We start from the raw sequence: 135,047 nt of genomic DNA, 5'->3' as shown, positions 1-135,047 counted from the left end.
GTATTGAGAAGTGAGACAGCAACAAGTCTGTTAGTGGGTATGTGTGTGTATGTGTACTACATACACACACACACACACACACACACAGCCCGGCCTCTCTCTGCGCTCTCACTCCAAAAGCCTTGATTAAGGCCTTGTCTCTACCAGACATGAGCCCTCACTTGTCAGCAACATTTCCAACCTTCCCTGAAATTACCTCAATCGCTAATCATAATACTCTCAGATGTCAATTTACCGCCACGCTGAAATTCACACAGAAACGGAGGGAGGGGGAACACACAGATGACGGAGGGAAGAGCAAGATGAAAAAAATAAATAAAAAACACTTGTCAGCGAAATGTCATTCCTGTTCCCGTGTGGAAAATGGCCGACCCGCGTGCTGATTCAGGCCCTGTGTGTGTGTGTGTGTGTGTGCGCTTCTAAATTTAGTCTCCCACAAAACCGCTATCCATGCCCAGACGACTCTGCACCTTCGTGTGATTCGGACAGTGTTTCGGTTGGGAATTTCTCCGGCTCCCTCTCCGTCGTTCTCCCTGCCCTCTCCTGGTGCACGTCAGCGCAGTGCCTTTAAAACATGCTGACGTGAGTTTCCACACGATCAAACACCTCAAATCCCAGAGCCGGGCGCGTGAGAGAAACTCAACATAGGTGTGCCATTGAAAGATGACACAAAAGCACTCCCTCCCCCCTCCGATCCTTTACCCACGCACTGAAAAGTACGAGAACATTTCCAAGGTTGACTTTTTAAGCAATTTTTAAGCTTGGGCCGACCAAGGAGATCTATAGAGACGTGCAGGGTTGTTTTATAGTGCGGTCGGTGTGGGTGGGTGGGTCAAAAGTGATCTCAATATGTTCTATAATGTTTAATAGAGTTCCGAGACGTGCGTCTTAATTCAAGGCCCCCCCCTTCATCAGCGGGCAGTCAGGAGGCCTGTTTGAAATACGAAAGCAGAGAGCTCTTTTGTCTTCCGCTTTTAGTCACGGTGAGCGATAGAAACGTTTGGGAGAAAGAGAGAGAAAGAAAGAACGAGAGACAGAGAGACAGAGAGGAAAAGAGAGAGAGAGACGAGCAATTGAATGAAAGAGGGAGAGAGGCGCACTAGAACACCTCAGCTCTCATTAGCTTAATAATGCATGAAATGTGCTGGAGCCTCCAGACTGCGCTAGCTAAAGCGTTTTAACTATTTATCATTGAACAGAATGCTACTGTGGCCATTTCAACCAAAACCTATCCCCCATCGACCTAGCCCTTTTCATTTGGGTTCGTTAATTATTCAAATGACATGCCGATCTTTGGAGGAAGAACCGTCTGACTAAGAAACTCCCCTAAACCCCCCCCCCCCCCCCCCCCCGCCCCCCAACTAGCCACCATGTAAGACACTGAGGGGATTATGCGGCCAGGCAAAAAGGGCATGCAAGGTCACACGCCAGTCTGGTAAATGCCTACATGGGCACAACCACCTTTTTCCCTTCACAGTTGCACCCGTTCGAGACAGAACCTGGAGCACGGCTTTAAGAACAGTAGGCCTAAATAAGCTGCTCGAAATGGATGCGCGTCATTGCAAACGAGTGCAAAGTGAAGCCAGATGGTGGCGGGCACCATGTTGGCAGGGCTGTGTGGAAGACGAGACCAACACAAAAAAAAACAGGGAGGGAGGGAAAGGGAAAGAACCCAGGAGGGGAGAAGTTCAGCTCAGTTGAAATATTCAGGTGCTATGACACACAGGTGGAAATTGCCCCTTTGTGGGCCGTTAAGGTGACCACCGTTTTCCCCAATAAGGGTGTGGGAAAGGCCGATGGTAGCCCACTCGATAAGACCTTGGGCAGACTTCACCTCACTCATCAAGTGACTTTAGTGTGGCACAGCAGCCAGCCCAGTCAGACGTCGCATGCAGCCTGACGGCGGAGGAAGCACTGAGGGAAAACAGAGCACACAGCTGGGAAGGCAGCCGTCAGCCCGGAGAGGAGAGAGGGGGGGCGAAAGAAAGAAGGAACGGAAGAAAGAAAAGAAGGAGTAAAACGTGGGGGTTTGTTTTCAAGAATTTGTATTCCCCTCAACGTGCGGCTTCGCCGTTTCAACAGCCGTCGGTCTCCATAAAGGCAGAAGTGGGGCCCAGCCAGCAGAATAGGAGGGAGGGAGGATGGGGGGGGGGGAAGTGTTAGTGGTGGGAGAGGGAGAAGGGTGGGGGTGGGGTGGAGGGGATCCCCCTGCTCATTGGAAGAGCTCCAGTGAAAACTGGTTGGAACATGGGAAACATGGTGTCAGACCAGACGAGAAGAAAGAGCGCGTCTGGCTTGCGGTTTCCCCCGAGCGCGTTCCGTCGTGACAGTGCTCTCCCCGCCCGTTCCAGGGGCTCCCCTTTCACTACAATGCCTCCCAGGGCACGGTGCTGCTGCCAAATCCACACACGCACACACACACACACACACGCACACGCGCACACACACACACACCCACGCTCTGACATGCTGGCTCCAACCCCTCTTCCAGGCTCTGCTCTGCCTACAATGGCAGTCAGAGATTAGTCAGCAAAAATACACACTTTGCTCCCATCGAACCCCCCCACCCCCACCCCTCCCCACTTCTTCCTGTGGCTGGTGCAGACGATTGGCTGAACCTTCAAACAACCCCATAATAGGGGTGGAGCTTCGAGGCTACTCCAAGTGGAACAGGAATGTAAACTGTAATGTTTTAACTGCGAGACCACTGGGAGCCGTGGAGACCGAAATAGAACGCACAATGAACCGTGAGCCACGTCTCGTTCAATGACAAAACCCCCTCGATTTGAAACTGACCCAGATACCCACGGCAGCGACGCAGGCAGGTGGAATGGTCATTGCTAGGTGAATGGCATCCTCAGAAACACACGCCAGGCTTTCCTCTCTTTATAAGGGGGGGCTCTCGAAAAAAGGCCTGGCTGGAGGGGGGGGGGGGGGTTAGGTGTTCTAAAGGACTAGGGATACAAACCTAAAGCCTGGCAGCTCCTCTGGTCATGCCCTGCCTGTAGCGACCTCATGCATTTGGGCCACAAACCCTCCGAACCACAGGTGTAAATGCTCCATGATCCAGCCGAGGGAGAAGGGGAGCAATTAGACGGCTCTGGACAGACCTTTCCAGGATCCATGCGAGACAGCCGCGGGGACAGGGCTGGAGGTGTGGAGGGAAGGCAAGAGAGCACACATCGATGAGCCGCTACGTCAACTGGGAGTGACAGGCAGCAGGAGATCAATCGCAAAGCGGGTAGTGAACTCGGAGAACCAGGAAGCGCGGCAGGCGAAAAGGCCAAACCCCCCCGGTCGCCTCTGGTCCCTTTCACGCGGAGGGTAAGCGTCGAGTTTGGCCACTCGCCAAGCCAGAAAGGCGAGGAATAAAAAGACGAAGGCCGTAATAATATCACGCAGGCCAAACGGTAAATGCACCGAATATAAATACACGTTCCACCCAGTTCACAGCTGTACTCTGTGGCGTGACGGGGGGGGAGGAGATTTTATCATACATTCCGATATAATGCATCAGGGCTGATCCAGAAATGATGAATGTTCCTGTATGAATTTACACCATCCTAATCCTGGCCCTGAAGCTGGGGCCTATGAGAGCTACCACACGGCCAACACAGGCCACAACTGTGTAAGTAACGCACTGGATTAAAACTTAATCTGAACCGTCTGATTATCCCCAAAGATAAAAAATGCTTTAATGAGGGATTGCAATGGTTTAGATGAGCTGATCTTAATCGCATAATACTCACTTTTTGGCTTGCTTTAGCATTATTTTGTCGTTTTTTTATGTAACAGGGTGCAGGCAAAATGCCTTTAAAGGGGGTTCCCGCTATTGAGAATGGGGTGCGTCGATGGGAAGAGAGTGCATGTTGTAACTTTCCAAGTTCAATCCAGGTCAAAAGAAACGAGAACACAGTGTTTTGTCTGGCTGGGAGGAAGTGAATACCTGGACCAGGTTTTAAAACAAAGCCTTTTCTGCCTCACCTCTGATGAGGTCGGAAAACAAATCAAATCCGGAACAAACCAATCTCTCCTCCCGGAGCCTCCCGTGTCAGGAAAATGCATCACTTTACAAGACGGAGCGACTCCTTCGAAGGAAGCCTACCCCAGTCTGGAGGAGGAATCGACATCTGTGCTCGGCTGCTCTGGCGGAGCCGGTAGAACGTTCTAGAACGTTCACTGGGCCGCGGGCCATTTGTGCCAATCGGCTCCAGACGGGGTTGTGCCAGACCGAGCCCTCATCCCTGACCAGGAAGAAGAGGTGGGTAACGAACGTGATGTGCAACAGCATCAGCTCTCACTGCGACGGCAACGTGTCTGGGAGCTAGCAGTGCATACCGCACTGGCCTAGGCCACACCCTCATACCTTGACAAGCCTGGTCTGATGAATTCATTCAACAAAGTCATGTCTGCCATGTTGACAGATAAGGCATTACAACAGAATGAAAAAACTCTGTGCAGAACTGAATCTGCCTGACAAAGATGAATACATGTGGAGGAGATTCAATTTCAACCCCTGAATAGGATTATTAAATAAGGTCCAATTTATGTTCATATTCTGTCTAAAAAAATTGAAGAAGAATCCACAAGGGTCTATTCAGGGAAGTAGCGAGGGAAGATAGACAATGGGCAAAATGAGAGCGATCAGCACAAAATCGGACTCTCAGATCATACTCACGAGTGCAATGACGGCCGGTGACGTTCGCGAATAACAATCGCATGTCACCCTCACATTCGCCCTCTTTCAGTACAGTACAGATCCAGGCCTACGACTGGCCGGGCCCCCCAACCCCCCCCCACCCCCTCCCCCCACCACTCCATGACCTCTTCCCTAATTTGAAGCGTTAGACACGGGCAAGGCTCGGTTAGGCTAACGCTTTGTGCGGAAGTCACAGTGTGGCCCGCTCGCCCGAGTACCTGCCTCTGCCCGCTAGCCAGCCGCGGAGGCTAATGAGGACACCAGGGTATAGAGGAACAGCACAGGCCTAGTTACCTCCCAGAGTCCCCCACCCCCCTCCTCCTCCCCCGCCCCTCTCCTCCACCACCTCCACATAGCAGCCCAGCCTGCAGAGCAGAGCTGCTCAGCCAGGGGCTTCTCAAAATAATTGCCCTCTTTAGAGGTGCACTGCTGAAGGAGGGGGGGGGGGGGGTGGCGCCTCGGAACCCAACAAAAGGAGGGAGGTTGGGGGGGGGGGGGCTGGGGGGGGGTTAGAGACACTCAAAACAAAGGGGCCCTTGTTAGGGAAGAGGAGAGCCTGGTTTATTATGTTTAACCTGGGAGAAAACGGTGACAGTGACGAGTCATTGTTCTTCCCTCAGTCGAGACAGCGTTCTGTAGCCGCCGCCATAGGGGCCCTCCGTTAGTGAGCGCTGTGTGTGTGTGTGTGTGTCCGACATGTTTGTGTTGATGTGGTGTCACTTCGAAGTACCTCACCGTCCAGTCGGGAACCTTGTTAGAGCAGATAACTGGCCACCAGATTTGGGGGGAGGGGGGAGTCCACCTGCTGCGGTTTGGGCGCAAACACGACGACCCGGACAACCAGAGCCAGAAACATGCTGACTCGGCAGCGGCAAGCGGATCGATACGAATCAAAACGCCCCCCCCCCCCCCTGAGCCGGAGCGGCCGGAGCAGCAGCCAGCAAGTGGAGGCACGGAGGGTGGGGGGGGAGGAGGTAGGGTTTGGGAGAACCCCCCCGACTCTGGGCCTCTCCGTCGCCCGGGTACGAGGCTGAGGGAACGCGAGCGGGGCCGAGCGGAGCGAGTGAGTGAGGGAGCTCTCCCGGTAGCCACGGGGGCGGCCTCAGGCTGTGTCTGCTGATGTATGAGCCGCGGGGAGGGGAAGGAGCGCCTCCGTCCAGGACCCCTCTACCCCCTCCACCCCCCCACCCCCTTTTATCACCCCCCCCCCCCCACCCAATGGGGCTCATCTCCCATCCCCCTGACATGGAAAAACATGTCAGCCCCTCCAACTCTCTCACCCCTCCCCCACGTTTAGAAAGCCATAATATCATTTTCCAGTCACTAACGGCATCTGGCTTTCATTTCCAGGACTCCTGGAGGTTTTCAGGTCACTAATAATAACTATTTCAGGCAAAGGCAAGAGTTCAGCCAGAGTCTACCTCCGTGCCAGAAAGCTGTGAGTTATACCAATGACAGGGCATGGGGAGGGGGCGGGGGGCTGGGGGGGGGGTTACCGGTGGAGTCCCCAAACTGTCCTGAGGCATCTCTGTGGGGAGCGGGTTTTGTTTTGGTGTGTGCAAATGGCAGGACCTGGTCTGGCCTGCCTGATGGATGCGTGTCTGGGGACTGGAGGAGGGGAGGGGCCGGGGGAAGAGAGGGGGCCGGGGGAGACGGGGGTAGACAGAGATTCCTCTCTCCCCGGCCCCATCGGCAGGCCTCAGAGGGGAACGGTTACTTCCAGAGCTGGGCGAGAACTCTGGACGTTGGGGGCCCTGGAGGTCTCCTTTGACATCACTTAGAGCCACATGCTGATGAGGCCTGTTCTTCTCACATCCTCTCGCTCTCTCCCACACTCTCCCTCACACACACACACACACACTAGGATTGGAAACACTATTCCTCCAGCTGAGCTACAGGGGAAATGAGGGGAACCATGGCTGAGGTCTTAATGCTCCCTGGTGCGGTTAAACTTGAGGCTTAGCAGAGGCTAATGTGGCAGTCTATACCTTCCTTTCAGACTAATGTGACAGGTTTAGAGGACTGGGAGTCACTAGGCTAACCAGAGCAAGGGGGGGAAGGGGGGGTGGGGTCAAGTCAAGGTAAAGTCTGTCATTTGTCCCAAAGATAAGTACAAGAGTCAACAGAAGCAAAAAGGAAGTTGGTGCCAAGTCATCTTTTGAGAGGCACATAACTTCCATTCAATTCTGTTGGTGATATGGATATCGAGGTATGATTTATGAAGCCTGAGCGACGGCCTCCAAATATTCCCATGTTGGGGTAAGCTCGCTGTGGGAACATATTTTCTACCCTGACCAAGTCCCACGGTGCCCGTGTATAAGCACCGACGACTTCACGACAGATTTGTCGCGTGTTGTTGTGATTCTAACACCTAGATCCAGTCACATAGCGAGGGAAAAGTCATCATGACGCTACACTCCATTACTCATGCAAGCGTACGGTGGCGCAGCTCGAAAATTGAACGCCGCGGCCATTTCTCCTAATACTGATGAGCAGAACATCTGGGGCCTGCTTTCGGTCGCGTCAAAAATGGAAACGGCATTCTCGGGCTTCGGAAAACGGGAGACAACCTTCCACTTTTGCGCCCGCCGGTTTGATTTCCGCCCCAGACTACTCCTGAGTTGGGACGACTGAGACGGGGAGAGTGCAACCGAGGGCGACACCTTGGCACAACCCAAACGGCCCTCAGGAGGGGGAGGATGGGAAGTCATCGCTCTTCGTCTCAGGCCCCAATTTGTACCCAACCTTGCTTCTCTCCCCCCCCCCCCCCACCAGTTTGTCTTTTGGACAAGCAGAAACCAACACGAACCCCAGTTGGAGCCGCGGTGGCCCACCGTCGCAACTTCAGAGACGCGCCGTAGAAACGGCCCCTCCGAATTCAAATCAGACGTCCTTTGAAGCACAGAATACACTTCCATTAACTGTAGGACGGCCAATTAACTGTAAAATGGGCCATTAGCGAGCGTCCTGAAGTGAGAGCCGAGACGATCTCTCATTCTGACAAGTCTGCGCCGTGCTGCTGACAGTACATAAACTGCATTAGCTCAGAATGTGTGTCAGACATGACGTGAGCATCTGGGTGCTGGAATACAGTTGTGCTGATAAATCAACTCGGAGGGATAAACAACCGTGTTTTTTTATGACCCTGGAAGATGATGTTCCTTCATGGTGAAACCAGGCCAGGCTACTTTGGCATGCGATTTATTTGCACAGAAACAAATCGACCGAGGAGATGTCTAATCATTTCAGAGACTTTATATTCCGCAAATCGGCATTGGACTACATGGTAAGATTGTGAGGTTACACTCATAAATGGCTGCTTGGACTTGCTAGGTGATATGCTGCACAAACCAGGACAATGGGCCACTGTTCTATCGGTAGACGGTAAAAGAGTTGCGGTCAGAAGCGTGTCGTGTACACACTCTGTCTAGACACGCCAGCGATGTGTCACACGACGCTAATCAATTTATTCGGGTAAATAATTCATCGAGCTGGAGGAGGGAGAACAAATCTATCAGGGCAAAAAACGGACTGAGACAGTGCCGCTGGTTCAGACTGGGGGCAGGGAAGAGGAGGAGAGGAGGGGGCGAGAAACAGGAGGGCTGAGAGGAACACACCTGCCAGTGGCACAGAACAGCCCCACCACAGCACTCTATGAACCTCCATCTTTAATGTCTGGTCTGAGGACCTGACGAGAGCGAGTTCACAGGGATTCAAAGTGACAGCTAGCCTGCAGCTAGGCAAGAGTATTGAAATGGCGAACGATACTTCAAGTGAACGGACCATGGCAGAGGATATGTCCCTCCTCATTTAGAACACGGTAGGCTACACGATGATTAGTCTACTTGTTAAAAGTGAGAGGATTCTTAGGACGCAAGTTTGACCTCAAAGACAGACCTGAGGAGGTGAAGGGCGATACCTCAGAATAGAGATATGCTCCAAAGAGCCATACAATTTCATTTGAGTTCTGTGGTAACTTAATTTCTTATGTTGTTAGAGGAGAGTGAGGTTTCTGAGAACTTAGGGGGAAAGACCATTCTAAAATAGGCAGACTAAGATAAGCAACAAAAGGGCAAGGATCAATAAGATAATAAAAGAGGAAAGATTTTGACCAAGTTGCTGTTTTTAGCAGCAGTACCACCCATATTCAGTCTTCTCATAGCCACTGTACGAAAAGTCAACGTGGGAAAACAAATTAGGTCAAAATACTTTTGTATCGTAACCTACCCATTAGAGGGTTAGCCATATCTATTCATTACATTTGATTAACAGCCTTGTCACAGTCATAAATTGAGGTCACGAAGTGTAGTGTGACAGAAGATGATACAGCTTTGACAGGACTATCTATTGCCAATGCTCCCCCAACGTAATGAGAAACTAAACACAGTATCCCTGTGCTGAACAAAACATTCTGTGCCGTATTATATTTAGCCGTCTGATACAGAGAGAAGGGGCCGAGGCACTTTCGAACTTGGCAATCAGAGTAAGAGTAAGGTAATGCTGCCAGCCAAGCAGAGAGAGAGAGGCAGAGAGAGAGAGAGAGAGAGAGAGAGAGAGAGAGAGAGAGAGAGAGAGAGAGAGAGAGAGAGAGAGAGAGAGAAAGAGAGAGAGAGGGTTGTGTTGGGAGGCGGTTGACATCTTGTGTAACCTGACGCAACCTTGATTCATCGCTAATGTGGACACCAGAGCTGGGTGAAAGCTAGAACAGAACATGGCTCCCTCCCTGGTCACCTGGCCGCCACCTTAAGTGAAAACGCAGGATCCCACAGAACACACGCGCACACACTCTTGGTGGTGGTGGGGGGGGGACGGGGGGGGGACGGGGACATAAACTAAACACAGAACTGAAGAAGAAGACCAAAAAAAAAAAAACACAGGCCAGGCCAACATCTGGACAATTTATTCACAAGTCAAGCCCCTCAAACCCCCCCCCCCCCCCCCCCCCCCCCCCCCCCCCCACACACACACACACCTGGGTGTTTTCTGGCCGTCTTTGCGGTCGGCTGCAGTGGAGTTGTAATTCCAGGCGCATTTTGCCGATCGGCCGGCCCTGACGGGGGACGGGGGGGGTTTGGAGTCTGACTTTTCAATCATTCCTCCAGAGCCGCTCCCTTGCCCAAATGGAGTGGGCTTTAATGGCCCTCCGCGCTGCCCCCCTCTGATTAAACATGGCATGTGAGTGAAATACTCACCCTGTAAGAGTCCGCCCGCTCCTAAAACATTCACAACCCCACAAAGGGAGGGCTGGGGTTACTGCATCCCGCCACCCGCCCACCCCCCCCCCCCCCCACACACACACACACACACACACACAAATCAATACAGTCAACCCTGCTGTAACTCAGCCTACTGTAACTCCTGAAATATTTTCTCAAGAAATGTACCTGGAGGGGCACTAAGAGTTTATGGACAACAAATCCACGGAAGTATGATTATGAACGATACGCAATGCTAAAGAAGCTGCTAAAAATTTCAATTATGCTGTGACACTTTAAAAATGTTCAAGGAGAATGATGAAGGCAATTAAAACTTGTGGTGCTGTTGAAAGGGCTGAAAGATCTCCTTAGTAGTGTATCGGACATTCAGTTTGGTCCAGACAATTGATGGTGGGGTAGTAGACAGAAAGCAGTCTAAAATGTTGAGATCAACAATCTCCACTAAAGAGTAAAATATGGCTGTGGACTGTCCTCTCACCACAGACAAAATCAGCTATCCTCTGAGGCCGAAAGGAAGAGGGAAGATGCAAGATTTGGGAGTTGCCGCTCATTACTTCTGCATGAGCAGCCAACTTTTAGGGGGTTCACTTCTGGCTTTGATCTTAGTGTTTGTGAGACTGGGAAGAAACTGCAAATTGCAGTGACTCAGCAAGGTTCCATGAAAAACGTAAATTTGCAATTTAATAGACAATACAGGGCATCTAGACAAAAGGCATAATCCTACTGTCATATTGTAGCACATATTGTAGCACTTGTTGTAGTGCTTTTCAAATGTTTGGTTGAAGATGGCAAAACAACTACTGAAGGCATCCAGACTTGCTATCAGAATAAGAACAACATAAGACAATTTATAGCCTATATTACGGTATTGTTGTTCATTTCAGGAATACTAGGCTACATACACAGCACAATGATCTCTTACAGCCATTTCTCTAACGATAACTCATCACAACCTTGCCTCGAATTGGAGAAGGTTCCGGACTGAAACTCCCTGGTTTGTACCAGTTAAACGTGGAGGACCTGCCGAGCCAGATGCTGCATCCTGTCCGGCTCCCTGCATGTTACACATCCATCTCTCGATTGGGGAAAGAGGGGCTGATTTCTTTTCCATAGCACTTAATTCCCAAGTACTTCAGGTCCCTTCATTTCTTCCCAACCATTTCCAGATGTGACTGCACAGAAGCAGATAAATTGCTGCTCTAGTTTCCCCCTCTTCACCCCCACCCCCCTTTTTTTGTTTCACAGTAACGACCCCCCCCCCCTGTTTTCAGTGCATGCTCACAGTTTCAATTTAGCCACTGAAGCTTGTAAGACGTTCTGGTGAGGCGTTTTTATGCTGACTTGCATTAACGTTCTTGACCGCAAAGTGTAAGGCAATGTCTTAAACATCACAGCGAGTGCCAGAGAGACCATAACAAAGTCATGCTAATACAGGAGCCCATCACAGAGAGTCCTATCATCTACTGCTCTTGAAGCACCGGCGCTTCAAAGCACTGGAAACTGGAACCAAAAGACCTGTCATAAGGGCGATGTTAACATCCCCTCAGAAGTTTCGCTGTGGAATCTGCTTAACCCCGACGATAGAGACATCCCTTTCATTGTGCGGTAGAATTCAGTGGGTTGTCAAAGCGCGCACTGACGTATCGCATGTACCATCTGGATGTAGCCTAGCGCGAGTGGGAGCATGGCGGCCTTGATGATTGGTCGGCTCTCCGCGACACGGCGCCCTCCTCGTCGGTCCACGGAGTGCGCGTACTCGAAACTCAAGACGAGGCCGACAACGCGGCGTGCGCGGCTACTGCGTGACGGAGCTAGGAAGCCAGGGCACAGGAGACTCAACAGGACAACAAAGACACATTGTGTATGTCCTCAAGCTTTCATTCACAAGCGTTCTTCAGCCGTGCCAGACGTCAACAAGCAGTTTCAAATGTATAGTTCAACCCCCCCCCCTCCCCAACCCTCTCAACAATGTGCTTCCACTTACTCCGTATATTGATCCCCCTCCCCCCCCTTCAGTAACAGTAACAGAGAAACAGAGACAGCTACTGCCAGACAGTAGCTTACATAGCCGGCTGAGGAGAAACAGGCGTCACCACACTCCATAGTAAATGAAAAGGGTTGGGGGGATGAATAGTGAATGGAGGCTAGGGGGCAGCTTTGTGCATGGGCATACTCTGGTAGAGTAACCTTGACGTCAGAGCAAGTGGGCGAGGGGAGCGAGCGGGGAGGGGCTAACACCATGAAGCCGCCCCCCGTCCCCGTCCTTCCCCCTCTATCGAACCCACCCATACTCTCCCTTCATCCTTCCCACCCCCCACCCCCCCCTGCCTGAAATGGACAGCACATTCCAGGCTAATTATGCATTTGGCGTCAGGGTTTCTATTAAACTGTGTGAGGCAAAAGGGGCCCCTATGAAACCTCAGCTCCCAGAGAAAGGGGGAGACAGGCAGGGGGTTGGATCCAGTCAGTGAGGTAATGTGGAGAGTTAAGGAGTGTGAACTGGCTCTGGGCCTGACCCCTCTCCCCATTCCCAGGGCTACAGAGCTCATCTCTCGACGTCTGTATCCAAGCCCCTTTCAAAACAGGACCAAACTACAAGTTTGGCACACAAACAAACACACAAAGAACCATCGAGTGTTTCTTTGACAGTTTAGCGCTCGATCCTGTGTTCACACTGGTTCTACTCTAACATCAGTGACAAATCTTGCTGATTGCTGATTCTTTCCCATGTTCCCAAGCCTGCACCGTCTCGGCCCACAAAAACTTTGGGTGATTACTCAGTCTGAAATGTATACATTGGATGCATTTCAGTTGCTTTGCTAATGCTGCTGCACTTCCGATGCCTTATGAGCAAAAGAAAGCAAAAAAAAGACAAAAGGGGGAAGAAAAAACACATCACAAACATGACCACAGACAATGAGACTCTGAGAGCTTTTACAGTCATGTCTGACTTGTGCCGTTTCACGCGGGAGGGATAACAAGATACTGAACATAAGTTACGCCGAAAAAAGTCTTACGGAATTTAACTGCAAGGAAGACAAGAGGTTCCAGCTGTGATCATTCAGCACAGCTCGCACAGTCTGACAGGCCGATCGAGACAGAGGTTTGTAGCCTCTGAAAAGGAATTTGGCCCAAAAATAGGGCAGGGTCCCAAATGCTTTGTGAGAACGCATAAATATCAAGCTTTCCTTTGCAATTACGAAATCCCAGGGAAAAAGGCAAAGACGCTCGGGCTAAATTTGGACGGGGACATGCAAATGTCTGTCTTGTTTTCCGTCTTGTTTACAAGCTTGCCGGGGTTTGAAGTGGCGTGGATCTGACTAGGGAATTGACTGGGGATGTGTGTGTGGCTGGTGGGGGGGGAGTGAGGGAGGGGGGGGGTTGAGGGGTAGCAGAGCAAGTCTGCTGAGACTCAGTTCTTCTTTAATTTCTGCATTAAGGAGCCGGCTAAATTTAGTTCCTCAGTGCAGCCTCCTGCTTTTTTTTCCCCTGACATGTGGCAGAGCTAGTCGGGAACTTGCCTGTTTTAGCATGGATGATTCATATTCAGGTGCCTTCAAAAATAAAAAGGGCAGGATCTTAAGCCCTGCTGTACACACAAGTGACTGAGGAGACAATAAGTAATAGCTCTGACTATTACTCAGCCTTGGGTTTGGATACAACAACAACAAAAAAATGACTTCTAAAGGCTTGAGGTGGCCTACATGTTTAATCGATGGGTTCTCTTTTGAGGCACCAGAGAAGCAAGGCCCATGGTGCTTGTGTCTGATCTCTGAATGAGAACAGTGAAAACCAGTTAGGATTCCAAATTCACAAAGGAGCCACAACACGTATCTTGGTGCGACGCGCCCTAGTCTGTGGCAACAGAGGGTTAAATATAACACTGTGGAGCCAAAGCCCAGCCTATGTCTGCCACATCGTAAATATCAAACCGATATGCTTACTGCTAACGGCAGGCCAGCACAAGTTTCAGGCTCTGGGGAGCTCAAATCTCCATGGCGCGGTCATGGGCAACATTGCTTCCTTCACTAATCTCCATATGTTGACGTGTAAAATGCAGGACCACACACAGGCCCGAATGCCTCGGAGCACAGCATCTCACCTGCAGTTGGACACCTTCCAACCACGCAGCGTCGACACAGGTGGTAGTCTGAGGGGACTGGCTACCTCCACAGGAGCCTTTGAAATGGCTGCGAAGCTGTGCTAATGGACGTCTTAGTGGAGTGGAAAGAGCGAACTCAGGGGCTGATGTAAGGGCAGAAAGTTCCAGATGAGTTACTTCTCTTCAGCAGACTCACCGTCTCTGTAGCTCCAAACAGTTAGCTACCGCTAATGTGTCCCACACTCGCTAGTTCTACTGCGGAACACAACATATTTTAAAATGCAGAGGTAAACTAGTTTGTTGACGCAATGCCCGAAAATGTGTGCTTTCTGTATCTAAAATGACATTTTAAAAGTTAATCTATAAATCGGTTTCAAATATTAGAATTTTTCTCTAATGGATGGTTTTAAGAAGCTTATACATTCAACATGTCCAAAAAACGATACTATATCATTTTAGAAATCTGAGTATAGGTTCACACAATCTGACGTGTGTCTAGTCCGAGGGGCAAACATGTCAGATGGCATTAGTCAAGGCCTCCTTTGGACCACACAGACCTTAAACAGTGAAATCAAACTTAATCAACAGAACAAGGGCCTAAATAGCAAGCTGTGGGCGCCCTTTCAACTACAAAGGCCTCGCCGTAATGGTGTCGTTTCAAGCTGCCATCCTGAGCTGCCTACTGTAAGCAGCACAGAGAACATGTACCCAAAAAGGCCCAACAAGAAACCCTTTTATTCCGGGCTTCTTCAAAGTGCCGACCACACAGACGCAAGTTCCCGTGGGTTGTCTAAGACGAGCCTGGAAACATTGAAAGTCCCCACATCTGAGAGACAGGCTTTTGGAGAGGCAGAGAACCTGGGTAGTGTATGCACTTGTCTTATGTGTGGAGTATATTTTCAAACCTCGCTAACCCATTTTCCCCGATTCTCTACCTGATGAGTGTGTTTGTGCGGGCCGCATGCAAGCTTACGGGTCTGTTCCGCCCCCCAGTGATTCGTGACCTATTTGGAGAAGAATTTGCTGAATGACCTCAGACCACTATCCAGGATGTGGAAACGGGGGGTTCAGTGATTTTCAGGATGGAACTATGGATTGCTTTTACCTGAGCTAGGCCGAGCACTGTACGGTAAAGGCAAGTGCATCGTAGGTGGTCTCTCAGACAGCAGCGCATGAAAGACCCTGAACAGCCAGATATGAAACATTAATATTGATCCTCATATCTCATTCAATGCCTCTGACAAGTTGTACGCCACATTTCAAAAGACAGGCTATCGGAAATGGGCTTAACCTCCTCAATGCATTTGGTCGAAAGCCTCCCACATCCAAGTTTACAGGAAAACATCTTGGATTACAATTCCAGCAATGTGCTTCCCAGTTCTCCTCATTGGAAGACAGCCGTTCCCTTGTTAGGAGATACAATCCCCAGCGATGTCCATGCCGTTTCAGCCCAAACATTTAAGGCTTGACTTGTATCTCTAATGCCTTTCCCATGTGGAGTCCTTCAATGGGAAACAGCCATAAAAACGAAAACGACACACAGGCTTATTACTTACAACATGTGCATGTGCCATCCCTATCCACTCCCATTCAGAGTCCCAATTAAAGAGACCCTGTCCAATTAAAGTTCCTGTGTGCTGCAAGGCCTGACGAGGCCTGAACTCAGCCTGTCAGGAGGAGTCACCGATGGCAATACTGCAGTGAAGTAAATAAGTTGTCATCAATAATGGAGGTGGAATCCTCCGAGTCCAGGCTTTGCTCTGTCTGGTCTTGCTCGTCCAGACAGGCAGACAGGCCCAATGCCCCTCTCCTCTCCGCTGAGCAGCTGCCTTGACTAATATCATCTGATGGGTTTTACCATGATTATTGCAGGGCTTTTTACACAACCCCTACGCTATGCATACTTTATGCAGAGGCTATGTATGGCTGTCAAGTCGCGATGCATGCCGAGGGTGGCGGAGGAGCCCTGAGCTGTGGAGAATGTGGGGCTAAGCAGGCGTTTTCTTTTCCTTCGTTCGTCAGGAAATGGATGCCAAACAGGGACATGCCATTAAGAAAGTTATGTGCAAGGCAAACAGATAAGCTGGTATCTCCCCCCCCCCCCCCTCAAAATTGGAGTTAAGTTGTCACTACAGCAATTATGAGTTCACCTTAACAAAATGCATATGTACTAACTTGAAATGAGCGGAAAAATCTTAGAGCTGCTAACAATGTTAGTGATTTGTCTATTGACTATTCTGAAATAAAATACATATTTTGGTTATTAGACAATAAATTTAACTTAGTAATGAATTATGACACGTAGGCTATGGACAAGACATGACAATGATTTCAAAGTATATCAAAGATTTTGACCATTTAATAAGACATCAAACATGATATGGTCATTTAAGTCAGGAGGATAACTGTAGCCTACTAACCCACTTGACCGAAAAATAACATAGGCTACCGTTTAACTAAAGAAAAGCAGCGCGTTAGTAAAATTACAAGGCAACCTTTAAACTACTCAAATATAGACAAATACTAACATATATATAACAGAGACGGATTAAAGCAAAATTACAAAACATATTGTCCCCAAAAATCCCTGAAAAAACTGGTAATCCGAAATTGCATGGGAAATGCCGCTACGAAGAGAAAGCAACCAGTTTAAAAGCCATCTTGTCATCTTGAACAAAAAATATATTTTGTTTCAAGATGCAACGCTGATCGTCGGTAAAATGTCGCGCGGGATACAATAGCTAAGAAGAACCCATTTCTGTGATTGATGATGTGATCAACCTGTTCCCTGGCCGAGTCTGGCTATGGCGGACACTCGGTGGCCAGGAACAATGGTTTAAACAAGCGCATAGTCAGGCATAATAATACAATATATCTTCGGAACCTTTATCATATCCTTCTCTGTAATCCTGTGCATAATATTGTCCTATAAGAATGATCCTGTTCCCACAGAGGATATTACCGAGCGTAGCCTATAAACCCATGAGACTCCCGTCTACCGGGTGACGTGTAAATTCGAAACGCATTCCTTTGATTGTAGCCCTGGTCACCAGAATCGATATTACGCCCTATCTCCGTATAACAAAATACGTTTTCGGACATTATAGGTCTAGTGCATGCATTAATACTTATATGCAATGACAATTTATATCATTTGATTTAAATATGGCATTTTGAGGTTAATAATTCCACGTAATAATCCTCCATTTAACGAATGTGGTCATAACGTTATAACGAAGGTGCTACACGGGTAACGGGGTAGGTTACAGGGGGGGGAAAAGTAGGAAAAACACAAATTATTTTCGACATAGGCCGCTTTAGCTATAAACTCGCACTGACGGTCTGGTCCATCTTGGATTCAAAAATGTTCGATACTTTATCACTGTTGAAATGGTCATCCGCTATCGAATTCATGGTCACCAGTCTAGGCTTAAGCAAAATCGAGCCAAACTGTGGACCTGACATTTGCCTAACATGCAAAAACACCGTTTGAAAACGACAGTTAAGGGTCAATTGAAATTATACAAACGTATAACTTCACGCTTCCGAAACCAATTTAAGCTATGAAGGACAAACCAGATTTTTTCACATGTCGTGTTAAGATAATCTATTTCGAATTTCTAACCTAAATTTTTTTAACACCAATGGTAGCTGCCGCTTGCATATTGTGCACTGATCTACACAATCAAATAAAGGGAAAAAGCATTAAACTGACCTGCGGAAATAACTGGTAGCATGTCAAACAAACACGCAAACTTGAACTTGAACGCAACGCAAATCCCTTTCGCTGGTCTAGTGCGATACAAAGTAGCTTGAGTCGTCGATGGTTTTCATAACAATCCAAGCATCTACATTTTCAAGAGTTTGACATTTACATCACAAATTGAAAGGGGAATGATTAGACAGCCAATGTTTTGCTATTTGCTTAGGATACAGCACTTCCCTAATTAACAGGCGTCTCGATACCCTTTCACAGAATGTGCTATAAGGAGAGCAATTGAAAAAACATAGCAATAAAAACTTTATGCATTCGTATTCAATGGCATCATTTCTTAAGTAAAACATTTAAACATAATATGTAGAAGTCACCCAACTCTTCAGCACAACTCGTTTCAGCACCACAGCGCCACCCATGAGGGCTCGAGACAACAGACGCACTTATTTCTTTAACAAAATTATTCAAACAAACGCATCAAGACCATCAAACCTCTACTAAAAAGTGTGAAGTTGCCAGCATCGCATGAAAATATTCTTTGATGAGTGTTGATTCGCCTTTGATGCCCAGATTGCCATGGTGACCGCTTCCCCGCGGCCATGATGTCTGATCGATGGGAATTGAACAAAGAGGATCAATTTCCGATCAACGAGAGAACCGCTTTAATCAATGGGAGAAGAGAGCTCCAAAAGCGGCCACAAACACCGGCAAAGAGGGGCTCAAGAGCAAAACCACTACTCGACAACGGTTCTCCTCACATCAGGCTTCAAGAAAGCATAGCAACTTTAAGAGAAAAGGCTGACCTGCAACTGCTGTAAATCAAAGCGCTTCCAATATTGAAACATCGATCCCGCATTGGCCGCCATCTTGAGACATATTGAGACGGAGTGAGAGGCTGATAGAGAGAGCGCGAGGGGCTGGAGTTCAGTAGAAAGGAGGGGGAGTCCTCGCAAAACACGGAGCGGAGCGATTGAACAGGGCCATCGCTTATTGAACATGGGCGCGGAATGGAGTTATTGAACAGGAACCTGTGATATTGAATAGGGCTACGGAATAGAATTATTGAACGGGAGCTGGCAATTTCTTTAACTGCTAAAACACGGGATGGATTTTCCAAGTAGAACGGCGAGCTGTGCAGTATGACCAGTATGTATTTTGTTAATGTTATTGGCATTGTTTTGGACAATGTTGTAGTTCTAGCTACAACTATTATTGTGGTATGAAAAATAAGAACGATTTCATGCTCCAAATTGTTTATTTTTCGAATTGTATTGTCTCTTTCTTTCTTTGGTAAACTTGATATTGTTACATTTACATCAATGGTTTTAATGTAGTATAATTGAACCACGATTCTACATTTTGATGACGAAATCAGATAAATATAACTCCATTGTTTGAACTGTGTCCAACACTTTCGATTTACAGTGCCAGACACCTATCATATAGCCTACTCATCATGTTCTTAGCCGTTGCAAATTAATTTCGAATACAATGGTGACTTTATAGGCACATAGCTTATCAAATAAACTGTAATTGATTTGACTATTGAATTAAGTTCTATTTATTTGTATTTTTTCCTCAAATGTTTTGCATTGGCATTTCTCATCAGTCTATCTCATAGAACTACTTTAGCCGATAATGTAAAGCCAATAGTTTAGATTTTTTACCCTACATAGTAGATACGCTACTTTCTCTATACCAATAGCCTACTATTCATCTTATATCTCCTGTGTATTTATTTTGAACTTGAACTTAGAAGAACAGCGCCTCTGTAGGTTTGCAATTCAACAAGCAGTCTGCAGTCGCAAATTATAGTTTTTCAACAGTCTCGTATGATTACGGGATGACCTGTTTTGATACGTTATATGATGGTTGTCATTAATGCATGCTGTATAATATGCGAAAATTATTAAACAGCTGAATCTGTAAGTTATTTACATGTATTCTGATGTATCTAAATTTCGGGTTTTATCTCTGGCAGATTTGTGTACATAATTAGTTTTCTTAATGTTCATCATGGATGAACATTGAGACAAATATTATAACAACTTGAATATGGGCTTGGATGTTGAACATTAAATTAGTGCCATTAGAAAGAGTAGCCTAATCACAAATATCAAAATGTTTTTTGTGAAAAGCTGTAAACTAAATGGTGACAAAATATACTTATCATATATGTTGTATTCCAGAATTGAGTATTTATATAAAATTGCAGATTGGTTTGGATGGTTTAAATGTATCGTTTCACTAAACATAAGCTTGCATAGTCCATAGCAGTTGTAAAGTTAAGCTTCATTCAACTTTTGCCTTTGCTGTAGCTTTTACAAAAAAAAAGACATTAAACAGGTCATGTAAACATGTCATATGAATTCTGCTATGTCTTTGTAAATATTCCCGAGCATTTAATATATAATACAAGTCCACTCTCACAGCATTTACTTACATTGTCATTTGAGTCATGCAACTATACATTTAACATTCCCCATATGACCTACAGCACCACTGGAATGCAGACCAAACTAGTTCCTGTAAATGTATGGAATTTATCATCCTTCCTCAGACAGTATGTTATCTAATTAATCACTTTAAGAAGCAAGAGAACAAAAGTGCCTTCAAGGTGGAACATCAGAGGATTGTACAAAAACGAACATGCGTTTCAAGTACACGAAAACATGGACTTGCCAATTAAACCAACCGAATGAGTGTTTGGCTTAATCTTTTTAGACGTCATTCTCAGTCTAACCCACCTATGGTATAAAATGCCTGCCTGTTAATTACTGGATACCTTTTTACATTTCAAAGGTGAATTTTTTCCCCTTTACCCACATTTCCTGTAAGCTGACAGGGTGGAGTGCACAGAGTGATTAAAAAACCAAACTTGAAAGACAGGCCTGCTTGCCCTTTTAAATACACAAGTGTGAATAAATACAAGTCTGCGGTCACATGAATGAGACACTATCATAGCAGTTGCCCTTTCTCCCAGCAGAAGCCTGTACAAGACAGCGGGAGGGTGCAAGCCCTGACGGCCATGACAGGTGTTGTGTTGAATGATTAGGATCCAAATCAACAGGCTGACACAAAAAGACAGACTGACATACAAACAGAAATAGGCCTTTTTTTCTTGTTACTTTCTTGAGGCTTAGAGAAAACGAATTTAGCATGGTGCACACTGTCCACCCAAAGCCACTCTTGAATCCTAAATGATCTTCACTTTAACTCTGAAATTGAATCGTTGTTTTATTCACTTTTGAAATGGCTAAACAAAGTTACAGGCCTGATTGTGAAAAATAATTTATGTAATTACACTGACATAGATTATCCTATCAATTTAAACAGGCTTCGGTGAGAAGGTACAGAATGCCTTGTCTCTCCTGAAACGCAGGATTCATTCACCTGGCTCTCTGTGTTTACCTCTCCTTCCTCCTTCAACCCCCCCCCCCCCCCCTCTAACATGCCCCCCCCTCCCCCTGTTTATCCGCCTATCCCTCGTTCTCTTGTTCTCGCTCTTCTCTTACACCTTCTCAACGTTGAGTGAGTCTGAGAGATTTGCGGCGCCGTCAATCCTGGCACCATCACAGTCCACCATTTCAAGGTAATCATGCATGTGAGTGCGTCAGTATCCCAGGGACCCGCTCTCCCTCTCTCTCCCTCTCTCCCTCTCTGTCTCCCTCTCTCTTTCTCTCTCTCTCTCTCTCTCTCTCTCTCTCTCTCTCTCTCTCCCTCTCTCTCCCTCTCTCTTCCTCTGTCTCTCTCTGTCTCTCTCTTTCTCTCTCCCTCTCTCTCCCTCTCTCTTCCTCTGTCTCTCTCTGTCTCTCTGTCTGTCTCTCTCTCAGAGCTCCCAACACCTATCTGCCTTAACAAGGAGGCCTTTTGCCGTGACGCTTGTGTTTAGGCTGGGGAAGATGGGAACTGAACAGACACGGATGGGTGAGCTCGATAAAGGAGTGTTCATCTTCTGTCGGGAACGAAAGAAAGAGAGAAAGAAAGAAGGGGAGGGAGTGAGAGGGGTGTGGGGGTTGGGTTATAATGATTAATTATGTTTGGGTTTCGCCAATTATAATGGAAAATTACAGTTAATCAGTTTGACACCACTGTGTGCTGAGGTAAAAATGAATGCCAACCTGAGTGGAGTGTGTCTCAATGTACAGTCCAGCTGATACCTGAAATGCAATTAGAAAGGTGTTAACAGCATGGAGGACATGTGGCCATTCACAATGACAATAGTGAATGTGTACCAACACTGTGTAGTCTGTACAAACACAACATTGTTATTGTATGCCAACAAGACACATCAATATAGAATGTTGGAAGAACAGTCACTGTTTCTCTCTCTTTGTCTCTGTCTTTGTCTCTCTCTCTGTGTCCGTCTTTCTATCTCACTCTACACTACACCCTCCTTCTCATACATACTGTACACAGTCATGTTTTGCACAGGAAGGGCGAAGTGATCACTCTTCAGGGAAGAGAAGGGAAGAATGGAAGAAAAGAAATGAGAGGAACAGGGTTAAATAACCGTGGAAGAGGATGAGAGACAGATGGAGAGTAGCCCAGACAAAGAATTCGGCACTGGCTTTGGAAACAGTAAAAGCGAGAGAGAGAGACACACACACACACAGAGAGAGGCAGAGCTACAGAGATAAAGACAGACAGCCATCCGTGGTACACAGCATCGCAGGCCTGCTGTGCTGTGCAGAACTGAGGTGAGGATTGGGAGGGCCCCAGTAGACCCCTGCGGCTCTCTGCTCCTCCCCTCTCCTCAGCGAGGGGGCTAAGGGACCACTCAGCCCAGCGCCTTTAGTCCCACTGGCAATTTGTTTTTCTAAACCACCAGAGTCTGGTGCTAGCGCTATTGCTAGCCCCTCTCCTTCCCTCTCCCACTGCATGTCGGATTCCTCCTGTCTTTTCACATCTCTCTCTCTCTCTCTCTCTCTCTCTCTCTCTCTCTCTCTCGTGCCTCTACCCCATCTACCTTTCAATCTGTCCTCTGTGCACCTCTCCTCATTCATTCTCCCTTTCCCCCCCATCTATCCATCCCTCCCTCCTTCTCCCACTCAGTGCCCTCTAGGGAGCCCAATTAGGGCTGTCTCCCCCACACGCAAATCTACCCAGGACTCCCCACTTCCCCTATTCTTTTTTTAATCAAATAAGGTTTCTCTAGAGGCTAGTCCTCGTTTTAAGGAGACGGCACGCCGGATTAAATTTTAATTAAGGAAATGCTAGCCTTTTAGAATACATTGAAAATGAATGGAGTTGGAGTGGCGAGGAAAGCCACCCGGCGTGTATTGTTGGGTGCTTGTTTGAGTGCGCGCGTGAGTGTGTGCGTGCATGTGTGTCCGGGTGTGTATGCGTGTGGTGGAATGTCACGCTTATCATTGTGCAGATGTGAGAAACAACATTACTGATGTATGTTACAGATGTACGTTAAACAGATATGTGCATGTGGAACATTATCCTGTTCAGGATGTATTGAAGAAAAGACTTAAAAGTTCAGTTTCATTGAAATGTCACACTAATCTCATGAATGGACAGGGTATTTCTCTGGAGATACGTCGCCATCTATTGGTATTTGTGTAGAACTGCAAGTATCACATTCGGTTTATAAAGACTGAAAGTATGTCCACAACTTAAGTCAAGTGGCTTCTTTACCAGAGGCTCATAAGCGCTTTAACAATGGCTTAATGTGTTATTAATTATAGCATTAATTATAGCATTTCTTTCATTCAATACCCAAACACATCACACCTATCTGCGAATCAACGTCTCAATCTGGTAACGTAAATCCAATATTGAAAGCGTACATCTCAGTATGAATAACGACACCAGAGACACTAGAACATTGACACATCCCAGACACAGAACATGGCTCCCTGTGTTTCCACCCAGATCGGGGAAGCAACTCATTCAAACTGTGCACGTCTGAGTTCTCGTTTCCCACCGACCCCACACCACCAGGGGGCGCTGTGGCTCCGTGACTGACTGATCCGTAATGTGCTGAGCTCCCTAAAGACGGTGACAACAGAGCGAGCCCCGGGTGGATCAGCTCCCAGAGCCTGTTTGCACATTCACCACAAACAGCCCACGCTGAGTGGAGGGCCCCTGCGGCGCCGCTGCGTTCAGAGGAAGATGGTGAATGTATGTAAACAAGGCTGTTGTGCAAACGTCCATGTATTTGTTAAGCGGATGGGAATACTAATCTCTTTGCCTTGGTGACCAATGACACACTCGAAACCATTAGAGGTTTACTGGCACAGCAACGTTAAGGGAACCAATCATTTCTAGGTCTGCAGATTGCTGGAGGCACTGGCTCACTTCCAAATAAATACCTCACCTGTGTTACCAAGCCTGGGAGGATTGGGTCATTTTTCGGTATATAATTTGATCTGTGACTGCAACCATGTAAATGTGGCCCCATTCTAGCCCACTAATGTACCTGGCCCACATTTCTTAATAGTTGTGTCTTTCCATGTAGAGGTAACAAGGGCTTAGGATCCACAACCAAGAGGAGGACAGGCCTGACGTGATTGGCAGGTGTGGTGTGTCACTGTGTGGTCAGCGAGGATAGGCAAGTGAGGTGATTGACAGGGATTGTGGCACAAGAAGGGGGGGGGGGGGGGGGGGGGGGAGGCCTATGGAAGATGCGGAGAAGCGGAGTGATTGACATGTGGCAAGGTTTTCTGCATATGTCACATGCCTGGCAGCAGCCCAAGCTGTCTGCGTTATTGTGAGAATGCAATGCCCAGGCAAGGTTGTCTTGGAGACCTTGAGTCTTTACTGCTGCCTGTGATTGTAGCAGCACCCAACATGGACACAACCTCCACCCCCATCCCCCACCCCGGCTCCACACACAGACGTGCCAGGTGCCACATCAATAGAACATTCTCCACAGTCTCCCCAAGCCTGTTTTCTGAGGCATCATATTGTGTGCAATTGTGTGTTTTTTTCACCCCCCACACAAATACACACACACGCGCACACACACACACTTACCAGTCAGCTATAACAGGCCTGTCCCCAAGGTTGGTTTGGCTGTGGAGATGAGTTACTGCATTGTAACAGAACAATGATCACCTGTTTTCCAGATAGTGTATAAATAAATCTGCACACACACACACACACACACTTCCAAGCCATAGCTGTACTGCTGAGGTCAACATGAGCTATATTCTTGAGTATACAACTCAAGAAGGATTGTGTTTCTGTCTGCAATCTGCTGTTTTGCCAAGAATGCTGTGATCCCAAATTATTCAAGTGTTTCTCGTGGCGCTGAAGGAGAAGTGTAATCAACCACTTGAAAACAACAAGTATTCTCAAGACACTTACACGAACTAAGCATTTCTCACTGTCCCGTCAAAACACGTGACCGCATCCAGTTTTAGCGTTTAAGTCGTGTCATGACCTGCATGCCCTCGACCAAGCCCGCTGCGGCCAATCTGGTCTGCCAAAACCCAATAATGCGCCCCTCCGACAGCTGGAAATCCCCTGCAGCTGTTCAAAGCACCATCTTCCACCACCAACGAGACGAGGGCATCAACTCATTACCGTGGTAATCTTGCGGGGGTCAGTGCCCAGCCTAATCACATGACCTGTCAATTCTTAGGCATTGACACTTCCTCACGAGTACCCAGAATCCACTGCGGGACAAGGGACGGATGTGAGCGCCTGACCCGTGGGCCCTCTGGTCCTAAGATAGCGACGGACCAACAGCACCCTGCGTGTGTCCATTACAAAGGCTTAACAATGGGTGTTCTGGGGGCGGGAGGGAGGTGATGGTCCTCTATATGGCTGGCATGCCTGGGTGATGCCCCCCGCCCACCCCCCTTTGTCTAAACATAGCGCAGGTGGGCCCACAAAGCCAACTGTGTCGCTATATAACTGCGAAGGGTCATTCTTATGTGTCCCCGACTGTGTCCAGAGACGTGTTAAGAAGCTCCTCGCAATGGTAAGGCTCTTTTCTCACCTCTTCTTGGCTTCTTGATTGTGTGAGTGAGTGGGTGGGTGTGTGGCTTTGTAATTGACGTTTCTAAGGCTGGTCAAAGAGCTGTGTGGAGAGATTGTGAAAGGAATGGGAGAGCTTCCTGCGGTGTTTAACAAGTTAATGGAGAATATTTCTTGACATTTTCATCTAGATAGTGCATCCTCACTAATGGATAGTATCTCTCTCTGTGATGCTTGATACCAACGTGAAACAAAAAACGTTTAATGAACGTTTAAAAGAGCAGGTTTAATTGGACAAACACATTTTGTAAAATATGTATAAATATTTGTTTTTGGTAAAAGTATACAGTGTTTTTTTTATGGCTTAGTTCAAACTGTTTTTGTCTTTGATATTTGTCTAATCCACTCACACATCACTATGTGACAATTACCATCAATTCAACAATTATTTTGGCCACTGCACTGAGTCTAATTTTCCCACACACAAATCAAAAACTTTAGAAATAACTTAACTTATTTTTTACTTAAAAATATAGACAAGGCTTTGATACCACTGCACCATGAGCACAAATGTAGAGTAACATGGAAGTTAGGTATGGAAAAGGATCTTCCAGGTGTTCTTCCAATAACAGGTGTAAAAGATTGAAATATAACAATCATTTCACCTGTGACTCAGGCACCCAAGAAGGCAAAGAAGAAGACGGCTGAGGCCAGCTCCAATGTGTTCAGCATGTTTGAGCAGGCACAGATCCAGGAGTTCAAGGAGGTGGGTTAGGATTTGTCCACTTTATTGTATTTAAAAGTGTGTGTGTCTCTGTGTGAGTGTGTGTCTGTTTGTGTCTGTGTGAGTGTGTGTCTCTGTGTGAGTGTCTGTGTGTGTGTGTAATGTTCACATGAGTGGACATCAACAGTATCTAACAGTGAACATGGACAGTGCAGGACATGAAACTAACACACATCAGGAATGGTCTGGAATAAAAACCTTAAACTTCCTGACATTCTCCAACCACCCAGGGTTGAGGAGAATTGCAGCCTACTATGTGTGAAGCTTCACTTCCCCTTCGGGTTTCCCTTCCAGGCTTTCACCATCATGGACCAGAACAGAGACGGCTTCATCGACAAGAGTGACTTGAGGGACACATTCTGTGCTCTGGGTGAGACGCTAACCCTTTTGTCCAAGTCCATGTCCCAGTTGTACTTGTGACGGCTCCGTGTAACAAGTTTGTCTTCCTTCAGGTCGTCTCAACGTAGGCAACGATGAGCTGGACGAGATGGTCAAGGAGGCCCCTGGCCCCATCAACTTCACCATCTTCCTCTCCATGTTTGGCGAGAAGCTTAAAGGTCAGACCGAGAACTCTTTGAGGCTAATGCTAGTGCTAAATGCCATAGCTATTGTATTGCCTATTGTTCCTTGCTTGGCAGCCATCTTTGACTTACCATAGCCAAACCATTTAAACTTTAAGGTTAGATAAGCCATACTTAACTACTTAAATTCTAGCATGAAAGTAAGGTACATAGAACTACTTTCCAAAGAATGAGGGATAAATTAGTGTGTGGTGCTGTTTGTGGTGCTGTTTTGAAGCCCCTATATCTGTTAGTGCAGTTGTTGCTCTAATTGTAACATTTGCCTTTTTGCATTATAGGTACGGACCCCGAGGAGACCATTCTTAACGCCTTTAAGATCTTTGACCCTGAGGGAAAGGGTGTGCTCAGAGGAGAAGAGTAAGGCATATTCAATGATTTATTTTCAAAAGATAACCACAATCTTAATGGAGCTGTTCAAAACTCTAGCGAATAAACGATTCTAGTAGTCCTGCACAACTGGTGAAAGTCATTTATGTCAAGGTGGATGTTTCTAACAAGACATTGTTTTCCCCTTCCAGGATCAAATATCATCTCATGTCTCAGGCAGACAAGTTCACAGAGACTGAGGTAATGCACTTCTCCCTGGTTTACTGAGACTCGGTGGAATTCAGTTTGGTATCAGGCCCGCTTTGTGTCGGGTCAAGCTATACATCATCCACTGTCTTAGATCCATCCATCACAGATGGGTATTTCATAGGCTTCACCTCAAACACACTTATCCCTGAACCCAACCTCCAAAGCCCCATCATGGTCCAGTGAAGTTATGGATGAATAAGATCACTCGGACCATCTGTAGCTCACAAAAGCAGATAAGAGTCTCACTGTACGTCAGACTGACAGCACATCAGACCACAGCTTCCATCCTTCATACAGATCAGATGTCTGGAAGATAAATTGTCCTCCATGGGGGCTAGCTGCTACAGTAAAATCGTTTTAAAACAGGAAAGAAAAAGACCCTCACCGGAATAGAAAAACTCAAGAGTGAGAAATGATTAATGGATGCGTTGGTCTCACTGTCTCAGAATGTTGGCAAACCTTTTTGTATTTACTGTTGTACGGACTCTCACCCTGCCAGATCAATGACATGTTCACCAACTTCCCCCTGGACGTCGCTGGCAACTTGGACTACAAGAACCTGTGTTACGTCATCACCCACGGAGAGGACAAGGAGCAGGAGTAAAGGAGCCAATCACACACCCACAATTACCTGTTAATCGTCTTGGTCCGCCCTCCCCGTCTTCAGTGCCTCATACGTGTCATCATATCCCCTCCCACAACACACCATCCCCACCACAATAAAAGTTTCATAAAACTTCATTGTGTGGTTATTTGTGTGGCGTTAGCAGGTGAATTATGATTGGGTCATTCCTATGTTGGATGGTATCTTAAACAAAACATTGAAAAGTGACTTATTAATCCATTAGATAAATTGATCAGGTTTGAACTAAAAGACACCATAACAGATCAATATTGCAATAATGCACAATTACTTATGACACACTTGTGTGCCACATAAAATGTACATGTATAGGACTATTAATACTATAACAAAGTACTTTTAAAAGTCCATTTGAAGCACACTTTTCTTTATCATTCCAAGAGTTTCTTGTTCTGTGTTGTTCAACTATTTTCAGATATTATCTTTACAGAAGATAAGATTTAAAAGGCCCTCTTTTGGACATAGATTAAGCCTCGTCCTCGACAAAATGATACATTAACTGAAAGTCTTGAATTGTAACTTATCTTGTTTTAGTCTGTGTCTGGAGAACTGTGCCTATGAATACAAGATTCCACATATAGCATTTACATATCATAAAAAAAACAACTTTAATATGTGTCTAATTAACTGTAGATAAGATTCCTTGAAAAAGTCTTCATGGCTTCTGAGGGTGCAGTTTCGACACAAGTCTTTCGCATACCTCAAAACGCTGATACGTTGAAAGACCCACAATCAGTCAAGATTAGGATCCATCAGCTTTACATAACAGCATACCTCACAGTTGTGTTTAATGTCAAACAAATCTGCAATGAAATGTCATGTAAAAGTAACAAAGGTAACCTTTTTGGACCGTCTCACGCTTGGATGTGTTCCATTACAAATATTGAAAGGAGGTTTGCAAAAAGGAAATCTGAAGTAATGATTCAGGATATTGCCAAAAAGACATGACAGTTAAGCTGCAATAATAAGCTGGCTGCACAGTGTGCAAATGAGTTGGCCAGACTCCACACTGAACGGTCGCATGAGCAAGGCCAACCAAAATTCCTGCTCCATTCTCAACACAGTCCATTTTATTCAAGCTATATATAGCACTAATATATCAGATTTGGTTTTCAACAGGTGCATCCAAATTATTATGGAAGAATCGTACTTATAAAAACAGGTTTATTTCCAGACTGAGACACTGGTACAGTGAAAGGGGTAAAATGTATTGGGATCCGATTTGGGGTAATTCAATTGAGTTGAATTTGTACAGTAAGTTACAGAATGGATATTTATACAATTTCTTGGTAAATCCTGTGCAAATAGTAAGGCCAGAATGAAAATACAGTCAAAGCCAAGAACATTCCAAAGCAGTCAATGTGACCTTGGTGCTAGAGCCCTCTACAAGGAGAAACAGCTAGGGGACAGTCATTTGGCTTTTTGGCAGACTGTATAAAACAAGGGTGACCAGATGGAGAGGACTACAGTCAATTGAAAAGGTTCTTGATACCAGCTCGTTATATCCCTGTCATATGCCAATACGCTCAAGAAAAACAGAACACTTACAATGTCAAAACAGATTTAGAAACAACTCTTTTGTTTATAAAACGTTTAACCAGTACAATGGCAAAAATGGATTTCGACAATATTCCTCTGGCATCTTTTGCAATGAGAGACCTATCAGAAGATGCATATGTTAGGACCAGTGCCTGCACAAAGTGGATTAAATTCAGTTGTGCCTATGACAACTACAATGTCAACAGACCTACCCTCATCAACATCAATGCACGAAAGTCTTTGTGTTAGTTCCTGTCCATGAGCATGGTCACTCCCCATGGTCCTATACAGCCCCTGTAAACATACGGAGTGTCAATCTCAAACCAATCAACAGTTGAGGCAAAAAAACATGCTCTCCAGTGATGGGCAGGATGGTCTAATTGCCCGCCCTCCTGACTCGCTGCTCTCCAATCAGCTTCTGGTCTCCCGCAGTACGAGAGTGGAGGAGGGTATTGGGACCCGCCCTTTTGTTTTTCAAGGTGGGTAAAAGGTCAGACAGGATATCCAGCCCAGACCCTGGCTCTAGGGGGTTTTCTGAGAAAAGAGGAAAAAGGGAGAGAGAGAGACAGAGAGAGACAGAGAGAGAGAGAGAGAGAGAGAGAGAGAGAGAAAGGAGGCAAAGAACAAGGGAGGAAAACAAAAACAGAAAAAGGAGAGTGCTTATGCTCAATAATGGTTCGAGATCAAAAGAGCGACCCGCGCTCCTCCGCACGCTGCGAACCCCGAGGGACCCGAAGGAGTGCGGCACGTGGCGCCCCTCACCGTGAATGCCGATCATGTGCTCCAGGATGAGAACCCTCTCTGCCAGGATCTTCAGAGCCTCCCTCAGCTGCAGCGCCCCCTCACCCTGGACACAATCACAGCAGCACACCGTCCACACTCGAGCACCATCAACAACAGAAAAGGCTTCACAGAGCAGTTAGGGAGCTGGGAAGGGGGGGGGGAGGAGTCGAGTGGGATCATAGTTTTAGGCTGTGTCGATCCCCCGAAAGCTTTGCTTGTTACGTTTGGGGCATTGGGTCGTTTTCAAAACCCCCGCGTGCGTGATTGAATCTCAAACGGGCCTAATGATTGGTTAATGATATGGAGGAAACGTGTGTCATCACCTCAGGGAGACCTTCTCCTGGCTCTCCCTTAGGTCCTGGAGCCCCCTATAGAAACACACACACATCAAGAGGAGTGGTTACGACGTGTGCACATTCCTCACAAGCTTCCGTATTGAGCCAGTTCATAGGTTTGTTGTTAATTCGGCGTGTTAACTCACTCGCACGCCCTGTTCGCCACTGTGTCCTGGAGGTCCCTGCGAAAGGAGAGATAAACGAAAAACATGACGTGCTGGGATTGAAGTTGCTTTGGCGCTCATGGCATTGTTGTGACATGGGAAAAACAAAGAGGGCGTCCAACGAACTGGGAGCAGAGCATTTCAGATTGGGATTCATCTCGAGGCTGAACAGCTGAATTCGATGGGTCTTAAAAAATGGCCGCTCGGCCGAGCCTCACCCTCTCACCGGCATCTCCTTTTGCCCCGCGATCCCCGGGCCTGCCCGACAGCCCATCTCTGCCCTGGAAGAACAGGGAGCCACAAATGCAGCCTACAGTCTATCTACCACACACATCCATACGGAACTGACAGGCAGACAATCACAACACAATCACAGACTGGGCATTTACAGAAGTCCAATTGGACTCAATACTTACATTTCGGCCAGGGGGGGCTGGGTTGCCTGGCAACCCCATGGGTCCGGCGCCACCTGTGGAGTCCATGACATCATCATCATCACCATCATCGTTTCTTCTGAAGGAACACACATGTTAACTGTGTTATACTGCAACAGTGAGTGGTGAGTGATTTTACCTGGGGGGCCAGGGGGCCCGGCTGGTCCTGGGGGGCCACTCACAGGACTCTGGCCACTCGGTGGAGAGATGTCTACCTCATCGTCTAGATCAGAAACAGAAACAGATTTCCTTTTGGGGACTTTTCAAATCATGCTTGTATTGCTGCGCAGCTGTGGGTCTGAGAGCATCCAGAACATTATAGCCCAAACTGAGATTGCTAGATTTGACACAGTTGTGTCACAGCCAACGTTGAGGTAGGGAGCGGTAGCTCTGGAACATGTTTAGGAACTGTCCCGTTTTAAAACACGCACACACACACACACACACACACAGGTCTGAGGTTCGATTGGAGAACCTCTCCTTGGCGTTTTATTGAGCAGGTTTCTGGCTTGGCAGGCGCCTTAGGTTGCCAGATCCAGGCAGCTGTGCTGACAGGTTACAAATTGGCTCTGATTTACAGCAGACCAACTGCAGACAGAGCCCAGGCTTAAACAAAGCCAGCCCACCATCAGTAATTAAATACAGCTTTCCACCCATGCTGGCTGAGGGGAGGCTGGAGTGAGCCTCTACCGCACTCTAGTGGTGAAAATAGAAAATGCATCTGAGGTAAGCCGATGGATCGAATTACATCGAGACAGCGGTGAATTACCTCAACTGTTTTCGGGACCTCGTTTTAAACCTTTAGCCGGCAATGGAAGTCATCCACAAATCTGCCATGTCACCACTATGAGCCCTGTTGGTACACAATGCAGTCTCAAAGGAAGCCTCCCTTTCCAGGACCACTTAGTTCCGTTACATGTACGGCATAGAACATTTCTATCTCATTTCCCGCTCCTTCCGATGCCATGCTGGTCCAGTTCTGGGAAGTCCATCAAAGCAGCAAGAACGGGAACAAGGCTCACTCTCTGCCTGTAAAATCTCTCCGGTTCTCAACGAGCTCTCATTGGACAACAGACAGCACATTCCAAGTACCACAGCATACAGCCTCGCTCAGAGGGAGAGGGGAAAAAGGGCCTGGTTTAAGCTGACTACTCTCTCCCAAGGTCATGGAAAAAAGGCATTTTAAAAACAGTGTAAAAATGGGTTATAAGTCACGAGTGGGCCACAAATCTCTATTAACATGTAGATACTGAGAAAGTGGCTTTCCAGACCACTGATTGTCCATGCACTGTCCACAGAGAACCAGGGGGCGGAGCAGTAGACTGCTACTTATCTTTGTTATTTGACCTATCTCTCTTTCTCTTCATTATGAACTGACACTTCTGTAACATATGACTGTAACAGGCGCGTACGCCAAGAGAGAAATATGGTAAGAGAGATGATATATGAGACGGCTGGATATGTGAGACTGTTGGTCAAAATGTGAGAAAAAAAATCTTCACAGGGGGTGACGATGACCTTTTGTATGACACATGGGGGAAACTAACGTTCTCGAAGTTCTGACTGGCGTTTCAAATACATTCACTGCCACAAAATACATTCAACCACTCTGAGAGAAAAAAAAGGTGATTCGGGTCACAGACACATCCAGATCCCTTGTGCGGCTTCAAATCTACTCACACTGTCCCAGCTCCCGGAGGCCAAACACATCTCCACGGAGGAGGTGAGAGGCTGGTCCTGGCGGGCCCGCTGGCCCAGGAAGACCCCTCTCCCCTGGGATCCCTCTCTGGCCCTGGGGCCCTGTGGGACGGAGGGTACAAGCACTCTTATAGCAGATGATAGAACCCTCCTGTGTCAGTGTCGCATCTCCAGAGGTGCGTCTCAGTCAGTAGCATCGTATGAGCAGTGATGGTAGATGAGTGTGAGGTTCTAGAACTTGTACCTCTGGGTCCCATCGGTCCAGGTTTTCCCGAGACGCCCGTCTCTCCAGCGCGCCCTGGAGGGCCTGCGGTACCCGGGGGCCCCACCGGCCCTGGAGGGCCCCGGGCTCCTTCAGAAAGAAACAGGTTCGAAACCCTCAACAGACAACCACGGCTGGGACGCGCATCTTTCTCGCGACACGATAGCTAACCCTAGGAAAGTGTGCCATGCTTCTCCCAAGGGCATCCGTCGAGACGGACTGTGTCGGCCCATCAGAGGAGGTGCGGTTTCCTCACCTGGTATTCCGTGGACTGGAGGACTGAGGAGGGTGGGCTTGGCTACTCCCACCTCGTTGTCGGCTGCCCTCTCGGTGTAGTACTTGATGGGAATAGGTGGAGGCCCAGCTTCTTCCAGCAACAGAATCTGGCCCAAAATGGAAGCACGTTACCATGTTGTCCCCACAGAAACGTTTTTGTTGTTGTTATGTGTCCAAACTGAGAGAATCTGTCAACCGAATATATTTTTTACCTTGGACTCAATGGTGCTCAGTCGGTCGTTCACATCGGCAAAGCCAGTGCAGTTCATACACTCTGCACGTGGAGAGAAAGACACAGAGAGTGGAGAGGGTGATGTTATTCAGGGCAAATCTATTTTAACTTATACAACCTCGTACCTTTAAATATTCATGTCTGTACCGGACACACCGTATATCGGACAGTGGACATATTAGCAATTCCAGGGGGAAAACGGTGGACGCACAAATGAGCCACAATGACTCTGAGACGTTCAGGCTTAAAAAAAGAGAAGAAAACACACATAGTGTATGTGTTTCCAAAAGCAGCGTAAATGAGAGGGAGAGAGAGAAAACAAACAGATGGCAGGGCTGGCCTATCCTGTGTTGTTTTTACTGAGAGAGCTGAAGTCTTCATGCTAGCTTGACGTTGTGAAGGGAGCCAGGCTAAGCAGGAGCACTGAGCCAAGGTGACTGTGGATGGACTGACACAGACAGCAGACCAGAGGTAGAGAGAGAGAGAGACAGAAACGAGAGAGAGAGAGAGAGAGAGAGAGAGAGAGAGAGAGAGAGAGAGAGAGAGAGAGAGAAAAAAAGAAAGAGTGAGAGAGCATGCAGGCTGGAAGACCACACGCTATGTAAGGAGAAATTGGCGGGGAAAAAGCGATTGGGAAGGTGGGGTGAGAAAGACACGACAAATGAGTAATAAAAGGTAAAGTGAGCAATGCGAGACAGACTGTCGTCTGCTGATTCTCTTGGACAGAAAACAAAACCTACCCCCCCCCCCCCCTCCTCCTCCACCCATCCTCTGCCAAATCTGCCAGCTTAGAGCCAAAGTTGCCGTTTCCCTCTGAGTGACGCTTGGCATCTTCCTGCTGTGCGTTCAAACAGCGAGGCCACCCTGGCCCACTCCAGTGACCGTCAGAGACTCTCTGCACGCTCCGTCACCTCTGACAGAGCAGCATGCCAGCCGCCCTTTACCCATCCCCGTGCCAACGTCCCCGGGTGTGTGGCAACGCGCCGTGTGAACGTCTCAACATGGGGTTGAGACAGAGGGCCATAGCCAGGTTGCCATGTCCTAAAATCCCCCTTTCATACTCTGGGATTGACGGTCGCCAAATAGCTCTATTCACTATTCAAACGTCAAAGAACTTCCTTTTTCCTTGGACGGCTTCATGGAGGAATAGGGGGATCCATTTATTGTTGTTATTGTTTTCGCGTGACATGAAGAAGATAAACGGACAATAGACCAAGACATGCAGCCTAAACAACATTTTCAGAGCCCCAAAGGCACTTACATTAACCCTATGAACGCCGATTTCATATCTAAAACAGCTCTGACCAAGGACTCGAACCCCACTTTGAACTTGTATTTTTACAGGAGACATTTGCTCAATCGATTGTGCCTTTTTTTGGTGACTGCATCCATGGTCAAAAAGGCACATTTACGCTCCAAAAGCAATGTTTGGTGGGGGGGGGGGGGGGGGGGGTTCTGAGTAATAAGCATGACATTAAAATGTTTGTGTTTGTTGACAAGTGGAACTCTGGAGTAATTCATCAGCTTGTTCTCAGCTCATTACCTAGGTGTGGCATGTGTTGGGAATCATGGAAAAATGAAGAGACTCAGGATGCCATGCCAAGAGAAAGACATGGGAAGATGTGGCGATAACGAGCACACAAGACAAGAGAACCTAAACACGTTGTCATTCAGAGCTGGCCTTCAGCGAGAGGCTGATTTTGGATGCATGAGGCCACACGTTGCTTTCTTACGATGCATGCTTGGGCATGGATCTTTCAACTGGAGTTTTAAAAACGAGGATGTTTTACAAATATAGCCAGCGTAATGAGTGCTGGGCCGGTTGATTGAAGAGACGCAGGCTGCCAGCACAGCATGTGCTAATGACGCTTGTGTGCACACTGCTGTGTGTGTGTGTGTGTGTGTGTGTGAGAGAGAGAAAGACAAAGACAGACCGACACAGAGAGGGGAACAGAGGGAGAGACAGAAAAAGACAGACACAGCAGTTCATTGGTGACTGTGACAGGTTCCAGCCAAGAGTGACTTTGAATAGAAACATTACAAATTCATACACTCAAGCTGTCTTTAGAGTTGATGCACAAACAAGCATTGAAAGCCCATTTGCAGCTTTTTGCTTCCCCCCCCCCACACACACACACACTCAAATGGCTATATAATGACTGCCAGAAGCAAAGGCTAAATGGTGATATTTCTCCTGGCTTGAAAGAAAGGTTGAATATGATTCTGGAACAACAAGAAAATAACCTTTTATGGTCAAATCCATGCTGTGTTTTTGTGTTACGTTGTCTTAGATATGAAAGGGCATCAAGGTCTGTAGCTGGAAACAAGGTGTAGTCTCATTATAGATGATGAAAGTGATTGTTTCAGTGTGCATATATCGATAAGACCAACTGGAGGTGGAACTTTGATAACTGATTCGTGACCACCTGGAAATCACCAAAGGGTTTCTACAGAGATTAACCTTCCTGGAAATGCTTTAGGAAATGTGTCGAAAGGCCAAATCTTGAAAATAGTGCGTGTTCCAAAGTATGTATAATACTGGCAAAGTGGTACAACTGCCTTCCCAAATGTGTGTTTACCAATTCCATCTGTAAGTGTTCTGCTGTTAACAGATACCAACAGCATGCGTAAGAAAATCATCAAAAAATGATTACCACAGTTCGAGTGACTCGCCTACCAAACCCTGACATCATTCAACAGAATATGCAGACCTAAACCGAGATCGGGTCTGCATCATTTAAGAAGGTGCTGGAGATTTCGGCTGCAGCACTCAAAGTGGACGTTTCTGGTCGAGGCAGTGAAAGATAGATGAGCCGTTAAAATAACAGCCTGACTGCAGCCTGCCAAACCTCATAAAGACGTTAAAATGTCTAAATAAAGACATAAAGATGTTTTCCCTCTACCCCTGAGGAGTACGCTCAGCCACATCCTGACCTGAACCAGTCAGCCTCACAGAGGTCAAGTGTGTGTGTGTCTGTGTGGGGGTGGGGAGGGATGGGGGCGGTAAAAGTAAAAGATGCAGGCTCCTCAAAAAAGCAACAAACTTCGAAAAAGTTCAGAGTCCTTTTTTTGCGGCCTTATTTGGCAGACAATACTGGAGGCTGTTGGAGTGCTGTTGTTTTGGTGTACGCTACAAAAACGAGGCCAGACATCTGTCACCCAGACTCCTCCTCAAAGCCTGCTTCCTCTCTTTAATTAAACAAAAGATTACAACGTGTAGTGGTCTAGATTCAGACGTAGAAGGCCTTACCTCAACATGAGTGCAAAACCAACTACTAAATGTGCAATGTCAGTATATTGGCAAAGACATATTTCAAATAAACAAGCAACAATCATTTCTTTGAAAAGATTTGGTAATTATACAAGTCATTCAAGAATGTTTTGATTGAAATATAGCCATTGAGATTGAATACGTGATTTAATTGCACTTTTGGTTCAGCTGCCTCATCCAATATTAAGATTTAGGTGTATTTAAAAATTATTCTTAAAAACCTGGTAGAAAATAGGCAATTCAGAGCATGATATGTGGCTTAGCTTTGATTAAATCTGGATTAAGAATGACAGGTCTTCTGCATGTCTACCTAATCCGTTCCTTTATCTACTGAAATAAAAAGACTTCTAGACAGATAACCGATCTCCAACACCTGCTGGAATGACTCATCACATACTGTGAGCCATGAAGCTAAATCCATCTGTCTGACTGTGGGCTCCACTTCAAACAAAAGCAAATGAAGACAAATTTGACCTCTTGCTGATTCCCCCCCCGCCCCCCCCCCCCCCCCCCCCCCCCCACACACTTTCTTAGAGATACTGTACACCTAACCTCCTCCCCTTTCCTCTCTTAGCCAGGTCAGAGATATCAATTGATGAACTGGTGACCTTCACAGTGCTTGTTGGCGCTGGGAGGCTCAGGTAAGTCGATGAGGGTTGACTTCCAAGAGACCGAGTACTCTTGGAGGCCTGCATCCAGGCATGGGACGTCTGCTCTGAAGACAGGCGTGCCTTTCCTGTAGTGTAGTTGCACCGTTGGGTAAAGGTCTACCTCAGATCACTGGACAGGGGAGGTGAAAAATACAGATGTTCTCTTCAGAGTCGGCAGTAAAAAAAAAAAAAAAAGATAAAAAAGAGAGTGAGAGAGAGAGGCACCCCCCGAAGACAATGGTGAACGCAGACCGTGCAAGGTGAATGCTTTCTCCAGATGGACGGGTGGGGTGGACCCATTTGAAACTGTTGCCAGCAACAGCGAGGCTTCGCAAGGAGGTAAGATAATGAGGACAATTACGGTTATGAAAGCAGACACACGCACTAAGTCACCCCCTGCACGCACGCTTCACAGGGCAGACAGAGCCGCTCAGCACATCCCTTGTAAAAAAGCACAGTCCCGATGTAGCCTCCAACAAACAACGCATGCATAAATCAACCTCAGATTCTAAACAGCCTGGAAGATTCTAGAAATGTTTGGTTGCAGATCATCATGAAAAAAAAAACACACTGATGAAGCCCGTTTCCATCACCAGCAGAGCTGAGCTAATAATAGCTCTCTCTCTCTCACTCTTTTGTCTGTCTCTCATTTTCTCTCTCTCTCACTGCAGACAAAACATAGAGCTCTTTCCCAGGCCTACAGAAGGTATGCATCAACATACATGGGTAAACAGAAGACAAGCAATAAGCGACTACACATCCAGAACTATGTCTGGCTCCCACTGTCAGAAGGGGTTCTGAACCTGGTCTCACACACGCAGTTAGCGCAGACCGCTCTCAGAGGAGGTCCCCGTCTGTCGGTCCTCACCAACAAGTCAAGATCTCATCCCACCATTGGGAACCACAACAAGACACAACCACCACCCGGCGGTTGAACTGTGACAACGAGCCGTGGAGGGAAAGCCCCCATCTCACCAAATCCCAGCCACAAGAGAGAAAGAATTCATCGATGCCTTATCGAAAACACGGGAATTATTTTGACCTGCGTCAAAATAGCAACGCGATGGTCAGTGATTCAACAAGTTATGTACACAATCTAATCCCTACCATCCCTGACTCACGGGCCACAAACTGGTGATTTATTCCTTTAGTGTCTCTACATCTGCGAAGCACTTTGAGACGTACGTTTACATGCATTCATTGAGCAGACGCTTTTATCCAAAGCGACATCCAAGAGAGAGAGCTTTACAAAAAGTGCATCGGTCAATGATCGTAAACAACGAGACAGCCCCAAAACATTGTGGGTAGCCAAAACATGAAGCATACATTGTGAAAAGCAAATAAGTGCCCATGGGAAGAAACATAAGAGCATGTAGTTAAACAAGTTGCAATTAAACAACGTGAACCTCAAAAGTGCAAGTGTACCTGTAGGACAGACTTATTAAGAAGTGGTGGAGGAACCCTGTGTACAGTATATATGCAATAAGTATAATCTGACTGAAAGGAGGATTCTTTTACGTGGCCAAATTTATTACAGTGAGGGGGAGACCTCCCTGTTGTGGAGCTTTTGACACATTTCTCAGCTGAAAGGCTTCAAAACGATGTGAGATTTAAAATGCGCCGAGGAGTGAATGATGCTGTGTCTCGTATAATTCAGACCTCATGGTACAGCGTAGTAACAGAGGTCATGTGTTCTCACTTATACAACTCTTGTTAGGTCCACAACTCTTGGCAAACACTTGACTACATTTTGAACAAATTGGGGGGAAAAGTATTTTGTGTTAAAAAGGTAAGATCGATGAACTGCTGACAACGCTGCATATGCTGTCTGATTAAAACAAGTCTACACCAGAGCAATGCATCTCGGATAGCTCAGTAATTAGGCTAGCCATCGGCCCTATAGACATATCAGGACTTCGAGAAGTATAAGGCCTTCCCTGTGTTGGATTACTAGACAGACTGGTACCCCAGCTGTCCCAGTATCCCATTCCAAACAGTTGCTCATACGAACATGTGGTAAAATGATGGCAGATTCTGGAATTACAGTATTATGGAGTTTGTGGAATGTGGCTTGATTAGACGTCTGGCTTACTTGGAGCCCAGCAATCAGCTGGCAGCCTTTGCAGGATGCTAAATTGAGCTCTCTGCGAAAAGGTGGTAACGTCCAAGCAGCCGCTCCGTCCTTGGTGGTCAGGGCTCGAGTTGCTGGAGTCCCTGGCCTTGGGCTTGCAGATTTACAAGAGGGTCACAACGGGTGGAGAAAAAGCACACTTCCTGCCGGACTGTCAATTCCCCACGATACACACAAGAGGCAAGTAGGCCAGTATATCACGAGGCAGTCATGCTTGGATATTTCGATTCTGCACAGCAGAACCGAGAAAGAGTAATAGACTTGTCAAAAGACAGCCGCACCCCTTTAGCATCTTGGCCTCAAATACCGTCCATGTATCAAAACATTTTTGTCAGAAACCTAATGTGAGCAGCCTAGTAGCTGTCATGATCATACATTCGAACAGTAGCTCTTGTTATTTATAATTCAGAGGACATTGCTGGCTCCCACAGCACATACCCAATTAACCATTCGAGGAATAGTTGAATGTGAAAACTACCTTCAGTGAGTGTACGTGTAAACAGATGAGCCAAGCACTCGCCTGGCTTCGAATCTTCATCACCAACATAAAGTGCATCTCGGAACGTGTGAAGATCTCTCCGCACAGCTTGCTATTGCTAGCTGTCGAGTGTAGCCCTGTGTGCACTAGTCCTTGTTATTAGGCCCAAAGTCACCAGCGTGCCGAGGAACCCGGTGAGCACTGAAAGAATCTAGTTAACAGTGCCGTCAACCGCAAGTTATGCGTCCCCCGTCGCCGTTAACAGCAGAGTGTTTTCGCTGCAGTCTTCTTCAAGGATTCAGCTGGCTGACAGGATGGAGCGAGAGCAGGCCTCTCTCAGGGCCTACAGGGCTACAGGGTACCCACCTGTCCCCTTCAGCTGTTCTCATCTATTTACTGGCAGCAACGCTCTTCCCCAAGGCTGTGCTGTCTGTCAAGTTCCCGTGCAAAAGAAACTCCTCACAGGGTTATTTCTCGTCATGCCGTTACACACCTAATTACAGTTTACAGCAGGGAAGCTTGCTCACAGACTGGGACGGGGTTCAAACAAAAATCATTATTTAAAATGGTTTTGAACCGTCAATTGTTGAACGTGTTTGACTCGATTCAAAAAACAGTCGATCGCATTTGGCTTTGTCCCTGTTTGAGATTTCTTCACTGGATAAAATAAGCATGCAAATGCATGACTATATACTTCCTCTTGCGATGTTTCGACACCTGGCCAAGCTATTATGATTGTATTAAAGGATCCAAGTATGTCCTTTGGGCAGGTTCAGGCTGGGTTTCAGTATTTGCAAGGTCAGGCCCAGTCTCAGTACAACACATCAAATACAATCACTTTGATCAATCTGTTTTAAGTGAGACTTTATCGTGTTTTCAGATGTTCCGTTCAGGCATGAGTGATGCAAAACAAATGACGGAAAAATCAAATCTGCATCATAATCAGTTCACTTGAGGACAAACAGAAACACAATTCCGGGCCGACTTCCCAGCGGACGTGCGAGGGTGTGCGAGTTAACCCTCGCACATCTGGAGAGCATTAATGAACTACAAACATCCACTCGACCCACTTGATACCAGACACGACGTCTTTCGCGTAGCACCCTCGCCTAGCCCCACTCCTGTAGGACGTGCATGAGGCTGGACCACAAACACTTTGAAACGTGTGGATTCAACATGACCCGGAGAAACCCAACGCAAACCTCTCTTTTGAAAAAGGAGTGCGCTTGATCTTTTTGTCAACAGGAGCAATGGCCGGAGTGGATATCTGACAGGGTAAAAGACACACTGGACGTCCAGATACACTCTTTACTCTCGTCCCATTGCTGTGCTGGATAAGGGGGGCAACATATCCTCAAACACTCTACAGGAAGATAACAATCAGAGTGTCGGAGAGGAGAAATGGGAAGGGTGGGGGGTGGGGGGTGGGGGGGGGCATGGAAAGGGAAATGAGAAACAGGCTCAGAGCCCCCCAGCATGGTGATTACCCTCCAGCCTCACAATCAGTGGGAAGGGGAAAAAGCTCATCTGGGCCTCGCGTAAACACAACCTTCTTCACAACTCGGCCCATCAAAACTCCATCAGCATGTAGCCAAAAACAACACGAGATGCTTTCCCTCTGCTCCAAACTAAACGCCCAAATTGGAGATGGGCATGATGAGTTGGTTAAGTGTCGTGGATGTAGCCGGGACCATTGCTTGTGGAACATTGTATTTGGTCTACTTGAATCGTTGCGGATAATGATGATGCTTTCTTGATTGTAGAAGAGAGGTTGCAGAGTTCAAAGATATTGCATAGGGCTCAAATATACCACACGGGGCAGTTAGCAACCAGACCCAAAATGTTTATACATACAATAGTGGGGACGTATTCAAGAATTGTAAGCAATTGCATTTCTTGCTTTCCATTTAACTGTATGAACAGATATTTTCAAATTCCATCTGAATGTAAAGATAGCTGTACGACACGGCGATGCTTCTGCCAGAAGCCTTTTTTCGAGTGAGGAAGGAAAAGAGAAGCCAGCTGGGAGAGACGCCATCTTGTCTTGAGGAGTCGTCCGCTTTTCGCATTAGCGTGTTCACAGTATGGGAGCCCATCCGAAAATGTTCTGCGACAAGAAGAGATGTCGAGACAGAGCTGGGATATATATATATATATATATATACACGTCTTTCCATGTTTGATGTCGCTGAAACACGCAGGCTCGTGTGCAGTGCGTGGGGGACGCGGCTATATTTAGGCCAAATCTCATGTTGTCGACCCAGATTTTCTCCCTTAATTGGTAAAGATGGGATCTGCTGCCGTCAGATGTTTGCGGCGGTCTCCTGGAGCTGGGAGAGGAACTGATCGGACATCTTGGGGGCTGAGCGGTGGCTGGAGTTGACCAACTCTCCATGGGACACCCCTTTCATGCGAAGCGCCTCACCCAAATATTTTCTTAGATCAACAGAGGGTCCTGGCTTCCAAGAGGCCCTTTGCCCACAGCCTTGAGCAGAAGGACAGAGAACGAGGGAGGAGAGAGGGAGCAGGCGAGCGAAAGGGAAAAGAGGAGAGGCTGGAGGCTTGATTGATTTACCATGCCAGAACAGAGCGTGGGGGCCCTTGGACATGACCCAAGCCAAATGCAACACATCTCACTAGGGATCTGATGCAGAGCCAGGACGCCCTAAACAGACGGGCTGGTCTAGAAAGGTCTGGGGGAGATCTTTGCCTCGGTCTTTCTTCTGCTGACTTATGGGGAGTATCTGTAGGGTGGGTCAAACGTCCCCATACGTCACTATCGTTTGGATCTAAGAGCACTCTGAAGTCTATGTGGCTTTACCTGTCAAGTGAAATGGGATCTCCTGGATCAAAAGGAACATACGTCGTCTCCAAACGGAGCCCGGAACTTTCCTTGTCTAGTAATTGTCAATAAAAGCTTAGATTTATTCCCTGTTAAAGCTTTATCAAATGTTTATTTATTTTATTTTCATCTTCCCCAACTCCTTCCTTCCTAGCTTTTCTGATCAAGACGAGCAGAGAGTAGCCGTTGGTTGGCGACAGAGTAACTACTACAGTGCAGTGCTATGTGCTCATGAGGGGTGAGTCTCTAGCTTTTGGCAGGACAAGTAGCACTGTTGTAGTGTAGCAGCGCTGGAGACCTGCCACAGGCAATCTCTAAACCCAGGGCTGGTGTTCCGCTACAGATTTATTGCTTTATAATGGGGATATCCTCTCCAATGGTCATTACCACAGACATACGAAGACTCTGCTTCGTTAGAGCAGTTTCCCAGACCTCCGGAGGGTCCCAGGAGACATCCAGGTGTGCCACAAACTGAGCTAAGTGGCGATTTAAACAAGCGGCGCGGGAGTTTGTGCCGGTTGTGATTTATGAAGAAGTCGATACAAAAGCAGTTACGTGTCGATGCTCACCGGGGATGAACTGAGACCAGGCTGAAGTGGTACAACACTGGAAGACTGGTTCTGTCAAGGGCAATATTAGTCAATGTCTGTGCCAGTGCATAGGAGGCCCACAGGTAGGTCTTGTATTCCCAGGCTGTGTAGATCTTAGTTATGAGGACTGAGCAGTGAGCCTGCTAACAAGCCTGCCTGAAAACTTGCTGGACGGTTGCAGTCCATGGCATATCCCTCGGTATTGCTTACTGGAGTGGGAGAAAACCCCACCATGGCAGAGTGTGAGTACTAAAAGTAATTGCTGACACCCACAGATACAAAAAGTTGGACTCGTTTCTGTTTTTCTACCGCTAACCATCACATCTAACCTGCATGACTTGGTGAGAGACTGTGTGTGACCGGCTCCTTTGAAAGGCCAGCTCCACAGTGATGAGGCCAGGACCTGCCATACCGCAAGGCTCCATATGGACACAATTATTCCAAGCACTTTGACCACTTCTAAAAATGTTCGCAGACACATTTCCAAAAGGTTAAGCAAACATCCAAAATCTATGCACCTTGGTTTCCCACAGGCACTTGTGATGATATCTCTCATCTCCTCCCCCCCGCCCCCCCCCCCCCCCCCCCCCCCCCCCCTCCGCCAAAAAGAAAACCTTCGGCTGAAGTTCACTTCTCACAAAGATATTAATCCCTACACCATTAGTAATGAAGTTGAATAACGAGACGTACTATATCTGCTCAGGCTCAGAGAGGAGTTGGTAATGTTGGTATGATGATCGAAGACAGAAAATCATAAATTACTGTCTTGTCTACTACCTGGGTCCGTCTAGACGAACGTCTATTATGTTGCCATAGTAACATCACAAGGAACTGTAAAATGCAAGCATGCTTGACCAAGTATCTGCCATCATCAGACATAATTCAATTAGCCAGCGCTATGTCATGCTAATGGATATATAGTTGCACCTGGAATTCAAGCTACTGACTCATTGGATGGTATGCTGATGATGATTTGTGAATGCACTTACCCACAAAGCTTAAAATACTGGTCTCCAAAGTCAGACTGTGCTGTGGGGGCTTGTGGGTATACGTTCCCAGGGATATCTCACTGCCTCTCAGTCTCTGGATCGGGGCGCAGGGGTAGGGGGGGGTTGGTGTGCAGGGGCTGACTTTGCAGGTTGTGAATCAAAACAAAGCAGTTGGCATGTTGGCTGTGAGAGAGCAGCTCCGGTTCGAAATCTGGTCACTGTAACCCAAGCTGGGTCTGGGAGAAGGGAGCTCCCTCCGGGAAAGGCAGCCCTGCATCCCGAGGGAGCTCAGGCTGTCCAAATATTTGACCAAACACGCAGATAAGTGTCTGTAGCCTGCAGACAATCAGGGAACTCAGATCCGCTCCTTGCATACAGTGTCGTATGCTTATACACATCCCCATGCAGAAATGTAGATCTTAACTCGTGAACAAACACAGAACTCTTCACCACAGAAAGGGAATTCGTCTGAACGTGTACACGCGCGCTCAACACACACACAAAATACTATATGGCTACAGCTGGTTCCTCGACAGTATCTTCGAATGGTGAGATGTTGGTTTAAACTTTCTCTAAATAGAAGGACAGAAGTGAAGACACAGAATAAGAGAGGGCATTTACACCTTAATCCAAGTGCCTCCGCTGTAAACAAAGAGTTTAAGCCGAGCAAAGAGAGGCCAGATGTTCTCAAGCCAGGCTGGAGAGTGAAGGAGGGGCCTCTTTAAAGAACGTATCGTCAAAATCTCTCCATTGGTCACAATCGGGCTCTTTTTCCCTGTGTCTCACTCCTTCCGTTGACAAATGCATTCCAGATCGGGCCCACAGAAGTCAGGGATCGGGCCAGGCTTCTCCAGCTGGTCCCACCGGCCCACCATAACTCACGGCTGCTGTCACTCAGGGAATAACACAGACAGACAGATGCACTTCACAGCCATGCCGATCGCCTCGCCTCACAGACCCCCCCAACCACACCACCGCCACCACCAACCACACCACCACCACCCCCAACCACACCACCCCCACCCCCCCACTCACAAGTCAGTGCCTCATATGTTTATGTTAAATAAAAAGAAAGAAAAAAATAGAGCTAAATGACAGTTAGAAGAGGGTTGGAGGGTTGCTGACATGGTTGTGTACTGAAACTCTTGATAACCATTTCGCTGTTGGACTCCCTAGACAAAACATTAAAACATGTTTATAGGGACTTGGAGATGGATTCCTTTTTGGATTTGATGTCTATGCTTGTGTCAGCAGATTCTTGAATGGGATTTGGTTTTCCTCACTGTGTGTCCTGATCTTCGTAATCATGATGTGTTTTTCTTTGGTTGGTACAGAGGGGGATTTAGGTGATGATGGACTAGAATCAAAACACCAAGTCTGTTATGACCTTTGAACCCAAGTCATCTGTCATCTTAAAATCCCTGAATACCTCAAATAAAGTTCCCAAGTGGATGTCACTTCCCAGCTAATGTTTAAGAACCAGGGCAATAACCATGACATAACCATTGTGATAACCTCCCAACCTCCAAATAAAGAAATTATATATTTTTTTGAGAACCCGTATATGACAAAAATTACAGCAGTCATTTGTTACAGTCAATTGAAATACAGGCCGGAAAATATCAATCAAACATGGATCATGCCAAAGCACAGATCACTACAAAGCACATGTTTTAGTTGAGCAAAGCAAATGATTGTGGCAGCGTCCTCAAACTTGTGTCATGAAAGCCACTGAGGCAGAGCAAAAATATGAGTCAAATGAAAAATGAGGACCACAACGCTCATTCTTCTCCTCGATGTAGAAGGAGGTTAAACAGAGGGTCCCGGAGCCTTAATGGATTGGATGCATATGGGGAACTCAGAGGGACACGACGAATATGGGAAGCACATGGCATACGCAGACAATTCGGTGAAACTGATCGAAAAAGAATCTGTTGCGGTTGGTTCCTTCGACATTCCCGAACAGCTTGTGTAAAAAATGTGTATTCCATTGGCTCAGGACCCTTTTACAGACCCTTTCGGTGCATGTGAAGTTATGGGAAGGGTTGTCTGGATTCTTGGAAGAGTATGATCTAAACTGCTTCCCCCCCCCCACTTCACCACCATCAAGTTCACTAAATGGCTGAATACTGCACATCAATCCCCCAACTAAGGCACTTCATTTAGCTGGAATTCATACCATGTGCTCGCAAAATGCGTCTCTGGACGGACATCTCACGAGAACCCTTGCTTACACAGTCCCCTTGTGCTGCAGGGCTCTGTGTCCAATTGTTCCTGGAGAGTGGACGACAAGATGACTTGTCTCTTGACCGGCTGTTTCCATTAGACCAGTGAAACTTGGGTCGAGACAAACAGCTGGTCATACAGTACCAGGTCCAACTCTCTCATCTACCCACACCAGTACACCGTGACAAACGTATTGCGACACACACACACACACACACAGAGGCAGGCATCAAGGCCAGAGGACACGCTCGCTGCCCAAGCGCATTACAGCACGATGACATCCTGGAGAAGCTCACTGCAGAGGCGTCGCAACCCGCAGCCTGAAACAACAAGCGGGCGCTGGTTTCAGCTAATGCTTCGGCCCTGGGAGCGAAGGCTCTCTCAGACGAGTGCGTCAAGTGGGGGGGGGGGGGGGGAGGGGGGGGGGGGGGGGGGGGGGGGGGGGGGGGGGGGGGGGGGGGGGGGGGGGGGGGGGGGGGGGACCTCCCATCAAAGGATGATCTCATTCTGCTCCCCCAGAAGCAAGCTTGTGCCACATGCGGGGTCTTGCCACCGAAGTGAGACGACTTCTGGAACTGCGACTTAGGGGACCGGCCCAGGTGCACTTGTGCTTTTGACGTCTTTTCAAACTGCATCGGTCGCACCTGGGCTCTTTTTACGATACCTTGTACAAAAGCCTGTTTTTCATAGGATGACAGTTACGCTGAGGAACCTGGACGTCTCAAGAGGTCAACTTGGTCCGCCTTATTCAAGTACGGAACAGTGACACGGGGTGTATGGTATCTTATCATAATATGTCTGTTCTTTGTCAAAGTAAGTCATCAATCCCTGTCTACACCATTTGGCCTTTATTTCCGGCTCCTTCCAGGCATTTCCCACAGGGCAGGTTTTCTTCCCTCTCAAGTTACCAAACATTTCAATAGTAAGACAAGTAATCCTTTACTTAAGGACTATCTGATTGTGGATTACAGTAAATAAGGCAACAACGCAGATGTTCATGACTGAGGGTCAAGTGGCTGAGGCCCGAACGGAGACTCTTCAGTTGACGTTTCTCCTGTTCTGAGGTGACGGACAGTCTAGAGTCAGTCTACCCTTTCAAGGGACTCCAGGGTCTGATCAAAGAAGGGCTGGAGAGTGGCAGAGTATGGGGTGATGAGAACGAGAGGAGACAGGGAGAGTAGGAGAGGGGCTTGCAGCATTAACAACAGCTGGAGCTGGATGACCTTGTTTTCCCCTGAACTCTACAGCAAGGCCTGCCAGCAACCCACCCCCCCCCCCCACACCCCTCCAGCCACACAGCAGGCCCATGGGTGTGGGGGATGAGTACACCCAGGGTCACCACAGGTTACCCATTAATGTGATGAAGACTTCCAGAGAAAGAGAGAGAGACAGAGAGAGAGACAGAGAGAGAGACAGAGAGAGAGTGTTGTTGCTGTGCTGTAAACATATAACAATACAAACCCTGGTGGTCAATCTAAATTTAGGAATAACACCTATTACAACTGTATATCAGTATCTGCCAACATTCTTCTGCAATTGACCTCGTTTCACGTCTTCAAAACATATGCTTGCATTCAGTAAACTGACTCCACTGTGCTGGCACAAAGGGGAGGTCATGTTTCAGGGTTCAACATTGAACACAACTCTGATGTGAAATACAAAGAACAGTATCAGACACCGATCTTAAATGTGAAACAGAAAATGTTGGTGACCTGACAACTGAGGGATACGGTCTTGTGTTCCCTTGGTAACCCTACTCAACGTCCCTTAAGATCCTGAAATCCTCTCATATTCTTGAGGCAGCTACCTTCTCATGCATTCAGTGTGCTTTGACTGGGTTTGGGAAAACATGTATCCAATAAAAAGGTTGCTGAAAGTGCAACATCTCGACATCTAGCTTAGTATTTAAGACGTTAATACTTCTTGGCCCATCTGATGTTAACAGTAGTGTTCCAGATTCATTCTGATTGAGAGGCGTGACAGAGAGACAAATATAGGAATGCAATTTCCATCTAAGTGGTACTTTTCCTCAGCAACCGGCCCTATCTTTTGACTCATCCTCACCACAGCCCTTCAAAAAACAAAACAAACTCAAAACAAAATGTCCTGCCAAAGCTACACCCATGCTTTGGGTGACGATAGGTGACCATTCCTCTGCCGGATTTCATATCACACACACACAATTGAAACTTGACGACAAACAAAAAGGTACCTGGACAACAGTGAGGCCCAAGGCGAATTATGAAGTGTCCTCAGACGACATTGATGTTGTTGTGTAGCCTTTAGCCTTCAACTCACCCCAACCAAGTAAGGAGGAGGAGGAGAGGAGCTCTCTGGAGTCCTACTCACCCTTACTGCAGTCTTCCCCCAGGAAGCCTGGGCAGCACTTCCACTCCAAGGCTGTCACCTGCCGATACGTCAGTCTGTACGTGGGCCTGACCAGGGTCCTGTAACTGAAAACCCACCACATATCACAGAAGGCAGCGCTGGGACTTCTCACTGATTTCGACCTCATGAAGAAACACACCTGTTCAGCTCCTAGACATATCCAGCTACTCCATTTGTCATTCGTAACCCTCTTTCTTCACATGCAGCTTCGAGTCACATCAAAAGAGTGTTGTTTTTGTTTTGTTTTATCAACTTTTATCAAAACAACAAGGTTAGTCCAGGCTGACACTATGACTGAACACTGTGAGTCTATATAGAATTCTTGGATGGATCCCAAAGACATAAAACAATGGAATGCAACCATACAGCTACAAATCACACCAATCTATATGATAAACAGCTACGCTCTTACATCAGTGTCTTTTCTGGGAGCAATGGTAGACTGGGGAATAGAGGAATGGGAATGGAAAAAATCACTGTTATATGCCTTGATGGTGGCTGACTTGCTATTCAGTGTGGTGGGCCTGGGAGTAAATCAGCCGTCTATGACCAACATACAATGGGACAGAGTGTGTTTTCAAGAGGGGGGGGTGTGTGTGTGTGTGTGTGTGGGGTGAGTCGTAAGACAAACTGTCTGCTGGATGAAGTTAAAGCCCTATTAGGCAAAAGATACACAAACACCATATATCAGTGGATTATGATCCCTGTGTGCAAGGCCTGGCCTGGCGTTTCGTGAGCTGAACTGAACCCAAAATCAATAACAGGCTCGTTCTCACAAGCTTGCTCATGACAAAGATGCTCCCGTCGCCGTGTGGTGGCCAGACAGCCAGTCCTGTATGTTTTCCTGGACATGGAGCAGACACGGGAGAGGAGCAGGGAAACGGTGACCGCATTCATCCATACCTGATGAGGTTAGAGCAGGGACCGGGCCACCGGCAGCTCTGAAACACGCGCTGCACCAGCGCCTCGCTCCCGTTGTGCACCTGGCACGACACCGTTTTAGACACAGTGTACTGACACCAGTTCCTACGAGGAGGAGAGCATGTGGGAACACTGTTAGAGACTGTCACCGGGCAATTGGCGGGACAGAGAGGTTGAGATACAATTCATGATGGATGACGAACCCGGCTGTCGTCTGAGTATGTGTGAGAAGTCATCGACCAGGGCTGTCCAATACTGTTTCTGGAGACATATCCTCCTGTTGGCTTTACTTCCAACTCCAGCTGTAATTAACTCGATCCATCTTATCAACGTGGTAATTATTAGAATCAGCTGTTCTTAATTAGGGTTTGGGTGATAACCCACAGGATGGCAACTCTCCAGGAATAGGTTTGCACAGCCCTATCGATCAATTTGACAAGTTTGCATCATTTTGTAATTCAGTGATGACTAGGCAGTTTCATGATACACCTCTGCACCTTATTCTTTTCCCAGGTACAATTAACACATTTCCTCTAGTCGCTGCTCTGCTCGTCAGTTAAGTCAGCTATAATGGGACTGATTAGAAACAAAAACCCTCTAAAATAACAGAAATGGAGCGTTGGGCAGGAAGTAAATTCAAGAACAGCTTCTGCTGTGAAACCAACCTGCTTACTGCACTGGAGCCTGTAGGGGGTCCGACAATTTGTTCGGAATTGATGCGTTGCAGTGTCACACCTGGAAACTGATAGAGAAACCCAGTCCCTCGTGACAGACTGGGCGACACCATCCAAACAAAAAGAATACTTAAAATGACTGAAGCTGTCATGGTCCTTGTGAGGAGCTCCTTCAAGTGTGAAAGGTGGAAAGAACGCTACCTGTGAAGCGAATGCATACAGTTTTGAGAAGCGCGTGGGGACTAATAAAAAAGCGACGGCGTACTTTCTCGAATATTAACAATAAATCAATTGAAACATAGACAAAATTGCAATGTCAACAGACATAATTCTGTGATCTTGCGGTCCTGCCTTTGTCGTGTTGCTATGGCTTTTGCCTCCCAGATAGTGGAATTGCCTTGCTAGAGCGTGCCTGCGCTACAACTCACAGAAGTTTCTGAGAATTCGACGGCGCAGCAGATGATAAAGACTGAACGTTTTCAGGCTCAGATATTGGTAATGCGAGCAAGGGGATCTACCTTGGAAAAAAAGACTACTCTATGGTTGTCAAAAGGTAGCTCCACAGCATGATAAAACCTAATAAAAGGTTATTAAGTCATTATCGCCACATGTACAAGGAGGGGAAGTATTATGTGTCTTCATCATTTGGTTCATTTTATATAGCCTATGTAAGAAGTACCCTCCCATTGGGTTTTTACTCTTTTTTATGTGTCAGGATCAAGAAGGTTACAGACCAGAGGTAGACCAACCAACAATAGCTAGGATCACAACTCAAATTTGTTGTCTCTTGGGCCATTGTAATTGTGTTAAAGCCTGCGGCAATGTACCCAAACGGGCGTTAAGATTATTTAATCACCTGACGGTATACTGAAGAATCACCTGAAGGTCGAAAAGGAATCATTACCTTCAACATTAACTTAAAAATCCTGAGACATGTTATAATGGGAAATGTCACTGCATTGCCATAAGGCAAATTGTTTTCCATCAACATTTGAGAATAAGGGAAGACATGTTCTTAAGATTTACAGTTCCTACGTTTTAAAAACTAACATTGAGTCATTTCTTTGAGAAATGTAATTAAAGAGTTTAATTCCTAAAAGGAATTTGTTCTTTGAATAAAAGGAAAGAAAACAGACACCAGTCATTTGCCTAAAAAGCCACATGTAATTTATAGCCCACAGTTGGGCAATGACTCATACAGAGAGCTTAATATTGTCAAGAATGAAACAAAACAAACCATTTCAAACTAAATATTATCAGAATATAATTCAATAATACTGAATAAACATTAATTGTGAGACCGTAACCAAATCTTCTTTTATTGTGACCTGATGAAGCTAGTTTGTGTCTAAGAATACACATACTTCTGGGAACACCTCTTTTTGTTTATTATTAAATTCCACAAGGGAAAAGCAGTTCCTAGGTTGTTAATATGTAATGACCATTCATTTATAATTCAATATGAAGTAAACATTTTTCCTGCAGTACATCAAAGTGCCTTTTAGTTTTTTGCCTCCCTCTTGTGGTCAAAGTATATCATTGCCCGCCAGAGGTCTCCCACAGCCAGTCCAGCTCAACTCTCTGTCCCACCTCCCTCCGCCTGTCACTTGCACCTTCTCCGGGTCAAAGTTCCAGTACTCCTGTTCCCTGAAGAAGAACACCTGGCCATCAGGATGACTCAGGGCACCATTGGTTCCTTTGGGGATTCCTTTCCAGTCTGTCAGGCTGCGGGGATAATAGGGCTCGGGGCTAAGGGTGCCCAGGTTGAGGACATAGTAGCGCTGGCCCTTGAACAGGACAAGGTGGCCCAGTCGGGGGTAGTAGAAGGCACAGTCTGGGTGGCCTGGGAGACCAAGCTTGCTGCTGCGCATGGGGAAGCCAGGCTCCAGAGTACTGTTGGCATAGCGCCACACTCGTTTGCCTGAGGGAGAAAGGGATGGAAGGGGGGAGGGAAGGTTGAGACAGCAGATAGCACCACTAAAATATCGGTGAAAAGATCCCGATTTTGTGAGGTTGCACTTGTTTCAAACTTTCACCCGCGCAAAAGTTGAGCTCCGTCGAGATTGGACACAGGACATTTCAAAGTCGGGCATCATACTTATAATCATACTATACTACCTTTTGGTGTACTACCTTTGAAAAAGTAGAACCTGTTGTCCAATAGGGAGTAAGCAGCCGCTTCGATGGCGAGGGGGAGTTCTGCCCAGCGACTGTGTAGAGGTCGAGGGGAACTCACCTCCCCCGCTGATGACACAGTCCAGTAGAGACCCCCGTGGAACACCAGAGTGATGCCATTCTGGTCTGAGGGAAAAACAAAACCCAGACAATGTGACGAGTCAAACTAAGTATGTCACACTTAAATGTGTCTATGTGATTGTGTTATGGAGGGATGAACAACATCATTGATCATAGGGATTTAGCTACATGATTTGCAAATTCCGGTTCCCTAACGGACAGGGTGCCTGCCCATGTTAAATGAACGGGGTCCATTCAATTTCAGGTCACAAGATGGCGCTACTTGACTGTCTGTAATCTACATCAGTGCTCTTCAACCCTAGTCCTTAGGGCAGGGTAGAAGGTTTCTTTAAAGTTCTTTTATTAAAAAAAATTCATATTTAACTGCCTCCTCAGTTATAAAAAAATCTGTCCCACCCACATTTCAAAACAAACCTACGCCCTTGCTTCAATGCCCACTGTCCTGCATGTTTTAGACGTTTTCCTGCTAGGCTTCTGCAGAACTTGATGACGAACCAATCATTTGAATCAGGTGTGTTGGAGCAGGGAAACATCTCAAACATGCAGGACAGTGGTCCCTGAGGACCAAGGTTGAAGACCGCTGATCCACATGATGGGAAGCATGATTAGTTAACTCTCCTCCTGGCAGCTTCCATCTTGTGAAACTTCTCTCCTGCGCAAATCAAGTCAAATCAAATCAATAACCTGTACGGCCCTTCTTACTCTTCTTATAAAAGCAATGTTGGAATACACCAGCGATGTGTGTGCAGCGTTTGACCTATTTAGGGTGCTGGAAAGGTGTTCTCAACTGGGGTTGGAAGGCCACGACCAGGGGCGTTGTTAGACATAAAACTCTACTGGGGCACAGGCCCCTATTCCTATCCCTTTTTTTTCTTTCAAGCTAGCTGCGCACAATGCACTACTAGGCTATAGAAACTCCCCTTGCTTAACCCACTTTATACAGTTCAGGGACGGAAGTTTGATATCAGCTTTCAGGGACATCAATAGTTAATGCGAGCGTGCAAATTTTTTTTCGCATTCATTTGAGCGCAAATCGGGCCTACAGTTTTTTGAGCTTCATGTAATATTGTTTTTATGTTTTCGTCAAAATAAGATGATCGGGAGGACTATCATTTAAAAACGTTCTTTAGTTTTGTCATGTTTTCTTAGCCTACCTCAATTCTGACTTGCTTGCCGAGTCCGACACCTGGACTTCTGTGTGCGTGCTGCAGTGGCTATTTGGCAAGCTCAGAAGAGCGCGCTGACATGGAATTCTGCATGCATCTGTTTGTGTTTTCGGTTTAACTGCTTTGATTTTACAAGCGTTGACTGGGATGCTGCGAAAAAAAAATCCGGGATTATCAGTCTAAATTACTGCATTGACTAATAAAGTCCATTGTTAAGACTCAATCTTTGGATTTTCACACGTGCCCCAGTAAAAAGTGAGTCTAGCGACGCCCCTGGCCACGACACACTACAGTATGGTTGTGGACAGTGAGCCATCTATGGAGGAGACTGATACATCCTTTCATGTCTTAGGTCCTCTCGGGAAAGAAGCAGGGGGGAGTGGGACATGGATAAAGTGGATGCTATGGGGGGGGGAGGGGTGTCCGCAGGATCGGTACCCATGGTTATGGCGTCAAAGAAGCCCTTGCAGTATGGAGGCGGGGCAGGCTCACGAGCGCCCCCCTGTGCCAGATCCCAGTCCTGAAGGGAAGAGCTGAACATCCAGCCAGGCACCTGGACCACCTGGGCCCTCTCTGGCCTCCCTGCGGACCAACGGAGACAGCAAGAACACGGGTATCAGAGGTTTGGATCACTGGAACAAGTCAAGACATTTGGATTTGCTGGAGATGTGGTTGTACTGGTGGATGTAGCACGTATTCAAGTTCAAAAATGCCAACCAAAATAGCAATGTAAGCAGGGACAGGACACACCCAGAGGAACGGTCGTGGACAGATAAGGGCAACCTTCTGGCAGTGCACTTAAAACAGTTAGTGGGACGCCAAGAAGTCAAAAGAGCATGGGGCTTTCCAAGGTCGTAAGACAACAGACACCATGTCTCCCCTGTTGATTTGTCTCGTGTTGCCCACCCATTCTGTTTTTGTGAAAGATTGCACAAACACTGGTAGACAGATTAGATAAACCTGACATCCTTAAGTAGAACAAGACATAACATTGAGACATAGTGCGTCTAGCCTTTTCTGCTTTGCAGGCTAACTGGAAACGTTGCTGCTTGTTTACTTTACAGTGTCTTTGAGAGGTTGTGAGTGCCTGGAAAAAAGAGACGGACAAACAGTTTCCAGCTGCCGGAAGCCCGGAAATGGGATACAGTGATCTCTGGACATCCCTCTGGGCACTCTGACACGTCAGGGTGGAAACACTGACCATCACTGGTGTAGTCTGTGACTGAGAGGACTGAGAAGTAAGCTAGATGAAGGTGCTTAGCAGAGGCTAACATGAAGTTCACACTTTTATCGGTCAATTCCTTCAACAACTGTGACTGAAACACAGCGATATCAGCAATATTGCACTATTGTACTTCACTTGTCTTAGATAGGTATATGCCAGGTTGCTTTGCGTTGTCTTGTCCTAAGAATTTCAGTGCCCAGTCTGACCCTGTGTTGTTCTGTGCATCTGACAATAAAAGACTTGAACTTGAACGGTGACTATTCATCGTTAGCGGGTGACAAACGAAACATATCACCCTTATGCTGTTTATGAATGAACAGGATTGGACGGAAGGGTGATGTCACTGCAGGTGGCCGGTACTGTGTGGTTTGCACACGGTGAAGATCTGACCCAGTTTGATCCCATCGGGGGCTTATAGCATTGCAAAATCAACAAGTGCCTTCCGTACAGTCTGTTCCTCTCCCTGGCCCGGGTCTGATCCTGCTTCCTCCTGTACCTGACCACGCCTTATCTCCTCCAGATGTTCTGTCTTTTCTCGTGAGCTCACGCTTCTATTCATTTGGCTTCAATCTGCATCAGATTAGATCAAATTTAAAGGAGCAGGAAATAAGATTAGGGCTACTTAGCTTTTCAAACAAGAGAAGAGAGAAGAGAATAAAGGTAGAATGTTTTGAAAATGTTATCATGCTGCAGTGACACACACGCATGCAGGAAGAGGTGACACTGGGAACACACACACGCATGCAGAAGGGACCAACAAGGAAAATAAATTAAATAAATAATAATAAAAAATAAAAAAATATATAAGGATTCTAAATGAGATTTATCCAGGATTGGAGGATTAAGAGGAACATTTCAACCGTTTTCACTGCATCCCTAACACCCTGGAGACAGTACCATAGAGCTTCTGCACAGCCGAGATGTCGTCCCAGCTCAGCACTGTGGCCTTGCCCAGCTTCTTGTAGTAGGGGGACATGAGAGAGTGTCGCACTGGGGAATGTTCCAGACCCAGGGTGTGACCGATTTCATGCGCGATCACCATGAACAGGTTGTGGCCCTTGTACCCGTTCAGCGTCCAGCGCTCCGCCATGTCGAAGTGGGCCTCCCCTCGACAGGGGAAGAAGGCGTGGGCGAGGGCGCCCCCTGTGGGTTAACAAAGAAAGTAAATGGGTCTGAAGAGAGAATATCCAAAGAAGTAAAACACTGGATATTTCACAGAGCCTACGTTGAAAGAACCGTTTCGCTAACAGCTGGAATTTTGTAGCTAGTAAAGCTTCTTACGGTTTGTCACTGTTGACTTGTGGAAAACCAGGGTTAGGTCTGCATGTAGTCCAAACTGGAACTAAACAGGGTATCGGTTGTCCTCACCTGGACCATCGAAGGCATTCCCCATGCCATCGTTGTGCTCCCCTTCATAAAAAGCCAGTCGGATATCAGCTGAGCCTTGGGTGACCTCTCGGAAGACCAGCGCAGAGACGTTGCTCCACAGCTGGAAGGCAGTGCGCACAGCCAGGCCCACCTGGCCCTGGGGGAGGTGGGCAGGCCAGTTCACCACCCGGTAAGACAGGTGACGTTTGTGCCACTTCTCATCTGTGGTTACAGTAGAGCTGTGTTGGTTCATTTTTGTGATGGGCATTTGACCTTTGGCGGCCTTAGCACTCAACACATCCTACCACAGATTTTAGCAGACCGTATTGAGGTGTTACTGGCCAAACAGTTAGCTGGACACATGAGAGAGGAGGAATGTGGAACTACTGCAATGCCGCAGCAATGTAGCAGCTTCTTGACGACTGGTTTTGGTTTTTGGCTAGTTTGCGTTAAATTTGGTAAAATTTACAAATTATTATTTATTATAATAACAAAAATAAATGCTACAAAGGCCTTCTAAGAAGACATTTTAACATTCATGAACGAACAAGAGATGAATAACTGTGGATTGATACGGTTACAATATCACATATACACATTTTTCCTCAGTTCGAACCATGAACTGGTGAGTGTTGGCTGCAAAGGAAAATAACTCTATGCTTCAATTTCCTGTTCAGATTTAGGATCTCAAATAATACCTCAACAAAATATGACCCAGACACACTATTTCAATGGATACTCTGAAATATAATCTGTTCAGTGGACCCTCAAGTTTGATCCTTCTCCAAGCATATCCACACAGCTGTCAGTTATTTTACTGAGTCAAAGCTGAGTGGTATTTGATGACTACATTCCTATAGCATTAACCAGTCACCCGAGGGGATGGTGGAATGTCTTCCCCAGCTAGCTGTGTGCTCTGATACCCACAAACATCTCCATATACCCAGCAATACCTACCGCTAACACAGTGGAGAAGTGTTGGACTCCATTGTGTAAAGAGGCAGATGGACAGGCTGGCTTACTGGTTAGTTTCAGATATCTTAATCATTTATCCAGTGGTTTCTCACAGAGGAGTTGAGATTTGGGAGTTCGCTCAACATAAATAAATGATAAGAGTAGCTTTGTAAGCAGGGAGTTTCGTAATCACTTGAGCCTTGCTTCCCACAGACAAGTGAAGATACGTGAAATCGCTCATGGTCAATAAATGATTCCGAATGTTGTGTAACCTGAACTACAGCTACAACAACTCGATTTTCTGTTACTCTTATTGGAAGGGAAACCAAATCAGACATCGAACATCTATAAAGTTATTCCTGACGTTATGTGATTAGAATCAAAACAATCAAGAGTTAAAGCACTACTAATGGAAATAAATGGCATGGGGGACATTTTTGACCTCCTCAATCCAGACATTGCTGTAAATGTTGTGTCTACATATCATTTAGGCACGATATGTAAGTAAATCAGATCCCTAACCCTAATTCCAACAGATCCCATGTCACATTTTGTGCTGAGGCCTTCTTCAAACAAGGGCACAGCCCCCTCTACAACCCAACTGATCTGGGCTAGATGACACTGGCCCACCTCTGCAGCCAGATATCCAGAAGTCCACTAACCTAGGGGGATGTGGCGCTTCCTGCGCAGGTTTCCTCTGTCGGTGGCTGCATCCCCCAGGAAGATGGCGTTGACACGCTGGGCCCAGGCACTCTGGCCCCTGTCGTCCTTCACCCCACACCTGGGCACTGCCATCTGACGCTCTGTGGCACCATCCAGCCGCCCCGTGACCGGTAGATGGCTGAGCCACTGGAACTCCCTGAAAAGCAACCAGGAAAAAAAATGGGAGAGGAAGACACATGAGTGATGAAAGGATGCGTAGTCATGTATAACAGATGTATAGAATGCTTGAACAGCATACAGGGAAGGTCCCCAGCGAACACAATGTATTGCTACGTGCTCACATAATCACACAGACACGATTGCTAAGAGCTTTATGCGGAACATGAAAGCACTTCTCCTTAAAGAAAAAATACATTCATCTCGCCTTAAATGCGAAAAGCGTGTCGTGTGAAATGCATATAGTCTAAACGTTAGTGTAAACAATGTCAGTCATAATACTAATATCACCTGGATAAATACCAGGCTCCAATAGCACTCTGCTTTTCCCATTAAGGAAATTAAGCCTTTGTTTTTCCAATATAACGTAAACATTGGATACATTTCGATAAATCTTTTAAATGGGACAGATTTTCTTCCCATATAGGCCACAGACTAAACCCCAATGCAACTGTGAAAACAGAGAAATGTGCTTGCTTTTTCATTCAAGTACGACTAGGGAACTGCAGGGGCACGCTTAAAGCTTCTGTTAATGCTTTTTGAATGTCAGTATACTTAAAATATGTTTACACTAAGAATCCACAGGTTCCCCCACACGGTATTTAGCAGAGAACCTAGTCATTTAGCACTCAACTTATCATTTCAATTACTTAAATGATGCCTTTTTGGAACATGAGGGTGAAAGAGCTCCGAAGAGGTTGAACATGACACCTTTAATGTCTTTACCTGAGAGCTGTGTTGACCTCAACAGCATTGTGTTTGTGATGGTCTTTCCCCTCCAGGTATCCATATTTCTTTAGAAAATTCTATGGTAAAAACAGAAAGGCAAACTAGTCCATTCATGGCACACTTCCAAATACGACTACATAAATAAATAAATAAATAATAATAATAAATGGGAGTCAGGTGGCTGAGCGGGTAGAGCATCGGGCTAGAAATCTGAAGGTTGCCGGTTCGATTCCCGGCCAGTGCACATGACGTTGTGTCCTTGGGCAAGGCACTTCACCCTACTTGCCTCGGGGAGAATGTCCCTGTACTTACTGTAAGTCGCTCTGGATAAGAGCGTCTGCTAAATGACTAAATGTAAATGTAAATAAGGAACAGTTGGGAACACCAAAGACCAGACATCTGGTCAAAGGGAAAGGATTAAGTGGAGAGCTAACATGAAACAACCACGAACTTCATCAACCACTAGCTGGATCCAACCAAGGACATAAGTGAGGGGCTAAGTGGCGTAATCAGAGGAGATTAAGGGAGGCTAGCTCGGCAGATGCTAACACCTCAAATGCCATAAGAAACTTTCTCACCGCTAACAGAGATGTTTATGGTGGAAAGCGAGCTAGCCGGATTAATTAGCCCCATGAGGGTCGCTAGCACTGTTCCCATGCCCAGCTGGAGGCCGATACAGTGCATTGTGGGATGGAAAGTAGTGGTCTGGCTAATGGGTAGTCCTCCTTTGGGCTCTCAGTGGTGTGCTCGGTCCCTTAAATGGTTGCCTGATGGAAAACAGCCAGCACAGCTGGGCAGAGAGGAGAGACAGCGTTCAGCTTTAATACCATGGGCTCATCCAGTCACAGGCCCAGACCACAGGCAAACACAGATTACTTCTTTGTTGGATTTCCAGAAGCTTTGTTGAAGAAAACAGCACACGGGTAACATTGACGCAGAAATCAGAAGTTGATTTTAAGAGGTCCCATACATTCCTTTAAAATTGTAACATACTAAAGACAATGTACAGTGTTATACTTACCCTAAGGTTATGGACTTACATTTAAAAGTTAGCGTAGACTAGTTTTAACTTAAAGGATGACAGTGTTTGTAAGCGGTTTAACTATTGGCCAACAACCAAAACTATTCCCCTAGGTTTAAAGGAAAAGGGGAAACTTACTGAATAGTGTATTACAGTAACATTAACCAAATTATGCCAATACCAATGGAATTACAGTTATTTGACTCAAAGGAAGATTAAATGCAAAGGCAAACATGTTACAAAATGAAGGTTTTAAATCTTCTCTCCTCTACCTGGATGATTGTCAATCAGAGAAAGAGTAAGAGGTGAGCAAGGAGAAGGAGTAGGACAAGCCAGAGCTGAGGAGAAGCCCTCAGGAGATGAAGAATCCACAGAACAATGCTTCACAATTCCCTTTATACCCCATAACAACCAATCAGACCACATCTTGACCCTTACCTATTAACATATGACTAGCAATGCTACAGTAAGTTACAAAATGAGGTGTGAGAGCAATCAAGTAGAGACTCCGTCCAGCAACTCCATATTTTAGCACGTGAGAGCTGGAGACAGGGTGACACCAGGCCTTTCATGTTCTTTCATAAAATGACAATATCCTTTCAAACTGAAAAATGTCTGGTTTGGTTGGTGCAATAAACAAGGCAATTAGGCTGACATTTTAAAGCTATTATCAAAAGCTCCACTTAAAATGTGTTTACAGACTGTAACTGTAACATGAAATGACACCAACATGAGGGAATGGCTTGTACAATAGACTTATAAAACATGACTTCTGAGGACACAGACCAACAAATATGTACTTCCAAAAATACATGTCTTTGTTGCCAAGGCAATTAGGCTGACATTTTAAAGCTAGACTACAAGGAGCATGCAACACATGTGTTTATCAAAAGCTCCACTTAAAATGTGTTTACAGACTGTAACTGTAACATGAAATGACACCAACCCCAGGGAATGGCTTGTACAATGGACTAATAAAACATGACTTCTGAGGACACAGACAAACAAATATGTACTTCCAAAAATACATGTCTTTGTTGCCAAATACTTTTGAAAAAGAACAGGATATTGATTTGATATAAATATAACAATAATGCCTGGGACCATTTAAATGCCAAGAACTGTAACCCTGCTTCCTTGGAAATATGCTTTGTGGAATGGAGCCTCTATTTTCATGAAACATATAATACTGATATAATACTAACACTTAAATTGGCTTTTCACTATACAATTTGAGTGGTGATAGGTCAAGTGGAGTTGTGAGTTCCCACAGTAAAGGCATGCTAAAAATGCCAGAACCAAACTCTTTACCATATGTAGAATATATCCAGTGAGTTTCGTGGCAAAGGTGTTGTCTTTGAATAATAATTTTAAAAACAACATCTAAATTGGAGCTGTGTTCACAGCTACGAGAAGGCTCAGTCACTGTCGGTCATATAGTCCTAGCATTTTCCCATGTCACACAGGTCATGTGGTTTGGGGAAATGGTGTCAGACAACCCTTACCCTGGGCAACAGAGAGTGTAATGTTGTATTGGCTGTGAGACCAGTGGAGGAATCCAGAGGGCAGCTTTACAGAGACTTAAGGTCAGGGAAGGCAGGCAAGCTGAGGTCAGAAACAAACTGGGTTTTATGTGCAAAGCCATAATACTCTCTGACTAAGCCAACCACCTTCAAGGTATGTTTACCCAGGAATAGTAAAATGATCACAAAAACCTTTTCAGCCACAAAAACGTGGTAAGACTTTGAGTATCAGGGGCAGTTTATACTTGTCCCAGTGTATTTGTAAAGGTTTGGGTCATTGAGAAATTCAACTGGTATACGGCTGTAAGTTAAATTCTATCGAAGACATTAAACAACTAAACGACTTTTCTTGTTCTAGTACAAGAGACTACATTTGGATGGGCAATAACCCGAAATTTAATCGCAGAAAAAGTTAGTTTCCGAACAGTTTATACATTGTACGAGACTAAAGAAAATCATATCCATGAGGGTATTCTTTCATTATTGGGTACAAAACTCACCTCTGCACTGTTTTCGGATGGACTCTCAACAACTGATACAGGTGATCCATCGATTAATTTCGATATGAGAAGCAAGCAAGACAGCCAAAGACCGAATGTCACCTTTTTGAAGTCAGGTGAACTGTACATCCTGAATATGCCAGCTGAAATTTAGTCACACACAAAATGTCATATTTTCTAGTGCAATGTTGCAGCCGTGGTTCGAACAAGATGCCCTCATCGTCCAGTGTGTCGAAGCGTGTCCGCAGTTCGAGCTGACCACCGCCTACAGCAGCGAGTGGGGTGTGACTGGGACTCGACAACATTGGGCAAGTAAATAACATTGAAGCTTGCGGTAAGAAGTTGAATCATATCATTATGTAAAAGTGAATACGTTTCATTGAGTTTTACAAGAAAGTTATTTTTATTTGTTCTGTAGATATGGTCGAAAAGGAAAGAAATTACAATGTTTGTTTGTTTACATTTTTGGGGGATCTCTTAAAAAACCTGTTCTGGCATGACAAGATTTTGAAAGGGGCTTACAAAAACTGAGTAAATAAACGTTTTGATAAGTTGGGTATATGTAGACAAGTATTTATGATATCCCATTTGACCTGCCCATGTGGGTAACAGCCTCATTACTTTGAGGTGCATCTCCTTGCAGACAACAGCCACCGGTCAAACCTTGGGTCAAGAAGAGACAAGTATGTTAATTATGGGGACCGTTGAATATCATCAAGTTCACAGTATCTGACCAAACTATTTGACCATCTAGATCTTATGTTATTACCTTTTCTTGAGACTCTGACCCTGGCTATCACCCGCTCTCTGACTGTCACCCTCCTCAACCTGCGGACAGTTGCTGTCCTCGGCTTGTTGAGTTCGGATCTCTTTCTCTCCTTTCTGCTTTCTGGTCTTGACTTTCTTCTTCTTCTTCCCATCGCCTTCCTGTTGATTGAGAGTCGAAGGATACAACTGTGATGCCGTGTCTAGCACGTACATTTCAAGTTGCAATGGTCACAATTATACACATCCATACGTCTCGGGCCTCGTCTGGTCCCTCCGCAAGCAGGTTCCTGGTGTTAGAGCTCACGGTGATGATGGCGTCAGGGCGATGAGGGCGGAGCTTCACAGCGGGTGGAGTCTCAGATTGGGACGGCGTCCCAGGGATGTCGTTTATGGTGAAGGGGGCCACAAAGGTGGGAGGAATCGGACACTGCCGGACGTGCTCTACGGGAACAGGGGCCACAGGAGGAGCCGGAGCTTGTGGTCTGGTGGCATCGTTATCGGTGAAGGGCACCACCAGAGTGGGAGGAGCCAGGGACCCTGAGACCTTGTGCCAGAAGGAGGGGACCACAGGAGAGGGCTCTGGCACGGTCAGATGCGTTTGGGGCGTCGAGGTCACAAGAGGAGAGAGGCCACTCTTAGAGGACCAGGATTCATAAACCCTCCCTGGGGTCTGTGGAAGATGACAAAAAGAAACGTATCAGCACTTTTGCTGAGCATCTTCTTTGACCTGCATGTTTGATGTGTATCATGTTTGTATTTTCGTATTTTATTCATATGCTTTTATGCTGTAAGGTTTCCTTGAGTGCCTTGAAAGGTGCCTATAAATAAAAGGTATTATTGTCATTTTATTATTGTGACCTTATCTTTCTTGACATGATCAACATGTGTTGCTGTAATGACCCCAGCTGTCTGTGATGATCACTTACAAAGCTCTGGGTCGAGGGCTTCCTCTCTGCCTTAGAGTACTGGTTCCTGTGCAGGGAGCTCAACAACTCTTGCAAGCTCTCCATCATCTGCTCACTGCAGTTCCTGCAATCCTTGGACAGCCTGTCTACGTCGCTGTCCCACTTCTCCTGCTCCTCCACGTGAAGGTCAGCGTTGCTGCCGTTCCTCTGTACCATACGCAGCAGCGCTTTCACCTCTGGGCCAGATCGTTCTAACTTTCCATAATCCTCCCTCTCTTTCCTTGTCCCCATCAACTTGATTCTCAACCTTCTCAGGCACCCTCCTAGCCGGCTGCGTCTCTGGCTATTAGCCTCTGGTCGGGACAGCTCTTTCAGGTATTTCCTGGTGTTCAGGTCCTCGGAGATTCTCCCAAAGCTTGCAAGCAGCTGCTTCTCTAGGATGTCCAGGTTCCTTTGGACCATACTCTGGGTCTCTTCCCTGGCTGTGGTCCACTGGGCCTCCTGGTCCTGCTTCTCCCTCGCCCTGTGTAGGAAGGGGGGGAACACCTCAACCGGGACCCACGCTGTCTGCAGGGCACTCACAGACAGAGGCACAAGGCGGTGTCGCTGCAGCTTGTCTGGGTTGATAGCAGTCTGCACAGACTCAGGTGTCTTTTTCTCTGGTATTTTTGTAAGCTCCGAAGAGTCACAATTTCTTTCAGACTGTGGACAAAACCAAGATAATTGACGTTCAATCATGTTCACAGCGCTTTGCGGCTTCATCAAATGTAAACACGGTGGTGACCACCGCGTCGTGCGCAAGGAACAGCAGATCTCTCACCTGAAAGTCTGCTTCATTGAAGGAGTGACAAGAGAGATTGTCACCCTGGTTTACATCCTTCCTCTGCTGTTCTGTCTTTCCACTGGCTTTGGTACACTGAGTGAGAGGGAAGAAAGGCACAGTCTACTCTCCATGTATCCACAACTCCAGAGCATAGAAGATGCATCCGTACTGTTTTATCCTCTTCAGCCCAGAGTATGTTGTCTTCAGACTTCACTTTTAAGGCGTGGGGGGAGTCCTTATCCTCGAATTCCTGCTGCAACTTCCTTTCGCCATGACGGTGGTCGGGATCTTTACACTGAGTGTCAGATATGCAGCTGGTTAGATTCTGTCCATCGATAGTCAATAAAGTTGGATTATGGAAGGGTGCGTCTGTCTCACCCCAGATATACAGTCAGTGTGGGAGTAGATGGGGATGCAATCAGAGTCGATAGAGTGAGTGGAGACGGTGGCAGCTTCATCCTTCTTCCCTTTCAGGGGGTGTCTTTCATTCACACTATTACACTGAAGACATAACAGAGACAGAGGTCATCAAATGTATTCTTGTGATCAAGGTAGGATCTATACCAAAAGACACGGTGTCTTGTATCTATTCTATAACATGAAGTTATTGTGGCCCCGATATTGGTCTTGGAACCAGCCTGACTCAGGGAATCTGGCTGGGCTAAGATGTAGGCTTTGTCACCGGACATGCCATTCTCAGTGTTCACTATAATGAGCTGGGAGCCAATGACAAAACCATTTAGTTTTAAAATCGGTACAAATTAGATCCATAATTTATTGTGTGCCCTTGTGTCAAAAGCTTTTCTTGGTAGTCACAGGAAAGATTAAATGTTCGGCAATGTCACACCTGTTTCCTACCCTGAAAACCACTCCACATTCACTTACTGGACTTTCATGAATCTTTGTGGTGGGCCTCGAGATGTCATGTGGGCCTCTTTGTCCAAATGGAACCTGTCAGAAACACCAGTTTTTATATAGAAGTGTAAGCTTGTAGCAAATTCAATGTGTTTGCTGTTGTTTAAGTTAATGTCACTAACAGGCGTTAGTCTGTCTTTTGCGGTCGGCTTCCTTTGGAAATCTGGGTTTCTTTGCAAAGGGATCAACTGAAAGAGCAATATAGGCTACATCAAAATAAATCATACATTTTGAGAAACATATTAAATATGCGCAGACAATGTGAATGATTAGCCTAATTGGCCAATGTTAATATCTGGTAATAGCATTACTCACGTGAAAAGGACGCCTTCTTAACGGTTCTTTTCTCTTCTCGGAGTCCATATCCAAATTACGATTTCGATTTCCACCACTAAACAGAACCATCGTTTCGTTAAAGAAGTACGTTCATGGTCAGGTTAAGTAAATTTCTTACTTAATTAATCCACTCACACCTACCACTTTCTGTCCAAACGTTCTTTAAATATATAATGTCATGTTTTTTCATAACAGTTTTTAAGTTACAACATTTCACTTTAAATAATACTGTACACTTAGAAACCGTAGAAGAAATGCATTATTGTAGGCCACCAACAAATCCAGATCATACGAGGAAATCCATTCGAAAAACTGGTCTGAAATCAAATATCAGGCCGTCATTTTCTCAGTAAGATGATCAGTAGATTGAAGCAATAAACTAAGAGGGTTTCGTGTATATCATAATTTAACTTAATATAGGCCTACTTTTTGTATGCTAATGTTTTATTTTAGTCGAACTTACTGTATTACATAAATGGAATACGCCATAATGCTTAAATAAGATGCGCCTCAAACAATTGTGCATCTTTTTTTTGAATGTATACATGTGAAATTCTTTTTGATTGATGTTGCATATTTAATTAATACGTTATTGGAATGGAATAAAAATTAAGATAGAGAAAATGTTTTTTTCTATTATGACAAAAAGGATATCTCTTAGACAAGAGCCACCTAATTATAATAAACCTTTTTATATTACTTAGTTTGATATATGCAAGTGTAAGTGGTCTGAATATTTCCCATTTCAAAGCTGACATAAGGATTTATTTTGAAACTTTTAAAGGACTTTCAAGCCGGAAAGCTGTCAGAACTAAATGGACATTTACAAATAATTGAATTAGGCCTACTCCTCTTTATATCGACTCTTTACCTATAACTCTCTCTGTTCGTACTTGTTGTTTTTTGTAATTCTTTACCGAACTCTTTGAAGCTGTTGTGTTCTTAATTAATAATGTAGGCGTTTGAAAATGTTAATAATGCGCCTCTTGTTTATGAGGGCATCAGGGGCGAATGTTTGTTTTCATTGAGGACTATGAAAACTTTGTTACTGAGGATGCGGCAGTTCAATTCCATTTTCATTATAAAGTGTGTGGCTGGGGGGGGGGGGGGGGGGGGGGGGGGGGGGGGGCAGAATTGCCGTTTTAAAAGTGTATGAAACCTACGCCCACAACACAACCCACGGGTCAGGATACTATAAACGCAGAAACACGGGGAGAGGGGAGCACTGTTTATTATCTATCATGATAGAGCCTAATTAAATCACCTGAATCTTTGTTTGCTGACATTTTGTAACAAAACACTTAAAAAAAAGGATTCTACATCGTCTTTTGTGTAGGTCATGTTGAGCTAGTTTTTATTCTTTTCTCTAGAGAGAAAGAGTGCAGTGGATCACATTTCTAAACTCAGCTAGTCGAAACAGTTTACGCGGTTTCAGCGGTGTTGAACCGGTGAATCAACCTATACCAATCAACACAATTCATTGGTAAATAACATCACAGGTTAAAGCTTTATTGTATCACTGCACACCTATCAAATCCTTTCAAATCTCCTCAGATTCAAAGTGGCAAGAATTAGGCATTCATTTGGAACACAACTTAAAGACAACAGTGCTAAGTATTCAGGTGGCATTTAGTGAGTGTTTATTGACTTACTAGTAGACCACAGGAGAAACAAAGATTACGCACAGACAATGATGGCATCCTTCTGAACATCGGGTTTAAGACAAGTGCAATAAACATCAGTGTTGTCAATAATACCATCTTCCATTCATCTCTTTCTCTACTCTTACATGCTTTCATTTGGTCCTCCATACAAAGAGCTGTTGATGACTGCAACATTATTAGCATTGATGTATTTTGAGAGTGAAGGAGTTGCAAGTCGAATGGAGACAGGCGTGGCCCAGTATGCAATTTTAATGACTGAGCTGGTGCTGGGGGTTTCACATGAGGGGTAGGTGTAGGCTTGTTGCATCTCTCGGGGCAGCAGGGTTGTGGAGCCGAAAGGTCAGCATGTCTCCGGTCTCAACTGTTCTGCTGTTCTTTGTGCACAACGATTCCTTTGGAGATTAAGTCAGGAATCTCCACAGCCAACCAGGGACCCAGCTAAAAAAATAATTTGCTTGGTCATTAAAACCTGGGTGTCATGATTCACAACACTAGTTAATCAGTTCAGATATTAAGAGACATTTATAGTGGGAAGACTACCAGGAATAAGCTATAGTTTGGCTCATGAGGTATAAATGTTGACAGTATCCAATGCACACACACACCCCTGCATTTAACTCATGCAGCACCTACCCCCAGGGCCATCAGATGAGCCAGGCCAAATTTTGGTACGTTCCTCGCCCACAAGGGCTTGAAGTGGTCCGTCAGACAGATCTTTCCACCCCTGCAATAAGGATATACGTCAGAAATCATGTGAATGTGTGAATGTGTGAGCCACCAAAATGTGTTTGAGCGACTGTGTGTCTCACCTGTACATTTTGGCTGTTTTGCCATCCAGCTCTGGGATAGCCACCTCAGGGGCAGTGGTGGGATATGTCACAGGGATCTAACCAATAGGAGAGGACAGATTACTGACCTTTAACATGCCTATCCTTTGCTTGAGTTGCAAAGACACTATACATTTGGTATTTGATTATGATCATTGGTATCACTCTGTATAAACACTTACATCAAACTCGACGTCAAATTCATACTTCATCAGGTTGTGGATGTACCAGCACTTTCCAAACCACCTGAGCACAACAATGGTAAAAAAAAACAACACAAGACAACACCAATAGGTGAACAGCTCACTGCCTCAACATCATACAGGTGCCATGTGATGATCTGTATTTTGCACTTAACAGATGTGGTGTGTGTGTGTGTGTGTGTGTGTGTGTGTGTGTGTGTGTGTGTGTGTGTGTGTGTGCCAGACCTTGTTCCCTCTTTGTTGGACTCCAAGCGGAACCAGTCATTGTCAGCTACCTTGTTGTTTTCCACATACTGGAAAGAACAAGAGCAAAACAACTGCTCAAAACAGGATTTAATTGTGAAACATAATTTTCCCACATCAAATACGCCTGAGGGCTCAAATGTGGTGAAATTATTGGTGGTACATGCAGACAGTCCGATTGGGAGCCATGTTAATACTATACGGCTACCAAAATGCAAAGTGCCAATAACGTGACACGACAATGACAGCTAGATTCAAAGCATCTGCCTGTCATATTGTACTAAACGTGGATGACAGATCAGTAGAGGCAAACTTGTTCGTTCTTACTAATTTGACCAGCTGTTGACAGTGACACGTACGAGTTAGATAGCTAGCCGGCTGAGCTATTAGCTTGTCATCCCAAAACCAGTGCTATTCTCGCTTGCAGAAAGCAATAAAGTCCAAACAGTTGTCCCAGTCTCACCTTGATCAGTGCGAGGTACTCCTCTCGGAGCCGCTGTACCCACAGCTCCTTGTCTCGTGGACCGGAGTTGGTTTTTAAGAGTGGAATGTCAGACACTGCTCTTCTCGTTGCATCGTCTGCCATGTTGAACGGGACCAAAATTATCTCTGACGTCACCACGTTAGGGAAACAGAAGACAAATGATTCGATAGGTTTGAAATTAAAGGAAAATAAATTTACGAATTTCAAGAAATGTGTGTATTTAATAAAAACAACCCTTCATTTGCAGTTTTTTTGCATGTGTATGTGATAAATCCCGAGAACAAATATTGTTTTAGAACAGGAACCAAAGCACGACGTTTACGTTTCACGCGGGATGTGTGTGTAGGTGACACTCTACATCTGGCAGAGGTTTTCCGTATCAGCTGATCACAGCATCTCTGTCTGCCCTGGTCTGTTTCTTAGAATCGTTTGATTATCTACAATAATATTTTATATTATTAACAATATTTCAGCGTCTTTGAATTTTGTAGATTACTCAATAGCCGTGGAAGTAAGTACTAGGATAACAGCTCCGAAAATGTAGCTCTTAATGTTTCTTGCTAGCCAGCTAAGGTCATAGCTACAGTACTGTGCTGCCTGGTAAGCAGCCACGTATAATAAATGACTGAAACAGTATAAGATGATGCATGCACGGGGTTGTTCATTAGCTAGAGTCAAATTGTGTGTGGCTGGGTAGCTGGTTTAGTGTTTGACCATGTTGTCACAGCCATGAAAAGACATTAGGGTGATATGAGAAAATGCATAACTGACACTTGCAAGTGTTTTGAGTGTGTGTGTCTATGTCTTGCGTGCAGGAGTTGTGGTGCCCTCATGGGCAGTGTTCTGGCCTTGTCTTCTGGTCCGGGCCGTCAGAACTGGCCTTTCTCCACGGACAGTCCTCCTTCTCGCTGGGACACGCCACCTGCCCACTGGGACACCCCTCCTCGCTGGGAGCGGAGAGACGGTCGCCTTCCCAACCCAGGGAGCTTCCACGCTCTGCACAGGAGCTGCAAGGGTAACGCCACAACGTCTGCTAAAGCGAGCCAGCTCTCGGCTGAGGCAGTACCTAGATCTCATGTCCCTCCATTTTTTTTCTCTCCTCCTCAGATGTGTTTCCTCAGCAGATTGAAGGTGTCAAGATGATCGTCAACAAGACGCTGAGCAGCTTCTTTAAGGTTGACTTTGACTTGTCGTCCCCATCTCTCTCCCCATCTCTCTCCCCATCTCTCTCCCCCTCTTTCTCCCCCCTCACTCCCTCTCTCTCTCTCTCTCTCTCTCTCTCTCTCTCTCTCTCTCTCTCTCTCTCTCTCTCTCTCTCTCTCTCTCTCTCTCTCTCTCTCTCTCTCTCTCTCTCTCTCTCTCTCTCTCTCTCTCTCTCTCTCTCTCTCTCTCTCTCTCTCTCTCTCTCTCTCTCTCGCACACCTTTACAGCCCCGCAAGCAAGCATTCGGTGGAGCTCAAAGCTATATAGCATGCCTGATGTGTTTGATTTCTTTGTATGACGTGTGGGTGTTTGTGGCGGTTGCTTCTCAGGTCAGCCACACGCTTCACCTCAGTGCAGTGAGTCCCTCGCAGTATCGTTTCCACGTGGAGCACCTACCGTCCGACGAGTATGGCAAAGACACGGTCAGATACTGCCCTCGGTTGTGCTTCATACTGCATGTGTGAATGTGGAAGAGTAGAATATAAAACATGAAGAAGAAAAAAACAACAACATCAAAGTCCTGGTTTGCATGTGTGTTTGCATGTGTTTGCATCGTCATTGACGCACACTAAACCAAGTTTGAGTCTTTGATTGTATCTTTCACTTGGACTTTTTGCTGCACTGTAGCACTTTGAGTGCAGGAAAGGATGCATCACAAATCAAATATGTTCTTCTTCTTCTTAAGTCTTGTATCCCCAACAGTTTTGTTTGACTTTGTTTGTCACTGTGCCCTGACGGTATGTGTCCTTTACCAGGACTCCCCAGTGTTGATTGGGGAGATGGACTCCTCAGGCAGTCTAAATGCTCATTCGCTGCTGCATCTCAGTGAGCGCGTCAGGACTAAGGCTGTGTTCCAGGTGAGAGATCCAGTAACACTGTGTGAGAGCCATGGCTGTGTTTAAATAATAGCTTTCAAATGCACCCTTCACCGTCTGACACGTTTGCATATTCCACCGTATAAAATTGAAATTCCTGCCCTAACGTATCCATTCTTATCACAGAAGGATGAAAGCTTTCTGCTAGGACTTGGCCAGGCCAATGTTTTTCTTCTGCTGTGTCTACAAATAGATCACACTAAGTTTGGCCTTCTCCCACTGTGCTCCATTACCCTCTGCAGGCTAAGATGTGAAACTGCCTACCTAAAAGCTAGAGAAGGAAACTGTGGAGACTCTGATAATGTTCTACTGAAGTGAAGGAATAATGATATTATTTGTTTATTTGGCTTGAATTGTTAATAGAGTAGATAATAAGTTGCCAAAGTGGTTCATAGTATAGGGACATATTGTGTTTTGATTACAAATAGTGATAATCCCTCTCTCTCTCTCTGTCTGTCTCTCTTTATGTCTCTCTCTCTCTCTGTCTGTCTCTCTGTCTGTCTCTCTCTGTCTCTCTGTCTCTCAGACACAACAGGCTCAGTTTGTGACATGGCAGTTTGAGACAGAGTACAGAGGAAGTGACTTCACCGCAGCTGTGACCATGGCCAACCCAGACATTCTACGAGAGTCAGGTGATCAGAGCCAGACAGGCGCACAGCATGCCAACCAGCACACAAACCAACAAGCCAACAAACAGTGTCACAGTTCGCTTCAGTGCTGTTTCACCTTTTTTCCACCTGTCTAATGTAGTCAATTGTGTGTGTGTGTGTGTGTATGCTGTGGAGCAGTGATTCTGGTAGCTCACTTCCTCCAGAGTGTATCGTCTGGCCTGGTGTTGGGGGGAGAGCTGGTGTACCATCGTGGACGAGCAGAGGAAGGGGGCATACTCACGCTCGCTGGCCAGTACTCAGGTTTGTTTCATGTGCCCAAACGTATGTGTTTGAGGGAGGCATGTGATGATAGTTATGATCCCCTGCTAGGCAGAAGGCACTTGACTATTCACCTGGGCTCGGTTATGGTCTGACCTGTGGGATCCAGTGCCTTTTTATCCTTATCGTCTGGTCTGGTCTATGTCAATGTCAGGGCCAAACTGGGTAGCCACCCTGAATGCTGGGAAAGGAGGAGCTCATGCCAGCTATTACCACCGAGCGAACAAACAGGTAAATAAACTCACACGCACACTCACTCAGATGAAGCTTGGGTTTTTGACTATTGTTGCATCATTGCTGTGTGTTTGTGTGCTTCAGATCCAAGTCGGCGTGGAGTTCGAGGCCAGCACTAGGACCCAGGAAACGACCGCCTCCTTCGGCTACCAGTTGGATCTGCCTGAGGCCAACATGGTCTTCAGAGGTAAAACCCAATTTCACTGGGAACATTAAACAATTTCTGTGTATCCAGGGTGTGGCTCACACACACACATACCAGGGATTTTGTATTGACGATGATTGCGTGTGTGTGTGTGTCTGTAGGCATGGTGAACAGCAGGTGTATCATAGGAGGAGTGTTAGAGAAGCGACTCTCTCCACTCCCAGCCACCCTCCTCATGGGCGCCTTCGTTAATCACCGTGGTGACAAGCTCCAGGTTGGTCTGGGCATCAATGTGGGATAGACTTCACTCCTATCAAGACTACATCTCCCAGAAGTCACTGGGGGAAGCCCCTCCCTCACAGGCCACTGGACCCAGTTCAAAGGCCTCCTGGATAATGGAGTCCCTGTCGCAGAGACCTTCTTCCAAGCAGCCACAGCAGGCTTGCACATCTGGACACTGAAACGTCATCAACTTGACAAAATGAGAAAATGTAGATCCCCCTGACACCCCAACACCCCACCCACCAGGCTAACAAAGACGATCCAAACAGGAAGTTGAAAACAAGTCTATGACTTGGGAGTCTCCCTCTGCTCACTATGGCGTACACAAAGCAACTGGTGAGGGGCTCATGCATTCAAAAGACATTTAGATTCCTCGTCTCTCAGTTAGAGAAGACATTAGGTCAACTTTGTAGGTATAGCGATATGCGGCGGGGTGTGAGTATGTGAGTGTGTGTGTGTGTATTTTGTGTGTGTGCTTGTGTATTCAGGTCAGTTGACTGGAACTGAAACTGCACTTGACTAAGACAGGGTGCTGCTCCAGCCATACCCACTGCGACCCTCCCCCTAGACCGAGGGGGATGGGAATGGCCATAACCATGTCATCATGAACTGTATGTGCAGTATATAGCTGCAAACGTACAGACTCAACACAGGGAACTGTATGCAATCTGCACTACTCGCATAGCCTGCCTCTGGCAGCCTCAACACTTTGGCAGACAGATGAAATGTAACTCATTTACCGACGTCTTTGATTTATACATATTTGTCTTTGTCTATCGAAGAAATCATCTTTTAGGTATGTGCGTGTGGGAGAGAGGGAAAGAGAGAGAGACCATGCATTAACTAGTGTCTGTCGTCTCTGTTCTAATTGAATAAATTATTTATTATTACTATTTTGCATTGTTTGGAGTGTTTTCGTTATAAATCGTAGACGTCTGAAGTGGTTCACTGACGTGCAGTGCCGTGAAAGGCGATCCTAAATCAGTCGGCAGGTAGGAAAAAGGTACTGCCCTTTTTATTCACTAAGACAGTGATCTATGCCTGCAGCAATGCTCTTCGGCAGCTGTGGAATGATTTCATTCCGGTTCATCCGGCTACTGTTTTGACAGAACGATCTATACATTTGAGTTGTGTCATCCTCAATTATCAAAGGGAGCTGAGCCCAGACCAGGATCAGACCAGAAAGCTAAACCTGTTTCCTGCTTCCCCTTTGTGTTTGTGTGAGCAGGTTTGTCTTGTAAATCCTCATTGAAGCCACATGCATGTGTCTCTCAGGGCACACCTCTCCACTTTGTCAACACACTTTGTCTCGGAGTACTCTCAGTCGGTTTTAAATTAGAAGGAAGATCAGCTCTATGATGTGGACAGAAAGGCAGAGCCACCAGCGCTTACACGTACCCAATAATGTCAGTGAGAGTGAACAGTTTTGAAGGTGCCGGTCGTGACCAATGAGAATGTCCTCGTCTTCCCATGGGAAAACATCCTGACTGGCGAATGCTCGGTGAGTCATATTTAATAACTTGTGGGGCAATTCAAGAGAATGCATGTATGAACTTGATGTTCTTTTCACCCGGTTAATTGACTGTTTTGATAAAGAGCTCTTTATTTGGGGGTGGGGTTAGGAGGAAATGTTCATATCTAGACGAGTCTGTCATGGGGGTGCCCATTCTTAGTTATTCTACCCAGCCTCAAGTGACACAGTACAGCAGCACATATGATCGATTTTTTGTTCTTTCTTATTTCCTTAGATATGTCTGACAGCCCTGGGATAGATTGTTATAATTAAGCTGCTATGGTTTCTGCAAGAATAAGCTCTGGTTAAGGGCTAAATGAAGGGATGGACAAACTAGTGAAAAGCTATTTTACCCTCTATTCTGTAAAATAGTTCCCTGGCCAATCATGCTCTAACCCTCTTTTTGTGTTACACAGGTGCCATACAGGAGCCCCCTGTGAACACAGGCATGAGCAATTCAACACTGCTTAACAGGCATTAGTAATCAAACAATGCTCATCTCCCAGTTGGCCCTCATCCCAAGGCTAAACCAACACGTGTTTTTGTATTTATGTGTGAGTGTGTGTGTGTGCATGCCAGATCCACTCTCCCCTCCTCAGAGTATAAATGTGGAATTCCTTGACTTCACTGGTCGTGTGCGCTGGTTGCCGGGCCCAGGTAACCCTAGCGACACATACTACACAGCCCAGCTCAAAGCTGTTGAGTAAGTTGGAGTTCCAGTATTATATTCAAATATGTATTTGCAAATACGACAAACATCTCATATGGTACAGCTGACAGAAGACAAATAAGACGAGAAATAATATAATGAAATAATATAATAATATAGTGAACACACTATATTAGTGAAATATATACACTGTATTAGTGAACACTATATTAGTGGTAGTGAAATAACATTTTAGTCAAAGCATAAGTTATCCTGGTCACATTACATTACATTTTGTGACGTCACCAGTAGAGCTGACTAGGGCAGGCAAGAGTGAGGCAGTGCAACAGGGTGGGAAGGACCACGCAAAAACAGGTTCCACAAGAAGAGGGCACTTTATTTTCACAAAAAAGTCCAACAAAAATCCACAAAAGTAAAAAAAAAAAAGACTTTCCCCTTCAAAGCCGTGCTTCACTCAACCAACAGGGCTTAGTATTCCACCTGCTTCTCTCTGGTCCAAACTAACCAGCCATGTGCCCTTTGTCTCTGGTTTCTCTGGTTTCTTTCCCTGCTCTTTCCCCTCCCCCCCCCCTTTTCTTGTCCTAACTTAATTAGGTGGCTCACACATCTACACGTGTCCACTTGGCGAGGGATTCTGGGAGATGTAGTGTGGGCCATTGCCACCATTTTGGGGTGTTGCCACCTCTCTGGTCCAGGGATGTAACATCCTTCAACTACCTGTCCCCTGGTGATGTCACAATTTACATTTAGTCATTTCGCAGACGCTCTAATCCAGAGCGATTTACAGTTATTACAGGGACATTACCCCGAGGCAAGAAGGGTTAAGTGCCTTGCCCAAGGACGCAACATAAAATGCATGGCCGGGAATCGAACCGGCAACCATCTGATTAGTGATCCGATTTACAACATGTGTTGGTACTTATTACTCCTATTTTGAAAAGCCTATTTGGTGTCCAGTAGTACCTGTGCAATATTTTGCTACTATTGAAATAAATTGAGTTTTTGTAAAATGTTGACGCCTTACGTTTAAGCGGGTTGTCAAGATAGTCAACAATTGGGTTACCCACTTCACCCGATTGAAACTTTTTCCTCACACAGTGTCTAATTTGTCTCATTTCCAAAAGTCTAATTTTTCTTCTAATGTGTACTTATGGACTAATTCAGTGAATTACATAAATATACCATCTTTATAAAGGTTGCTGACTGTATTTATTCCATTGTCTAGCCACTGTGTCCAAAACACTTTCTGCTTCCCTATTCGTACTTCTGTGTGGAGCCAAAGTGAGGCATGAGGCTGGTTGTAAAGTGAGAGTTTTTGCATTTTATGAACCTTAGCCCAGACCTCACACAAGTGCTTCACAATTGAGGAGCTCCAGTTCTACTGCTCAGTCACGTGGCAGACAATTCATGACATCGTCTCTGTGCGGTTTGACCTTTCTCTGCTTGACCTGTCGAGTCCCAGATTGTGGGCTCAAGGGTTGTGAAAAGGGACCGCTCACAGAGCAATATGTGGTAGCATGAGAGAGTGACAGACAGGCATACAGACCGTCAGGCCGACAGACCGTCAGACCAACCGACCGACCGACGGTGAGAGAAAGAGAGACAGAGAGTGGACAGTCACATCTCATGCTCCTGTGCAGACAGGAAAAGGTTTGGCGTGACCTGAGAGGGTGCAATCATACCGTCGCCACCGAGTGTTCTCTGGACATCCCGCTGACCTCCAACCTCCTCGCTCACTACCTTGTCCGAGTTCGAGCCGAGAGATGGGGGGAAACATCACCCTGGAAGGCTCTGAACCGAACTGTCCAGCCCTACGGAGACAGTGAGTCGCTTTCACCTATATGGATAATCAAGTCAGTCATTTGCTCTACCTACAGAATGCCACCTTATTTTGTGCGTGTGCGCGTGTCTGTGTGTGTGTGCACGTCTGCTCATCCAGGTCTGCTCAGTGCTCCCACTCTGGACGTAACGGTGGAGAATCAGAGTGTGCACGTGTCTCTGAATCACCAACAGACTGTTCTCCCCCGCCTCACTTACATTCTCACACTACGCGACGGGTCGGGGGGCCACATTAGCACGGTAAGGCCGCACGCTCACGCACACGCGCACCCGCACGTCCGCAGCGAGCCTACACGGTTGCTTATGCTTCTGATTTCAGGTGGAGTCATCGTCGCATCGAGAGTTCCACAAACTCCCTCCTAACCGCTCCTACTGCCTGTCGGCCTCAGTGAGACACCAGTTACTTCACCACAAGGTCGCGGAGAGATGCTTCGACCTGCCTCCGCGCCAAGGTAGCCAGGCAGTCTGGGAACGACCCGTCCCGTTGCCGGACATTTCCTCACTTCCTTCCTTCGCTTCATGGTGAAAGCTTGTGAAGCCATGTGTCTGGGCTTCTCTGGCCAGTGCTGTGTGTCTGATCTGTGCGGATGTTTTCCCAGACTTTGGGAAGTACGTGGGCGTGGTCGTGGGCCTGTTTGGGCTGCTCGTGGCGCTGATTGGACTATTCGCACTCACATGGAGCTGCCAGAAGCATGAAGACCACACCCCCATCATACGGGTACTGACCTCTGACCCATAAGCCCATTGTCATCTATCACAGTGCTTCTGCCCACACGATGTCTGAACGGAATCATCCCATCTCTTGCTATCTCTTTGTCTCCGACTATAGCATATCAGGGAGTCCTCCAAGCAGTGCTTGCTAACCCCAGAGAATGTGCATTGTGAGCGCCAACATTTAAGGAGACAGCTGGATGAGGAGGAGGAAGAGGTGGACGGGGCTTCCAACATCTACATATCCAGAGTAGGCGTAGGCGTAGCTGGGGCAGACCCAGGTCTCTGGTTGATCCTTGGCAACCAGGGTACCAACCAGGGTACCAACCAAGGTACCAACCAAGGTACCAACCAGGTTACCAACCAAGGTACTAACCAAGATACCAACAAGGGCACCAACCAAGGTACCAACCAGGGTACCATCCAAGGTACCAACCAGGGTACCAACCAGGGTACCATCCAAGGTACCAACCAGGGTACCAACCAGGGTACCAACCAAGGTACCAACCAGGTTACCGACCAAGGTACTAACCAAGATACCAACAAGGGCACCAACCAAGGTACCAACCAGGGTACCAACCAGGGCACCAACCAAGGTACCAACCAGGGTACCATCCAAGGTACCAACCAGGGTACCAACCAGGGTACCATCCAAGGTACCAACCAGGGTACCAACCAGGGTACCAACCAGGGTACCAACCAAGGTACAAACCAAGGTACAAACCAGGGTACCAACCAGGGGCCAGGACCTCCCTCCCCGGCCATCTCCGTCAACCCAGGCCACCTCTCTGACTACACCTCCGCCTTGGATGACCTGGAGTGTGACCCGCTGACCCCTGAGGGACCTGCAGGCCCAACGGAAGACACCCAGCTCCCACAGGGCCCAGACACGGAGGGGGAGAGCGACCAGGGGAGAGCGACTGACACCGGAGTGACCCACTCAGACGGGACAACAGGTCTTGGAGTAACAGTCCAGTGGGGAGAGACAGACAGCAGGGTCACAGCTGGAGACGTAAACTCGGACAGCGAGGGAGGCAGGGACAGGGCTGTGCAGGAGGACATGGCCCCAGGTCACTCTCCTGTCCCCTGCGAGGCGGAGTTAGAGATGGAGGCAAAGTCTTTGGTGGTCGTCCGCTCGGAGTACCAGTCTCACTGGATGCCTTGATCCCCCCCCTCTCCCCATGGTGTCCAGTAATATTGAGACCTAAACCTGGCTCATTACTCTTTTTTTACATTGTTTTGTTCATAATATGGGGTCCATACAGGGATGCCACACTCACACAGTAGTCAGGGGTCAGGATTAATTATGATCTAATCATGTATTTATTCTGAAGACATGGCACTGCTTAAAGTTTTTCATCGTATCGCGACCTCTTATTGCATTGGTGGTCATCCTGTAGGCCTAAGTTGATAAGGAAGGGTCTCAGAGATGAAAGTTGGGTATAAAAGAGGATGTCTGGATCCTTGTCTTCTCCTTGTTGCTGCTTCTTGCTCAGTCCTACTTCTCCCTGCTCCGTTGTCTCTTTCTCTCTCCAATCATTTGACAGTAATCATGGAGAGGTAGGATTTAAAGGAAGATCTAAAACCTTAATTTGGTGTCATGTTGGCTTTAATGTGATGACATTCCCCCCCCCAATTCAAATGAAGGGGTTGTTATCACGCTCAGCAGATGCCTGATAATGATCATTCATTTGAATCAGGTGTGTGGAACAGGGAAACATCTCAAACGGATATTCAATCCTTGTCCTCAGGGTCCTCTGTCCTGTGTGTTCTAGATTTTCCTGACTGTGTTTCATTTGAATAAATAGCTTGTGTTGTCATCTAAATCTACAATTCAATGCATGTTTGGCTATATTACGTCTTTGCTCCGCAGCTTCGCTCGATGTAAACCAACCAATCAGCGCGCAGCTCATCCAAATATTTATGATCATACCATAAAAGGGAGAAAACCTCTCGTTTCAGTCTAGGGCTATTTCGCAGGGTTGCATTAAGGCGCATAGATCAGTACCCGGGCGATTTTCAGCCCAACCGGTGTTACACAGCCTACCCTATTTGGAGACCTTAAGGAACAGTGTGAAATACCCTATAAAATCAGTATATGACCCCTAATGAATACACTCTCCAAATAGTCAGTATCAAAGGGCATTGTTTTGGTTGTTCGGCCCACTTAAAAAGCCTTGCAGTAGATGCTCATGTTGGATCAGGATATGGCGTAGCCATTGATGGAGAAGCATTCAATGTGTGAAATAGTGTAATATGAAGGTGCTATATGTAGGATATTGTATTGTACTGTACATGCTTTTTATGTTTGTTATAAACAGTACACAAAAAATTCATTTGCTTCATTTTTGGTCTGTTTTTTCTCTTTATTGTATAGTTCTAGTATTCCTGTAAGCCATCTGACTGAGGAAGCTCACATGCAGTTGTAAGAAGCAAAATAACAAAAGCATTGGCACAGAGTGTTACTAAAGTATGTTTATTTCCAATACACAGATGCATAATAATTTACGAAAAAATAATTAATACAGGCGAACATTATATACAAAAGGTCCATCTAAATGGTTTGTCTTTTGAAACCTTTCTTGATGGCTGAGCTACAGAAGGTATGTGCTGGTCCATTGGCAGGGTATGAAAAGGACTTCTTTCTTTCTGTCTTTCTTCTTTTCTACGAGTCCCCTCTGAACAGAGAGGAGAAGAACCCTTTCCCTCCTTCCCCTCTCACTCGCAGGGACCTGGTGCGAGAGCCCCTCTGCAGCCCCCTCTCTGTCTCCTTCTCCAACGCCTTCTGTCTCTCTTCCTCCTGCAGGTGCACCTGCTGACTGATCACCAAGCGCATGTCCTCCTGAGAGTGAGAGAGAGAGGGGGAGAGAGAGGGGGAGGGAGGGAGAGAGAGAGAGAGAGAGAGAGAGAGAGAGAGAGAGAGAGAGAGAGAGAGAGAGAGAGAGAGGGAAAGAAAGAGTGTGTGTGAGAGAGAGAGAGAGAGAGAGAGAGAGAGAGAGAGAGAGAGAGAGAGAGATCGGGACGGAAGAGACAAAGACACATTGAGAAACAGCTTTATGGAAAAAATAAAGCCGAGGTCCGACTTTAAAGTGTACAACGGAAACCAAACGAGACCCAAAGAATCTGCACGCGATTGTGACGCCACGCATCCCTTTCCGTGAGCACGGACACACGTGGACCCCTACCTGCCACGCGTCGACCTCCTGAGACAGCGCCACCTTGTGTTTGATGGTGTTGAGGAGCTGCTGAGTGAGCGAGTCTCTCTCCTGGCGCACGGTGATGACCTCGTTCTCTAGAGAACTGAGCATTTGCACGCACACACGTTATTTGTATTGTGCAGGACAAAGTGAGAACAGAAAAGAAATCGGGAAAGCGAACGTGTGTATGTGTGCGTTACCTGTAAGAGGGCTTTCCTGGAATTTGCTCAAGATCCTTGCTCAGAGAATCAAGCTCAGCCTGTTTGGCGCTCAGCTAAAATAGAAACAGAAAATGTTTACACATTTAGTCATTTAGCAGACGCTCTTATCCAGAGCGACTTACAGTAAGTACAGGGACATTCCCCGAGGCTAGTAGGGTGAAGTGCCTTGTCCAAGGACACAATTGCATTTGGCACGGCCAGGAATCGAACCAGCAACCTTCTGATTAGCAGCCCCTGACTCCCAACATCCGACTCCTAACATGCGACTACTGTGTGTGGACGTGTGTGTGTGTGTGTGGAAATCAGAACCCACCTCCTCTTTCAGAGTGTGTATTTCCTCGTCTCTAGCCTGCAGGACTGCAGAATAGACGAGGTGTGCCTCTTTGGCCTAGTAGGAGAGAGGACTCATCAAAACAATTTATACACACAGTAAAGCAACCGTAGAGTTAATGAAATAAGTTAAAAGCACTGTCCCATTGTATTGCACAACCTTGACTTGTCAGTGAGTCAGAGACGGTGATAGTGAGTAGTTAGTTTGTTAGTTTGTTGATACTGTATGGCGTTTCGGTTGAAACCTATGCATTGGAAGCTTTTGTTATACAGTGTGTGTGTGTGTGTGTGTGTGTGTACCTGTGACTGCTGTATCTCACTATGCAAAGACTGGGGATGTGTGTGTGGGTTCTCCACGCTGCTCTCCTCTCCCAGGTTCAGCGCTCTCTGTTGTAGAGAACGATTCAACGTCCGCAACTCAAACACCACCCCCTGCTCCAGCTCCAGCTACACACGCACGCGCGCACACACACACACGGGTTAGAAAGGTTAGTCCGTGTAACGTACTCTTACAATCTCCATTCACCCTGTGTCTCTTTTTTCTTTTTCTTTTACCTCCACTTCTCTTTCTCTCAGGCTGGTCTGCATCTCTGTCAGTCTCTCTCTCAGCCCCTCCCTCTCCGCCCTCAGCCTATCGGTGTCGTCTTGGGATGACGCCAGCTGTTTCTCTATGAGAGAAAGACGCTCCTGCAAAACTCTGTTCTGGACGTGGAGAAGCGGACAAAGGCAGGCAGAATGGTCGGAGAGAGAAGGAGCAGATGAGGAAGAGGCAGGGGAAAAAGCGGAGACGGTCACGTACATGATACGTTTGACCGTCGTCGACCAGAGCACTGCATGGCTGAAGGCTCGAAGGGGAGTCGTGCGTATGTTGTACCTCTGCCTGGGTGCTCCCCAGCTGTGTGAAGCTGATGTCCCGGCTGAAGGACGAGTCATCCATCTCCTCCCTGAGAGACCTCAGCTCACACCTCAGACTGTGCTCGACCGAGACAGCCTGGAGGAAGGGAGGAGAGAGAGAGAGAGAGAGAGGGAGAGAGAGAGAGAGATAGAGCGCGGTGAGAAGCAAGCGAGAGGGAGATGACACAGATGGGAGGGAGGGAGGCTATATCAAACCCGTTGGTTTGCATTCCTGCTGCCGCGATACTGCTTCACAAACACACACCCACTCTCTCTCTCTCTCTCTCCACCCTTTCTTTGTCTCCCCCTCCCAGAGAGATCCCTGAACTGCAGGTGAGTGTTTACCTCAGCCAGCTGTTCGACCAGTCGATGGTTGTGATTGGCTAGCTGAGTGAGCTGCTCGCTCTCATCCCGCCTCCGGTCCCGCCCCCGGCTGTGATGTCGCTCCAGCTCCTCACGCAAGCTTGTGATGTCAGAGGCGAGCTCCGCCTCTCTCTGGCCCAACGTCATCTCGCTCATGTCCAACCTTCTCTGGAGCACATGCTTGTCCTGTTGCAGAACCTGACACACACATACACACACACAAAAAACACATACACAGCATCACAGTAAATCCATGGACTTTCCCTCTTCCTTACTCTCTATATTCTTTTTCTGTCTTTCTCTTACAGTCTCTCACCTCGACTTCTCTCTCTCTCTGCTCGAGAGTGGCAGCCAGTTCTTCGTTCCTCTCCAACAGAGCCTGACCCAACTCTGCTGCCAGGATCAGGTCCGTCTCCATGCCCTCCCCGCCCTCCCCCAGCCGGGAGTGAGCAGAGGAGGAGGGGAGGGAGAGAGAGAGGGAGGACGAGGAGGAAGAGAGAGGGAAGAAAGAGTCTTCCAGACTAGGGGAGGGAAGGCTGTCATTCCGGTGAGAGAACATGGCTCCGGGGGTCAGTCAGCCAACGATGGGGTCGGGGGGGTCAAAGGTCGCGGGTCATCATTCCAGCTGGGTTCTTATCTCCTTGTCTGCATGTACACACACACCAACACACGCCTTGAGGAGCCCGTGGAAGCACCACGATGGAACGAGGTCTTTGTCGGTTGTTGGGTGATGGTCTGTGTCGGAGAGAGAGTGTGGTGTCTGAGCTCGGCTGGTCTTGACTGTTCTCCTCCTTGTGTTTAGATAGGTTGGGCTGCCTCTCTGGGTCTGGTTAGTTTGGTCTTCTCTCTTTTCCGTTATGGGGAGGGCCTGGTGTGGTCTTTCTGGTCTCTGTTACTCTGGTCTGGTCCGGTCCTGTCGGACAAGGTACCAATGATGAACTGCACTTTGCATACCAAAAGACAAATACATTTTTTTTTCTTGTGTGTGTGTATTTGGGAGGCAGTGTTCATGGGTGTGCATGTTCTGTAATGTTGTAATGTTATCTTGCATGACCTTAAACCAGTTCTTTTGTTTGGGAGCAGCTTTTGTGGCTCTCTTGCTCCACTATTATCATAGGTCCACCACCCACATTCCACACACATGTCACCCTAAAGCTCCTCTGTTCTTTCGTCTATGATTTCACCTTGATTGTGACTGCCACCCCTGCTACTATCGCTTCCACGAGTCCCAGCAACGCCATCCCTTTTACGCGTCTCCAAATCCACTGCTTATGTTGGAATATGTATCGTCCATTTTCCTAACTTATCCAGCATCAACACAATCATGTTGTGGTTTTCATCACGGTTTCTATCTCTCTCTCTCCCTCTTTCTCTCTCTCTCAGCGTGTTCCTCTCTCTCTCCCTCTCCCTCTTTCTCTCTCTCTCTCAGCGTTTTCCTCTCTCTCTCCCCCTCTCCCCTGGGACTTGCTGGGGTTTGCATAAGCCTCCGCTAAGTCAATGTTTGGCTGATTTATGGGAAAGCCACTCATTGACATTGAGCCTCTATCAAACACAGTGATGTTCTGTCCTTTTAATTGTTCCTATCAATTCACCCAGCCAGACTATGCAACACCACCACCCCATACGTCTAACAGCACTGAAACCTAATTTAGACACCCACACAAACACGACATGCTTTAAACCCTGCCCTTGTCCTACCTCATGCGATTTCCTTTCCGTATCAATCTTCTGTAAACAGCAATTTTCCGCCACAGGCACGCTGAAGATATCGTATCATTTCTTCTTACAAAAACATACACCCACCCACCACTCACCTGGGATCATGGCTCAGTCCACCTATAGGTCAGTCCACCTATGGGTCAGTCCTGTGAGTTAGCCCAGCCCAGGTTTGATCTGTCCATAGCTAGATCTCTCTTCCTGGCAATCCCCTGCCAACTCTTTGTGGCTTTTCCTGTTTGGTTGCTTAGGTACGTGTGTGCTGGGTCAGTTTCCGTGGAGCTGGTGCCGGTCCTGGGTGTGGAAAGGTATGTAAATGCAGCAAGTGGCTCAGCCCTCTGGTTGAGGAACAGGTAACTGTTGTGTCAGCACCTCATTTGTTGTTGTAGACTCTGTTGCGCCACTGAGACCAGGGTCGGGCTGTCAGCACTGACCTCTAGTGGTGGAAAAGGAGAACTGTCTGTGACAGATTCTCCCCTCGGTCTCAAACTCGCACAACACCGACACATGCACACCTCAGCTCTCACAAATGTGAGGAATCCATTATAGGAGCTGTCCTAGTTTGTGTGAGGGGGCTGGCACAAGGTGACCTGCTCAAGATTTACACTTTTGTTGGTCAAATTCAGTTAAATGTTTGTGTCTAAGGAGAAAAAGGCAATTTTGAGTACCATATTCCAGCGCTATGATCAAATGTGATGTGGGGCCTTCTCTAGACTTCAGACAGTGAGTTAAGTGTGTTGCTATGGGGAGAGGAGTGAGAGAGTGTGTGTGTGTGTGTGTGTGTGGGGGGGGGGGTTACTCAGGGTGAAATGGTGGTTGGGGGGGCGAGGGGGTTCGAACAACCAGAGGTCTGTCTTGTCAGGCCCCCGCTCTACTTCTCATCCTGTTTACCTGCTGTGCCGAGGACTGAACAGAACAGAACTGTGTGTGTGTGTGTGACGGAGCGAGTGAGAAGTCCCCCCCCCCCCTCCCCCAGTCTGTTCTCCTTCCCAGAGACAGAACCGCAGGCTGCTCCGCCACCAGCCTCAGACCCAGCCATGCCGTGTGCTCTCCACTTCGTCCTGCTAGCCTGCCTCCTGCTGCCTCTCTCGCAGGCAGGGAGGCAGATGCCCAAACTGGCCGACAAGAAGCTCTGCGCCGACGCCGAATGCAGCCGTGAGTAAACCAACTACAAATGCATCTTAACAGCCTCTACGTTCACCTGCCGCCCTCTAGGTTCTGCTGTGTCACACGTTGGAAGTCCTGAAAACACTCTCTGGGCTGACCCATGTATAGGCGACTATATGCCAACGTTTTCATCGCAACCGTAGTGGCAGTTGATCGGTCATGACAAAATATGCAATGCTGTGACGGAGAAGGCTCTGCACTTTTAAGGCGCGATCAAATCGTATTTGAAATCGGTTCAAATGCACCCCCCTGTGCTTGATTGAGCTTGTCTGGTGTCATAACATGAACGAAACTGCCCTGAAACATGCAAACCCCCGTCCATTTGACGCTCCAGGCGCTCACAGACTCAAGCAAATATACTCAGTGTTGGCAAGTTTTACAGATAGTGTTCGGTCTCTGCAGACCCCATCCTAATAGCCCGTGCCCTGGAGGACTATTATCCTGGAGACTGCAGGTTCATCCCTATCAGACAAGGACAGCTGATCTACGTCTACGCCATGCTGAAAGACAGAGGAAACCTCTTCTGGGCTGGCAGTGTGAGTGTTAGCACGTGTGTGTGTGTGTGTGTGTTATGGGTGGAGCATAAATGCAATGGTTTATTACTATTCTTTTGTGGGTGTGCAGCAGGATGTGTAACCATGTAATTCCCCCCAAGGGTTAGGCTAGGCTCAGCCTTCACATGAAGTGTGTTTGTGCCAACAGGTACAAGGTTCCTACTATGGAGAGCAGGAGGCTCGTCTGGGCCATTTCCCCAGCAGCGTGGTGGAGGAGACACACGCACTCATGCCCGCCACAACTGAGGTCAAGACTGATGTAGGTGGAAAAACACACACACACCAAACACACACACACACAATGACTTCCCCCCCTAAAAAACACACACACTTTTTATGACGACACACACACTTATTTTTCCCTCTCCTCTCCTGCAGAAATGGGACTTCTACTGTAACTGATGCTCCAGCAGATCAGCCTAAGACCGCTTCTACAGTCATGGATGAAGGCTCAACCATGTCTTCGGAAGCTTCCACACGTTACCCAACAATCCGTGCTGTCTCTTTAGAGTAGGGCAGAGCCTTCTCAGCATTACCTTGCCTACACATATAGCAGCTTTTCTTCAACAGAGAAACGTTCAGCGTAACCGATATGAATGTCAGTGTTTACATTCTTTGGGTCAAAATAAAGAACCAGCGCTGCTAAAAGTCTTTGGTCATGCTTTACCTTTACTTATTCCTTGACTGCCGTTACCATTGTTTGCCAATGAACTGTATGATACTCGTCTTTAAAGTTTTGGGTATGTCCTGCATGTGCGTCACCAAGGAAGCGCGCGTCAACAAAAGAACGCGCAGGGGTAGTTTATGCTCTGACAACACAACAGCCCTACTGGTGTGTCGAGTGAGGTGCCTCTGGACGGTCCAGCAACCAGTAGCCTAATTATTTTTCATGTAGCCCCTTTTATCGATCGGAATGCGCGTTTCATTCATTGGATGAACGTGAGTAATGCAGCGTCAAACTTGTCAAAACCTTTGACAACGAATGCAATGGTCTTGTAACTGATGTAGGTCTAAAGCCATTTACACATCTATTACTATTTGCTTTGGAAATGTGAAATTGAAAATTGGCCGTTTTTTAACTTATCTCGCCTTTTTTTTGTTTTGTTTGTCAAAGCCATAGCGTTTAGTTAGTGCAGTTGAAACCATGGTGACCTAAATACTAACGTGGTAATCGAATGCCCTAGTAGAATAGTGGATAGATGTCTGTCTTTCTTTGTAGGCTATCAGTTGCACTGTTGCAAGACCGCAGGATGGAGTTTCCACTCAGCTCGCCCCCGTTCCACTACGGGTTGCGCGCATCTGGCCAAGGCGAAGTCTGGAGCGACGCGCGCCCCGAGGACAAGTTCCGTCAGTACGGATGGCGCTGTGGCACAAACGAGGATACCTACGGTCCGAAAACTTTGATAGGAAACTGGGTCGAACAACGTAAAGACGACAAATATAACAGGATATTACGTCCGTTACCTTCCCAGGTACGAGGTTGCGTGGCAGAGGAAAGCCAATGCAGCCGTGGCTTTTATGGTTTGCCCTTGAAAATGACAAACACATGTTTTTTTTGCTGAGTAAAAATATCCTCTGAGACTAGCATGGCTTTGCCAATGAGTTTCCATTGTAAACACCACACAGGTGCCCTAATCAGTCCTACCCCACCTTCACAGTTTTCTCACTACTTTGAAACCAGCTATTCTTCAGCCTTCCAAAGAAAAGAGAGGAGACCGATATCTACCTGTAAGTACAACTACCCTGGACCAATTTCTAATGCACACACACAAAGGTAAATGACCTGCCCTGTTCTTCCAGGTGAACGGAGAGAGGTGAAGAGTTTCCCGGGTCACCAGCCCGAGTTAGACCCTCCCAGCAGCCCTCCCAAGTCCTGCTACCGCCGAGACTACATCCCGTCCTCGGCCTCTCTGCGTGAACGCACACACACGTCACACACACCTAGAACTCCTGAGTTACAGGCACAGGCAGGCGAGACTGAAGCCCCCATTTCAACTCCTCAGTAACCCCTCATCACCACCACCATCACCTCACCAGGAAGGACACAATCTTTGTCTCGGTTTGCATCTGTCATTTATATTTTTACAATGCAGTCCTACCTCTTTAACCTAACCTAGGTTTTTTACCAAAAAAACAGCAACTATATATACCAATATAAACAATGAAAGTAAATAAAAACAATAATGGAACCCTTTAAAATGTTAGTCTGTTTGAAGTTTCCCAATGTACTCGAATGCTTGAGCTCCATGAGTTGGTAGAACTCTTTCCCACCCAAAAATACGTTAAATGTGGGTTTATTTCTATTGGAAGTGCCGTCATTGTAATAGAGCTTTCTCCGAGCACTTACCGCCTAAATGAAACAAAGGACACAGACTCAATGCGTTTGTAGTTCATCATTTATTCTTAGTCTATTCTTTTGACTACTAAGTTAACATGTGAACTGATGGGTTAATACAGCAGGGGGTTGTCTTGGATACAAAGGAATGACGAAGCCTTATCAGCAAACACAGCTCACGACGGGAGCCCCGGCCCACATGCGCACAAACACCCATGCACGTTTGCCTGCCCACATCTACACGCACACGCGCGTTCTCACACGCTTCCAGACTTTCAGCAGCTCTGAGCCCCCCCCCCCCCCCCCCGTCACAGCCTTCAGGAGCCCAGTCTTTCACCCATTCCCCGACAAAACCTGCGTCTGTTGGCTTTGCCGCCCTCCCTCCCTGCCCCCCTCCCCAGCTCTCGTTCTCTCCTTCTCAGCCCTATTCTCCGCTGTCCCGTCCCCCCCCAAGCTTTCCCTCCTTTGATCCCCCCCCCCTTTCTCCCTCCTCTTCTGGAGTGAAGAACACAATGTGGTCCCTGGTCCATGTACTGAACACACACACTCACTCAGGAATGCAGACTTTCAGGCAGGCATCAGACACACTCACATGCAAACCCACGATACATGCCGACAGGTGCACGTATCGATCGACTTGAATAACAACCGCACACAGTCACGTGAACGTTTGTTTTTGATATGGTAAGTGTTCTAAGTTGTTCTGTGGCACTGGGATTTCAGAGGTGTTACAATCTGTTGGGTTTGTGATAACTTGCGACACAGTCTCTCCAAAACCCCGTCAGTATAGGGCAGCATTGGTGATGGGTTCAGCTCTGAGGAAAAGGTGTTCTTCTTTGTGTCAGGGGTTAGATTCGTAAGTAGATTAGAATTAGAACAAAGGTTGCAAAAAACCCACAGGCCATATCCTGTTATAGTCAAACACTCGACCACTTACCAGACCAGAGCACCCAATGTCAAGCCACTAGAATGGACATAAACACACATTTTATGGCTGTAGACTGACGGACATTCAGAATCTTAGTTTGATAGACATATGATTTTGAAAGTTAGATTGATTGATGTGAGATTGGTTTGATGCATCCCCATCAAATGGAAACAATCAAATTCAAATGTGTTCTTGCTATATTGGGTGGACCATTTTGGTCTATAAATCATTAGGAGAGGGTCCGGTCCCAATAAAAGCTTTTGGAGATCTGAAGGAACAGAATAGGTGAAACTCTTATGAACTAAAACTGCCCTCAGTCATATGGCTGTCACCGATTCTGTTGTAAACAAACAAGGGTTGAAGTCAGAGACAGACAGGAAGCAGCAGGTGGGGGTCAGAGGTCAGACTGGGTCAGAAGCGGGGCATGGGCTCTACTTCTTCTGTGGTGCGGCCGCATCCTCGTAGGTGATGGGAATGGTTCGCTCCTGGCCAGCGCAGCCCCGAGGGGCGTAGATTGTCAGCACGCCGTCACATGACAGAGACGAGGTGACATCACCACTACCCACGCCCCCGGGAAGTTTGTATTTCCTCACAAACTCCCGCGTCACAAAGCCGTGGTCATCCTGCTGGGACACACAGAGGAGGCGTAAGAGTGTGTGTGTGTGTGGGGAGGGGGGGTTGTAAGAGTCCATGTTTGTAGTCCACAATATTCTGAAATTCATCTCTCCCACATGCCCTTTTGTGAATGTGTGTGTGTGTCTCTGCGTGTGTTCTGACCTGTCGTTCCTCGTGCCTGGCATGTATTCTGATGACGTCTTCATTGACGTTGACGTTGATCTCCTCAGAAGAGAAATGCTTCACATCCAGATTAATCACGTATCGATCCTTCTCGGCGCGCATCTACATACACACAAATAAACACACACAAACAGCAAGAGGGTTATGTATTTGCTTGGGGAATGCTGTGGGCTGAATGTCCAAAACCAGCGTTTGACCAGGCAACGACAGACACAGGAATACAATCCCCCCACCACCCCACCCCAAAACACACAAACAATGGTTTCTCTGTTTCGCATTGTGTCTGCTTCTCTCTCCCTTTCTCTCTCTCTCCTGCTCTCCCTCACTTTCACACACACACACATACACACAGAACGGTACAGCTCGTTCACAGCTCTGTTCTTTCCCTTCCATCCAAAGAAGTTAACGGTAGCAGGAAGCGTCAGGTGACCTCCCTTCCTGTCTTACCTCGGCGTGGCCACCATCGGCCCAGTTGAGCCATCGTGGAAAGGAAGTCCTCATCCAGGGTAAGGGCCAGGTGAAGGGCCAGCCGAGGGCCAGGTCTGGGAGAGGTTCTCCGGAGTACAGGTCAGGCATGCGGTGGGAGAAGGCCCGGCGGTACCAGGGGTACTGGATAGGGACATCCATGACTCAGCTCCGTGAGAGAGAGAGAGCGAAAGAGAGAGAAAGAATGAAGGAGATAAAAGGAAAGAGCACGAGAGAGAGACCTCTGGGTACTATGGTGGGATGGGTTGCCGTTGCGGAAAGTTTGGTGGTTGGTTCCGCTGGCTGGACCGTGGAGCTGGTTGATGCAGCTGTTGCCTCTCCCAGCAGGCTCATATATACCCCTCTCCGACCCCCTCCCCTCTCCCTCGGGCCCTCTGCCCTCCTGCTGTCTCGCGCCCCTCCCTCCATCCCTCCGTCTACCACCCTAGCTCTGGTCCTGCCAGCAGTCTGATCCTTCTGGAACAATGATGTCAACTGTTTTTCTCCCGTCATCGCTCTCATCCTCCTCTCTCTCCACACCCACTACCTCTCTCTCTCTCTTTCTCTCTCCATGATGGGGTGATGCCCTGGCAGTGAATAGTGCTGATGCCCCTGTGGTCACTGCCCAGGAAATGCCCCTGTCTGGGTGTGTAACGTTTGTGAGTGTGTGTATGCATGTAACCTCAGTGCCAGAGCATTAGAGTTAGTCCTAAAGTAGACAGAGAGCCAGGGCTGTGGACATGGCCAGGAGACAACAGGGGGCGGCTGGATGTCCGGTGGGATAGGACTGTGGTGATTAGCAGTTTTGGCAACAAAGTGCGTGTACTGAATGTGTGTTTGTGTGTGTGTGTGTGTGTATGTGTGTGTTTGTGTTTGTGTGTCGGGTTTCTCTCCCCTTGTTTTTTTGTTTACATCTAAATTCTTATTACAGTTCGTGGGCCGTGCAATAACTTAATAAGCCCTTCTGACGTTGCTGCTAACTGCATCACTATCTGCGCATATGACTGCTATTAACAACCCAAGCTATCACCTGTTAGTCCTTAGGCTACTATCTGTCTAAAGGGAATTATGGATATTTATGTAATTATCTACCAATGATCTTCAAACAGACACAAGTTGGGCTGAAGGTGTTTTTTGGGGCAAAGAGATGTACCAAGCAAGACAATACCCCTCATTTTCTATATTGATAAATACAACATTTCAAGCTAAACTGATATCTGCCAGTAACTGTAGTAGTAACTTGTACCAGACTAAACCAGCCTTTCAAATCAATCACTTTATCCAGTAGTACAGACATACAGTACAGAGATTTGAATGTGCGCTAGACTTTAGAGTCCACTTAACTGAGTCTGTTCTAAAATTGTGTTAGAGAGTGTGAGAGTTTCACAGTGTTCCCTCTCTATTTACAGTGCCGTTATCACCATCCCTTTGGAGCCAGACATTCCTCCAGACCTGTGCCCCTTCATCTCTCTCTCTCCCTTTCTCTATCTCACTCTCCCACCCTCTCCCTCTCGCTCCCTCTTTCTCTCTCTCCCTCTGACTGTCCCCCCCTCTCTCTCCCCCTCTTTCTCACTTGCTGTCTTCAAATCTTGTGGCACTTAATTTGTGTCGACTCTGTCTCTGGACTTTCTTTTCCCTGTCTGCCCTTTTCCTCTTTCTCTCTCTCTCTCTCTCTCTCTCTCTCTCTCTCTCTGTTTCTTTCTCCCTCCCTCTCATTGTGTTGCAGAATGGCAGAGCGAACGGTCCCACATGCGTATCCTATGAGTACCCAGTATGAGCTCAACTCACCAAGCTGTATCTACGACCAAACATTCGGAGAGGGTAGGAACCTGACGTTTGTGTGTGTGTGTCTTTGCTTGAGTTTCACTGACTTGTGTGTTTCTTGTGTGTGTGTGTGTGTGTGTGTGTGTGTGTGTGTGTGTGTGTGTTTGAGTTGGTGAAGTAACACCGCTGAGGATGTGATATGGTGGAGTGTGAGGTTTTGTGTCGCAATTGTTTCATTGTCGATGTCATCATCAGCTGGTCCTCTGTTCTCAGAATTTGGTCAGTCTGTGTGTGTGTGTGTGTGTGTGTGTGTAGGTGTTTGTATGTGTGTGTGTGTGTATTTAAGAAGGAGAGCTGCAGTTACACTGACCTGGGCAAATCTGTGTGTAAAAATAGAAGCTCCTTCTAAATGGGGTTCCCCTTAATAAGCTATGTCAGATATGCAAGCCTGGAACATTCTCCTAGTATAATAGATATGGCCTAACCTCCAACACACACACACACACACACACACAATCAAACCATTTTTAGTTCCCCAGAGCCAAACAAGCCAAACCACAGAGCCCGTTTACATACAAACACAAAGGGATAGAGTTAAGGAGAGTGGGAGAGACAACCATGTATTGAGACGTCATAGCACTAAAGCCATGGAGACTAGGGATGTAAATATACACCGTATTGATGCAACAGTGAGACAGGAAACTAAGTATAGCCTACACACACACTGACAGCACACAGAGATCATTGGGGCAGGGGTGAGGTCCACTCTGCTCAAAAGATAACATGTAAATATTTTGGATTCCACTGATATTGGAGACTGGCTCTAATTCCCTGGACTGGTCTTGTATTCCCTTCCGCACTGGGTAAACACCTGTGATATGCTAACTTCCTCTTTTTGACTAAATACTTCCTCTGCACTCTCATTTTACATTTAAATTCAAATGACCTCATTTATGTCATTCCTTTTCAAAGGCCAGACTGTCACTTTTTGGTATGGATCTGTTTTTTTTTTTTATTAGGCCTATACATTCAGGAGAGGTTGTAGACTATTTCAACTAGGGTGGCCAAGCTGGGGCCAGTTGTACTGTTAGAGGGGGCAGTTACATTAAACATTATTGTTGTCACATAGTTTTCTACACTGCATTGCAGGCATTCACGGGCAAAAGAGCATGTTTATAATTATTCAGACTCTACATTTAGGGGGGCACAAAGGGGGTCCAACCTTGTTGTCACAGGGGCACTGCCCCCCCCTGCCCCCCCCCACACACACACACACACAGAACCGCCCCTGTATACATTCATTTCTGTTGATTTTGATTTCCGCCCCACTTCTCTGCTCCATAGCCTTAACTCCACAGGACTTGTTGACCCCCACCCTCTACCATGGATACTACGTACGTCCACGAATCACCAAGCAGCTGGAGCGGGGCTTCTCACAGATAGAGGAGGAGTCAGGAATGTGGCGCGTTCAATTGGACGTCTGCCAGTTTACCCCCGACGAGCTCACCGTGCGCACTGTTGACAACCTGCTGGAGGTGAGCGAGGAGAGGTGTTGAGAGAGAACGGAGGAGTGGAAAACAGAAGGAGTCAATAGATTCAAACAGACAAAAAAGATGATAGGAAGAATGGATGATGAAGCGAGAGAGGGCAAGAGAGGGTAAGAGGAGACGGTTTAGCCGGTGGTTATCGGTCTAAACTCACTCCTCAAGTTTGTAAACAGGCCACCTGCGTCAACGAATAGCTAGTTTTACGTTGGCGTAGCTGGTAGTGGTCGCGCTTGGGAAGTCAGAGATGCCGTGTTCGACCCCTGCGAGGGGCGAACATCGGCCCGTATACCCCGGACGGAGCAAGACCACGTCCGTTACAACGGCATACTGAAAAGAAAGAGAATAAGGACAAATGGTCGAAAGACGAACAATATAGAAGGGGAAGAATGGGCAGGTAGCGAGCACGCAAACAGAACACCACACACTCTATCGCGGCACCTGTCCTTTCACCTCCGACCGTGACCTCTGACCTCTCTCTCTCCGTCTTCCGTCAGGTGACAGGAAATCATTCCCAGAAGCAAGACGCCCACGGTTTCGTCAGTCGGTCCTTCACACGCGCCTACATCCTGCCTGCGGGTGTGGACCCCCTCCTGCTCCAGGTCCGCGTGTCACACGACGGCATCCTCACAATGTCCAGCCCCAGAGCCACCCCCGAGCTCCCCGTCACACACCTATGCACCATACACACCGACAAGGCCCCCAAGGCCCCTAAGAAGTCCTAGAAGGGAAGCGGCCTCTGCAAATGAGGCTCCAGCGGCTGGACTGTCCCACCAACCAGAGGTTTGAAAACATCTGAAATATCCCAAGATGATCTGGAAAGGACCTCACTGGGAGTGGACGTGTCACCTCACCCGTAACGTTCCGGAAGCTCCAAACCCCTTCTGGAGGTCTGGGAGAGAGGAAGGGTTGAGTTACGGTGTTGCTGTCCTGACATGCACAGTTCATGAACACACCGCTCTAACCAACAGCGTCTGTGGTTGATGGATACACAGTCCATCAGTTGAACATCACCTCCCACAGATTATGTCCGTAGCTCTCGTGCTTGACTTAGAGTTGTGATAATAAAAAGTAGTCTGGTATACTAACTGTCTGCGTTTAATATGTCAGGCCTCTAAAGCAAGTCCATTTTTGTAGCAGCCTATTTGCACAATTCTATGTGATCTATTTGACATTACAATCTCAATGAGCGCTTACCTCCCAATGCTTCAATAAAATCCGACAGACAAATTGACATCTGGAATTTGTATTCAGTCATTTGAACACCATAGGCGTACTGCTTCAAATAATGAATTTGTTGATAAACATCTTTAGTTAATCGTTGACAACAGTGATTTACGACAGAAAAAAACTGTAGGTAGCCGTGTGTGTGTGTTTGTGTTGCATTCAGGCGCAAAGTCCAGACCACTTTAACAAGGTCGTCCCCCCCACACCATTCCCACACCGAGTCCATTACACCTGCAGTTCGCTCCTCCTTCACTGAACAGGTATTTGCATTGAACACGGAAACAAAACCGAATTCAACGAAAGTGGCTCGGGGGATTTACTGGTGATGAACGACTATGGGCAACGGGTTGAACACAACACTCGACAGGTAGGCATAGGTCAAATTAAACTTTACATTCACCTTGAATAAGCTGCGTTTTTATTTTTAGACCTAATCGCTGGTAAAGCGTTTTTGTCCTGTAAAATGTTGAGGTGGTAAGTGGTTGTAGTCTAACGGAAATGTTTCCACTAAAATGCTGTTGGGTTATATACCTAGCTTCACCATTGTCAGTCATTGTAAACTATATAGTTGGAGCCAAGTAGTACATTTGCCAACTTAAGGAATTTGATCTTTGACCTAATTTCGGCAGCTGTTATTGATCCATCTGTTCAACAATCATTAATGACTGTCATTGTGTTGGCTAGCTGTTTTCGAGAATGTTTCAAATGTAAAGTGTGGTTGATGACCTGCTTGGGGCGACCATGGAATAGATTGGAATAGATAATGAATGGTGCCATGGAACTAGTGATGGGACGTTCGCGAATGAGCCGGCTGTAGGAGCCGGCTCGCATATTTGAAGAGCCGACTCTATTTTTAATAGATTAATATAGCCTATAGAAATTAAATGATTTTGTAGTAATGAATTTTAATTGTATTTAATTAATTGACTAATTCAAAGAACAACAAAAAAATACTTGTAGGCCTAAAGGCGCACACGATCAGCCTCACATTCTGTACCTGTCAATTATACTGCATGAGGGAGGGCCGAGCCAACTCACACACACTCAGACCATGAGTCGAAATTTCGGAGGAGAACCATAACAAATCAATGCATTTTTAAAGAAATTGTGGTTAAGTCAGAGTATGATTTAATTTAGTAATTGAATTTGAATTGTTTTCACACCTATCAAAGTCATAGTTAAAACATTTTTTATTTTTTTTTTAAGCCGTTTGGGAGCCAAAAGAGCCGTCTCTTTTCAGTGAGCTGAGTCAAACGACCCGGCTCACGAAAAAGAGTCAGAGTGCCCATCACTACATGGAAGCATGCCAAAATATGAGTCATTCAGCTATTCCAGATTCATAACAGTTAAACACAGTGTGTTTGTTTGTGTGTTGTTTTTCTCCAGATGGGGTGTAAATCCCCGGAAATTAAACAAGAAGAGAAAGGGTGAGACACCCACATGACATAACTTATTTAGAATTCATCTTCCTGCAGTATAGGTTGTTTATTTTTGCAGCCACCTGCCCACGTCTGTCATAAGATGAGAGATAAGACATGAGATGAATAGAAAGGAAGTAGCTAATTTTAGGAACTAAAATCCAGTTTCTCTTTCTCTGTTGTTTGTGTGTGGATGTATATGTGTGGATGTGTATGTGTGTGTATATGTGTGTGTGTGTCAGGTGATCCAGTGGAGCCTCAGGAGCAGGTCAGATTCTCTCTATAGTTCCCTGAATGATGCACATTAACAGTCTCTATTGGACCATAATGGACATATGATTATAACTTGTCATGACCATATTCTGGTGGCACTTTCTCTCCATCTCCGTTTGTCTTACTTTTCTTTGTCGTTTTTGCCCCCCCCCCCCCCCCCCCCTCCACACACACACACACACACCACCCAGGTCCCGGACGTCCACATATATGACGATGTTCCTGACGAGGGCCAGAGGCAGAGACAGGACTCTGACGGGATTCTCTATGCAGATCTGCAGCTGATGCCCCATCCGGCCGCCGGCGGAGGGAGGAAGTTTCCGTCCCCCTCAGATGAGCAGCATACAGAATATGCCGCCGTAAACTTTACTCCCAGGGGCGAGACGCTCAACCAAAAACTAACCAGCCTGCAGCGCCAGTTCAGCCCCTCGCCTGTGAAGCCCACTTCCCTGCCCGCCGACATCCTCATCCCCCCTGGTGCTCTGAAAACACCCAAACGCCAACAACAACCGAGACCCAGCAGCCCCCGCCCCGGACACACCACCCAACACAAACCAGTTGTGGTGTAGAATTGACCAACACACACACATAGACTTTTTCTATCTACGACTTTTATGAAGACCTCACCCATGATTGCTAGATGATTGAATGGATTACTCTATTTATCCTACTTCTTATATTCAGTCGTGTGACAGAATGAATCTTGATATTCATAATTTTTTTGTGTGAAATCATTTTACTATTTATGTGTATAAGATATATATCAAATAACTCCATCCATGTTTTATTAAAAAAAAATCGTCTGAAAGTTATTTAATGTGTTTGCTGTTTGTACTAGTTAATTGTATGGAAAGTGTAAAGCTTTCTTTCGTCCAATTTGCTTTGCTTAGCACGTGGTGTTGGTACATGGTAACCATAGAAACGGCCCGGGCTGCGCTGCAGAGATTGTGTCGTAAATGGATGCCTGCAGCAAGTTTCACTGACTTAATCGATGTAGACAGAAACAATAGCTCATTCAGTATTGGTAAGTAGATAAAGGGGACAGGATATTTATAGTGCCGTTTGTTTCAGATGATTAGAAAGGAAGTCGGGTTGGTTTGCTAAATAAACAGTAGAAAGGTAAGCAAGCTAACTTTAACAGAAGAATGACTTGAGTCAAACCGGACGGATGAATACGATAAGCTAGCAAGCTAAAATAACCTTGCTGGCTTTAAAAAGTATTATTCTTTTACCGGCATATTGTTTTTTTAATCTTGCGGCATGATCAATGCTGAAAAAGTATTTAGACGGAAGCATAGAAATTAACTCACACAATGACTTTCACGCAGTCAAACAATAGCCCATCCCCGTGGGAAACACTTGCTGGAAACCCAGCCGATGACTTGTCCGACATCAGTCCGTCTCAAGAGCCTGTTTTAAGGGACATTACGCAGGGTCGGACCTATGGTTCACCATCACACTTCAGTGCTTTTATATTTTGGGGGACATACAGAACTATGTGTAGGCTATACACAACTATTGTTCAGTATTCTTGCAATAACGTACAGTCTATGGTTTACTTCCTCCAGTATCTCCAGAATGGCTAACAGGACCAGCAAGTCTTCCCCAGGCCACGGATCTGTAAGTGTTTCGTTAGGGAAGGATATCCACATCTTCCCTCACCAATATTTATAAGGTCTCTAGTCTAGACAACATCCGCTGCTTTTAATCTAGGCTCCAGCTGTAAAGCGTTGACAGAATCCCGCTACAATTTAAAGCAGGATATGTAACAGAGAAAACACATAACCTATGCTTCGTAAGTGAAACAGCCATTTCAATAATTAGGGTAAGGGCATTATATTGGTGATTTCAAATTGTTCATGCGTTCATGAGTGTGGCCACTAGGGGGAGATACACTCCACACTATGGTCTCATGCTGCACCCGTAAGGCACTGTTGGCTCTTGTCAGTCAGTCACACATCTCTCGCTCTCACATCAAATGTAGCCTGTATAGTACTTACAGCCTATGTCAAGAGTCAAAGACCTACCTATGTGCACTTGCCTCTAAGTAGGCTACTGACAAGGATGACAGCGGAGCATGAGTGTAAGACAGGAAGTCCGCACACTGAGCAGCCAGGAAGGAAGAGGGTTTGTACTGTGAGGCAGAAAAAAAGAGAGCTGAACTTTTCACCAGGGTGTGACAATATTTGTAAAATCTCTCTCTTTTCCTTTATTTCTGTTTACCCTCTCCTTTTCTCTTCTCCTGAGTCCCTGTATCTCTCTCACTGAAGTATTTGCCAGTGACTTCTGATAGCTCTAGACCTTTCCTGCTCCCCTGGCTCTTAGTCTAGCTAGCATACAGTTCATTTCTGTTCGAGTTGACATTGTTAGTTGGTGTTGTTGAGCTATACAAGCGGGACACTCTACAATGTAATCATTTTTATATGAAACAATTATTTTAAACGCTGTACACACTTAATAGATTATGTTGCAGGCGTGCAGAGAAAGCCAGCAGCCAGGTAGACTATATGTTTCTACTTCTGGCCAAGCATCCGCCCCGATCAGCCGTCCCCATGGCGACAGAAGAAAGCCAAGTTGTGCGCATGGGCGGAGGATCCCCGTGCTCATGTATCCTGTTTCAGCAGCAGACAGTGCGAGTTAACGGAACCGACCAGTCCCGATAACCACCGTGTTTTTTTATGCATTTTGACGCCTTGCTCGAACACAGTTTTGCCACCAAGCGACGAATGGATCGCTGGTAACGGGAGGTCGAGCCGATCCCCGGTTGTGTGTGTGTGTGTGTGCTGTGTGCGCAACTGAATGTGTGGTCGGTCTGAAGGATGATTGCCTCGCTGTCCAAAGGGAGTCTGCTGGATGATGTTCTTCAGGAGGGCTTCAATGAGGTAGCCTGTTAGCTACTTAGCTTACGGTAGCCCGTTACAGTCACACTATCAACAATGTAGCTTGTCACGGTAGACAGTTGTCAATAGCTAAGCATTGAGTCATTGACCGAGTGTCTCGACTTCGTCTTGTCAGTTTCTATATGCAGCAAACATAAACACCCAACGTTTAGCTAAAGATGAATAGCTAAGTTGAATTTGATTGAATGGTTCACTGGTCTGTACAATGTAGTCACTTCCTTTCGAATTATTATTGTAAAAAAGCAGTAAATACATATGGCTAATGACTGATTGCAAGACAGTCGCGCATGTGGCTAAGAGAGGGTGTAATTTGGCATTCCTCAGAGCCCAGTATCGAAAGGTCTAGCAAACCTTGATCAAATAGTTTATGACTTATTCATGACTGCAGAAAATTACATTTTGGTGTGTTACACCCACGTGTATCAGACTGCCTGTATAGCTCTGTGTTGTGTACATAGCCTCATAGAAGAGTTGAGCTTTCTCTGATCTTAGGTCTGGCGCAAACTTAGCCCATGAATTTCAGATGTTTCTATCTCCTATCTAATTGTGTTGGAGGCAAGGGCAGTGATTGCTACACTTCAAGGAAGGAAGGAGGGGTATGTTTGAGTGTTCAAACCGGGTGGTTACCCACTAGGGTAGTTAAAGGGGATGTGTGTGTGTGTGTGTCTTTCTGAGCTGAGTCTGTACAGAAGAACAGACTGTCATTGTCTCTGCCCATCCAGCGCATGAAGGAGGATTAACCCAGATTTCCCACTGGCCTTAGTGTGTGTGTGTGTGTGTGTGTGTACGCAGCGAGGGCAGGGGACTGTATCAACAGTTATTGTCTACGTTAATAGAGCTGAGAGCAAGTGAACAATCGTCATGGCGAAACCCCCTCCTGAAATGACCTCACAGCCGGAGTCATGCGGTCATCTCCTGTCACAACTTTCTCACACACAGTTTCCTTCTCTTTGTTCTGGTAGATATGTAGATTGGACTATGCATTGAAATGGTAATAACTTAATAATGTGTGTAGCCCGCCCGCCTCTCAGTATTTTTTGTGTGTGTGTTACAGCAACAGCTGGCAACCTATGTTTCCTGGGTGAATGCTCAACTGAGAAGGAGGCCAGGACTCCGGCCTGTCGCCGACCTCAGGCGTGACCTCCAGGATGGAGTGGTGCTGGCCCACCTGATTGAGATAGTAGGTCAGTACACCCACGCGTGCAAACACACTCACGCTAAACCCACACATACAGACTGCATCCGCCGATGTGTGATGTCCTTTTTTTGGTGTATGCGGAATGGCTGGATATGCTGTCTCTCACTCACACTCTCTCTCTTTCTCTCTCTCTCTCTCTCTTTCTCTCTCTTTCTCTCTCTCTCTCTCTCTCTCTCTCTTTCAGCGGGTGAGGTGTTGGAGGGGGTGCATTTGACCCCGAGGGACCGTGAGGAGAGCAGAGAGAATGTAGAGAGAGTCCTACAGTTCATCTCCTCCAAGCATATACGCATGCCCCACACCTCTGCCAGGGGTATGTTAAAACTTACACACACACACACACACACACATATACAGAGTTCCAAGTACTAACAGCCACAAGTTGTTATAGTTCATCACTGGGGGAGAACAATATTTATCTCTCTCCATCTCTTACGCTTCCTTTCTCCCTCTCTCTCTGCAGATATTGTGGACGGTAACCTGAAGTCAGTGATGAGGCTAATCCTGGCACTTGCCGCACACTTCAAACCATCCGCCAATCACAGAGCCGCATCAGGCTCTGGGCAGAGTCACGCGGGGGCCTCGGCCAATCACAGACCCCTCTCCACCGTCGCCATGGCCCAGAGCGCAGCCGCCACCTTGGCAGCAGCACGACACGATGCCTCACGGCCTGGACGTCACACACACCTCCGCAGGTAGTCTCTCTCTCTCACACACACACACACCTCCGCAGGTACTATCTCTCTCTCACACACACACACCTCCGCAGGTAGTCCCTCTCTCTCACACACACACACACACTTCCGCAGGTAGTCTCTCTCTCTCTCACACACACACACACACCTCTGCAGGTAGTCTCTCTCTCTCTCACACACACACACACACACACACCTCCGCAGGTATGCTCTAACACAAACACCCACATCTCCGCAGGTAGGCTCTCACACACACACACACCTACACACATAGTCGGATACAGCAGTGTGCATGCAGCCCTCTCTTTCTAAATTCCTTTTCTAATTACATTAGTCACACGCACGACCTCCCCTGTAGCGCTCACACACTGCCAGGGCTTTGGCTCCCCCTGCTGGTCAGGCATGGAGACTGCCACCAAACTTGACACCACTTTAGGCCAACCTGTGAGTCTTTGATTACAATCAGCTGGAAGCATACATCTAAGGGCTCTTGCGTGTGGGCTTCTCTCCGCCCCACTGCGTGCGTGTGTGTGTGTAGTGGTTGGAGTGTCGATGAGGACGGAGGGGTTTGCGTCCGGGCCCTGGTGCAGCAGTACGAGAGGGGGACCCCGGAGGAGGCGGAGTCAGCACAGCCCAGCAGGTGACCGGGGGGGGGGGGGGGGGGGGGGGGGGGGGGGGGGGGGGGGGGGGGGTGACGCTGAAGTGACACGCTCACACGCACGCACGCACACACCACGCCAGGACATGTCTGTGGGCAGCGGGTGGGGGGTGCCACTTCATCACTGACTCCCTTTGTGTGGACGAAGCGTATGACTGCGGCGGCGTCAAACGCCCCTGTGGCGTTTTCGACCGTAATCTGTCCTACTACTCTGTGTGTGTGTGTGTGTTTGGGGGGGGGGGGGGGGGGTGGAGGGGGGCTCCTTAGGGCAAGATAGTGAGATGGATAAGGGGGATGATGGGGAAAGAACAGAAATATCTTCTCCGCCAATCACGCGGCTTGTGTGTTCTTGTTTGTTCACACTTATCTCTTCTGTCTCTCACACACACACACACGCATAAAAACTGATCTGAATAAGCATAGAGAGAGCTCCCTGGGATACAGCACAGATACCGAGAGGGGCAGGAGCCGGTTGGACGACGCGTGACGCGGTCTCACGCACGCTGCTCTTTGCGGCGTGGAGACATTGTCGGGGGGCGACCAAGTTCAGCACCCCCGTTTGAGTTGGAACACGGCACCGCGCGCGCGCGCTCGCGCCTGCGCCGAAACGAGAGCTGCTGCTGTTGTCATGGCGATGCCGTGTACCCGAGGATGGAGGGGGTGGGGGGGGGGGTGGTGGTGGAGGAGGGGGGGGGTGTCGGCAGGGAAACACCATTTTTTTCATGCAATGAAGATCAGTTGCACAAGTCGGTTGTTGAGGAGGCAGCGCGCACACGCTCTGGGCCGTGCTGACCATGGGAGGGAAGCAGGTGAAATGGTAAGAGTGCGTTGGTGCGCGAGTGGGTTTGGCTGGTTGGCGGCGGGCGGGTGTGTGGGCTTCGGGGAGGAGAAGGAGGACATACTTTGGACCCGCTGTTTGGCTGTCGTTATGCGCTACAGGGTATTGAGATACTGTATGGCTCTGTCTGTCTTCTCTTTCCCCGTCTGTTTCCACGTCTCTCTCTCTCCCTCTCCCTCTCTCGTTTTGTTTATGTGGAAAATAATGACAAGGATGAAGAAAGAGAATTGCCGAGCTGTTATTTACATCCCAATCCCACAGTTGTCAGTCGCACACACTCTCAGTAAACACACACACACAGTCAGTAAACAGCCTAGTTCTCCTCACTCTCAAATGGACCTACATCTGTGGTGTTCCTTGGTGGTCACCACGGAGACCGGCAGAAGAACTTGAAAAGGAACACACACACACTCGCAGTCTCATACACAGCAGTATTAACATTCCACACAGACAACTTCCTGGTTTTAATGTAAACAAGTTTGGACTTTTGCAGATTGGAATTGCATCACTGTTTATTATGTTCCTTAAGTGGGCCTTGCATGTAGATCACTGTCTGTGACTAATAGGGAGACATATGTGGGAATAGGGCTGTTTGGCACCAGTATACAGTTTGGTGCATGTGCACACGCATGTGTGTAACGGGTGAATAATCAAGGATTTGTTCCTCCCCCAGCCTCAGTTCTTCAAGCCCTCCCCCCTCCCCCAGAGTCCCTCCCAGCAGCCAATCAGAGAGCAGAGAGCAGGAAGACAGCCAAACCCAGGAGAGCAGCAGTGAGTCCTGACCAATCGTAATGCCAGCCAATCAAGGGCATTTGAACAGCAAGTAACTGTCTGCGTACCATGTGTACTGTGTGTGTGTGTGTGTTTGTGTGTGTGTGTGTGGTGTGTGTTTGTGTGTAGGTGAGCATTCCCAGGTAGTTGTGCAGCCTGTCTGGGTGGACCCCCTCAGTGAAAGTCTGGAAAGAGAGATGCAGGAGACGCGGAAAATGATTTCGGCTCTACAGGTACACACACACACACACACACATGTGATATCCCCCCCCAAGGCCCCAACACACACACATGCATTATGGATTACATACACGTGCTTACACTGTAAATGGGATATTCCTGCACTTTGAGAATCCAGTACATTGTACATAATGAATGGGATTTCTTTGAACATTACCAAGTTGGTATCGCATTTCCTGTGTGTGTGTGTGTGTAGGCACTGTTGCTCCATGGCTCATTACCTGAGGATGAGCAGGAGCTGTCTCTTGGTCTAGGAGAGGACAACGCTGAACATCAATTGGTACGTCAACCTCTCTTATAAGTATCTCTCGCTCCCCTCTCTTTCTCCTTCTCTCTCTCCTTCTCTCTGTCCCTCTCCTTCTCTCTCCCTCTCTCTCTCCTCTCTCTCTCTCTCTCTCTCTCTCTCTCTCTCTCTCTCTGTCTCTCTCTCTCTCTCTCTCTCTCTGTCTCTCTCTCTCTCTCTCTCTCTGTCTCTCTGTCTCTCTCTCTGTCTCTCTCTCTGTCTCTCTCTCTGTCTCTCTCTCTCTGCCCTCCGCTTCCAGCGTTCCTTTGTGTGCTCACAGCAGATCAAGTGTCCTCGCTCCCCTCCCCTGTGCTTTGTGTGCGAGAGTGTGTGCGTGAGAGAGAAAAACACAGGTATCCACTTTCCTCCTCGGTTTCACCAGTCCTGCGTTGCTCTCTCTCACACAGTTTCTTCTTCCCCCCCCCCCCCCCTCCACACACACACACATACACACACCTCTCTGTGTCCCCGTCTCTGCGTTCAGGTTGTCATTCGGAGTCGTCTGGACCAGAGCATGGAGGAGACTCAGGAGCTGAAGGTAGAGTGAACGCACGTTTTAGCCTCCGGGCTCTCCCCCCCTGGCCCCTGGCCGGACTGTGGCAGCCAGACCTCCGGGCTCCCCCCAGGGGTGTGTTCTGTCCTGCGGGTGTTCTCTGTGCGTTCATGTGGCTGGGTGCGTGGGGAGTTTGTGTGTGTGGGTGTGGGGGGCGGTGGGGGGGTCGTACGAACTGCTCTACCGGTCGTGAGAGCCGCAGAGGACGGTCTTTGTTTTGTGTGTCAACGTCGGGCCGGCGGTCTCTCTGAGCGGTGTTGTGTCTGTGGTGGTCGTTCCAGAGGGAGGTGCTGCGCTGTAGGCAGGAGATGAGGAACCTGCAGGGGGTCAAGGTGAGACACACACACACACACACACTTAGGTCAACACGCACACGCACAGAAAAGGTTGAATTTGAAGCCGAGTGGAAGTCCCTCAGCTGGGCTTAATGCTCGCTCGAGTCTGTCATGGATACAGCGTCTCTGCCCGTGTGTGTGTGCGTGGACAGGAGGCGCAGCAGCAGAGACTGTGCGTTCAGGAGGCGTCCGTACTGCAGCTGAAACAGGAGCTCCTGAGAGCTAGCATGGCCCGGGATGAACTGACCAGCCAGAATGTACGCCACACACACCACACACATACATTTTATACATATAGACGATGAAAAGACAACCTCACCTGTCTATAGTGTTTCAGTAAGTGTGTGTGTGTGTGCTAGTCGGAGCTCCAGAGGAAACTGGAGGAGCGGAGCAGGCTCCTGAGCGAGTGCAAGGTGAGACACGGCCAATGGCGCGCCTCCACCCACTCAGCGCGCTCACTGTGATTGGTCGCTAACTCTTCCTACCCTGTCCCGATTGGTGGTTTGCAGAGGGAGGTGGGGCAGAAGGACAGACTGCTGCAGCAGCACAAGCACAAACTGGAGGAGACCCACCAGCAGAAGGTGTCAACACAGCCGTCATCCCAGAATACAGTGTCTATCCAAACATTCATTTGAATATACTTTAGATATGTATTATATTGAATCTGTGTGTGTGTGTGTCTTCAGACCACACTTCAGAAGGAGCTGGAGTATAAAGACTCTGTACTGCAGGAGCTGATGGGCCGAGAGCTGCACCAGGTGAGCCCTCCATCACATCACACACACCCAGGTAGGGCTGGCATGTGGGTTTCTTATTCGTGTGTGTGCTTGTGTGTGTGTGTGTGTGTAGCAGCAGCAATCTGGCGCTGAGAACAATGGCTACTCTCAGACTGGAGGTCCATCTCCTTCTGTCTCGGGGGTGAGTCTTCCCAAGTCGTGTCTGCCGCACTAGAACATGGTTCTAAGATGAGTCAGGGGTATGGTGATTCACTGTTTGTGTGTGTGGGTGGATGTATGTGTGTGTCTGTGTATGTGTGTGTGTGTGTGTGTGTGTATGTGTGTCTGTATGTATGTGTGTGTGTGTGTGTGTGTGTGTGTGTGTGTGTGTGCGTGCGTGCTAGCAGGCCGAGGAGCTGCAGCTGGTCAGGGATGCGTTGAGGAGCCTGAGGAACAACCTGCGAGACCACGACCCTCAGCACCACACCCTGGACACCCTGGAGCAGGGCATAGCCTCCCTCACCGAGCGGCTGCACTCTCTACACACACACCGGGTATTCTCTCTCTCTCTCTCTCTCTCTCTCTCTCTCTCTCTCTCTCTCTCTCTCTCTCTCTCTCTCTCTCTCTCTCTCTCACACACTTTCTCTCTCTCTCTCTCTCTCTCTCTCTCATTCACTCTCTCTCCCCCTTTCACTTTCCCTCTCTCTCTCTCTCTCTCTCTCTCTCTCTCTCTCTCTCTCTCTCTCTCTCTCTCTCTCTCTCTCTCTCTCTCTCACACTTTCTCTCTCTCTCTCTCTCTCCCCCTTTCACTTTCCCCTCTCTCTCTCTCTCTCTCTCTCTCTCACTCACACATGCATACAGTCTGGGTACTATCTCACACATACACAGAGACCAGCTGAGAGATGTGAGCTAGGCATGGCGTGTGTTCATGCACGTATGCGTGTGCTTCACGTGTCCTTTTGCTCTCTCCCAGGGGAGGGGGAAGTCTCCTGGACGCAAGGCCACACCGCCGAACCACGACTCCTGGCCCACGCGCTCCAGTAAGCTCCCCCTGTCAATCACACACACACACAGACAATCCACAAATGCACCCTGGCTGTTTGTGTGTGCGTGACTGGCTGTGTCTGTGTGTGTGTTCTCAGAGATGGCTCACTCCCAGAGCAGCCCAGCGCTGAACTCGGCAGCCAGCACCAAGGTGCTGTACTTCACGGGCCCCTCGCTCACCCCCTTCATGATCAGCATCCCCAAGAGGTGAGCGGCTCGCTGGTCCTCCCCTGTCCTGGACCTCCCCTGTCCTGGACCTCCCCTGTCCTGGTCCTCCCCTGTCCTGGACCTCCCCTGTCCTGGACCTCCCCTGTCCTGGACCTCCCCTGTCCTGGTCCTGTCCTGTCCTGGACCTCCTCTGTCCTGGACCTCCCCTGTCCTGGTCCTCCCCTGTCCTGGACCTCCCCTGTCCTGGTCCTCCCCTGTCCTGGACCTCCCCTGTCCTGGACCTCCCCTGTCCTGGTCCTCCCCTGTCCTGGAGCTCCCCTGTCCTGGACCTCCCCTGTCCTGGACCTCCCCTGTCCTGGTCCTCCCCTGTCCTGGTCCTCCCCTGTCCACGCTGTGCACAGCAGTTCTGAGGCATGATGAGAGGGGTTTTCTAGGGGCGGCCCCCGGTAGCTCACTGGGGGACAGTTTGCCTTACCATGAATGAAAATGTGTGACACAGGGGCTTGGGTTTAAATTTGACTGAAGCCACTTCCTGCTTTGGGTGTTCCCCCCTATGTCTCTTCCTGTTTTCCTGTCTCTCCCCCAACTATCTTGTCGGTCACAGACACAGTGCATAGAGATGTTCAAGTTTCTGACCAAGTTCTGTTCTAAGGTTGTATGTAGGGAGAGGAGTCATGTGTGGTCACACTGTGTGTGTGTGTGTGTGTTTGTGTGTGTGTGTTGTAGGCTGGGTGAGGTGACTCTGAGAGATGTGAAGGCAGCGGTGGACAGAGAGGGGAAGTACAGATACCACTTCAAAGCCCTGGACCCCGAGTTTGGCACTGTCAAGGAAGAGGTGAGACAGAGAGAGAGAGAAGAGGGGAGAGGAAAATGAGCTGGGTTATTTATTAAGTGATTTGGTAAAAAAAAAAAAAGAAGAAAAAAAAAAGAAAGTGAAACACGTGTGTGTTTTTGGTGGCCGGAGTGGTTTTTGAGCGATTGTTTAACCGAGCGTATCAATGTCGAGTACGTGTTTGACCTTTGACCTCCCGGCGTCCAGGTGTTTGTAGACGAGGCGGTGGTTCCTGGATGGGAGGGGAAGATAGTGGCCTGGGTGGAGGAGGACAACGGAGAGGAGAGGTGAATACTCTCACACACACACACACACACACACACACACACAAACCACTGAACACACACACACACATGGTCACTCACCATGTAGCTTCTTGTTTTTCTGTCTTTTTTGTCCCTTCAGGACCTAGTGAACTCCCACGCCTCTCCAACACGTACAGCCCCAGCTCCAGAGACACACTGGCTGCAGGCTGGCTGCCAGGAGACAGGTGGATGGTGGAGGAAGGAAAAAATGCCGCCAGACAAATGCCTGTCTGGCCATGAGCAAGTGGAGAGTGCCAACACACCCCCTACCCCCCCGCCTCCCCCTTCCCTCTTGACCACCCCATCAGTCTGGAACTTGAACAGGGACACGGAGGCTAGACTCTGTGCTCATGAAAAGCTCGAGTGTTAAAGGTACCTTGTGCCTTATCAACGGGCGCGTGTGCAAACCTTATCATCCCCCGACGATCGGAGTCATGAGATGTTAGGATAGCGCTAGGACATCTGAAGAGAAATGATGAATGATGACAATGTCGATTCTCAATGGCCATGCAGCAGTCGAGCTGCTCCATTGCCTTAATGCAGTCTACAAGTAGGCTATTCACACACACACACACACTTGAAGATTTGGACAGGCTCTTACGCACCTCCCACACACACACACACACACACGCGCTCTTGTCAAGTAGCTGACTCACTAGCTGCACAAGAATACGGTATGTCATTGAGACCGAATGCAGGAATAGTAGTTCACGGTATGCAGTAGAAAACACTGTAGACTATTGGTGTCTCATGTCAATGTAGTTTGTTGTTGTTGTACATATATGTAAATGGATGCATATGCTCTACTGTAAATGGTCAAAGACGGAGAACAGTTTTTTTTATGTTTGATTTCAGAGAGAGGAGCGTGTTGTTTATATTTTGAGACTATGCCTGACAAAGTGTCGGACCACTGGTGGAGGGAGAGGATGATACGGGTGCCAGGTTGGAGAGGAGGCAGGGAGAGACTGAGGGGGAGAGGTCAGCGTAAAGGGGAGGTGTCATAGCTCTGTTTCAGATCGGAAGGTCCTCTGGCCTGCTCCCAAGCCAATCACGGATCATTGTGATGGATGACATGGAAAAAAAAGGAGAGACGGAAACCAGCGTGACCCTTGGGAGGATTGGAATTTGACACCCCAGCCCCACAGTATTTAACCTGCCCTTATCCCTATCTGACTCCTTAGTCCTCCAAGCTCTGACCACTACTGCCAGAACAGTGAGGCTGTTGACAAAAAACGGTTTCAAAACCAACAGCTCTTAGTATTGACTAACTCTTTAACAGATCACTTGAAATTGTGACACCACAGCACTGCATGAAATGATGACCACTGATGGTGTATAGAGTGCATCGATCAACATGATTGTTGCACTCACAATATGTACACTCCCCAATAAATGTATGATTCCCATGGATGTTGCAGTACAATCTAGATTTTTTGTAGTGGTTTTTCTTTTCATTTTTCTACTGTAACCTGGTGGTGATGGATGTGATTACACCTAAATAGCATGTTGCGACATTTTTACGACGGGTGCTAGGCCGGTAATCGGGGTTGCCAGGTTACGACGTTTATGACTATTCTAAAAGAAGAACGAGATTATTAATACATGTAATATGAATGTATGCATTTCGACACGTGCCTAAAATACTGCCTGGAATTTAAATATTAAAACACCAAAATACCAAGCAGCTCTTGTCTCGAAGAAAGTGATTTAACAATACTGGCAACCTGCTCTAGGACAAGCCGAAGGAGAGCCGTAAAGCGTTGTGTTTTTTTGGAGAGGGAGGTCATTGGAAAGTGAGGTAGCTAACTGGGTTTGTTCGGGGGATAGATATTTACTCGCTACCGAATGGTATCAGACATTCTGATGCCACAGTAGCCAAATACGAATCAAAGAAGGTGCTTTAGCTATATCACTTACTAGAATGCTCCGTTTAATCTTGCGGCTGAGGCCGTCCGCTGCTATCCCCTGCTCCCGTACCCTCCCAGGGCCTGCACTGAGCTCACGCTCCGGACCGGGGGCCTGTCATCTGAAGCGGTACCATTCTGGTGTGCGATCCCGGGCTGTGTGCAACGGCGTCAATTTCAACACTATTATATTCACAAACAGAACATCCCTGTTGCAATGTCCTCAATCTGTCAGCTGCAGCCAGTCCAAGCGATGCTACAGCCTACCCCCTCACCAGAAGGTAATAGGTGTAGCTATTCTAGCAGCTGTAATGCTAGTGCTAATAATACTATTATTTTACTTGACTTATCTAGGTAACAGTGTGAGCGAGTGATTAGCTACATATTATTTATTTGTAATCTAAATGTGATGGTATGCTTGCTTCATAAATACAATAGAAAGATTTGGAAGATGGAGAACTACTGATTGTCATGTCTGTCAACTACATGCCAGCACTAGTAGCAACTAGCCCGGCGTGCTAACGTCACGTCTATCACCCTTTCTGTTTTGAGTGGTAGTTGACTGTTGCTACAATGACTATTATGATTTGCTACGGTTGTTAGCTGCTGGATTGAAATACACTTTTAAGTCGAAGTCTATATTCTTCGATGGTATGACTCTAGGTCATAATACTGGAATGGTAGTTAAGGTGTCACCTTCAAAAAAAGACAGCAGTAAGGCATGTACAGCAGCCGCTTTCTGGCATGGTTTTCTCATGCAGTTGCTTTTGGCACTAACCCTGTAATATTGCTCAATTGCGTGAACCATTAACGTTATCAGCCGTATGCCGCAAGAGGCTACACGGTTACATCGATGTGTGTCACTGCCATTTATTTAATTGACCGGGAAGAAAAGCTCTCAAACTTTGGTCTCCAGCCAAGGGCTTGTGTCAATCCAAGTCCCTCTTCTCTCCTGCTCCGTGTCCGTTCATCTGGTTCTCATGTCAAGAGACATGTACCACGGGTGAAACAACAGTGATGGTTCTGTCAGAACCTCAGCCCTGTTGTTGAGACATGTACCACGAGTGACACATGTCTCAACTCAACACTCAACTCGTGTTGTCATTCCTCGTGGGGGCTCTATAGGTGGAGCTGCCTGCCTTGTCCCCCACCATGCAGACTGGAACCATCGCTCGCTGGGAGAAGAAGGAGGGAGACAAGATTGGCGAGGGAGAACTCATCGCTGAGGTCAGTAACCACGCGTGCCACGAGATGGGGCGTGGCGATTGTTGTTGTCGTGCCTTTTTAGATCTTATAAAGCCATTCAACCCGGAAATGAACCGGTCCAACTGCTTGTGTGTAGGTGGAGACTGATAAGGCTACAGTAGGCTTGGATATAATGGAGGAGTGCTACCTGGCTAAGATCCTTGTTGCCGAGGGCACCCGGGATGTACTGGTGGGCTCTGTCATCTGCATCACTGTCGAGAAGTAAGTCCCGATTAACAGCGGCTGTCCGTTGCTACGACAACAGTGGTTGCTTTGGAGGTTTGTATTATCGCTGCGTTATGAGGGTTTGCTTATGAGTAACACGTGTGTCTGTGCTCCTCAGCCCTGATTTCATCCCAGCCTTCAAGGACCTGTCGCTGGAGAAGCTAGCCAGCTCCGCCACGGCCGCCGCCGCCGCGGCCGCCCCCCCTCCACCCCCACCTGCGGCCGGCCCCGCCGCGCCCGGCAGCTCCTACCCCCCGCACCTCAAGGTAGGCCTGGGACCGCCGAGCGTGATGGGTACAGCCACATGGGCCACGATACAGAGACGTGCCGATGATGATATTCGCCGTGCGTGCCTCCTGTTTTCCGGTGGGGAGCTTTCTCGTTCCTGGTCGACGTGTCAGGTGATCAAACGACCTAGGAATATCTGTGTAATATGTGTGTGTGTTTGTGCGTAGATCATGCTGCCCGCCCTTTCCCCCACGATGACGATGGGCACGGTGCAGCGCTGGGAGAAGAAGGTGGGAGAGAGGCTCGCCGAAGGGGACCTGCTGGCTGAGATCGAGACCGACAAGGCCACCATCGGTCAGCATGGCTCCAACGCACACGGCATCGCACTGCGTCTGCATGTGCCTGTCCTGAACCTTCTGGAACGTGTGTGTGTGTGTGTGTGTAGGATTCGAGGTGCAGGAGGAGGGCTACCTGGCTAAGATCATGGTGCCGGAGGGGACCCGCGACGTGCCCCTGGGGGCGCCCCTCTGCATCATCGTGGAGAAGGAGAGCGACATCGCGGCCTTCAGCGACTACGTAGAGACGGGCGTGGCCGAGGTCCCTGCACCCCCCCCAGCTCCAGCACCGGTAACACACGCACGCTCAAACTGTGACTCATACACACTGAAGTTTAGACAAGTCCACTTGCGTTAGCCCACTCTTCTTGTTCACTTTCTTCCAGGCATACTATTAGACATTTGCTCAAACACATTTGCATACATCCTCATTTTGATCGTGTGTGTGTGTGTTGAAGGCCGCAGCCCCTCCTCCCGTAGCGGCCCCCGTGGCGGCTAGCCTCGCGGCCCCTGCAGCAGCAAGGGTAGGGCGCGTGTTCGCCAGCCCCCTGGCTAAGAAGATGGCGGCCGAGAAGGGCATCGACCTGGCCCAGGTGACTGGTGAGTCCACGCTGTTGTCGCCAACACAGGGTTTCTCAGGACATATCAGATATGACGCATACATTTCTATTGGGATTTCCGTAATGGTTATTTTTCTAAAATTGGTGAGTCCAATAAGCAGGTTAAGTTTCCCTATTGTATGAATTGGGTTTCACTTATGTTTCTAAGTTGGTGGTTACAAGTTTTGATGGGTAATGAAGAACCGCATCTCCAATGTCTTTCTGGGTGTGGGTCCCTCAAAACGAGTCTGCTCTCTCTCTTTCTCTGTGTCTCTGTCTGTCTCGATTTCTCACGCTCTCTCCCTCTCTCCTCCTCAGGCTCCGGGCCCGACGGTCGCGTCACCAGGAAAGACATCGACAGCTTTGTCCCTCCTAAGGCTGCCCCCGTAAGTCATCAGTGCCGTGGGCCAAAACACATTGACGACGACACAACGTCTAGCCCGTTCGCAGGTTTACCGTGTCGTTGTTGTGGTTGTTGTTCCAGGTGGCAGCTGCAGTCCCGGTTGCCCCGGCAGCCCCCGCCCCTACCCCCGCCGCCCCCACAGCTGCCCCCGCTGGCACCTTCACAGACATCCCCATCAGCAACATCCGCAAGGTGAGCGCTCACACACACACACATACACCGTGGTTCCCACAGACAGAGCTGCGACACCTCAGCCCCTCTCCTCAATCAGAGAGAGTGTCGGTCGTAAATAAACATCCGAAGCTGGGATGTGATCCCTGCTCTCTCCCCCTCCCCTCCCCTCCTCCTCCAGGTGATCGCTCAGAGGCTGATGCAGTCCAAACAGACCATCCCGCACTACTACCTGTCTGTCGACGTCAACATGGACCAAGTGGTTGAGCTGAGGAAGGAGCTCAACGAGGTGAGTGTGTCCCAGCAGCCCCCGCTAGTGCTGCTTATGAGCGGACGTAGAGACAGGTTTACATCTAAAAGTATTTAACGTTTTTCAGGTGCTCTGTGTGTATTTCTCTCTGTATTGGACTGTTGCTCGGCCCATCATTGATGTGTTGAATCCCCTGTTGTCTGTAGGAGGTGAAGGCCCAGAACATCAAGCTGAGTGTGAACGACTTCATCATCAAAGCCAGCGCTCTGGCCTGCCTCAAGGTCCCTGAGGCCAACTCCTCCTGGTTGGACACGGTCATTCGCCAGTGAGTGCAACCACACACACACACACACACACACACATGGTCAATCTAGTGCCCTCTCAGTGTGGATCATCAGGGTTTGTTTGTATTCATGGCTCGTGTGTGTGTGTGTGTGTGTGTGTGTGTGTGTGTGTGTGTGTGTGTGTGTGTGTGTGTGTGTGTGTGTGTGTGTGTGTGTGTGTGTGTGTGTGTGTAGGAACCATGTGGTGGATATCAGCGTAGCCGTGAGCACACCTAACGGCCTGATCACGCCCATCGTGTTCAACGCCCACACCAAGGGCCTGGCCTCCATCTGCACTGACGTGTCAGCGCTCGCCGCCAAGGCTCGCGACGGGAAACTCCAGCCGCACGAATTCCAGGTGAAGCTCCCCACATACGTGACACGCGTGCTGCACGCGGTTATCCTTGACAATGTTTTCCGTCGTCCTTGTGAGGACTTGTCCGTTCCAGAAGGCGTAGTCTCTGACAAACGAGTTCAAAGTGACAAAAACGAGAACATTCGATGAGAAGGTTTTTTTGATTGGCTTGTGTTTTCCAGGGAGGTACGTTCACCATCTCCAACCTGGGGATGTTTGGCATCAAGAACTTTTCCGCCATCATCAACCCTCCTCAGGCCTGCATCCTGGCCGTGGGCGGCTCCGAGAAACGTCTTCTGCCCGCCGACAACGAGAAAGGGTGAGAACAGCCGGCTAGTCGAGACATACACGTCTTACTGACTCGGTGGAATTCAGTTTTGTAACTGTGTTTATGGCCCCCGAATTCTGACCCTCCTAAATGTTTGTGGGTTCCAGGTTCGACGTGGCCAGTATGATGTCGGTGACCTTGAGCTGTGACCATCGGGTGGTCGATGGCGCGGTCGGAGCGCAGTGGCTCGCCGAGTTCCGCAAGTTCATGGAAAGACCTGTCACCATGCTGCTGTGATCGGATGATGCCGTCGCCATGCCATTGTGAAATGCTGGATCCAGTCGCCCGAGTCGATCTGATTGGTGCAAATCGGTCAAGGTCGTCCTGTGATTGGCCAGTCTACCACAAGGACACTCTTACTCCTCCTCTAAAAGGGACGAGGCAGAACTCCTTATTGTACGCTCGCTCTCTCTCTCTCTCTCTCTCTCTCTCTCTCTCTCTATCTCTCTCTCTCTCTCCCTCCCACTTCTCTCGATGCTCTGTCCTCCATTGATACTGTATTTATTAAGGCCCCATGTCTCCTGTGAGACTAGATTTAGTTACAGTTTAACCAAGTTTAGAGGCTCAGGCTGGCCGCATTTCACTCTAACACTGATGTTGTTTTATGAAGGGAACTGTTACAGGCCCAACCAGTGTGCAAACATAACCCCTAGTGTATGTATGTGTGTGTGTATGTCGGCCCAGAGTATATATATCTTATCTGTGAGTGTGAGTATGAGTGTGTTTTAACGGCCAAAGAACAAGCAGCTCTCTCTGGGTTCTGAGTGCAAGGTTCTCCTGGGTTCTCCACATGCTGGCGGTTCTAAGATGGCTGAGGGGAATGTAAACAGATGGATGGGGCGCATCACTGGTTAACTGAACGTGAGAGACACGGGTCAGAGCTATACACACACACACACACACACACATACATATACATTAAACTGGCTCCCCATCTAACACAGAGACAAAACCTACCGGTATCAAAACAATCTTTGCTGTATAAATGCTTTGTCTGTATGAATGTGTTGTGTGTTTACTCGACTGTGGGGTGCTATGGAGAGGGTATAATGTAAGTGCTCCTCACTGTTGTGGGGGGAGAGATTCTAGTATATTGTTCTTGTATATTGTCCTCAGGCTTGCAGGTGTCAGTGAATGGGTTAGAGATGTGTAAGGTATCGATAAGCATAGCAGCATAGCCCTCCACAGTGGGTGGAGCTACCCCCGACTACCTTACACCCATCCAGTTCCTTCAGATCTGTGAGACCCTGCAGGTTGGGGGGCGGGGTTTGTTTGAAAGATCCCGAATGTCGGGATGCGAGGGTGAGAAATGGATTGATGACATCACACACTCCCGACTCAGCACTTTGTGGTCTCGGCCAATCTCCACTCCTCCAAGGGGGAGCGTTTTCTTTTCTGACCTTGAGAAACATCCACCAACTTACAGCTGAAACGTTCTGTATTTGACAAACATGCGCACAAAGTGATGGAGATACTGTAGATGTACTGTCAATCGATGAATAAATTGAAACAAGTCACAGACGGCAAATATCATGACTGAACGTTTGGAATGTGTTGAAAGATGAAGGCAAATGAAGGTTTCCACTTTATTTCTCAGTTGTGTGTCATAAACATTTGACCAGTAATGTAAAACAAGTTGCTTTATTACAATGATGGTTTCCATATTCGAAAAGTATGTTGAGTTGAGTTTGCTGTTTTTTGACAGTTGTGTGAACTGGTGACATAAGGCAAAGCTATACCAAACATCTTTCGCATATTTTTATGTCATCAAATAAATTATTGGCGCCTAAGAGTGAATTACCCTTACACATCGTTACACACATTACAGTCCTTCCCCATATTGACGTATATACTTCAATGGATACACGTCCATTGTGACTAACCCAGAGCATGCTCTTTAGACCCAGACTGCAGCCAGCTGCAAAAAAACAAATGAAAGTCAATAGGATCACTGTTGTCAGGAAGGACCAGTTTGATGATTCAGTCAGTGAGCGCTGCCACTTTTGTCACGTTCAGTTAGGACAGGAGAACTACGATCCTCTCAACCAAACTGACATGGGCCCACAGTGACCCTACGTTTGTCACGTACAATACTTGTGACATTGAGGCGACAGAGACCAATACATTCAAGGTGGTTGCTTCAGAATTGGCAGAAGGGTATTTTGTCTAATTGTGAGGTTTTAGTTTTACTCCATTCTGCGAAACAACCAATTCACTCTGGACACATAATTAGTTCTTAGCAAGATAAAAAACATTTATTTAGGTAAAGAAGTTAAATGCGTTCAGTGTAGTAATGGCCTTTTGCAGCTTTACAGATTTGGACTTTCATACTTCAGCTAGAAAAACAACTCCAGTCAAGAATTGTCACAACAGCGGTATGTTTTTAATTTGATCCTCAAGTCGAATCTACTCCTAGTTGGAAAAAAAAAAAAAATTCTTAGCTACACGGATACTTTTTCTATGTTAGTGGTGCTGCCATTGTGCGTCAACAAAGAATGCGTCTTTATTAGGCCTACACTACTGAGAGAAAAAGTATTAATTGTGTAAAAAGATTAAATGTGTTGCCTCCACACAAGTTTGCTATGCATAGCTTTACTCAACTTCTTTACAGTTCATATAGCTTTCAATGCCAACACTTTTCACTTTGTACACTTTAGTACATTTTAAATAGTCGGTACCTTTAGGGAAAACTTTAACTATTTTGAACTTCTCATACGGTGGAATCAACACCTCATCCAACTCATGAACTGCATTAGACATAAGTTTAGCGCCGAAGCACGTCCATATCTCAAAGCACCCCACTTTTCCATATGTTTTAGCTTTATCCTCATTTGTCGTGAGCGAACTGGAAGTGAAAGATCCAAAACGAAATACATCATTAAGTGTACCTTTAAATGTATCTCTTGTTCTTCGGTATGCGGTGACGCAGTCTGGTTGTTTCTTTGTTTCTGTTTGAGGATGCGGATCGCATCGGACAAAAAAAAATGCAAAGCGCGGTAATGGAAGCCACTTGGGTATTCTGGACTGTTTCTTACTTCATTCATGAAAAAATGATAAAATTGACCATAGGAATTTTTAAATGATGTGTGGGCAAATAAAGCCTTGAAATGATTTAATGTGAGATCCGTGCCACCGTCGTTCAGCTTGTTTGTAGCCCAGGTGTCAGACGCAGTCCAGATATTGTAAAATTTTTCATTATTCAATTCTTCAATTAAAATGTTTTCTACTCTCTCATGCATGTCTACGGGGCATCTGTGGTACCTGTCATCGACAGATTTAAGGGCCATATCTAATGTGATGGCCTTTGGCTTGACAACTTGCTTTTGGACGCCGGACCCTTCCGAGAGTGGAGAGATCTACACAGAGGGAACAAAAACACTGATTAAAAGTCATTTTATCTACCTGTTGTTTTTTTTTTCATCTGTCTTTCTGTTGGTCATCTGTACTTCACTTAAATAAACTCAAACAAACACACCAGTGTTGGCCACCTCTATGACTCTGACTGTTGCAAACGCTTACCATCATAGAGTCCACAGTCAGGATGCAGACATGAAGGAGGATCAGGAAGATCATTTTGTGTCCAGGTGTGATGGTTGAAGCTGCACCAGGGTGAAAGAAGCTGGAGACACAATGACAGGTAGTTCAAGTTCAAGTCTTCTATTGTTAGATGCACAGAACAACACAGGGTCAGACTGGGCACTTAAATTCCTTGGACAAGACGCAAAGCAACCTTGCATGACATGACATATAAGTGAGATAACTTATAATATACTAAGCCTTTCTAAATATACAAAATAATAAACAAAACAGTATACTAAACCAATAATACACATATCCTATGCTAACCTTATAACCTATACTAACATAGAGACAAGTAGGGTACAATTAATGCAACAATGCTGATTGTGCAACCAGTAGCTAAAGTGACAGTGTGTACAGTGACTAGTGTGAGTGTTGACAGTGTATTATCAACATCGATACACCACCTAAAAATGTGTAAAAGGAATGTGGAATAGCTGTTTTTCCGTTGTACCCTCTTTAGTTTAATTTGACTTTGATTTTGAAGGTGAACTTACCAGGGTAACAGAGTATCGGGGTCTTTAGCAAACTGTCATCGGGCTCTACTTATGTACTTGTCCAAGAAAGCCCACAAGAGACAAAAAATGCAACACACACAAACTGGTGAGTATCTTGGTGTGAGCAGTTCTCTAGAAATATGGCTCACCAAACCACAGAGCAGACCACACGCCACACAAACACGTTGACACACACATGCAAAAGTGAGATACACACGCACACATTTGTGACATTGAGTTAACAATTGTTAAACCTATACATTTATGAGGTTATGGTTGCTTCAGAGTTGACAAAGACCCAGAGACGGTTGGTGAAAGAAAGGTGCAGAACACAGGCTAAACATATAGCCATACATCAAGAAAAGTGTCAATGGGTGTTGAAACACATAAATCCAGTGTTCAACTTGGGTCAGAATTGGTAAATGTCAGTTCAAGCAGAGATAGCCACAGGGCTGTGTGATCAGCGCAGGACCACAGGCAGGTGGATGGACAGGAAGGGACCAGGAACTGGCTGTTGTCCATCAGGGAGACCTATGTCCACTTGGCAACTAGATCCAGCATTGGCAGACTGTCACAGATTGATGTCCACTGGCGACCAGGTCCAACATTGGCAGAACGAAGACCAAGCAGATTCTATCTAAACCACTGGAGTGCCGTACCAGAAATCCCAACCTAATTCTCTACACGTTCGAGGAGGATTTGATGATCCACTGTGTCAAATGCTGCACTTAGGTCGAGGAGAACCAGGACAGAGATAAAGCCTGCATCAGAGGCTAATAATAGATCATTGACTACCTTGGCTAATGCCGTTTCAGGGCTGCGGTGAGCACAAAATTCAGACTGGAGAGGTTCATACAACTGATTTGAGGAAAGTTGTTCAGTGAGCTGTTGTACCACAACTCTTTCCAGAATCTTTGAGAGAAATGGGATATTTGAAATTGGCCTATCATTAGACTTGTTAAAAGTACTCATCATTGAAATTAAATACCCCACCCCTTTGTGTTACACCCTGGCCGTAGCAGTACTGTGGAAATATAAATCACAGTCTTGCTGAGCAGTTCACACCACTGTTCACACCCAGGTACACACATATGTTGGACCCACTCGTGCATGAATGACACACATACACAAGTGACACACACGCACGATTGACACACAGGGCTGGATGCAGCCTGCTTTGACTGGGGGTGCAGTGAACATTTCTGGGGGGTATCATGATAACGTAAAGGGATCGTATTGTTTTTTATATTGCTACCATTTTTGAGACTGCTTATTGATCTGAGTGTATGTGCCCCATGAGCTGGTGTAATGGATTGGATTTAACATAATCTGCAGGGCTGCCAAGTTTCATGCATTGGCTATGAAACACCGCATTTCAACCAGTTCACACGCTCTCACACCATTGTATTTCTCACTTTGAGAAGGCAACGCCAACCAAGTAGTGGGTGGGGGGGTGGGGGGGGATTTGCAGCAAAATTTGAGTTGGCCCCACCAAATCTCATGCCAAGGTTTTTTGAAAGATTGGCAGCGCTGTAATCTACAGACTGCATAGGCTACATTACGTTAAACAAGCAAGAGACTGTAAGAATTGTCAAACTTCAGTTCGTGCCTGCGCTATACTGGATTCCCTTTACACCCTGGAGAAGACTGGAGAAGAAGTTGACCCCCGAATGATTGTCATTGTATAATTCCATAAATTCATAAGGACAAGCCATGTCCATAAAATGTATTTCTGTCTCACACACAAACATAAGCATTCTAAATGTGCATTTGTATGAAACTAGTTTCATCCCAATAGTCGTCTTGTCTGAGACCAAAATATTTCTATTTTCCTTCCGTAGGCTTCTTACTGTTAAGTTTAGTGGCCGGGCAACTCTTATATTAAGAACAGAGGTGAAAGTTTGAATGTTTAAATATATATACACGTATTTTTTTATCAAGCAAAAAACGAACAACGTCCAGTTTATTCAATCAACAACAGGATATAAAATACACATTATTCAGTAAAGTTTGAGCGGTCCCCTATCCCGCTATGTGGAAATGACGTTGTAGTAAACACCACGCTGGCCGGATGTCTTTGACAGCGCCAAATTTGTTCGGCACACCAGTCAATACAGCGAGACACAACTCATCGTTGTGTTGACAGAGTTAGTATCTTGTTAATTTACACCTTTATAAACTCACCACAATTGCCTTGTTTAGCAAGACCCCATCAGGTAAGCTTTGTATTTTCAGGTCCGCAGTTTTAATGTGAATTATTGTACATATTTTAAGTTCAGTCCAGTATTAACAGCTTGCTAGCTGCGCGTAAAAGTAAGCTATCTAGCCTGACAGAAGCGTGGATGCGGTGAGAATTTGTATTTGTAACTAGATTTATGCATGTGCGATTGTGAATAACCCATGTATTGAGATGGCTATTGTGATCTAGGTGGTCTGCCCGAATAAAGCCACTATTGCATGAACTTTGTCTCGCCTTTACTCGTCAGGGCATCTTGTTGAACAGCGATTTTTTTTTCTTCATTTGCGTTGTCTGTACAGTTTAGTAATTACATAAAAAGACGCCAACGTATACATATAGTCACAATTAACACTGACTTGAGCCAAATCTTGTTCATATGAGTTTATAATCTATAATCGATATTGGTCTGTGTTTTCTTTTGACCCGAACACCCAGTGTTTGTATTTGTTAACGTCAAAAGCATGGCAGTGCCCTTCGTGCAGGATTGGGACCTTGTCCAGACTCTGGGAGAGGGAGCATATGGCGAGTGAGTACCCCTGCACCTCCTCCTTCTCTCCTCCTCTTCTCCTTCTCTTCTCCTTCTCTCTCACACAATTATATCTTCCATCTCCTCATGGTTGCCTTAAATGCTTATCCTCCCACCTTATTTAGATATCTTAATTTCTCCTCGAATATTTAATATCGCACCATCCCTTCTGATATCTCCCCCCCCCCCCCCCCCCACACACACCTGCTCTCACAGGGTGAAGTTGCTGGTGAACAAACACACTGAAGAGGCTGTAGCCGTTAAGGTCATAGACACCACCCAGGGCAAAGAATGCTTAGACAATGTCAAGAAAGAGATCTGCATAAACAAGGTATGTATACTTCTGCACCCTGTCTGCCCCTTGGTACCATACCGTTCTCTGTCAATAGTTGGGCTGGGTTGTAAGAGGGGTAAAAACGGTTAAAGTAAGGTTGCAGAAACATTCTGTCTTTTCCTCCATCAAATCTAAACAGACAGTGGAATTGTTATCGATGTTGTGTGTGTTTGACGGTATCTGTGTCGGTAGGTTCTCAGCCACCCCAACATTGTCCGTTTCTTTGGTCACCGCATGGAGGGAACCACAATCTATCTCTTCCTGGAGTACTGCACTGGGGGAGAGCTGTTCGACCGAATTGGTAAGATGGACAAGGAAAGGAGCCAATCACATACAGTTCATATATAAAAAAAAAGATAATCATTTGCATGACACCATGTATGTATTCCTCGCCTTGATAATCAAGCTAAAGCCCCTCTTCTCTTTCTTTTCCATTTCTCAGAACCGGACGTAGGAATGCCAGAGAAGGATGCTCACAAGTTCTTTCAGCAGTTGATAGCAGCCGTGGTGTGTATGAAGCTCCAGACATACAGTACCAGCATGCTGTGTTCGAAACCTCCAATAAGAATCTGGTTCTATCAATATTGCCTTTTTTATTGGCTATGTTTATTACTGTGGCTGATTTCCCCCCCGCCCCTGATTGGTCTGTTCCTCTCCTCAACAGGAGTACCTCCATAGTGTGGGAATCACCCACAGAGACATAAAGCCTGAGAACATTCTCCTCGATGACAAAGGTGTGTGTCTGTGTGTGTCCCACGGGAGGCCGTGACTGGGTCTGGTGGAGCCAAACTAGATCCCATAAGGACTGGACCATAATACCGCCTTCAAAGACCCTCTCCTTCATGCGGGGGAGTGTGTATACTGGATGTACAGTCATTATGCCTCTGTTCCCCTTCAGATAACTTGAAGCTGTCCGACTTTGGCCTGGCCACCATGTTCCGTCATCGCGGCCGCGAGCGCCGGCTCACCCGCCTGTGTGGAACTCTGCCCTACGTCGCGCCGGAACTCCTCAGCCAATCAGAGTTCAGTGCTCAACCAGCTGACGTTTGGGCCTGTGGGATCGTGCTCACGGCCATGCTGGCTGGAGGTGTGGTGTGTGTGTGTGTTTGGCTCCTGTGACATTGTGCTGCTATTACCTCACATTTGATGAATTTAGCCGACTCTTTTATCCAAGTAGCATATGAATAGATCATAAACTAAGTACGGCAGGTCAAGGATCAGAAGTGCGTCGTTCTAACAGTGCTTTGGGTTCAGAGTTACCATGGGACCAGCCCAGTGAAAGCTGTCAGGAGTATTCCGATTGGCTACAGACGAAGACCTACCTACCACCTTGGAAGAAGATACAGCCCACTCCCCTGAGTAAGACTCACACATACACACACACACACACACTGCACTACGACGATGAACAGTCCAAGGATTTGCCCGAATCCCGAGAATGCCCGTCCGATCTCTTCCCCCGTCTCCAGGCCTGCTGTCTAAGTTGCTGCTGTCGGCTCCAGAGGAGAGGATCCGTCTCCCGGACATCAAGAAGGAGCGCTGGTTCAGCCAGACATACAAGCCTGCAGCCAGGCTCCAGTCAGAGGCTCAGGGCTCCACAGCCAAGCTCCTACGCACCGACTCAGAGAAGCTCCCGCTCGACCGCAACAAAAGGTCCGAACTGTGCGTGCGTGTCTCCAGGGTGTGTGTGTGCGTGTGTGCGTATGTCCTGACCGTATGTGCGTGTCCAGGCTGTGTGTGTACGTGTTCTGGGTGACTGTACTTAGTTGTATCCAGGTTGTGTGTGTGTGTTCGTAACCCTTGCGTGTCTCCCCAGCGATGACCGGATCCAGTTCTCTAGTTCCCAGCCGGACCCGGCAGCGGGGGGTTGCGTGTGGGACGGGAGCGTGTACGTGGGGCCCTCCGCAGGCCAGGTCAGCTTCTCCCAGCCTGCCAGGCCCGAGCACATGCTGCTGGGTAGCCAGCTACTGGGCACCCCTGGAGCCAGCCAGGTTAGGCACACGCAAACTCACCATCCCACACAGACGCTTGGGCACCGCGTTCAACTATTTGGTACTCACACGCAGACAGAGAATGACGCTTGTGTTTGTGTTCAGACGCCCTGGCAGCGGCTGGTGAGGAGGATGACTCGCTTCTTCACCACACTGGAGTCTGGGGCCTCCTGCTCCGCCCTGAGAGACGCCTCCATCAGCCTGGGGCTCACGTTCAAACACACCTGCACCAACCAGGTACACACACACACACCTGCACCAACCAGGTACACACACACACACCTGCACCAACCAGGTACACACACACACACACACACACACCTGCACCAACCAGGTACACACACACACACCTGCACCAACCAGGTACACACACACACCTGCACCAACCAGGTACACACACACACACACCTGCACCAACCAGGTACACACACACACACACACACCTGCACCAACCAGGTACACACCTGCACCAACCAGGTACACACACACACACCTGCACCAACCAGGTACACACACACACCTGCACCAACCAGGTACACACACACACACACCTGCACCAACCAGGTACACACACACACACACACACCTGCACCAACCAGGTACACACCTGCACCAACCAGGTACACACACACACACACACCTGCACCAACCAGGTACACACACACACACACACCTGCACCAACCAGGTACACACACACACCTGCACCAACCAGGTACACACACACATCTGCACCAACCAGGTACACACACACAGACACACCTGCACCAACCAGGTACACACACACACACACCTGCACCAACCAGGTACACTCAAACACACACTCCTGCACCAACCAGGTACACAAACACACACCTGCACCAACCAGGTACACACACACAGACACACCTGCACCAACCAGGTACACACACACACACCTGCACCAACCAGGTACACACACACACACCTGCACCAACCAGGTACACACACACACCTGCACCAACCAGGTACACACACACCTGCACCAACCAGGTACACACACACAGACACACCTGCACCAACCAGGTACACACACACACACACACCTGCACCAACCAGGTACACTCAAACACACACACCTGCACCAACCAGGTACACACCTGCACCAACCAGGTACACTCAAACACACACAACTGCACCAACCAGGTACACACACACACTTGCACCAACCAGGAACTTACACAGACGAGCCAGTGCTGACATTCCGCCCTCTGACCCACCCAGGTGACCTTGAGCACCTTGGACAAACGCAACAACAAGCTCATCTTCAAAGTCCACCTCCTGGAACTGGACCAGAAGGTCATGCTGGACTTCCGACTGTCCAAGGTAGGCATCCAGGCCCGACCCTGAACCACACACAACTTCCACTGGACCTAATGGTTCCGTGTCCACTATGATATGGTTACTGATTCGTGTGTCTGTGCCTGTACGCGTGTGTGTGTGTTTGTTTCCAGGGCGACGGCCTTGAGTTCAAGCGTCTCTTCCTGAAGATCAAGCTCAAGCTCAACGATATCATAAACTCCCAGAAGGTCCTGCTTCCTGTCTCATGACCAGCCACTGTCACAAGTGTGTGTGTGTGTGGTGTGTGTATGTGGCAGGAGTCAACAAGAGTTTCAGATCAGATCTTGCGTTTGGACGAAACCATGTTTATGGAAAACTGCTTCAATGAACTGACCAACACCCCTTTCAGCAACATGTCTCATCTTATTTTCCGTCTGTGTGTGTTTGTTTACTGGATATTGACTTCCCTTATGTAACATCAGGGTGCGGACAAACCTGTGTTGAGAAAACTGTGGATGGATGTGTCCTTGAAGAAGCATACCTTAGATTATGTACGAGAAAACACTATCCTGTGGTTTGCGTGAAGTGTTGTGACGAGAAAGGCGTCTCCTGCTTCAAGACCATGTGGGTATGATGGTATAGGGAAGACATACAGAACCTTTCATTGCACTGTGTTTATTTGAAATGTGTTGAGTAAACTGCCCAGTTGCAATACAGCTGTTGTGAGTCTGATGTTACCTTTGAACACTTAAGCTAGGTCCTTTTTTCACTGTACTAATGAGTGGACGTTTTCATAAAAAATAGTAATTCTTTTGGTATTTGTTGTACATTAACTATAAAAGCAAGAAAATAGAGGCATAATAAAAAGTCAATTAAACTTTGATTAAGTCAGTAAGTCAATAAAACGACTGAACCAGTTTTGGTGAAGCTTGCTAATGCATGCTACATGGCTAGTTGTTTCCAATACATTTTGATCATTCCCTATTTTTTAGGTTATGTTATATTTAACAAGAGTTTACTTGATGCACTACTCTAGCTTTGGTTGTGTGCGTAGATACAAGATGATGGTAAAAGCTAATAGTATTCTGTTTCAGCACTACAGCATAACACAGCAGGTCTTTAACTGATGATACAGGAGAGATCAACTCTGGACTGCCGTCCAGAAATGTCACACTGGACCCAAATGACACGCAGTGACAGATCCTTGTCAACCCCTTCTGTTAGGAGCCTGTTGCCATGACAGTGATGGTGACGTTGACAGGTTCGTTGTCGTCTCCGGGGGGAGGAGGCTGGCCGGTGGCGGGGGAGACCCCCAGGGGGGACTGGGCCCTGGGGGAGGAGGCTCTGGGGGAGGACATGACTGGGTCTGGTGGAAAGCCAAACCACAACTATAAGCATTCTATGAATCCAATGGTTAGTATTCAGGAATATATATCTCATTCTTTTTAATTAGCTGTGTAGTATGATTTCTACCTGGACCAGGGGAGGGACCAAGGTCACCACCTCCTTCAGCTCCCTCCATGATCTCATCTTCAGGAAAGTTGATGTTCTCTCTGGACTGGCTGTGCTGCCTGTAGAGACACACACCCTCCACTGGTCAATATCACACTGCGTTCATGTTTGTTATGAATACATAGAGCTTTATAAAGATCCATACTCACATGCCGAACAGCATGTCGTGTAGTCCTGTGGATGGAAGAGGAATTCAGATCATCAACATTCAGTTCAGTTGTGAGTGTGTGTGTGTGTGCGGCTGTGTGTCCGACTCACGGGGATTGTTGTTACGGTTGCGAATGATGAACATGAACAGCAGCACCGTGGCAATGGCGGCGAGGATCATCCCCCCGATGGCTGCTCCAATCACAGCAGGATACGCGTTGAAGGGAGGGTCCGCTGTAAAACATCACAGTTACCCTAGCAAAGCAGCACACCTGAACTAGTCACCATAGCAACAATGTCGACATTCACGATAAACTTAACCTGCCAAAGTAACGACTATACATATAGTTGCCATAGTGTCATGCGTAATAACATACTTACAAGCCTGAACTACAACCCTGGCTACGGCCTAAACACAATGACTTTTGATCCCATCCCCCTACTAACCCCGAAAGACAACAGCCAAACAAGAACCAACAAGGGGAGAAGACAAGGGATGGATGGAAAGAAAATGAGAAAAGGAGGGGTTGTAGAGGGTGAGTCACACGCAAGAAGTTGTAGAAATTGAGAGTGTGTGTGGTTGTTGTGTGTATACGTGTGATGTGTGCTCTTTCACCTGAGTGGATAAGAAAATCAGAAGAAAATCAATTGCAACATTTTCATCGTTAGCAACATGAACAACAGTAGTTTTGATCTGAAACATTGCTTGTCTTTGCTAGCTGCTTGTTCTGTCACACCCATAGACGCTATATGTACAGTTAATTGTCCCACCCTTTCGCTTTCTCGATTTTCTCCTCTTCCTCCCCTCTCCTCCAGTCTTTCTTTCTATTCCTAACCTCTCTCTTTCGCTTCTCCCCTCACCAACTCATCTTTCCCTCCCTCTCTCTCACCTGGGGTCTTTGCTGGGGAAGGATGTCCCACAGTGCGGTGATTGACAGCTGTGACGCGGAACTGGTAGGTGAGGGTGGGAATGAGGTTGCCCAGGGTGTGATATCGCACATCTGGCCCCTGCTCCCCCACCTGCAGCCAGGAGGGAGAACTGCTCCTTCCCTCCCCTCTCTCCTCCTCCTCCTCCTCTCCACTCCTCTTCCTCCCCGGGGTCGTCGCCTCTTCTTCTACGCTCCTGCGCTCCAGCATGAACCTAGTGAACCCTCCGTCTCTCGCTCCCTCGTTGACGCTCTGTCCTTCTTCCTCTAATCGCCACTCTATTTGCACCTCGCTGCGCTGACGAGTGCTGTACACCAGTCTGACCAGAGTCACGTTCGGAGGCATGGGGTACCCTGGAAGAAAGGGAGAACGATAGAGGAAGTGTCACCAATTTGATAAATGTAGCAATATCAACAGACAGAGAATGCAAGAGATGCCGTGAAGAGGTCCTTACTCTTGACCAATAAAGTGATCGGGATCTCAGCCCCTCCCACAGCATTGGAAGCGGAACACCAGTATTGGCCGCTGTCTTGGATACCATCGGTCTCCCGCACCGTCAGATTGGCCCAGGCTGCCCCTCGCTGCATCAGGTACTTTTGAGGAACGTTCCGGACTTCTTGTCTACGGTTGTTGAACCAGGTGATGTCACTGGCTGGAAGGTAGTTGGCCGTCAGGATGCAGGTGAGCTCGACGTCACTGCCCTCATACACAGACACCATGCTCCTCTGGGTCAGCAACACTGGAGCTTCTGCAGAGGAATGAATGAATTAGTAAATTCATGTTCTTTAAATGAATGGTTAAGTCCCTACTTTGGTTCTGATGGTAAACTGTGGTGACTTAATTTTCTTGCCAAAATAAAAGTACGCTGCTAGACATTTAAGATAGATACGAATCCTGCTCTATCCTGACTCAGGGTTATTTTCTGCAGCATTTGAGGTGCTCTTGATGTACCCTTACCCAGCATCAGCGTGCAGGGCTGGGGCAGGGGGTGGAGTGGATGTTTCCCACGGCAGATGTAGGCCTGCCCACTCTGGGCGGAGCCAGAGCGGAGAACCAGAATGTTGGCGTTCTCCTCCCCTCCTCCGTGCTGCTGGCCCCCTGGCCCCTCCCACCAGAGCAGAGCCCGGGGAGCTCCGCCCCCCCAGGAGCAGGAGAGCATCAGCTGCTGGTTGTCACGTGTCGCGTATGCAAAACACACTGGTGCACCGGGGGGAGACCCTGGGGCATGAAGGGAGAGAGAGATGATGAAGGAAGGAAGACGGAAAGAAATGATGAAGGAAGGGAAAATATTGAGTGAATGTGATGCTTCCATGTGCATACACACACACACACACACACGCGCTTTCAGATACTTACAGGTCCGTATTGAGCAGTATGTGCTTTGATTGAGGGCCAGGTGAGAGCCTTGGCAGGTGAACAGGGAGTTGTTGAAGGTGTTAGCTCCGGATTGCAACATTGTGACGTTATTGGTCAGCACGGCCCCTTCCTGCCCCAGGACCGCCCCTTCCTGTCCAGGGGCCAGTAGGCCAGGGCTCCATCGAAGGGAGGGTGGTGGCAGGCCCCCTGGCCAGGTACACTGCAGGCTCAGGGAGGAGTAGTTGAGCGCTGGCTGCACGATGCAGGAAGGGGAACCATCGGGAGGGTCTGTGGGGACAAGATACAGCGTAACACAGTGCAGGGCAGAGTTGAAGGTGGTAATAGGGAGGTGAGAGCGGGCAATCAGTGTCACCTTTCTTTTGTTAAATTACCTCGGTCTTCTCGTGAGTCTTGGAAGGTTAGATATGGTAGTTACTGTCTAATGGGATTTATGTTGTTTTGGGAAGAAAAAATATATCTTCTAGACAGTAACAGGATGTGTCTATTTTGGTGGCTTGAGATACGGATTATTAGTTGGGGTGCCAGTGTCAAAGACAGGTGCCACTGCTGGGGGCAGGGTGGAGCTGTGAGTGTGGTGGTGCTTGTCGGCACAGAAAAGATGGCAAGAAGCCAGCAAGCGCTTGCCACGACTGTGACGTTAGCGAGTGACATCACACCGGCTGGGGTACCTTTGACCGTCGGAACCTCCGGACAGTTCCATCACCTTCCTCGGCGTTCCGCCCTGGAGACCTCTGCTGCACTCCACCGTGTACGTGTGTCGGTGCACGTAGGTGGGTCTGAGTGCGTGTGAAGGGGGTCCGTGCGTGTCTGCGTGCTGTACGTATGAGTGTGTGTGTGTCTGTGTGTGTTTGTGTGCGTTTGTGTGACTGTCAAGAAAAGGTGTGCAGTATGGAATCAGACACAGAGGTAGGACACAGGAAACCGGAGAGTGGCAGAGCCCGCGTTCAGGGGGTCACACGGGACACTGGAAGGAGGAAGAGAGGTGCAGGGAGAGATGAGCAACCAGAGACGCCCACAAACCAAAAGAGGGTTGGGGGTGGGGAGTTAAAGGTGAGGGGACAGTCAACCAGTTGCAAGAACGGTGTTCTTCAATTCATCTTTTAACGTTTTCAACCGGCCAATAGACCTGTCTTTATCAAATTTGTCAGACTGAAGTGGAACTAATTTCTCCTTACGTATTGCTTCAGCTTAGACTGGCTACAGCTCTTTACAACCAGTGTCAGTAACTTCCCAGGACTGGAGAACACTTAACTCACATGGAGGTAAGACACGGACAGGATTGAACCATGGGTATGGATGAGTGGAAAGAGTGTAGTGTGGAGACTCACAGTAGACGGTCAGAGTGATTGTCTTCCGTGCGCGGGTGTTGAGGTAAGTGTTCTGGGCCAGGCAGGCGTAGATGCCGGTGTGCATGCGCAGGATCCTGGTGATGGTGAACTGGGGTCCGGTGTAGACCTGGGAGTTGTTGTAGAACCAGACGTACTGGCTGGGCGGGTTGGACTGGGACTGACAGAGCAGGGAGACCGTCTCTCTCTCCAGGGCCGAGTAGCCACGCTCGGTCACGCTGTACGGAGTCACGTCGATCTGAGGGATGTCGGGACCGTCTAGGGAGGGAACACATGCATGCAAGAGCACACACACAAACACAAAAGGGGTTGGAATCCAAACACAGACGCACAAGCATGCAAGCATGCTCACACAAGAACACACTGTCTCATGGTTGTTTTCCAGGGATTAGAGGTGCACAGCTCTATATTTAGTCATTTAGCAGACGCTCTTATCCAAAGGGCAAGGGCTATATCAGGGCAAGCATATTTCTAATACGGTTGGGGTGGATTGAGTGTGTGTTGTAGGGAGTAGTAATGAGAGTATAGACTCACAGATGATGTCTAACCAGATGCGATCGGATCGTTGTTGGTTGACCGCATTGCGGACGCTACACCGGTACCAGCCTGTGTGGTTGCGGTTGATCTCTGTCATGTTGAACCGGCTGCTGTTTCCCTGGCCAAAGGTCTTGAAAAATCCATTGTGAGTCTCTTGCTCAAACTCATAGTAAATGGGCGAGGTCCCGTTCTCCAGGCCGCAGCGCAGCCACGCGGAGGATCCTTCCGCCGGAGACGCATCACTCACCAAAATGTAGGGCTTGGTGACCGGAACTACGCGGGAAAGAGACACAACAGCTCGGGATGAAACCCCATTCATCATCCCCTCAGGTTACCTATAGCAGTGGTTCTCAATCCTGGTCCTCGGGACCCCCTGCCCTGCATGTTTTAGACGTTTCCCTCCTCAAACACACCTCATTCAAATGAATGGGTCGTTATCAGGCCCATTTATTTGAATCAGGTGTGTTGGTGCAGGGAAATATCTAAAACATGCAAGGCAGGGGGTCCCGAGGACCAGGATTGAGAACCACTGACCTATAGGACTGTGGGTGAAACGTGTCAGTCACTGTTTGCGACGGATATCAATCGTGTGTCTCACCCAGGACAAACAGATGGGTGTAGTAGTAGTAGAGTTTGGCTCCCTGCGGGGTGTCGTACAAGGCCTGGCAGGTGTACAGTCCACGAGCAGCCAGCTGGAGGTTCTCAATGCTCACCGAGGCACTTTTCGAGATGACCTGCAAGTCTCCCAGAGTCTGTGCCAGCTGCTGGATCTTGGGGCCCTTCCCAAAGTCGTAGACGACAGCTCGTATGGCGTCCGTCCCGGGCTTAGTGAAGCCCCAGATGTAGACGTCAGGTAAGGTGGCTCCGCACTCCAGGATCACGGCTCGGCCCACCACCCCGTCTAGACGGGAGTCCACGTACACCACTTCCCCGGGGTCGAGGATGTCCACCGCTAAGGGGACGCCCACACACACACACGTTTATATATACAAATGTATACATCCACACGTATGCACACACACAAACACACACATACACACACATTTGTATGCTTCCACACTGGTGACTACACAAACACACATACGCCACAGATGTAACAGAGAGCTTGGTGTTGAGTGCTCTGGTTGGAGTTTGGTTGCAGGATGAGTTTCAGCTGTACGGTGGCCAGGAGGATTCAAAAACACTTCCAGGAAAATGGTGCATCGAACTGAATTTGTCTGTCCTGGGACATTCTAACGACTTGTTGCTATCTCACCTTCCCTTTTTGTCTCTCTCTCCGATTGCAAAAAAGTGAAAAGGTGGTTTGACCTTCTGGTCAAAGGTTAATGTTTAGATACACAGAGAATAGGATGAGGACACTGAAAGGACAAACATGAACATGACTGAGAAAAAATAGGCGAGATATAAAAAAAGAAAAGCTTTAAAAAGTTAGAACTGAAATCAATACAGAGAGAGAATGAGAAGGATGCATATAAACGAGAGTTACCGATATCCATACATTGATACACCTCTAAAGAGAGAGAAAACGAGAGACGAGAGTATAAAGGAGAGAGCTTGTTAGAGGTGGAGGCTTCTTACCGTGGCCGGGGGACGTGAACAGGCAGGTGAGCAGACAGATAAAGGTCAACCCTCTGGCCACCATGGTACCATGATGCTCTCCAGTCAAAATAAACAAAACACCTTAAATCAATCGCTCCATCCCATGTTGCCCAAACAGCCGTGAGGAGTGTTTCTGCTGATTTCCAAAACTATGTCCAGCTTGGATAGAGCGAGAAGAGAATCCGGCTGCCAGGTTGTCGTTGCTACACTGAGTGAGTGCAGGTAGAGAGGGTCAATAAACTGATTTGGGGATACATTATTTAAATGCCTCTCTCTCTCTCTCTCTCTCTCTCTCTCTCTCTCTCTCTCTCTCTCTCTCTCTCTCTCCCCCCTTCTGTGTGTGAGAGTGTGTATGTGTGTGAAGCAGAAATGAGGGTCTAGAATAACACAATGAGACCACACTCATCTATTATAGAGCATGGTCGGATGGATGGACAGGCTAGCATTCCATCCCACGCAGACACACGCACACACGCCTGCACACCTTTTCTAATCCAACCAGAAGGATTTGCACCCTCTTAGTAACATCCTTAGCCTTGCCATCTCCTCAGTACTCTATAGAGAAGTGCATGCTGTCATGCTATGTGCTGACAGTACCCGAGTCAACTTGTCTACACGTCATCTCTACCAGCACTGGACAAACACAACAACATTAGAAGAAGACATTTTGGTGACAAGACCGGAAAGGTTTAGGGTCCATCCTCTCCTAATCACAAACACCCTGTTCAATCAGACACTGGTTGCAGCAACAGTCCTACAAGACCTACTGGATTCCTATGGGTTAAGTTCCTTACACTACATCCTAATCATCATAATGTTATATAGACAGACAACACAGATGGACAGAGAGAGAAAGAGACAGAAATAAATATATATTTATATATATATAGAGAGAGAGAGAGAGAGAGAGAGAGAGAGAGAGAGAGGGAGAGAGAGAGGCAGATATAGATAAAGAAATATTGAGAGGGCGAGAGAGAGAGAGAGAGAGAGAGAGAGAGAGAGAGAGAGAGAGAGAGAGAGAGAGAGAGAGAGAGAGAGAGGCAGACACAGAAAGATGGGAGCCATGTAAAAGACGTAATGTCACGTTAGTTTGCCCTAGTGTTTCCTGTGTTCTGTTATTAGTTTCACCTGTGTCTTGTTGGTTGTCCTTCAGTGTTGTTGCGATCAGTGTTGTTGCATTCACCTGTGTCTCGTTTGGTTCGGTGTATTAAGTCCCTGTCATTTGTTCAGTCTTGGTTAGTCGTTGGTTTCATGTAGCATGTTTCCTGTTGTCTATCCCGGCTGTGTCTACGGTCCTTTTATTTGATAATCCTGCATCATCGGTCTCCTCGCACCTGGGTCCTCCCTGCATACCCGTTACACATGATAGTGTAATGTGAGAATGGCATGAATGAATGCAAGACAGTGTCCCGTTTTCAAATACAAACTTTGATCTAAGCAACATAGTACAATACCTCAAGTGCAACAGTCTGTGTTTCTGTGTGTCCACACTTTAGTTATCATGAGAACATTGTCATTGTCTGCACCTGCAAATCTATGGGGCTCAAATGTAGTCATGAACAGCAATGAACTGCTAAGTAATTCCTCAAATAGATAAAAGTTTTGGCAGATATCTTCTTACTATTTCACAAACGAACAAGCCTTGTGTCTTTAGAACTGGAGAAGGCAACACAATGTTTTTTTCTGGCATTGTGTTAGGACAAGAGCAACCTCTCTGGTCAA

General features: G+C 47.4%; 16 protein-coding genes across 27 annotated transcripts; 10 read left to right on the top strand and 6 right to left on the bottom strand.

Moving 5' to 3' along the window:
* The first annotated feature begins 25,565 nt into the window (after positions 1 to 25,565).
* myl10 (myosin, light chain 10, regulatory) lies at positions 25,566 to 28,344 on the top strand. Its single transcript, XM_047020225.1, has 7 exons — positions 25,566 to 25,671; positions 26,344 to 26,433; positions 26,746 to 26,821; positions 26,904 to 27,008; positions 27,311 to 27,389; positions 27,551 to 27,599; positions 28,108 to 28,344. The coding sequence occupies exons 1-7, from the start codon at positions 25,669 to 25,671 to the stop codon at positions 28,210 to 28,212; spliced, it is 507 nt and encodes a 168-aa protein (XP_046876181.1). The 5' UTR covers positions 25,566 to 25,668; the 3' UTR covers positions 28,213 to 28,344.
* Positions 28,345 to 29,397: 1,053 nt separating this feature from the next.
* Positions 29,398 to 51,782, bottom strand: LOC124467789 (collagen alpha-1(XXVI) chain). Of its 3 annotated transcripts, none has more exons than XM_047020222.1 (15): positions 51,460 to 51,782; positions 51,126 to 51,335; positions 50,443 to 50,565; positions 49,501 to 49,604; positions 33,955 to 34,016; positions 33,723 to 33,849; positions 33,449 to 33,556; positions 33,187 to 33,306; positions 31,646 to 31,729; positions 31,489 to 31,541; positions 31,291 to 31,353; positions 31,055 to 31,090; positions 30,897 to 30,941; positions 30,553 to 30,637; positions 29,398 to 30,324 (listed from the first exon to the last, which is right to left on the bottom strand). In XM_047020222.1, the coding sequence occupies exons 2-15, from the start codon at positions 51,284 to 51,286 to the stop codon at positions 30,167 to 30,169; spliced, it is 1,329 nt and encodes a 442-aa protein (XP_046876178.1). In that variant the 5' UTR covers positions 51,287 to 51,335; positions 51,460 to 51,782; the 3' UTR covers positions 29,398 to 30,166. The 3 variants fall into 3 exon arrangements, with proteins under 3 accessions (XP_046876178.1, XP_046876179.1, XP_046876180.1); XM_047020223.1 differs by having other exon boundaries at positions 51,563 to 51,782; XM_047020224.1 differs by having other exon boundaries at positions 51,653 to 51,782.
* A 493-nt stretch (positions 51,783 to 52,275) lies between these two features.
* Positions 52,276 to 63,024, bottom strand: mmp28 (matrix metallopeptidase 28). Its single transcript, XM_047020439.1, has 8 exons — positions 62,756 to 63,024; positions 59,709 to 59,788; positions 58,766 to 58,962; positions 57,150 to 57,371; positions 56,679 to 56,924; positions 54,995 to 55,138; positions 53,268 to 53,435; positions 52,276 to 53,055 (listed from the first exon to the last, which is right to left on the bottom strand). Exons 1-8 carry the CDS (start codon positions 62,882 to 62,884, stop codon positions 52,661 to 52,663), a joined length of 1,581 nt encoding a protein of 526 aa, XP_046876395.1. The 5' UTR covers positions 62,885 to 63,024; the 3' UTR covers positions 52,276 to 52,660.
* Positions 63,020 to 74,440, top strand: si:dkey-71l1.1 (uncharacterized protein LOC569883 homolog). 5 transcript variants are annotated; one of them, XM_047020442.1, is made up of 10 exons: positions 63,020 to 63,089; positions 70,739 to 70,938; positions 71,031 to 71,098; positions 71,456 to 71,548; positions 71,882 to 71,983; positions 72,528 to 72,633; positions 72,790 to 72,912; positions 73,085 to 73,161; positions 73,249 to 73,351; positions 73,471 to 74,440. In XM_047020442.1, exons 2-10 carry the CDS (start codon positions 70,755 to 70,757, stop codon positions 73,608 to 73,610), a joined length of 996 nt encoding a protein of 331 aa, XP_046876398.1. In that variant the 5' UTR covers positions 63,020 to 63,089; positions 70,739 to 70,754; the 3' UTR covers positions 73,611 to 74,440. The 5 variants fall into 5 exon arrangements, with proteins under 5 accessions (XP_046876398.1, XP_046876399.1, XP_046876397.1 ...); XM_047020443.1 differs by lacking the exon at positions 63,020 to 63,089 and adding an exon at positions 70,146 to 70,333; XM_047020441.1 differs by lacking the exon at positions 63,020 to 63,089 and adding an exon at positions 70,146 to 70,434.
* Positions 68,126 to 70,063, bottom strand: ufc1 (ubiquitin-fold modifier conjugating enzyme 1). Its single transcript, XM_047020445.1, has 6 exons — positions 69,903 to 70,063; positions 69,422 to 69,489; positions 69,176 to 69,239; positions 68,976 to 69,052; positions 68,800 to 68,890; positions 68,126 to 68,604 (listed from the first exon to the last, which is right to left on the bottom strand). Exons 1-6 carry the CDS (start codon positions 70,023 to 70,025, stop codon positions 68,524 to 68,526), a joined length of 504 nt encoding a protein of 167 aa, XP_046876401.1. The 5' UTR covers positions 70,026 to 70,063; the 3' UTR covers positions 68,126 to 68,523.
* A 321-nt stretch (positions 74,441 to 74,761) lies between the features above and the next one.
* Positions 74,762 to 80,154, top strand: crfb12 (cytokine receptor family member B12). Of its 2 annotated transcripts, XM_047020242.1 has the most exons (8): positions 74,762 to 75,092; positions 75,521 to 75,550; positions 75,684 to 75,807; positions 77,415 to 77,596; positions 77,714 to 77,853; positions 77,933 to 78,065; positions 78,213 to 78,331; positions 78,443 to 80,154. In XM_047020242.1, the coding sequence occupies exons 1-8, from the start codon at positions 75,062 to 75,064 to the stop codon at positions 79,487 to 79,489; spliced, it is 1,806 nt and encodes a 601-aa protein (XP_046876198.1). In that variant the 5' UTR covers positions 74,762 to 75,061; the 3' UTR covers positions 79,490 to 80,154. The 2 variants fall into 2 exon arrangements, with proteins under 2 accessions (XP_046876198.1, XP_046876197.1); XM_047020241.1 differs by having other exon boundaries at positions 74,764 to 75,092; positions 75,521 to 75,807.
* A 630-nt stretch (positions 80,155 to 80,784) lies between these two features.
* Positions 80,785 to 85,357, bottom strand: bicdl2 (BICD family like cargo adaptor 2). 2 transcript variants are annotated; one of them, XM_047020244.1, is made up of 10 exons: positions 85,144 to 85,356; positions 83,646 to 84,242; positions 83,312 to 83,527; positions 82,947 to 83,063; positions 82,628 to 82,774; positions 82,373 to 82,519; positions 82,056 to 82,130; positions 81,722 to 81,795; positions 81,510 to 81,624; positions 80,785 to 81,166 (listed from the first exon to the last, which is right to left on the bottom strand). In XM_047020244.1, the coding sequence occupies exons 2-10, from the start codon at positions 83,886 to 83,888 to the stop codon at positions 80,990 to 80,992; spliced, it is 1,311 nt and encodes a 436-aa protein (XP_046876200.1). In that variant the 5' UTR covers positions 83,889 to 84,242; positions 85,144 to 85,356; the 3' UTR covers positions 80,785 to 80,989. The 2 variants fall into 2 exon arrangements, with proteins under 2 accessions (XP_046876200.1, XP_046876201.1); XM_047020245.1 differs by lacking the exon at positions 82,373 to 82,519 and having other exon boundaries at positions 85,144 to 85,357.
* Positions 85,358 to 85,915: 558 nt separating this feature from the next.
* mia (MIA SH3 domain containing) lies at positions 85,916 to 87,414 on the top strand. Its single transcript, XM_047020246.1, has 4 exons — positions 85,916 to 86,200; positions 86,615 to 86,748; positions 86,915 to 87,025; positions 87,145 to 87,414. Exons 1-4 carry the CDS (start codon positions 86,083 to 86,085, stop codon positions 87,166 to 87,168), a joined length of 387 nt encoding a protein of 128 aa, XP_046876202.1. The 5' UTR covers positions 85,916 to 86,082; the 3' UTR covers positions 87,169 to 87,414.
* Positions 87,415 to 87,586: 172 nt separating this feature from the next.
* On the top strand, positions 87,587 to 88,961 carry c5h11orf1 (chromosome 5 C11orf1 homolog). The gene is made up of 4 exons (XM_047020664.1): positions 87,587 to 87,705; positions 87,986 to 88,238; positions 88,425 to 88,494; positions 88,567 to 88,961. Exons 2-4 carry the CDS (start codon positions 88,017 to 88,019, stop codon positions 88,770 to 88,772), a joined length of 498 nt encoding a protein of 165 aa, XP_046876620.1. The 5' UTR covers positions 87,587 to 87,705; positions 87,986 to 88,016; the 3' UTR covers positions 88,773 to 88,961.
* A 595-nt stretch (positions 88,962 to 89,556) lies between these two features.
* On the bottom strand, positions 89,557 to 91,690 carry cryabb (crystallin, alpha B, b). The gene is made up of 3 exons (XM_047020524.1): positions 91,275 to 91,690; positions 90,807 to 90,929; positions 89,557 to 90,652 (listed from the first exon to the last, which is right to left on the bottom strand). Exons 1-3 carry the CDS (start codon positions 91,452 to 91,454, stop codon positions 90,461 to 90,463), a joined length of 495 nt encoding a protein of 164 aa, XP_046876480.1. The 5' UTR covers positions 91,455 to 91,690; the 3' UTR covers positions 89,557 to 90,460.
* Positions 91,691 to 91,851: 161 nt separating this feature from the next.
* On the top strand, positions 91,852 to 95,834 carry hspb2 (heat shock protein, alpha-crystallin-related, b2). The gene is made up of 4 exons (XM_047020522.1): positions 91,852 to 91,938; positions 92,702 to 93,113; positions 94,401 to 94,591; positions 95,098 to 95,834. The coding sequence occupies exons 2-4, from the start codon at positions 93,020 to 93,022 to the stop codon at positions 95,323 to 95,325; spliced, it is 513 nt and encodes a 170-aa protein (XP_046876478.1). The 5' UTR covers positions 91,852 to 91,938; positions 92,702 to 93,019; the 3' UTR covers positions 95,326 to 95,834.
* A 197-nt stretch (positions 95,835 to 96,031) lies between these two features.
* On the top strand, positions 96,032 to 98,323 carry zgc:193711 (uncharacterized protein LOC569781 homolog). The gene is made up of 4 exons (XM_047020525.1): positions 96,032 to 96,194; positions 97,214 to 97,254; positions 97,488 to 97,513; positions 97,710 to 98,323. The coding sequence occupies exons 1-4, from the start codon at positions 96,163 to 96,165 to the stop codon at positions 98,085 to 98,087; spliced, it is 477 nt and encodes a 158-aa protein (XP_046876481.1). The 5' UTR covers positions 96,032 to 96,162; the 3' UTR covers positions 98,088 to 98,323.
* A 124-nt stretch (positions 98,324 to 98,447) lies between these two features.
* Positions 98,448 to 110,461, top strand: dixdc1b (DIX domain containing 1b). 3 transcript variants are annotated; one of them, XM_047020374.1, is made up of 22 exons: positions 98,448 to 98,542; positions 99,087 to 99,138; positions 101,473 to 101,602; positions 101,801 to 101,926; positions 102,077 to 102,308; positions 102,847 to 102,948; positions 104,478 to 104,575; positions 104,705 to 104,808; positions 105,012 to 105,095; positions 105,583 to 105,636; positions 105,933 to 105,983; positions 106,139 to 106,243; positions 106,346 to 106,399; positions 106,496 to 106,567; positions 106,673 to 106,744; positions 106,836 to 106,904; positions 107,107 to 107,256; positions 107,676 to 107,742; positions 107,845 to 107,953; positions 108,641 to 108,749; positions 108,954 to 109,033; positions 109,152 to 110,461. In XM_047020374.1, exons 2-22 carry the CDS (start codon positions 99,097 to 99,099, stop codon positions 109,156 to 109,158), a joined length of 1,917 nt encoding a protein of 638 aa, XP_046876330.1. In that variant the 5' UTR covers positions 98,448 to 98,542; positions 99,087 to 99,096; the 3' UTR covers positions 109,159 to 110,461. The 3 variants fall into 3 exon arrangements, with proteins under 3 accessions (XP_046876330.1, XP_046876328.1, XP_046876329.1); XM_047020372.1 differs by lacking the exons at positions 98,448 to 98,542; positions 99,087 to 99,138 and adding an exon at positions 99,888 to 100,400; XM_047020373.1 differs by lacking the exons at positions 98,448 to 98,542; positions 99,087 to 99,138 and adding an exon at positions 99,889 to 100,400 and having other exon boundaries at positions 107,110 to 107,256.
* A 331-nt stretch (positions 110,462 to 110,792) lies between these two features.
* Positions 110,793 to 116,947, top strand: dlat (dihydrolipoamide S-acetyltransferase (E2 component of pyruvate dehydrogenase complex)). The gene is made up of 14 exons (XM_047020375.1): positions 110,793 to 111,236; positions 112,081 to 112,182; positions 112,298 to 112,422; positions 112,544 to 112,691; positions 112,881 to 113,007; positions 113,099 to 113,280; positions 113,447 to 113,588; positions 113,906 to 113,973; positions 114,072 to 114,182; positions 114,343 to 114,450; positions 114,618 to 114,736; positions 114,930 to 115,092; positions 115,272 to 115,408; positions 115,525 to 116,947. The coding sequence occupies exons 1-14, from the start codon at positions 110,973 to 110,975 to the stop codon at positions 115,652 to 115,654; spliced, it is 1,926 nt and encodes a 641-aa protein (XP_046876331.1). The 5' UTR covers positions 110,793 to 110,972; the 3' UTR covers positions 115,655 to 116,947.
* A 4,646-nt stretch (positions 116,948 to 121,593) lies between these two features.
* On the top strand, positions 121,594 to 126,820 carry chek1 (checkpoint kinase 1). Of its 2 annotated transcripts, none has more exons than XM_047020430.1 (13): positions 121,594 to 121,709; positions 122,193 to 122,258; positions 122,475 to 122,589; positions 122,785 to 122,893; positions 123,035 to 123,099; positions 123,257 to 123,326; positions 123,491 to 123,679; positions 123,847 to 123,951; positions 124,062 to 124,245; positions 124,409 to 124,583; positions 124,689 to 124,820; positions 125,824 to 125,925; positions 126,054 to 126,820. In XM_047020430.1, exons 2-13 carry the CDS (start codon positions 122,194 to 122,196, stop codon positions 126,147 to 126,149), a joined length of 1,407 nt encoding a protein of 468 aa, XP_046876386.1. In that variant the 5' UTR covers positions 121,594 to 121,709; position 122,193; the 3' UTR covers positions 126,150 to 126,820. The 2 variants fall into 2 exon arrangements, with proteins under 2 accessions (XP_046876386.1, XP_046876385.1); XM_047020429.1 differs by having other exon boundaries at positions 122,168 to 122,258.
* A 280-nt stretch (positions 126,821 to 127,100) lies between these two features.
* On the bottom strand, positions 127,101 to 133,368 carry LOC124468292 (V-set and immunoglobulin domain-containing protein 10-like 2). The gene is made up of 12 exons (XM_047020953.1): positions 133,305 to 133,368; positions 132,325 to 132,678; positions 131,724 to 131,999; positions 131,172 to 131,447; positions 129,823 to 130,110; positions 129,424 to 129,663; positions 128,921 to 129,214; positions 128,430 to 128,819; positions 127,651 to 127,773; positions 127,542 to 127,566; positions 127,354 to 127,451; positions 127,101 to 127,246 (listed from the first exon to the last, which is right to left on the bottom strand). The coding sequence occupies exons 1-12, from the start codon at positions 133,366 to 133,368 to the stop codon at positions 127,101 to 127,103; spliced, it is 2,574 nt and encodes an 857-aa protein (XP_046876909.1).
* Positions 133,369 to 135,047: the final 1,679 nt, after the last annotated feature.

The sequence above is a fragment of the Hypomesus transpacificus genome, chromosome 5 (genome assembly GCF_021917145.1).
Source record: "Hypomesus transpacificus isolate Combined female chromosome 5, fHypTra1, whole genome shotgun sequence".
Taxonomy (NCBI): Eukaryota; Metazoa; Chordata; class Actinopteri; order Osmeriformes; family Osmeridae; genus Hypomesus; species Hypomesus transpacificus.
This window is presented reverse-complemented; position numbering and strand designations above follow the sequence as displayed.

Excerpts from the sequence above, each read along its gene's own strand:
- zgc:193711 (XM_047020525.1), top strand. The coding sequence starts at position 96,163 with ATGGGCAACGGGTTGAACACAACACTCGACAG. Across the intron at positions 96,195-97,213 it reads TTGAACACAACACTCGACAG|ATGGGGTGTAAATCCCCGGA; the intron begins GTAGGCATAGGT and ends GTTTTTCTCCAG. Across the intron at positions 97,514-97,709 it reads CAGTGGAGCCTCAGGAGCAG|GTCCCGGACGTCCACATATA; the intron begins GTCAGATTCTCT and ends CACACCACCCAG.
- mia (XM_047020246.1), top strand. The coding sequence starts at position 86,083 with ATGCCGTGTGCTCTCCACTTCGTCCTGCTAGCCTGCCTCCTGCTGCCT. Across the intron at positions 86,201-86,614 it reads CGCCGACGCCGAATGCAGCC|ACCCCATCCTAATAGCCCGT; the intron begins GTGAGTAAACCA and ends CGGTCTCTGCAG. Across the intron at positions 86,749-86,914 it reads ACCTCTTCTGGGCTGGCAGT|GTACAAGGTTCCTACTATGG; the intron begins GTGAGTGTTAGC and ends TTGTGCCAACAG.
- ufc1 (XM_047020445.1), bottom strand. The coding sequence starts at position 70,025 with ATGGCAGACGATGCAACGAGAAGAGCAGTGTCTGACATTCCACTCTTA. Across the intron at positions 69,490-69,902 it reads AGTACCTCGCACTGATCAAG|TATGTGGAAAACAACAAGGT; the intron begins GTGAGACTGGGA and ends TGTTCTTTCCAG. Across the intron at positions 69,053-69,175 it reads AATTTGACGTCGAGTTTGAT|ATCCCTGTGACATATCCCAC; the intron begins GTAAGTGTTTAT and ends CCTATTGGTTAG.
- LOC124468292 (XM_047020953.1), bottom strand. The coding sequence starts at position 133,368 with ATGGTGGCCAGAGGGTTGACCTTTATCTGTCTGCTCACCTGCCTGTTC. Across the intron at positions 132,000-132,324 it reads CACCCATCTGTTTGTCCTGG|TTCCGGTCACCAAGCCCTAC; the intron begins GTGAGACACACG and ends TTTCCCGCGTAG. Across the intron at positions 127,247-127,353 it reads TGGTCCCTCCCCTGGTCCAG|ACCCAGTCATGTCCTCCCCC; the intron begins GTAGAAATCATA and ends GCTTTCCACCAG.
- dlat (XM_047020375.1), top strand. The coding sequence starts at position 110,973 with ATGCTCCGTTTAATCTTGCGGCTGAGGCCGTCCGCTGCTATCCCCTGC. Across the intron at positions 112,423-112,543 it reads ATCTGCATCACTGTCGAGAA|CCCTGATTTCATCCCAGCCT; the intron begins GTAAGTCCCGAT and ends TGTGCTCCTCAG. Across the intron at positions 114,183-114,342 it reads CCATCAGCAACATCCGCAAG|GTGATCGCTCAGAGGCTGAT; the intron begins GTGAGCGCTCAC and ends CTCCTCCTCCAG.
- crfb12 (XM_047020241.1), top strand. The coding sequence starts at position 75,596 with ATGCTCATCTCCCAGTTGGCCCTCATCCCAAGGCTAAACCAACACGTG. Across the intron at positions 77,597-77,713 it reads TGTCCAGCCCTACGGAGACA|GTCTGCTCAGTGCTCCCACT; the intron begins GTGAGTCGCTTT and ends CTGCTCATCCAG. Across the intron at positions 77,854-77,932 it reads CGGGGGGCCACATTAGCACG|GTGGAGTCATCGTCGCATCG; the intron begins GTAAGGCCGCAC and ends TTCTGATTTCAG.
- LOC124467789 (XM_047020222.1), bottom strand. The coding sequence starts at position 51,286 with ATGACAGCTTCAGTCATTTTAAGTATTCTTTTTGTTTGGATGGTGTCG. Across the intron at positions 49,605-50,442 it reads CCCTGCTCTAACCTCATCAG|TTACAGGACCCTGGTCAGGC; the intron begins GTATGGATGAAT and ends GTGGGTTTTCAG. Across the intron at positions 31,354-31,488 it reads CAGCCCCCCCTGGCCGAAAT|GGCAGAGATGGGCTGTCGGG; the intron begins GTAAGTATTGAG and ends CTGTTCTTCCAG.
- cryabb (XM_047020524.1), bottom strand. The coding sequence starts at position 91,454 with ATGGATGTCCCTATCCAGTACCCCTGGTACCGCCGGGCCTTCTCCCAC. Across the intron at positions 90,930-91,274 it reads CCGATGGTGGCCACGCCGAG|ATGCGCGCCGAGAAGGATCG; the intron begins GTAAGACAGGAA and ends GTGTGTATGTAG. Across the intron at positions 90,653-90,806 it reads CCAGGCACGAGGAACGACAG|GATGACCACGGCTTTGTGAC; the intron begins GTCAGAACACAC and ends GTGTCCCAGCAG.
- mmp28 (XM_047020439.1), bottom strand. The coding sequence starts at position 62,884 with ATGTACAGTTCACCTGACTTCAAAAAGGTGACATTCGGTCTTTGGCTG. Across the intron at positions 59,789-62,755 it reads CATCCGAAAACAGTGCAGAG|AATTTTCTAAAGAAATATGG; the intron begins GTGAGTTTTGTA and ends TTTTTACCATAG. Across the intron at positions 53,436-54,994 it reads CTTTGACGCCATAACCATGG|ACCAGAATGGCATCACTCTG; the intron begins GTACCGATCCTG and ends TTTTTCCCTCAG.
- hspb2 (XM_047020522.1), top strand. The coding sequence starts at position 93,020 with ATGGCAGAGCGAACGGTCCCACATGCGTATCCTATGAGTACCCAGTAT. Across the intron at positions 93,114-94,400 it reads CGACCAAACATTCGGAGAGG|CCTTAACTCCACAGGACTTG; the intron begins GTAGGAACCTGA and ends TCTGCTCCATAG. Across the intron at positions 94,592-95,097 it reads CTGTTGACAACCTGCTGGAG|GTGACAGGAAATCATTCCCA; the intron begins GTGAGCGAGGAG and ends GTCTTCCGTCAG.
- chek1 (XM_047020430.1), top strand. The coding sequence starts at position 122,194 with ATGGCAGTGCCCTTCGTGCAGGATTGGGACCTTGTCCAGACTCTGGGA. Across the intron at positions 123,680-123,846 it reads CACGGCCATGCTGGCTGGAG|AGTTACCATGGGACCAGCCC; the intron begins GTGTGGTGTGTG and ends CTTTGGGTTCAG. Across the intron at positions 125,926-126,053 it reads TGGACTTCCGACTGTCCAAG|GGCGACGGCCTTGAGTTCAA; the intron begins GTAGGCATCCAG and ends GTTTGTTTCCAG.
- c5h11orf1 (XM_047020664.1), top strand. The coding sequence starts at position 88,017 with ATGGAGTTTCCACTCAGCTCGCCCCCGTTCCACTACGGGTTGCGCGCA. Across the intron at positions 88,239-88,424 it reads TACGTCCGTTACCTTCCCAG|TTTTCTCACTACTTTGAAAC; the intron begins GTACGAGGTTGC and ends CCACCTTCACAG. Across the intron at positions 88,495-88,566 it reads GAGGAGACCGATATCTACCT|GTGAACGGAGAGAGGTGAAG; the intron begins GTAAGTACAACT and ends CTGTTCTTCCAG.
- dixdc1b (XM_047020372.1), top strand. The coding sequence starts at position 100,338 with ATGATTGCCTCGCTGTCCAAAGGGAGTCTGCTGGATGATGTTCTTCAG. Across the intron at positions 102,309-102,846 it reads CGTCACACACACCTCCGCAG|TGGTTGGAGTGTCGATGAGG; the intron begins GTAGTCTCTCTC and ends GTGTGTGTGTAG. Across the intron at positions 107,743-107,844 it reads CTCCTGGCCCACGCGCTCCA|AGATGGCTCACTCCCAGAGC; the intron begins GTAAGCTCCCCC and ends GTGTGTTCTCAG.
- si:dkey-71l1.1 (XM_047020440.1), top strand. The coding sequence starts at position 70,674 with ATGAGAAAATGCATAACTGACACTTGCAAGTGTTTTGAGTGTGTGTGT. Across the intron at positions 71,549-71,881 it reads ACGAGTATGGCAAAGACACG|GACTCCCCAGTGTTGATTGG; the intron begins GTCAGATACTGC and ends GTCCTTTACCAG. Across the intron at positions 71,984-72,527 it reads GGACTAAGGCTGTGTTCCAG|ACACAACAGGCTCAGTTTGT; the intron begins GTGAGAGATCCA and ends TCTGTCTCTCAG.
- myl10 (XM_047020225.1), top strand. Across the intron at positions 26,822-26,903 it reads GGACACATTCTGTGCTCTGG|GTCGTCTCAACGTAGGCAAC; the intron begins GTGAGACGCTAA and ends GTCTTCCTTCAG. Across the intron at positions 27,600-28,107 it reads ACAAGTTCACAGAGACTGAG|ATCAATGACATGTTCACCAA; the intron begins GTAATGCACTTC and ends TCACCCTGCCAG.
- bicdl2 (XM_047020244.1), bottom strand. The coding sequence starts at position 83,888 with ATGTTCTCTCACCGGAATGACAGCCTTCCCTCCCCTAGTCTGGAAGAC. Across the intron at positions 83,064-83,311 it reads TGGTCGAACAGCTGGCTGAG|GCTGTCTCGGTCGAGCACAG; the intron begins GTAAACACTCAC and ends CCCTTCCTCCAG. Across the intron at positions 82,131-82,372 it reads GTGAGATACAGCAGTCACAG|GCCAAAGAGGCACACCTCGT; the intron begins GTACACACACAC and ends CTCTCCTACTAG.